General features: G+C 38.4%; 5 protein-coding genes across 12 annotated transcripts; 4 read left to right on the forward strand and 1 right to left on the reverse strand.

Annotated features, from left to right (window-relative positions):
- Positions 1–1,752: 1,752 nt before the first annotated feature.
- Positions 1,753–14,413, forward strand: LOC137276650 (metalloprotease mig-17-like). Its single transcript, XM_067808266.1, has 12 exons — positions 1,753–1,882; positions 2,520–2,622; positions 3,047–3,125; positions 3,908–3,985; positions 6,398–6,546; positions 7,361–7,398; positions 9,514–9,616; positions 10,017–10,172; positions 10,452–10,590; positions 11,620–11,745; positions 12,137–12,188; positions 13,064–14,413. The coding sequence occupies exons 1-12, from the start codon at positions 1,753–1,755 to the stop codon at positions 13,462–13,464; spliced, it is 1,554 nt and encodes a 517-aa protein (XP_067664367.1). The 3' UTR covers positions 13,465–14,413.
- A 2,259-nt stretch (positions 14,414–16,672) lies between these two features.
- On the forward strand, positions 16,673–20,491 carry LOC137276652 (uncharacterized). The gene is made up of 3 exons (XM_067808267.1): positions 16,673–17,021; positions 17,634–17,780; positions 19,947–20,491. Exons 1-3 carry the CDS (start codon positions 16,673–16,675, stop codon positions 20,111–20,113), a joined length of 663 nt encoding a protein of 220 aa, XP_067664368.1. The 3' UTR covers positions 20,114–20,491.
- A 3,830-nt stretch (positions 20,492–24,321) lies between these two features.
- On the reverse strand, positions 24,322–62,422 carry LOC137276653 (coiled-coil domain-containing protein 60-like). The gene is made up of 19 exons (XM_067808268.1): positions 62,152–62,422; positions 61,120–61,424; positions 59,686–59,766; positions 53,249–53,322; positions 46,646–46,715; positions 45,223–45,359; positions 42,542–42,643; positions 40,559–40,708; positions 39,324–39,428; positions 39,002–39,101; positions 36,120–36,348; positions 32,906–33,035; positions 32,615–32,681; positions 32,043–32,125; positions 31,789–31,929; positions 31,336–31,497; positions 30,866–30,959; positions 26,222–26,263; positions 24,322–24,633 (listed from the first exon to the last, which is right to left on the reverse strand). Exons 2-19 carry the CDS (start codon positions 61,393–61,395, stop codon positions 24,322–24,324), a joined length of 2,355 nt encoding a protein of 784 aa, XP_067664369.1. The 5' UTR covers positions 61,396–61,424; positions 62,152–62,422.
- Positions 62,423–64,295: 1,873 nt separating this feature from the next.
- Positions 64,296–84,022, forward strand: LOC137277660 (PHD finger protein 20-like). Of its 7 annotated transcripts, none has more exons than XM_067809504.1 (18): positions 64,296–64,388; positions 67,221–67,528; positions 68,109–68,277; positions 68,674–68,755; positions 69,258–69,340; positions 71,224–71,278; positions 72,840–72,896; positions 74,446–74,594; positions 77,336–77,483; positions 78,031–78,171; positions 78,473–78,667; positions 79,068–79,220; positions 79,759–79,964; positions 80,607–80,706; positions 81,006–81,201; positions 82,013–82,616; positions 82,972–83,110; positions 83,624–84,022. In XM_067809504.1, exons 1-18 carry the CDS (start codon positions 64,353–64,355, stop codon positions 83,800–83,802), a joined length of 3,000 nt encoding a protein of 999 aa, XP_067665605.1. In that variant the 5' UTR covers positions 64,296–64,352; the 3' UTR covers positions 83,803–84,022. The 7 variants fall into 7 exon arrangements, with proteins under 7 accessions (XP_067665605.1, XP_067665607.1, XP_067665608.1 ...); XM_067809506.1 differs by having other exon boundaries at positions 64,330–64,388; positions 74,449–74,594; XM_067809507.1 differs by having other exon boundaries at positions 64,332–64,388; positions 79,762–79,964.
- Positions 84,023–98,092: 14,070 nt separating this feature from the next.
- Positions 98,093–108,789, forward strand: LOC137276654 (tudor domain-containing protein 7-like). 2 transcript variants are annotated; one of them, XM_067808271.1, is made up of 15 exons: positions 98,093–98,237; positions 101,861–102,099; positions 102,810–102,846; positions 103,013–103,071; positions 103,573–103,706; positions 103,958–104,030; positions 104,156–104,206; positions 104,465–104,598; positions 104,956–105,016; positions 105,341–105,378; positions 105,641–105,722; positions 105,907–105,984; positions 106,276–106,377; positions 106,642–106,720; positions 107,324–108,789. In XM_067808271.1, the coding sequence occupies exons 2-15, from the start codon at positions 102,010–102,012 to the stop codon at positions 107,572–107,574; spliced, it is 1,269 nt and encodes a 422-aa protein (XP_067664372.1). In that variant the 5' UTR covers positions 98,093–98,237; positions 101,861–102,009; the 3' UTR covers positions 107,575–108,789. The 2 variants fall into 2 exon arrangements, with proteins under 2 accessions (XP_067664372.1, XP_067664370.1); XM_067808269.1 differs by having other exon boundaries at positions 98,126–98,237; positions 106,603–106,720.
- The last annotated feature ends 35,390 nt before the right edge of the window (positions 108,790–144,179 follow it).

The raw sequence follows: 144,179 nt of genomic DNA on the forward strand, positions 1-144,179 counted from the left end.
TAATTAATATATATAATTAACACTCCCTCACACACTCGTCCCCCGTGGTGATATTTGCTTGACGAGTGTTACAAGCGGCATAAAACCATGGTCATTCACTCTCTCACCCAGTGGCTAGACTGGAGAGTCGGTGTTTTTATCAACAGGCCCTGCCATGCAGACGTTCGGGAATGGTGGTTTTGGTGCTACCCTACCTGGTGTTTTCTTATTGTCCTGTATTTCGTATAAGATTGAACGGACACATATTGTGTATTCGTTCACCTTCACAGCAAGGCATCAGATGAATAAGGCCTTAATGTATGAGCCATTAAACATATCTAGATCAATAAAATGAATGCTGTAACACAAATCCTTAATCTCAGACAATCCTTAAGGGACATTACGGGACTAGAAATCCAGGCATGAGGTGTTGACACCAGGTGTTGTGGAGGTGCACTATGGAGGATACACGTGTAACTCCATGTGGGATGTAGATACACATATTAACCTAATACAAACTGCTGAGCTTGTCAGAACGCGGTGGGTATGGCGATGAAATGCGCATTTTCAGTTGTCATCGTTCTTACACTATGTTCAGGTATGTGTACACTTGTATATATTTAGCAGCATTTACATTAGTTTCTTATAGCCCATTATCTCAGTTAAAATAAGAGTCAGTTATTTTGAGTGTGTAATTTAAACAGTTACTGTAATTATAAAATAAACGTTGTAAATTACAGTTGGAAAACCTGTAAGCCGCCAGTTCGCTTATTACATAGGACTGAAATATTAATAGTTCAGTCCTTTAAACGTGGCAGTAAGAACATTGGTATATGTCATATATGAATGATCAGTTATTTCGTGACATTTAACTTCTCGCTCCTATTGTTATTTGTGCTAGGAACATTATATATATTCATTGTGATGATGATGGTTGTGATGATGATGACAGATTCGTGTACTTATATTAGGCTGAGTTCCATCCGGGATTCGAGCCCACACTCTCAGAGTCAGGCGCCCAATCGCCAGCACACAAAGTCGGCCATCTCACCCACTCAGCCACCGCGGCTTCCACAAACATGAAGCTGGTATTTTAGATGATGATGCATGATGATATCTTTAGTAGAGGTGGGGGTAGTAGTAACGTTGGTAGCATTAGTAACATACGTACAGTTAACGGCTCCTACAGCAACACCTTTTTCTAGGTACAGGTACACATGACCACGGCCCTGTGCTCCTGACAGTGACCGACAACGGCGAAATCGTCAGGGACCATGTCAAGATGAAACCGGTATATTTTCTCCACTGAAATGATGTGACACCTTGAGGTTTTTTGTCATTATTATTATTATTATTATTATTATATTAATACATTGTCATACATTGATCACGTCATGTTTTCTCATCACAATACTTCGAAACAGATCTATAGCCGTACTCACTAACGTCAACTGGTTTATTGCGGGTAAAGCGCTGTTACACGTGATAGATACGTATACAATGTGTCGAGCACAAAGCGTGGACCAGCAGCTATATTGCCAGTTTCCAAATAATCTGGATGAAATAACCAAGTGATGAGCATCGATCAACGCAAACTGAATACGATAAAATGCATCAACCAGCCAACCCTTTCCGACGTCTCTTACGATAAGCATGGGTTGCTGAGGGTGAATCTTGTCCTTTGCCCGTCGACTGTTTTTAAATTCTTCTTCGGGTCTTTCGAAAATTCATTGCACATGCATGTATCCACACTGACTGTTCTTTCTCTCTCAGATGTCAGGAAGAGATCAGCTGGCAAAGTTTCAGTCTCGTCGACATAAATCAGAATCGATAGACTTAAAACACAGTAAAGCTCCTGGCCACACGAGGCCCCTCACCTTCGCAGACGACAGACATCATGAGGGTAAGCCATTGTACTACCGACAGCTTAATGATCCCCGTGAGGACCAACTGCCATATCCAACAGATGGTCAGCTGTGTCCACGTCCCTAGGGTCAATTTAATCATGGTCTATATGTTGAGGATACATACCTCTGGGACTCATAATAATCGTAGCCGCAAATCGTCGTTGTCGAAATATGTCGGCTAAATGGTTATGGGAGTCAAGGGGAGATAAAATACTGTAGAACTCAAGGAGATATTGAAAAACGTACAATATTCGTGCACACTAAATTCTATGAAAACCGATGTTTTCCTGCATCTAAGCATGCACTGAAACCAGATTAAACAGTTACATAGTTATTAAATCTGTAGTACTTCAGATAAGTGAATGTGGGAATAAATATTCATTTACCAGAGAAATGTATTTCGTATTCCTGCAAATAGTATAAAACTAAAAGGCGCCTTTATTTCAAATATTAGTGGCGAAGACACGGTTTCGTTTCCCAAGTTGTGTAAACCCCATGTTAGAACCTGACAGTTACTCACAGTTGTAACATGGCGTCAATATGGATAAAAGCGGTGTTTACTGCCACTCTGGATCCCGTAACTATATGGATATTAAGTATGTCTGGTTATCGTCATTTTCCCTTTTTTGGTAGATTTCATGGACAAACTGTTTCCTGAACACAGGTCAAAGAGACAGGCGGTTGGGAACTTTCTGATCGAGACAGTCATCATTCTTGACTACCCCCTATTTCTCTTGTAAGGATGTGTTTCATCTTCTCAATTCCCGTATATAAATGTTTCCATGTCAGTCGTTGGGGAATAGAATATAGTGGTCGGTTCTATAATGCCGTTTACCTAACCTCAATTGTTCTACACATGAACACAGTAAGTGTTAAAGTACGTTACATTACAAGATTGTGTGTTGTTATTGTTTACTCTGCCAAGTGTCAAAAGAATTAAACCCGTGAAGTTCCGGGTAGAACTGATCTTTAGTAACCCATGCTTGTCGTTAGAGGCGAAACAATGGGGTCGGGTGGTCTGACTTGTTAACTTTCTTGACACATGTCTTCGGATCCCAACTGCGTACATCATGATGTTGATCGCTGGATTGTCTGGTCCTGACGAGATTACTTACAGACTGTCCACATATATAGCTGTAAATACGTTTTCACCCCAACAGCTGGAGTAGGAGGAACAGGAACAACAACGTCGCCACGAAGCAAGAGATGGTGGATTACTACGCCAACATCATGGAAGCTGTAAGTAGGACGGACGTCACCAGCATGACCTTGACCTTTTCGAGAGAGGGTTGCCAAGAAGTTAAATTCTCCTAACCCAAATGTAGAGATATCATGAAAATCAGGTAATATGATACACCCAGCCTTATCACCCTTACTGCATTTCTTGACCATGTTGAACACCAGTGCTGGTCACCACACATTAGACAATGTGATCAATTCTCAAGCAGTTTGTTTATGAACATGTGGACACTGTTTCAACAGTGGGCTGAACCCAGTTAGTTTTTAGTAACCTGATACCTCCTGTAGCTAGTTCCACATTTTGGCGGGTGGGAGGTGTCATACTAATTACTGAATAACGCGTTTACTGCTGCTGAGAGATCCTAAAAGATAGGGACTTTTCTACCATTCTAGCGCTCCCATACTTAAACATAGATTTACAACAGCCGTAGCGCTACCATCGCTTTGGGGAACAAGGCCTTGGGACCCGATCCACAAAACGTTCGTAGCATAACAACATCCATTATGATAATCTATAGAGTTACGTCAGGTAGTAACGTTACGGAACCTTTGTGGGTGGGGCTCCTGATGTGTAAACGCATCACTCGTACTTAAGGATTTGTCCAGTGGGGTACGTGCACTACACCCATGATAAGACACACTGCGTCTATGTTTATTTTTCAAAGAAGCAAAGAACACAAGGACCTATTTGTCAACGGTCATAAACAGAACAGCAAATGACTTGTGACATTGTAACGATATGCATGTGATTTTGGTATTCCTTGACGTCGTTTACGTTACAGGTGAACAGGCGTTACGACAGTGTGACGTCAGCCGGTTTCACCGTGGACATCGTTGTCAACGCCATCATCATAGCCGAGGTACGATATGCGGATTTCCACATGACCATTTATTTTTTATGTTGATTCGAAAGGCATGGCAAAAGTTATCTGCAGAACGAAAGCAATTAAATATTGTTTGAAACAACATGTTCTTAGGTAAATGGGGTATAATAATCTCTGTAAAATGTACTCTTAAGTCGCGCCATGTAGCTTCGAATCAGGATTATTATATCCATTTTAAAGTCGCAGGGGTATTATGTATGACGCCACCGTGCCGGAAAGTCATGTACCGTCCATGTAAAACGCATATCTTCTCAACTGACATCCAGAGATAACATTTCGTGGAAGTGTTTTCATTTTGGAATATGCTGTGTGTTTTCATTTTGGAGTATGCTGTGAACAAGACTCAACATTTTCGAACATGTCTTTCAACCACATTGACACTAGATAGAGATAGATACATTCATTGTCTGATAGTCCTGTGGTTACAGCGGTCTCAGGCCTATTGGTTGACATTATATGGGAATCCCACGTGTGGCGTCGGAAGATGTGTACGGCAGGAACTCACTGAGAGTGGTGTCACTGATTCATTTACTTTTCACTTGGTACATTTTAATTCCTGTCCTTGAAAGACAGGTATACCATCGTACATATTTTGATCGTCACTGGGCCAGAGGCATCCTCTTGACCCTATGATATTCCTTGATTTGTAAGCACCATACCAATCATACGGGCCTTATTGTTCTAACTGAACTGATAAACGTATTTCAATCATCATCATAACTGAAGTAACACTTTCTCCATAGGCTTATTCTCATAGCTAATCAACCACTCAAGTCACAAGTATTAGTTTATTAAGCGCCATTCAGCTTGCCGTAAGTATCATTTAATAAAGTGCCATTCAGCATGTTGTAAGTTTCATACGTGTCAATTTATTAAGTGCAATTCTGTATGTAGTACGTTTCTTACGTATTAGTTTCTAAAGTGCCATATAGTATGCCGTACGTGTTATACGTACCAGTTTATGAAGTGTCATTCAGTATGTCACACGTGTCAGTTTATAACGTGACATTCACTAAGTCCTATGTATTGTACGTACCAGTTTATGAAGTCTCATTCAGTTTTTCCTACATATCAGTTTATAAAGCGACATTCGATAAGTCCTATGTATATATTATACGTACCAGTTTATGAAGTCTCATTCAGTATGTCACACGTGTCAGTTTATAAAGTGACATTTGATAAGTCCAATGTATTATACGTACCAGTTTATGAAGTGTCATTCAGTATGTCTTACGTGTCAGTTTATAAAGTGACATTCGATATATCTAACTATCAGTTTATAAAGCAGCATTCACTAAGTCCTATCTATTATGCGTGCCAGTTTATAAAGTGTCATTCAGTATGTCTTACGTATCAGTTATTAAAGTGACATTCAGTATGTCTGGCGTATCAGTTTTAAAGTGACTTTCAGTATGTCGTACGTACCAGTTTATAAAGTGTTATTCAGTATGTCTTACGGATCAGTTATTAAAGTGACATTCAGTATGTCTGGCGTATCAGTTTTAAAGTGACTTTCAGTATGTCGTACGTACCAGTTTATAAAGTGTTATTCAGTATGTCTTACGGATCAGTTTTTAAAGTGACATGCGGTACGTTGTACACTGAAAAGGGAAAGAAACATTGGCTTCAGTTATATGAAAGAAACCATTACGAGGATCCAGGCTTAATCCCCAATTTATCTGTACCACTTCATTACCTCGCTGGGAGGGTTATTTTGTAATTCAAGAGTCCCTTAATCTCAAGTAAATATGCCCTGGTTTCTTCGTTGCGAAACGAAACGGCCATGGTGCATCTTTGTTTTTGCAGTGATAAGAGTTCCAGAAGTTCTTTATCTATTTCTCTTTCGGGGGCAAAGCGTACACAGTTTCAGACATAAACTGCGCCAATAGCTAATTGTAGATTAAACCCTTAACCTGTTGCAAGCAACGAGCTCGAGTAACTCTATAGAGTTGTAAGAACATTGTCTCTTACACGTGTTGCACGTACTTCACTGACAGAGCTACTCCCGCCAGATTGAATGCTTTCAGTGTGAGAACAGTATGAGTGAGTGAGTATTGTATCTCACCGTTTAAGCAATATTCCAGGGATATCATACCTCCTCTCTGTGTGACGTCTTTACTGACGGGCTCCACATTTCGTCGGCCAACTTTGGCACACCTAACTGTAATCGTTCTCTGATAATTCTGCAAACTTTACATTCACTCAAAAGGCGTTTAGCAAGCCATATGTTTCGTGTACGCCTGTTAGGTCGCATAGCTATATGTTTAGATAGTAATGAGGGCTTGACCACCTTTTAAGCAAAACTCACGTGTAAGCCAGGTTTTTTCAAACAGTGGTAGCTATGTCCCTTGTGAAGGCCATTCATTCATTAACTCTCCTTGGCAACAGAGCCCTCTACAGTCACCTTGGACACAGAACCTCAACGTCAGTAACCGAGTCGACGCGAACGCAGCACTCGACAATCTGGAGGCATTCTTGCTTACAACAGGCGGCGTTATAGCGGGGTATCCCTATGATCACGCCTTCATTATTACAGGGTAATCATATTAAGTCATTTCCGTTGAACGCTTTTCTGTCAAAGGTATGTTTATAAATGACTTGAATGAATATCGTTTCACGGCGTAATTACAAAATGTGTGAATTATTCAGATTTGCATCTAATTAGTAATGTGATGAGCGTATAGGTTTACCCCGTTTTCAGCCATATTCCAGCAATATCACGGCGGGGGACACCAGAATTGGGCTTCACATATTGTTTCCATGTGAGGAATCAAACCCGGTTTTCGAGGTGACGAGCAAACGCTTTAACCACTTAGCTGCCCCGCCGATCCGGTAAATGTAGAGTATGAGGACATAAATGTTAATATATATTTGGAGTAGAAATTGATTAGCAAAATCCTTACGTGCTTTCCAAACATATGATATCGCATTCAAAACACTCTCCTTTATATCATGCTGTTTTTGCATGCTACTATAATCTATTGGAATCATCTAGAATAACGACATGATATAGCCACCGATTTTATTATAATTGTATATAGTGAATGTGCCCTTAATCAATCTGTACCCACCCACTAACAGATTGTAGACATCACCGCTTGTCAGTTTGTGATTACTACCATATGCGATTTGGTGGCAGTTACTAAAGTGCCATTCTGTGTGTCGTACCATTCTGTACCATTCATCTCAGTTTATGAAGTGTCATTCTGTATGTCGTATTACCATTCGTATCAGTTTATAAAGTGTTATTCTGTATGCCACATATACCTTTCGTATCAGGATTTGGCGAAATGAAAGCAAGCATTACAGAGACCCAGTATTTAGCTGTATCAGTCATTTCTATTTCTGCAGATACGATTTGGCCATTGGCGACCGCACATCAACGGCAGGTGAGACCGTGTTCTGTATTCTGTAAAAAAAATATCATTTCGCTATGATGCTGTCTTCAACGGTATGTGTGCAGTGTGCGAAACATTGTCATATACAGTCCAACACTAGGGAAAATGATGAAAACAAAGGGACGAATCTTTTACTTCAATATTACCGTAAAATGCTCGCGAAACGCACTTCACTGATAGACAGCCTAAATATGTATGACGTAAGCAGGTGTTACAAATAAATAAAAACGTCAAACAACAGTTGCCTTATTCATCGTTAAAAGAAAAGTTATATGAAGAAATATTATAATGTTCATCCTGAAACTCATACCTTTATATCACTGATGAATAATGTCAGTAAAACACAATTAGAAAGTATGACCATATATACTGAACCGCAAAAGAAACGTCACCCTACCAAAATGTGGCCAGATATGTTTCATCCTAATTTGAAGTACTTTTTCACTTTTTATATGTTAGCTAGATCTGGTTTGTAGCCAAAGTTAAAAACAAATTGGTTTCAGATTCTGAATTTGATACAAAAAAGACATGTCGTCAAAACGCAGTTACTAAAGTAGCGATGGTTTTTGTACGTATTTCATGAAAATGACAATGCATGCGCCTCCCGAGGTGTCTTGGCAGAGCGAGAGTGTGGCGACAAAGCGGGAAGCGTTTTGCATCTGATTGTGTGCTGGAAAGAGACTCATGGGGTGGTCCAAGGATAATGGTGTGGGGTACTATTGCTCTCAGTCACAGACTAGGCCCTATGGTATTCCAGAATATTGGTCCTGGTAGAGGAAATAGTGTAGCATCTGCACGCCACATTGATCAAGCGCTGAGACCCTTCGTCGTGTCGTCATGGAAACCACGTCTTCCAGCAGGACAACGTGCGTGCAAGTACTGCCAGAACAACTCGAGACTTTCTTCGTCAACACGGCATACAAACTCTTAAGTGACCTGCCCTCAGTCCAGACTTGATAGTACACTTGTAGGACGAGATTCATGGTGTGCGACCAAAGCCGAAAACGGTAGCTGAACCCTCTCCGGCGTATCACCGAGTGTGGGAGCAAGTTCCTGTGGCCTTCAGCAACCGTCTCATCCACTCAATGTACAGACGGACGATGTCATCATCCCCTGCAACGCGTTTTGCGGGGGCGGGGGTTTTAAAATGCAGTCAGTGCGTCCGTGCACTCGTCTATTCCTGACCAGAACTTCAAAACCGTTCACTATTTCTTCACCACATTTGGCACATGAATACTTCTGGTCGTGTACTGGTGCTTTTCGATAGTTTTGGTTTTTGGAATAAAATATGTTTCAACGTTTCCATGGCAACAAGTTTGACTTCGATTGAGTACTCTTTTCCAGAGGAGAACTGTAAAGCCTTTCAATATTTCTTCCTCAAACTTGGCACATAGATTGGTCTGTGGTGTACTGGTGCCGTTCCGTAGGTTTGGAATTCTGAATGAAATATATTTCTGCGTTTCCATGGCAACAAGTATGACTTTGATGAATTTGGTGGTATTGTTCTTTTCAATACTCTCTTTCCACTCGCAGATACATCCATGAAGAGTATTTTGCCATTGCGGGGATATTGATGACTTTGTCTTCTTGTTTTGACCTGCAGTTGTCTGAACTTCGTATTTAAGTATTGACAGTCAAACGTGTCAATTTTGAAATCTTTCCGACAAACATTATGTAACTTACATGTGTTCGAATTTAACTGATTACCGGTTGTTTCAAAAAGGGTGTGACGTGGGGTTTTTTTTGTTTAATTTGTTCTTTGTTTGTTTGGGTATTTTTTTTTGCGGTTCAGTGTATATTTACAAAGCCTTTAATATCAGAAAGAATTACTACTTACTCACACATGAATAATTGTATTGTACTACGGGCCTGTGTCCATTCAGTATGAAATAAATAGTGATTGAACAAGCGCCAGAAGCACAAGGTACTACAGCTACATTAGATTTTACAGGCGCTTCCTCCGTGACTCAGCCGACCAACGAAAGCACATGATCGGTTCGAGATTAACTAATGGCCTACATTGTTAATCCAGTAAAATAGTGGATCAGTCCACGTTTATTTATAACGCCCAGGGTTACATGTACATGCACTGTGTTCGTCACCCAGGTATCGCCTCGTTCACTGTGTGTAACGTCAGGTCCGGATCCATCTCGGAAAACACCGGGAGTGAATCTACCGCAGTAATCATCGCCCACGAGATCGGACATGCGTAAGTGCAAACTGTCTTGGATGCTACGTCAAATTTTTCGACAGTTACATTACAGGGGTAGAGATCATTCTTGGGTATGTCCGTACGGTGCGACTGCTGGTGAACTACGTAAAGGGGCTCATGTTACACTTCCTCGGTAAAGTGCAAATTCTATTACTTTTGTAGGGTTAAGTCACATTCCTAACCACACTCTCAGAGTCAGGCACCTAATGGTGGGCACACCATATCAGCCATCTAACCCACTCAGTCACCACGGCTTCCAGAAAAAAATGGAAGTCGGATAACAGGCAACCTAGATCATAGACTTTGTGTACCACCCAAACGAGGTCTCGTACATAGATAACTGGCAAACTGCTGTCCATAAAACATGAGCCTCACAGGTGCTCCAACATACTTGCAGACTTTCCGCACTCCATGACGGTGACAGCAACATCTGTAACGGCAGCGAAAGCTTCATCATGGCCCCCTCCCTCGGCGTACCTCCGCGGAGCCAGGCGTCCCACCCGTGGCTCTTCTCCAACTGTTCCAGTGACTACTTCACAACCTTCCTGGCCAGGTAAACCTCATTGCAGTAGAGAGTAGACTATCGCGGAACATGCATGTATCGTGCCTATCTAACTATCTGAATTTTCATTGCACATTAGAGATGTTATTTGAACGGTGAAAAGCAGCATAAAGGGTTAAAAACTGTTATGTCAGTGATTTTCACATTATAGTAAACACACGAAATATATAAATGCAACGCAAGCGGTTGAAGAAACGTCGTGGCGGTGCTTGTGACTTCATGGTAAATGCATGATATCATTCATCATATTGCCTCGCTTTTCATCACAAGTCCATCTGCATCCTGCATGCGCACCGTGACCGGGAGTCCGCTCAACTTATCTCCCTTTCTCGTCGAACCGTTTGGCCAGAAGTACCCAGCAGACGTACAGTGTGAGATATTCCTCGGACCCGGATCGAAGTTCTGCAGGGTATGTATCTTTGTTTTAATAATACTAAGGTATATTGTAATAAACTTCGGTAAACGCACAGTGCTGATCTATCAGTGCGAAAAAAAACCCTGCTTTTATCAACGCAGGTAGGAAACACCCACATTGGCTTGCTTTGTTTGCTTCTTAAACCCGTCCGCAGCACGAAACAGGGGACAAAGAATTCAGCGGCGCCTGTGGTTCGTACGTACGTACGTCTGTACGTACGTCCAGATTCTTGACGCAATATCTAATGAACTGTTGTACCCAAAGTCTTCAAATTTGGCTACAGCCTACATTTGGAGATTACGCAGACAACAGTTGATTTGGGTGGCCGTGACCTTATCTTCAAGGTCACAACGACACCAGTTTTCAGAGTCTTGTTAACGCGATATCCCCTGCACTCTTGCACCCAATACCTTTACAGATGGAGATAGCCTATGTTGGGGGTATACGCAGACACCAGGCGATCGTGGTTGCCTTGAGTTTCTTTTTAAGGTCACCACAACACTTCTACCACTTTTCAAACTAACGTAAACTAACGATTTCTCATAAAGCATTGCACCCATAGTCTTCAGTTATGTCGACAACCTACACTTGGTGATTATGCAGACACCACTAACTTCAAACTTCTTGTACGTGACCAAAAAAAGTAGTATAAATGTTAGAAATAATTCATCCTTTCTTAGCGGCTGGGGACACTGGCACATTTTAGTGGCAAATACTTATTGCTTAACGCCACACTTAACTATATTCCATCTGTACGGCGACGGACTGTAGATTATCGGGTCTGGACCAGACAATCCACTCATCAAAGTCATGGACATCGATCTACGTAATTTAGATACAATGTGTCAACCAAAATCAGTGAGTCTGACCACCCGATCCCGTAAGACGCCTCTCAAGAAAATCATGGGTTGCTGAAGACCAATTCTAACCCGGACCTTTACGTGTGTTTGCCTTGCCAACAATTCGCAATTATATGAGGTTCACCTGTAGCCTTGTTTCTGTTAATGGTTGTCTCTGTTGAAGGACCTGTATACAACGGAGGAAAGGACATTTGACGACATGTGCAGGTCCATGTTCTGTGACGACCCAAGCTCTAGTTTCTGTTTCTCCATACTAGCTCACGATGGCACCACGTGTGGGGATAGAAAGGTTAGATATCTAGTCATTTTCTGCACAGAACTGATTTGATCATTTTGCACGGATTTCTTTTTTTCAGGAACATATTTTTGCACATGCAATTTGTTTTGTCACGATTGTAGGTCAACAAGAGCGAAATAGCTATATAGTCCTTCACTTGAAAATAGTACTGACACTAGAAATGGGCTTCACCCACTGTAATCATGTGGGGAGTCGAACCCGGTTGTTCGGCGTGACGAACCATCGCTTTAGGTAACCACTAGGTTACCGCCCCTTGACGGTGCACAACAGATATTAGATATTCATAAAAATAATGATAACCATACAACTAAAAGTAACTACACCCACCACCCAAACTACGGATTATCAGTCATGTATACATATTCTGAATTGCTTTTTCCAGTGGTGTCAGTTAGGACAATGTGTCTTCTCGGGCGACGCTCCTCGCACTCCAGGTAAGTTCGAACTGCTAAGATATTGACTTATATTTCATAACAAGCGGCATATTACAAAGGGTTTAATCACACTAACAAAACCAATGAAATGCATGTAGCCTCACAGACATGCTTGGCATGAGGACAATCATTTCCTCTTTACAGTTGAATGTAATGAGTATTATAGTACAATTTCTAATCGTTTATAGTTTGTGATGTACAAACCAACCTGCCTCTTCGACAAGTAGATTTTACCTCTTAACTTCTGTATTTCATAAAAAAAAGAGAATAAATTCGAAAGGATTCAAAATATGTCAAATGCAAACGAACCACAGACTATTTACACTTTAGTATTTATTGGAAGTTGGAATAAGGGCGTGATCTAGACCTATACCTACTGTACTATACTCAGAAAGGACCGATACATCCAAACTGCCACAAGATGTGTTTTCATTCTTCTGGAATCCAGCTTTCACTGCCACAAGATGTGTTTTCATTCTTCTGTCATCCAGCTTTCACTGCATTTCACCATTTGAAGTCTAACAGTATCTGTTTCGACAGATATTAACGCCGACCATCTATGACAGTCATTTTATAATCCTATTGCCAAACTGAAAGAAAAAATAAAGATTGTTTTCTTTACTCAACATACACATAGGCTGATCACACAATGCGAAACAGCAATGAAAATGAAAGTAAATTTTGCAGTCAATATTAATGTCGATGACTAGTCTTGTACCCCAGTGAATTTTTCTGGTCACTTAGAAAGGAAGCATGTTGTTCCGTTTCTGAAATGTTCAACCAAATTGAATGTTCAACTGCTTCACGTGTAACATACACATGCAACATTACTCTCCCTTGAGTAATCAGTAATCCTCCTGTCTATGTATTCACAGAGAACTGTCCAGCTGGGGATGACCCTGACATCCTGTGCACTCCCAGTTCATGTTCCACTCCAATCTTAAGAGACTTCCTGTGTTGTGCAACATGTAAACGTATTGTCACCGAACCGACAGTCCCGACGCGCCAATTGACGTCAGAGTCCGTCTTTACTGTGACCAATGCCGTGGCTGCATTTGACACAGGCGGGCCTACAACAGCATCCATGATGGCACCGCCGTCGAGGAGGTCACGTCGACCACGTAGCAGAACAACAGCTTCCATGTTTGAAAGACCAAGGATAAGGAAGACAACAGCTTCCATGTTTGAAAGACCAAGGATGAGAAAGACAACTGCCTCCATGTTTAACTTTCGGAGGCCAGGAGGAACCACGGCCTCCATTTTTTCTGGTAGATAGGGTATGCTGAGTTAAGCATGTTTCTCTTTAAATTGGACAACCTCTAACAAAACATTCTAAAACTCATCTTCAAAGGCGAAAACATCCCCGAACCCCACCCCACCTCCGCCCATTTGTCCTGAAGGTTTCTTTAATGACCATTAATATTCGGTGAAACTGAATTGTGCACCCTCCTTTTTCAAGCCTGTGCACCCACCTCCCCCTTCTCAAAAACTGTCCCTGATCTTGCACCTTTGAACGATAGTGTGGAAATTAAGTGTGTCATGGCCGTCATGGCGATCTTCTTGTTTGGTCCAAAACGAAGCCTACATATTCTGTCGTCATGTCAACGAAGTGTAATCCGAACATTGTTTGTCATATTTTCAAGAATGCAAATCAACAAAAGGTTAAAGAAAATATTGGGTTCGATTCCCCTCAGTGGGTACGCTGTGTGACGCCCATTCCTGGTGTCCCCCGACGTGATATTGTTGGAATATTTCTCAAACCATGCTCACTCACATACTAATAACAACGTTCTAACTAGTTTCAAGGAAAGATGACCTTTGAGAATCAAAGGTTTACAGAGCGCCCACTTACAAAATGTAAAACTGGAATATTCCCCGCCTTAATGTTCAACACTGATATGCATCTTTATTGTTGTATTTGGGTTCCAGTGACAGGAAATGAACGGAATAATGCATGAGTGGATGGTAATTGGTTTCCAAGGACAGTTTCACCACCCCAGTTGCATATACGTGTTAACCCCTAATAAACAGAGTTGGTGCGAGGCAATTTAGTGATGATAAAAGATTTGAAAGTTAAGTGTTTTTCTTCAAAATTCTCCCATATGATTTGTTTAATGTCACGGGACCATACACTGTCAAATCACCAGTCTCACAACAAAATGTAACAAAACTGTGGAGCTTTGCTAGTGAGTTCACACAAAATAAACTGTTACATCTTGATAAAATATAGCTCACGGGCTCTTATTTACATACATGTGTTCCTAACAGTCATAAGTGTGTTGACAGTCGTGACACCGACTTTATAGCCTTGTTAAATTAGCCGAATAAGGCCTAAATGAATTTTGTGTTCATAAATGAAGCATAACAAGTGTGTTATTGCATGGGACGCGACGAAAGTCGGTTCTAGTGCAAGGTAAAATAATAATAATTTCGCAAGTCGTTTGACCGAAAACTGCAAGTTATGTTTTGGAGACAGGTCCGGATGCATGCTATTTGAGGGAACGGACAAAGAGCAAAACTTGAACGTTATACTACACGTTATCATATCTTATCTTGAACATGTTGAACACCAGTGCTTGTCACCACCCATTAGACAATGTGATTAATACTCAAGCAGTTTGTCTATGAACATGTGGAGCGGGAGGTGCCATACAAATTACTGAATAACGCGTTTACTGCTGTTGAGAGATCCTAAAGGACAGGGACGTTTCTAGCATTTGGCCTGGGACTATAAACCTGAGTACCTAAATGCAAATTCCTACGCTGACGGGTGAATATATTAATAAAAAACGATCTTCAGCTTTTGAACTGAATTCGAACACACACCTCCGCGTCACCTTTGATCACCAGTTTCAGAAAACATGTCTTACCACCAGACCATTTTGAAGATTCCGTTTTCGAAAGAGACAGATTAATGCCTGAATGGGTCAATATACGAACACATACTCACTTAGTCAAGATACAAGATTTATTTAATCCTGACTGGGCGACGTGACGTGTGCAATCTGCGATATCAACAGCGTTACACAACAAACACTCTTACTTGCTCAGTGAACGTAGGTTCAGCATTGAAAGTACACATAGTTCCACATCCGTAAACGTTAAGCATTCGGTGGTCCTGCTGGGTAAAACTGTTTACAATTTGTACACCCGATTATGGTGCCACGTCATGATAACGCCGAGATGTTGCTGTACGTAATCATTCAGACAAGGGTGTATTTTAGATTTTTGCAAAAATAGAAATGAATTTGGGACTTGCTTCTTGTACATAATATTTTAGAGAGGGTCTTTCATACTGCTTGCTGATATTTTCTGTGGAAAACGGTACTTCTGACACTTGTGTACTGCAATGTATAGTGATATCAGTATCTTCATATATTTAGAACCAGTGTCATACAGGGCGTTTCTTAAGAGTGTACTTCTGACACTTGTGTACTGCAATGTATAGTGATATCAGTATCTTCATATATTTAGAACCAGTGTCATACAGGGCGTTTCTTAAGAGTGTACTTCTGACACTTGTGTACTGCAATGTATAGTGATATCAGTATCTTCATATATTTAGAACCAGTGTCATACAGGGCGTTTCTTAAGAGTATACTTCTGACACTTGTGTACTGCAATGTATAGTGATATCAGTATCTTCATATATTTAGAACCAGTGTCATACAGGGCGTTTCTTAAGAGTATACTTCTGACACTTGTGTACTGCAATGTATAGTGATATCAGTATCTTCATATATTTAGAACCAGTGTCATACAGGGCGTTTCTTAAGAGTGTACTTCTGACACTTGTGTACTGCAATGTATAGTGATATCAGTATCTTCATATATTTAGAACTAGTGTCATACAGGGCGTTTCTTAAGAGTGTACTTCTGACACTTGTGTACTGCAATGTATAGTGATATCAGTATCTTCATATATTTAGAACCAGTGTCATACAGGGCGTTTCTTAAGAGTGTACTTCTGACACTTGTGTACTGCAATGTATAGTGATATCAGTATCTTCATATATTTAGAACCAGTGTCATACAGGGCGTTTCTTAAGAGTGTACTTCTGACACTTGTGTACTGCAATGTATAGTGATATCAGTATCTTCATATATTTAGAACCAGTGTCATACAGGGCGTTTCTTAAGAGTGGTTAACGTTATCAATACCCTGCCTATTTATTTCAATTTGCCGATAGTGTTACATAGTAACAAACAACTGATGTCGATCTAGGTCGCCTTGTAGGAATAATTACAAAGATATCAACTAGGAGTCACTAATGCCATACCTGTCGCGGTCCTAAGACGATCACCTGACCCAACAGAGGTGACAGGAACAAGCTGCAGACTGATATTTCAAACAGTCATACCCCAACTCTTCCCTAACGGCTCGAACTTCTGATGTTACGTGTTATGTCCTTGACTCAATAGTCACACATTTCGTGGAGGATTTGTTTCTCTGTGCTTCGTGTTTGCGACTCAACGTAACCACGATGTTAAGATACAGTAATTCGACAGCAGCAGAACAATTTCGAACGGCCATTGCCGACCGGGCCCGTGTGCATCCCTATCAGAAGACAGTATGGGTGGCCACACCGAGACACGAGATTGTCAAACCAACACGTCAAACAGACCCAATGCTTAGGACAAGAGGAAGATGTTGGCGCTGCCGGAAACTGTCCGATTTGGAGATAGCTGGGATTATCTTCACATTGATTGGTCTGATAATCCATATTGTCAGTATGGCGACCACGTCCTGGGCAACATACCTGAAACGAAACGGTGATGTTGTGTCTGTCGGTATCTTTCCTCAGTGCCAGGGGTTTCATGGTTGCATTCCGGGTAAGTAGGACGCTAAAGATGAACTGTTGATATCGATAATTTGTTTTGTTTGTTATCAATGATTCCTAAAATGGGAATTAGATGATCTCTTTTTGAAGAAGTTTCAGCTCAACAATGTCCTGCAGGATGCTTGATACACACCTTATAAATGATGGAACACGGGGCATGTATTGATGTAATAACCGGGAACTGGTACCTCCTGTCCGGGCTTGTATGTCAGTGATGTTACCCTTTGTCATCTGTACAAATGAACGAAAACACTGCATGATAGTTACTTTGAATACAGTGAAAGCTGTCAAAACCAGCATCTGTCCAATCCGGCAAGTTGTCACCACCGGCATAAAATCTCAGTGCCTTCGGTGGTTTGTACCTTTATCATCAGTTCTACAATCCGGCACATTTTCTAAACCGGCTTATTTCTTCAGTCCGAAGAGTGCCGGTTTAGGCAGCTTCCGCTGTAGTTGAAAAGTTGGTTTAAACATTTTTATCCATCACTAGAAAAGGATTGGAGACAAGTTCTTACATGTTATACCACCCCACTCTAAAGTCCTAAACATAAAAGTAATGATAGACTGTGATCTTTCATCTGTGAAGCTGTTTGTGTGTTCACAGTAGGGCCTGTCGGTGCCGCCACCATCGTCGCTCTGATCTACGGCGTGTCCGTCCCCGTGCTGTTCATCATTTACACAACATGCTGTTGGAGACGTTGGGGAGGGCGGTACCTGGAATTCGCTACCGCTGTGAACTGCGTTGTGGCAAGTAAGTCGGAAAGTCTTAAGGGTGCAAAAAGGGCATCTCTGAGCCCAAGTACACGACTTATGAAGTTGTAACCATATACCTCAACCCCAGTATAGCCCTTGGCCCTTCACACCCCATATAACCACCCTATACTATCCAGTATATCCCTTGAGTATAGGGAAAAGGTCTATGGTAAAAAGTCCTCAGTAGAATAGTCCCTTTTACGGATTTATGTATTTATTTGACAAAATTGACATCAATCAAAATTAAATGACAGAAATGACAGATTAAATTCTTGGTGTTTGGTATTTTATACAACATCTAAAAGGCATGATGTACTCGCGGATTAAATATTAAAACTGACCTTGATCTGTACTAAAAACACTGTAAGTGCCTCGTTATGTTTACTGATCACTGATTATACTGTGATTTTGTTTGATTGCAACTCGCCCACAACTAGTTTACATTAAAACCACTGGAGAATCTTAATTATTGTAAAGAGGAATATCAGTTACGAAGAAGAATTACGTCCACTGGCTTCTGTTCATATTGCGAGGTATAAATATATATCCATAATGGAAGTAATTCAGACCAACAAGGTTGACTTGAAAATGGTCTTAAATGGTCATATGTACACTATACACCTTCTGGAAGACCATCGAATGGTTCAGGAAGGAGCAGACGACTGTGGCAGTAAGCATAGGACTTGAAAAAGGAAAGTGGACTTTTTTCCAGAGGACTTTTTTTACCTAGGCAAATTTGGAACATTTTACCCGTACTTTGTTACCGAACACCTGTTCCTCACTCCGGTGGTGATTCTTCAATAGTCAGACACCCAGTTAGACGGATGAGTAGGGGGGAACCAAGCCCTCACATACATTAATAATGGAACAGTCTTGATTTGATTAGACTTAAATGGCTTATCTCTTGTACAATAAAATCAAACGGCCATAGGTCAGCCTTGACTGTTAGGTTTAATCCTTTTTAACTGATCTACTCACATAATGTTAAGAATCTTGTGCATACTTGCTTAATTATTATTAGTAGCAGGAAACCAGTGAAAATATAAAGAAAAACTCAGGTCGGATGTATTTACTTGACATGCATTTCCCAAAGTATCTGTTACTGCACAGAAATGTCAGGTTTGCCTAAAGTAGAGTAAATGACGACAGTAAGGCACGATTCAGGTGTTCTTTGATCGCCATCTCTACTACAGGAACAAGGTGAGGACGACCTGTGTGCACTGGAGATTTCGTTTCGATAAGGCAGTGTATGCCCCTCGTTTGCCGTGTCTCTGCTTTCTCGTGCAATCATCCAGGATGTCTGGATTGACGCGATGAACACTTGTCCTGATGTTCCTGCCGGCTGTCCTTGTGGAACCATCATGAAACCTTCGGCCCGAGGACCAAATGCCCAGAGGGTTTTAACAGCCGTCTGAAACCAGTGTCTCGAGTCGTCATCCGACTGTCTTCAGACTGACCGAGACTCAAGAACATTGAGAAGTTGAAAATTGTTTAGATCGACTTCAGTGTGCAGCTCCTCCGCCACGCAAGGTTTACAAGATGAACCAGCGACCTGTCGGAGAGCAGTTGGTGCGAGGAGCAAGACTCAAATTTGGATGCTGTTGTAAAGTTCGTGAAGCTTGGCAGAATTGGACTTTACAACTTCAAATTGCGCCAGTGGTGCTCGTGAATAGTCACAGTTTTGCTTACATGCATGTGATATTCTGATAAAGTGCCAAATATTATGGAAATTGCAAACTGTATGTGGGTACATATTACATGAAATATAATAAAATTGGCCTAATCTAATCTTCTCTTTATGTCTGACTACTGGGATAGTCCATTTCCCCAACATTTGGGTTACAACTTTGTTTTCTCAACCATGCAATTAGTGTCTAACTAACTGGTTGTCTGACTAAAGGGAGGACACCACTTCCAGTGCGCCATTTGTCCCAGTTTTCATCCTATCGCTATCAACCTAATAAATCTAATCAGACCTTACCCCCTAGACCCAACTTCTTAATACCAAAATATACGCCTTATCCCATAAGATCAGTATCGGTGCAGTAAAAAGTCACCAAAGAAATGTTGCAAAACATAACGTCATCAAATGTATAAAATCGAATAACAATTTGCTGTTTGTTTTTTGTCCGGTAGTGTGTAAGACATGGTTATACTGTTGCAGCACTTGGAGTTCTCTCTGCTCTTCTGCTGGCGGGACTGAGGTTCTGGAACTTTCCAATGTCCGGGTTCACCTTGGATTATAGCTACTACCTGGATGTCGGCGCAGGCTTTGCTTTCCTAATTTCTGGAATCTTGTTTCTTACACACGTGTATTTACAGTGGTATTGAACTGGAAGTCAGGAATTCTTCTGTGATGGAATTGTATACCACTGTTGGAACTTCCGACTGAACAACGGTCAAATGGCCGTCCCTAAGATTTGTTAAGACAGATGGATACTAATTGCTGTTTCTACGTGATAGTATGCTTTCATTTCCATCTATCTTTCTTCCTTGTTTTCATCTATATTGTCAGCAACCAGCAACATGAAGTGGAAGGTGTTTAGAAAGCCATCGAGCGATACCCGAAGACTTTAGAATGAAAAGTGAACGAAATTCAATACGATTTCAAGGATAGAAATGTGATATAGTATGTATGGGTACATGGCAAAACATGTTGGTCGTAATAACCTGTTCGGGTGTTCAGCCTCGATGACGTGACACATATGACGGACCTATCTCGATGTGTCGTCTATCTATCTACTTGTAACATGTATTTGATCACAGCATGAAATTTGTCTTGTTTTAGTTACATGTAATAAAAAAAACCACACTGTTGCATCACACACTTGCAACATAATTATATAGTTGCTCCTGTTTGGCGGTTAAACAGGTACCCTACGCTCCATGTCTGTGGAGTCTGTTTGGGGGAATAGGAGGTTGATATACTTGATTTGGCTGACCTCGCTGATTGTGTGCCATTTTGGGGTCGCGTGGATAGTTGGTTCATTTTTATATATGTGATATATGGTGGCGATGTGTAAATAATTCTGTCATGACCAAGCAAACGAGTGATAAAAAGTATGGACATCAATCTAGGCAATTAATCATGACCTGTGTCAACCAAGTCAGTGAACCTGACCACCATCTCATTAGTGGCCTCTTACCACAAGCATGGGTTACTGAAGATCAGTTCTAGGCCAGATCTTCACGGGACACTGTACTTGTATTAGCAATACAGTGATCACTTAGAACAGTAAAGCAAATGTTATATAACAAAGACTTTTATTGAAGTTTATGGTTATATCATATTATAATGATTACTGCAAATGTAGATTTAGATACCGTAATATACCCAATAACAAAGCCTCGAATATCAAATGTCTTCACTCCATCAACAATTAACCTAACAAGCATTAATTTATCATTAATGTCTCAAGTAAGCATTCAATCATTATTATCAGATATTAATCATTCAATTATTTCATGTGTTTTACAATATAATCGTGTAAAGTCATCCAAACTATTGTTTTGTGTTACATAATTCTTTGAAGGTGTAAAATTAAGTAACAAGAATGGTGAAAAACATGATAGTAATTATACACAAAAACTTTCTGTGCAAATTCAGATCTGATATTTCTTCAATCGAAAACAACTGAGATAACACAGGTCAAAATTACAAATGTTATTCAGTAAATGACTTGAATTATTCAAAATGTGAGAGTGCAGTGAACTTTTCAAAAGCAATGGACAAAACACCTGACATGAGACACTATGTCTCCCTTTGCCACTATGTTTGAACTGTCATCCATACTTATATTTCGCAAGTAACTACATTGACACATTCAACATTTAAGCCAGTTGTGATGCCTCAAGCATCCTATCTTTGCTCAGGAAAAAACCCAATAGGCAGTTGATTTCTACAGCTGACACTGGTAAGGACCATTTCTTTTTTCCTATCCTCATATATATCAGAGAACTGCTTTATTATGACTATTTAATAATAATAATTGTTATCATTTATAGAGAATCAATAAATATATTTAAATATACGTTTTAGTCAAAATATATTTTAAATGTATTTTTTATAATAGTTATTCATCCCACATATTGAATGCATGTATTTTTAATATTAATATTATTAATAATTATTAATAGCTTTACTCATCCCACATATTCAGAACACATACACAGTAATATATTTCTACATGACTTCAACTGAGGTATTAAAATACGTATTAAATACAATATCACAGACACCGTGGTCATGGACATGAATGGTATTTACAGAAAACTGGACATTTTTATACATCCACAAAATTCAACCATCAGTAAAATCAACAGGCATACATTATATCTACTAAACAAATCAGCTTCTCTGTCAAAACAGAAGCTTTAACAATGAAGATGTAAAAAAGGTAAAGAGAAAAGCAACATGAACAAAATAAGACCTACAAATCAAAGATTAAAATTGTAAATAATCTTATAATGTTAAATCCATAATAAATAGGTGATACCTCTTGTATTGTGTGTGTGATGTTATGAGCTATGTGATTCAATCAAAGTTAAAGTCAGCATTGGTATGGACACCTCATGACGGGTTTCCTTCCAATAGTGGTCAATTGCTTGGGGAGTATGATAACATCCTGATAAATTAGTACATTGTCTTTATGTGTGTCAATATAGTAATTATTATCAATACTCATCTTGGAATAACAGTGAACACAAGTCTTGAAGTTGATATAATATGCATAATGGTGTCACAAGGAAAATATATCTTCAAAGGCATTTTAAATATTGTCTCAGTAAAGGCCTATCTGTCCCATCTACATGCATGCTACTGTCTCTCTGGCAGTACTTCTACAAACACATCTGGTATTAGTACTTCATATCCACAAACAGTGTTAGAAACGTGTTAATCTAGAATTGTTCCTTTGGAATCATACTCTGCACTAACGAAGTTGTCTGTTTGTCAATTTTGTTTTCAACTTATTCTCGAAATATGCAACCAACTCGATGTCAGTGTTTTCATAAAGACACACAGAGAACTCAGTGTTTAAAAACCAAACAAATTGTATATAACTATATTTTGATGAGATGCACAATATGTACCTTAAAAAAAATAAAAACACCACTGTAAATTACCAATTTCAATTGTAAAATGCAACACATTGAAAACACCTGCACAAAATTTAATTTTCAACGGCACAAAAAATGTTGCTAAATAAACTTTTGCACATTAAGTAGCATACCTCCTGCTGACACAGTGTAGGGGTGCGTGGCCTGATGATCTATGTGTTTGAATTGATGTGAAATAACAGAGCTTGAAAAATATTCCAGCTATATCACAACATGTCAACTTGATGTTACAATGGTGGTCTTCCGTGTTCTCCTCTTCAATATATATATATCCACCAGTTTGGTTATGAGAAACCTAAGAACAGAAACAAGACAAGTTCTGGATCTGAACCAAACTGATGGTTCCTGACATTCTTTGCCCAGTGAATAACAATCCAACCATTACATAGATACATGAATAGCACATCGTGGATGGTAATATCAGAATTCACTGAAACTTGTATCTTCACAGTATCACAGATTCTCGCATAGCATATATTCTACACAATGATGCACGTTTGTTTAATAATTTGTGCAAATAAAAATCAGTTTTTGAATGCTTAGCAATAATTTCACAATGCATTTTGTATGATAAATGATTAAGTGAGTACTATAAAAAACACCAGTCCTTAACCAACACACAAATATCCAGCATGTCACATGTTCTCTGAACAAGAAACTATTTTGGCATATTCAGTAGAATTAAAGTTCTTGAAGAAACTTTGCCAATACTGATGCAAATGACATTAAAAGACACATATGACAATACAGCACAATCAACTACCCTGTGGATTTCGAAGGCAGGTATGGTATGGTATCTTTGGACAAGAAGCATGTGGTTTGGCTTGGAGCAGTTTGATATGACTAGTGCATAACACCATAGATCATGATATAACTAATATTGTCTGAAAGATTGTATGTCTTTCATTAACTTTGGTTAGGTGAAAGATATTCATAAACAACTAGCTGCATTAGTTTGAGTCGATTCACACTTTGGGGTGAGTCATGATAAGGCTTCACAAGGCAAAATAACTAGCATGCATTCTGAATGTCAAAATAAACTGAAATTTATGGGAAGTTTTGTATACATTTCTTGTTGGTAAGATTCTGTTACTCTGTACACTCACTGAAGTCAATTTTATTTAAATCAAACATTAATATGTTTTCAAATTATAGGAAAAGACAAACCATCATTATATTAACCAAACCATACATGATCTTACAATGGAGCTTTATACAAATATACAAATGGGTTGTAATAACCTTATATACATGCAGCGCTTTCTGTTTGCCTCCACCCAGCAAAAAGATAAATATGTTCCCAACTTGAATATTTGTATTCAGCAGAAACTGGTCAAAGATTAATTGTAATTAAACTGAAAACCATCGTTATCGGAAAAGTGTTTGAAACGATGAACAAAAACAGCATTTAAAGTCCAAGATCATGTTTGGGATCTGCGCACAAAAGCAGATTGAACATATCTTGTTTTGGCAGCGACAGCACTGAAATCTGGTGTTGCAGGAACTTCCTCCTTCTTTTTGCCCTTCAGCATAGGTGGTGCTGTCTGTGGCCGTTGTATCTTGGGAAACTGCTGCTGGAACCATTCCTCATACTCCTCCACCGTCATCTCCACGACCTTCTCTCGGCAGAACTCTATGGCGGCAGAGATGTCTGGGCTGCAGAGTTCCCAGTCTCGCAAGGTCTCCAGGACTTTGAGGAACTTGTATACACTCTGCTTGCTGGTGCTCTCCACCTATCAAACAGCAAAACATTATAATTGGCTGCAAATTCCATGTTGTTATAGACTTCGATTCAACCTGAGATCACCAAACTCAAAATGGATAAACAGTAAAAACACTACAACTGCCATGTATATGTATCTCTCAAACCCTCATCCATCTGGGGGTAATTTGTTCAAATTTTATGTTTTTGAATAATTCATCTAACACAGTTAGTGTGGCAATAAACAGGGCTACCCTTGGCAGTGGATATCCCATTAACAATGTGAGTGAGTTACTGTTTTATGCCAAGTTCAGCAATATTCCAGCAATATCATCCAAGGGGACAACAGCAATGGATTTTCATCCAATGTGTCCATGGGTGACAAACGACTGCTTTCACAGCTGACCTCCTAACTAATAGCTAACAGTCTTCAGTAATAAAAAGGAAGAATACATTCATGAACACTTTTCCTGTGCACATTGTTTCTTAAAATCATCACAAGAATACCTTAAAACTTATGGCAACGATATTGTGCATTTAAATACTTAATTACTAAAGAACATAATAGCATTTGGTACTTAGTTTTTCTTACATCTATCAATGTACAATGTTTAACTGTAATTAGGGATATAACGAAAATGAAAAGTGCAAATGAAATGTGTCTCACATGGTGCTTCAGAAGACTATGACGAAACTAATTGTCAGTGAAACAGGTTGTTAGTGCATCAAAACCAAAAAGCCACAAGTGCACCTAAAAACTATATCTGCATTGCAATGAAGACCATATATCAAAATTCACATCTAAAGTAATAAAACACATGCTTGACAATCATGTCAACTTCTTCAAACTAACATCTTTAGATACTGTCATTGAATGGGCCTTTCACCTTTTTATGTACCATAAATATGTGTCTAGCAAATCAGTACAAAAAACTCTATGGCATGTACTACACAACATGTTGGTTTTACTACATGTATTGTTTTTGTTGAATGTGGGAGGTAAATGATTCTAAACATAATATAGAGATGCTGAACTTGATTAAACACTTTACATATTGTCACTTGTCAGTTTGACTGGAGTATTGAATATTCAGATCAAGACTGTACCCAATGCTCACTACTTATGAACATGTTTTTTTGCAGTTCCGTGGTAGGTATTAAAGTGTGAAATGGCAAATATGAGCTGGTGCTGATGGACGGGTTGATAACTGTCATATTGCACTGATGAATTTCTGTATTATTTTGTGTCAGATGAACTTGACAGAATAGACGAAATGTAGAAACATATAATTCTAAATATACTCCCTAGCCAATAATAAATTCTATCCAAACTATCCAATCTTGTAGAACAGAGACACACTTATAACATTAAAACTATCATAGATTTATTAGGTAGCTTGTCAAGTTCATCTGACAAAACAGTTAAGTTCATTGATACAATATAACGACTGTGTCATGCAAATTATCACTGGACCCTATCCACCTCAAACATACAAAGGGATTTCAGCATTTGGTGAACTGAATGAATAAAACAAATATCTGTTAGTGTTTTCACTGACGAACACCATGACATGACGGTGTGGGTCCTGTTAGTTCCTGATGTCTGGGAGATATGTTACCTGCTGGATCTGGGCTCTGGTTGACTTCCTCCTAAGTCTAGGCTGCATTCACACAAAGCATATAGTATCACACACTCACTCTATGCTACAGAGCTTTAATATGGAAATCCCTACAAGCACTGATCCCTCATTGGAGGGACTGCAGCTCACCTTTTATAATTCCTCTTTAAACAGGCTGGATACTTTTGTTTGTGCACATACCACAGACAACAGGATGTGACAGTAAGAGAGCATATCTTAGTTTTTGTGTTATGCAGTTATTTCCCTTTATCTTGGTTCTAATAATACCTCATGAAATTTTGGGCCACACAAACAGTTATCCTTAGTTAAACCTGGGCAAGAATTTAATTTGGGTATGCTGTCTTAATTGGGGACAATGTTAATACCCTCTCATAACCTTTGTTAGTTTGTTAGAATTTACTATATAAAATCTTTTCTTTTATTGATGAATCAATATGTTTGGTTTTTTTATTAAAAAAAAGATTTTTACAAGGTAATTAATATGTCAAATCCTACATACTGTTTTAAAAATTGATTTTCCTGCATTATTTTATATCAATACTGAAATATCTTTGTAAAACAATATATATTGAATAATAAAAGTAAACAATTTATCTTTAATAGACCTTTTATTGACATATTACCTTTCACAGATGGTGCCATGAGGAAACGCCACTTGCTATTTCTATTACATAATTAGATTCGGGACACATTTTTCTACAAAATGATACTAAATATAGAAATTTCTTGACATTTTGATATTTTGTATCCAACCTTAAGTGCAAAGAATTTTTGTCAACTTTTGAAAAATGATTGTATTTGAATTTTCAGAGGACTATTTTTTTTCTGCTGACCCTTTAAGAACTGAACTAGACAATTTAGTAATGGTAAAATGTCAGAAGCAGACAAAACATCACACTGTCTCTATGGATACTGCTCATGACATATTTACTAAGATATCAATCCCGTGCTCCTGAAATACAGTTACAGTTTCACCACTTCAGTTCTTACTATGCAGTATAACAAAATACGGCTTATTTCAAATATGTCTCATGTAAATAATATTGTGTACTGAATCAAAATGCTTTGTAGCTTGAGGGTTTACCAATCTAGGCTCCATTTCACAAAGTCCTCGTAAGCCTTTATACCACCTGTACTGCAACATAGGGTGTACAAATGCTACGAAAAAGTTATGATATCTTAGGTGTATGAGAGCTTTGTGAAATGGGGCCCTGTTGGTATTTCATGTATATCTAATAATAACTTATGTTAAGGACCAATTACACTTTAAAACTACAAGTATGTTTATCCATTCCTAATAATATAATGTTACGTTGGTGCTATTTATACCCTGTACATTACAATACCTGATAATATAACTGTATGGCTATCTAAACTCACTTGCACATGGGCTAAAGAACTTCCATACTTTAAACAATTGAATTGAAATTAATGATAATGCTTACAAACTGCCAAATACCACAGAAGAGACTTTTTCCTATGTCTTCAGTCTTTGTTTAAATGATGATGGACAATGGCAGACCCAGGAAGGTCATCTGTTACACAGTTGACCAAAGCATACATGTACATGTCTAGAGCACACACAGCTCTCTAGGTCTTCATGTATAGATTCTTCTAGAAGTGGTAATTGAAGGATGTTTCGTGTTTTACTGACTGGTAGAACATGACTCAACGTTCAACACTCCAAGAGAAGAACAGTCTGAAGTGTAGCTTAGCATTAAAAACATTACGGGCAACACAAGATGGGCTTTAACTTTGTATACTGTGTACATCACGCAGCAATTTGTGCACTACATACAGCACTGAGGAGGTACATAGTGCCAATATTTTGGCAAAAAGTGACTTACACAATCAAAAGAAAAACAAAATAAAAAATATCACGGCTGTTCAACAATATTTTGGCAAAAATCAAAACCCTTCTACTTTTTGTCCGCCCACCTAAACATAACTGTCAACTCTCTTACGGCCAGAAAATATAACCCTGAATACTGACGTATCCTAATAAGATGAATGACTAGTAAGACTGCAGCCTTGTATGGCATCATTCATACAATGCCATTTAGTGACTATCATATTAGGGACTACATATACATAAGCACTATGTGGCACAGATTAGGAGCATACAGAATGCACAAAGCTATTTCAAACTGCTTAATATATTAGTAGATACATACATGTAAATTCATTTCTGAAATCTAGTAAAAGAATTAAAAAAATGTTTGAAAGTGGAAATGGTGAAAATTAACAATATTAAGAAATCAAATGTTATTTGTAAATAAAAAGCATCCAAGCATTACCGCATAACCAAACAATATATATTTTGACAACATATCCTACTGTGTGGGAACTGATTGTCACTGTACACTGAGACTTTCAGCATGGTCGGATGGAGTGAGTATTGTTTTATGCCACCTTTGGAAATATTCCAGCAATACCATGGTAATCAACACAAAGAAATAGGCCGCACATATTGCACACGTGTGGGGAATTGAACATGGGTCTTCGGCATGATGAGCGAACGCTTTAGCCACTAGACTACCCCACCAACCATCGCCCCCAATTACATGATATAATACAAAACTACAGTGCATGAAATGTTAGATATATAACAAGCTGGAAATAATACAAAATAAAACACAAAAGTTCAACTGAACAAAGATCTAATACATTTCCAAGCGGTGTGCTTCAAAGTGTGACAATAATTTTGGCCACAAGCAATAACAAATAAGATTTGATAAAGGCAAAAGATGAAAAATGGTATAAAGGTACCAAAACCAACAGAGAGGGTTTATAGAACCAGTGTTTGAAAAAGGTTAGAGGTTATCCCAAAAGATTAAATAAAAAACATAAACTTTGACTTCTGACGTACTGAATCCAAATCCAATTGCACCTAATCAAAATAAAATACTTTCAGGTTACTATCAAAGAAAGCTATACTTAATGAACATACACTCAGTGTCATTACTGAAAGGTCACCTGGGTATGCAGGGTGTCAAACATACTCAAACATGCATTCATCAGGCTTGAGTACACTGACATTGCTTTGGTAGTTGAGGAAAAGGTTGTATATGGCAACTGGTCATTTTTTTCAGAAAACAGAAAACTGCAAAATTGGATCTTGAAGGTGATGCAACAAGCACATGCCTGAATGAACAGTGGGACAGTTCTATGGAAATACAACTTCTTTCATCCAATATATGAGACGCTGCCGGGTACATGCTACCACTGTCATTAAACAAGTGAAGAACTGTAGATGCTGATGCAAGTTTCTGTGTAGATGCAAACAATGATCATGCAGATGAATACATCACATCCTTGTTAACAGTGCTACCAGGAATTCCCATATTCAAGCCCACATAAAATACAGGATTTCCAAATGCAGAGACTTTGACCCTCAAAACACTGTGTAGAAACTAGCCATTGTTTTAGATGTCAGTCAGTCCTCTCAAAGTAGTTTTCATTTTGCATTAATTAAATAGTCAACTATATCATTCACATTCACATTTACTTACTCGAGTAAACATTTTGCATAATTATCAACTTTGAAGTTATAGACCAATTTCCTGATGAAATCGTTTTAAAGATCTTGATTCTTTTTGTTTTTATCAAAAGATTGTGCATTTTCGATTTTAATCCCTCGGGTTAGATATGGTTGAAGTATTTCATCACTAGAACAGTGACTTTCCATATTTAAGCACAGGGATTAAATACAGGGATTGCCAGTAGCATCTACAACGAAATCCTGCATATATTGTGATAACGATGTGTATTTCCATAGAACTAATCTCATTGATTATCATACCAACTTTCAAATGCCACTCCAAGAAGTTGCCTGAATATAAGTAGTGGTTTATCCTATGCTTATATAATACAAGACAAGTCAACACTAACAGTGAATGTAAAATATATCATTTTAGATGAATTGAACTGTACTTCTGGAAGTAATGTTTGCTGCATACTCTCAACTCTTTATCATTCACTTGATCTCTCAATAATGACACTGAAGATACATCAAACATCAGAAACAGGACTTGTACTCTTCAATTTTTATATAGTTATTACCTTTGAGAAAATATTCTCTTGTTATCATTTCAATTAGAGATTAAAAACCAGAGCAAAGCTTGATATAGAAATAAGAAAAAGCTGAACAAAGATTGTAAGATCATTTCTCATGTTGTGTACACCAAACAACATATCATAAATCATATGAATAATAATACAGTTAAAATTAAATCACCACCAAAAAAAACAATCTTTACCAAATCTTGCACAGACACCCTTAATTTGTCACCTCTGAGGTTTGTTTAGAGGTTGGAAAGTAAGGGATCATTCATAATTCATGCCCCACCCAGCCATAATTTATGAGTGATCCCTTATATATATATATGGGATCACTCAATCAACTTTTAGTATCATGCTTCAAAAACAGGATCTGAAGTTTTCAAGAAATCACACAGGATGGATGAAGAAGAAAGTCTGGATTCATGCAATTTGGGGAAATGTGTAAGCAAGGACTATCTTGGGAATGATATATATATTCATATTACCATTGTATTAATATTTATCTGGCAGTGGTAATCTTATCAAGAGAAGATGTAGGTAGTAGATGGACAGTGTACATACCATTCCAAACCTCTCCAGTTTAGCCAAGATTGTTTTATAATACCACAGTCCTTCACGGACCTCCTCAGGTATACTGTCACGAAGTACTGTGAACCTAAAAAACAGTCAGGTTTGTTGTAAAGTATCACAGCCTTTCAAAAATGTCATTTGGTGTACTGTCACGGTGTACTGTAAACTTTTGACACACACAACACACTGATCCTTCTTTGCAGTGGTAAGTTATGATGGTCAAGTTGGTGAATACAGAAAAGAACAGTAAATATGTCAGTTCATTATTATCAATCAGTAGTTGCGAATGAAAATGGTTAACATTCCATCAACCAAAATCAACATTTCAGTTCTTGAGGGTTTAGTGTCCATTTCTGAGGACCTAGTTTCATGTAAACCCAAAAATAGATAATCAGTGAACCACATGCCTATATAAAACACTGGCAGATAAATTTTAAAGGTATAGTTGTAATGTTTTCTACCAATTTTTTTTGGTTGCTTTATCCTTGTCCTTCTTTTGTTGTTCCGCCGGTCGATGGAGGATTCGGTCTGTGGATTCACGCATGTCTCGTAACGTGCGGTGGAAACTGTGACCTTCAGCTTTCAACCCCACCAGCTTGCTGCTGCATTTCACCATTCTTTCCCTAAAACACAATGATATCCAGTCCATAATGTTTCATAAGCACTGGTACTGTAAAGTTTGCCTTAATCAGAGCCTCTTGCATGAAGCATGACCTCTTCTGCTGTGAGATCCCAAAGGGCATTCAGCCTTGAGGTACTGACGATTAAGATTCATGTATGGTCAACAGGTTAAACACTAAAATGATAATTTCAAAGCTTTTCAAACTTTTGAAACTTGGAGAATATATTAAAATGATTACAGTCAACCAAAATGATAATGAAGGAGGGATGGAAGGGAAAGGTGAACTCCTTACCTGTCCATCTGTTCCAGAATGTCGTGAAGTGTTAAAGCTTTGTCCTCAAGAATCTCTGAAAACTTCTGTCTGCTTTCAGTCGTCATGCCAGCATGACGGTTGCTAGGTAGTGATGCCATGTATTCCAGGAGTTGTGGTGAACTGGAAGGGAAGCCACAAACCCCTGAATTGTTCTGACAAGAGTCCTACATAAAGTACACACTGGCTCCAGTTTACAGGCCTGTGTGTGAAATCTTATAATAATGCCAGCTTACCTCTTTGGTCGTATAAAATGAACATCTGCTCTTAGCTCACGGGAAGCTTTCTTATCTGGACTGCCATCCATTGTATCATGATCCTGCAAGTCCAAGGAGATTTATCAAAACCAAAACTTCCAAGAATACCTCTAAAGAGCAAAGACTGATGCTCAGAAATCAGATAATTACAATTAAGGACATAAGCCAGTTGGGAGATTAAGAGCCTGTTGGAAGCATGGACTTATTTCATTACACGCTGTAATAATAACAGCTGACAGAAAAGGAAAATACCATGAAAATAAACATAACAAATTCTGATCATAATGCTCAAGTATTTGGGTAGTAATTAAGATGTGAGTGAGACTGTGGTCTAAAGTTTCATGTTTCTAGGTGCGTGATTCTACAGCTCAAGTACAGGTTGACTGATTTTGGTGAGATTTTTGGTCACAAATCCAAACCCACAGGACTCACTCTGGAACAATGAGTTCTTGATTTTCGAGGGATCTAAGGTTCAAATTTATGGTGAAAACATCTACAAATACCTCAAATTTGCTAAGAAGCTCTAATTTTCAATTAATGTTGATACGTACTGTTCCTGGTCGCTCTGGAGATTTCAATATTGATTTTCGTGATGTCCTCCCATCCTGTTCAGATTTCCTGAAGTAAGAAGTATATTTCACTAATACAAACTCATGAAATAATATTCATATCTGTGAAAAGTAAAACAGTTTTAGAAACAAGTATGTAAGCTTAGTCATTTTTCTGTTTTCTTCCTCTTTTAGTAAAACTGTTCATTTGCTGGCAAACATTGTCTGTTCACAGATATTACATTATGCAAAGACCACTTGTACTTGGGGAAGCCATTCCTCCCAACAGCTGACCTGTCTTTGCCACGGTCAGAGAGGGATGTCCGGACGTCTGTCCGTCCAAGCATCGCCTCTTTCCTCTCCTCCTCCTGCTGAGACTCACGCTTCAGACTCTCATAGTATTCATCCAAAAACTTGAATATACCTGCAGCATGGATGTATAACGTGACTTTAAAAATCTGTGCACCACTCGATATTCTCATTATTAAACCAACTACTTTAATTTCATCTTTAATTGTTTTGTGTATATTATCATGGGTATCAGATAATGTTTAGGAATACGCGTTTTCTTTGGCATGTTGGCTTATTAGATGTGTCACACAATAACTAAAATAATATCTTCCTGTAGACAGCTTGCAGGGATTTTAGTTATCACGATAGCACACCACTGTCTTTCCTCCTTTATAAAAGTCATTAAACAACAAATAGTAATTTAGAGCACAATTGTTTCACTTAAACAATGATTTCATATAAAAAATATATACATACTTTTCATATGAATATTTTATGACATTTAATCTGACAGTAAATCTGACAGCATTAACACAGAGTCTTCAGACATAAATGAACATGTACATTTATCTCATAAAAAGATTAATATGAACTGAACAGAGGCTAAAGAATATGTTAGCATGTCTCTTGCTTTCAACTAGTAAAAACTGTTACGAGCACGACTAGATCAAACATCTCTCATGGTATAACTATCAGCTGAAACTTGCAATAATGTAAAGTATCTTAGTATAAGCAATATATTAATTTGTTAACATATGTAAACATCAATATTGACATTATATGCATAATAAAGAACATTTTCGTTCCATATTTAACAGGACATTTGTCAATATCAACAACATGCATTAGTACAAGCACACATTGTTAGAGTCTGTTAAGCCATCAGTTAACCATTCTAAAGCTCCATACAATCATCCAAGGCCTCCTTCAGCAGTAGGGCAGTCTAGTGGTTTAAGCATTCACCTGCCGTTGCTTAAGACCCTGTTTCGATTTTCCACATGGGTACTATTTCTGTCCTGATATTCCTGGAATATTGCTAAAAGCACAAATCTACACTCAAACACTCACTCACTCACAACATGGCATCCATTGAAATATGCTCTGTATCTCCTACAATGGCTATCATATCACAGTCCTTGTTTTGCTGGTGGCAACCAGTTTACAAACCAATATTGAGTTCCATGCCTTTATGAGCATTGTTCTTAATGAACACTTAATGTACACCTTGGATCACTGTCTGGTCACATTTGATGACCTTGACCTTTCAAAAATGTCAGTGAAAGTTCAGAGTGCACGAAGTCTTTTCTGAGATACTAAGTAGTTTGGTGTTTATCATATACGAATTTGGATGCATGGTCAACCTTGACCTTCAACATCAGTCAGTTATAAATGCATATCTAACTCCTCCTGTTGTACAGTCTATGTTAGTATATATGTACACACATGCACTGCATACCATTACACCTTGACTCATACAGTCTAGCCTGTAGTACACATACGCACACATATAAAATAACATCTCGAGTTATACAGTCTACTATAGTAGACATACATACACGTATAAAATAACACCTAAAGTTACGGTCTACTGTAGTATACATACACACACATACAAAATAACATCTCAGGTTATACAGTCTACTGCAAAGTATACACACACAATTACACTGACTATGCAAGTCGCTGTATGCATGGTGCTTCACAGCTACATTACCTGACGTTTTCTCTGAAAGAATACATTTAATCCCATCACTATTTGTACACCTACATCATTACCATGAACCAGTAGAGTATTTAAGTTATGCGATCTAATTATAATGCCTTTACAGGCATTATAATCTGTCTATCTTACACAGATTAGATCCAAACTATACACTTGGAAAATAATTAAGCACCCCCCTAATTTTCGGGATGATGAGAAACAAAACTTACTGAAACTATCTCACTATTCCAAAGATAGTGGAACCTTAGCAATTGTGAAACATACAATCTATTGGCAAATGAAAAACAAGAAAATGATTCCAATTCATATTGTTTTAATTGCATAACCAATGTGACTTGGTCCCTATTGATTTTTGATGAAAATTGTCACTGAACAAGTGTGGTCGTAGCATTGTCAATGGCTGACTTATCATTACAAGAAATGTCAAATTTTAACATCTGCTGTGTCTGGCATCAGTATCGGGTGTGTCCCCCATGTGCTTGGAATTGACAGCTTAGATCCTCCTCCTCATGCTATTATTAAACCTACTGATAAGATCAAGTGGCAATTGCCGCCATTCTACATGCAAAGCAGCTTCCAGCTGTGCAAAATTCTGGAGAGGGGGTTCTCTCAATCTCATGCAGCATCCAAGAAAGTTAATGATGGTTAACAGTTGCTCTACTATCATGAAATATATCAGGGGGTGCTTAAGTTCCAGGTGTACAGTTGTAAAAACAGCCATTTTGCATCCAGCTATGCTCACATGATACAACTGAGCTCATTCATTGAGTCTAAAATATATAAGATACACAATCAATTGTAGTAACAGAGTGCCTCTTGACACTTTCAACAAATGGACAGTATGTGCAAGCATGCCAGCATATACTGAAGGAGACAAATAAGGGTACACCTGAAAGTACAAGTGTCTGTATATCGTTTTGCATGTTTCTTAAGGGAAACTGGCAATGTCACAAAATAATCATGTACATCTTATACTATAGACTAAGGTAGTGCCATTGTTCAAAGCGATCTTAGTACAAAGATGACCGTAACTCCCAACCCTTAAAACTGACTAAGGTAGTGCCATTGTCCAAAGTGATCTTAGTGCAAAGATGACCGTAACTCCCAAACCTTAACACTGACTAAGGTAGTGTTGTTAAGGTTGTTTTGTACAGCAGCACCCACACAGACAATCACCTTTGTACAAACCGTTTGTGGAAAGACATAGGGGTGCATAGAAAAGGTGCTATTTTGCACATTATGAACAGAATGTTTTTAGAAAGATGTCTTTGTCTCCAGTGATCTGCTGAAAAACGTTTCCTTGACAAGAGTTGTATACATGTATGTAGCATTATGCACATCTGGCTAAAGTCATCATGTAGGTGAAATACTGATGACATAAATGTCATATTTGGGGACAGAGACTATATATGTTATATATTGTGGATTGGCTGTTTCACAAATGTTATGAAATGAATCTGTGTCTATTGTACCAGACATGAGTCTAGCACTTACTTTTGTTATAGGTCACATCCTGCTCTTCAGGAATTGTTTCTGCAGTCTCCTCAACAATCACATTTTCTTGCAGGCCATGGTGCGTGAGCTGTCCGGAGCTCATGTTGAGCTGTGAGGAGCTGCTGCTTGGGCTGGCTGACATGGATGTGGATGCAGTTCGGGGGTACAGGTGGGTGCTACGACGCTGTAATGATGCCCGGCTCTTCTGAGTACTGATTCGTTTGTTGGCCTGTGTTGGAAAATTTACATGTGTCCCTTAAGAATCAGCCCGAGGATATATTAATCAGAAGAAAAAAGATCAACCCACATAGCATTCAGACAGTGGCCCAAACATTGGTCCAATGTCAGCCAATGTTGGACAAACTCTGAATGACATCTGGCAAGGAAAAACCCCAAATATGATAAAAAATAATTATAACCAACCAATAATAATGCAAACGACTTCAAAGATTCTGAACTTCACACTTAAAAAGTCCAAATGGGTTTAATCAAAGTTTTCTTTAAAGACTTTTTGAACAGAATTTTAGTCATTTCACAGCACATAAGTTCAATGAGTCAGGATCATCAAATTCGAGCTCTAAAATGTTTACCACACTGGCAGAAACAACACAGGTGTGGTCCAAGGAACCGGGGCTTGTACATGTGTACAGAATGTAATATATCATGCTATATCTGTTTACACATGTATCATTACGTGTCAATCAGCTAGGAATATGATAACATGGCACAAAGTGGCACTGCCGCTTTGGTGAATTGGAATTAGTAGCAGCAGACACATGAACTCACACTGTGAGTAGAACCTGAAAACGTTACAAGAAGTCACTACAACAATAGTTGTTCTGGATGAAAACATCAACCACACCATAAGCCTTGTTATGGCAACTGACACAACACATGCATGTCTGACAGCCGTGTGACAGGTTACCACAGTATCACAAACATCCCATATGCAACGTGCATGCCAAACACCAAACAAGGAAGGCACTAAGTAGTAATTGTGATTTTTAAAACAAAGAATTTTGAAGACTGATGGTTGGCTAAAAATGCAATTATAAGATATTTATTTGAATGGTGAAAAGAAGCATAAATTATCTTTGTTGTTTTTATTACAAAAGTGTCTATTTGTAAAGTGAAAACAAACATAAAATATCTTCTTTGTTTGGTGCAAGTGAAAATTTAAGTCAAGAAGAATTCTCAAGCAGGCATCAAGCATAGGCACTAGAGTTCAAACATTACACAGTTTACTGCATAAGAGCATGTCATTTGGACAATGTGATGGATGAATGACAAAGGACCAAATGAAGGATGAATAGAAAACTTAAAATCAAATTAAAAATTCAACCAAAGACCAAACAACATGTTCCATCCCTGTTTGAACTCAAGTGTCTGTCCCCTCCTTGGGTGGCAGCTTACCAAAAGCTTGGTGGCAGAGAAGAAACCCATAGCTTTCATCCATGGATTTGTCTTAGGCAAAGTAAGCATGGGGAATAGCACTTACAAAGTGTATTTGTATAAACAAACATAATCCTAAATACAACATGGACAATTCTTGAAGAAACATAAAATAATACTCAGGTAATCATGGCAACTGCCAAACACAAAAACATGCTGACATAGCACATAAGCCAGTTTACATATAATAATAAAAGAAAGGGCAAGAAAATCTTTGATAATTGAAAAAGTCAAAAAAATCGAGAAGGTGTCTTGTCTGTAGTCAGCTATAAGTCAGAAATTAAAAGAATATATGCAAGACTTTCATGTAGGCATCTGGTGCGGTGCCACATGGCCATGATGTATGTAACATATCATGCTACTGATCAGGATTGTCTGGTCCAAACCGCTGCCATATGGCTGGAATGTTGATGAGTACGGCAATAAAGAACTAACTAACTAAACAATCAGCACGTAACATGCATGTACTGCATTGCTACAAGGTCATAATGCATGCAGTGCATCAATACAGGGTCATAATGCATGTAGTGCATTGATACAAGGAAATACATGCAGTGCATTTCTAAAAGGCTGGATTACAAGTATTCCACTGTAACTAGGCTGTGGCCTGTAGTACATCTATGCACGGCTGTATTGTAGGGCTGATGCATGTGTACAACACTTACTAGGGGAAACTTCATTGAAAGGAATGAATCAAAATACTGGATTATAACTTGAACTTTAATTTAGCAAGCCTCAGCCCAAACATTCAATGCCCAAACAGTTGACATGATTACACAGTGCCATTTAGAAAGTGGTCAGATGCAACATATGTCATATTTGGGATTTCACCTTCTTAGTTGAGTACAAATTCTAGTGCTTTTTGTGTTGAGTCCCATCCGGGATTTGAACCCGCACCCTCAGACTGACTTAGTGTGCTGGTGTTTAGGTGCCTGACTGAGGGTGCGGTACTAGAATTTGTATTTTACTAAGAAAGTGAAATCCAAAATATGACATGAGTTGCAAACAGTTGACAGTTTACAGAACTAGTGTAATGTCTATCCTAAAGGATTTATGCCTTTACAGGAACCAGTGCAACATCTGCCCTAAAGGATATTTGTACCCATACAGGAACTATATTAACATCTACCATAAAGAATCTCCTTGCAAATACATTAACTGAATTATTGTCTACCCTAAAGGATCTCTCTGCTTACACAGGAACAGAATTATTGTCTACCCTAAAGGATCTCTCTGCTTACACAGGAACTGAATTATTGTCTACCCTAAAGGAACTCTCTGCTTATACGGAACTGAATTATTGTCTACCCTATAAGTATATTTGGGCATATGACACACCCTAATCAAACACAATATTCTAACATCCTCGCGTTTGGCCTCAATTTTATGCACTTTGATGAGACAGAAACAACACAAAAAGATGTATTCACCTTTCCAGTTGAAGTGTTGGTGACAAACTGCTCCCATTTATTTTCTGTTTGTTTTTCTCGTTGCTTTCTCTTCATATTCATCTTGGAGCCGCCAATCTCACTGGAAAGTAGAGGAAACATTAAACAGTGTTGTTCTTTACCAGTTATCATGGTGGAATACAAAACAAACAAAACCTTGAACAGAAGCAGATCTCTGCTCTTCACTTGCCCAGAAGCCCAGTGGTATGTGATGCTCATGGTAATGACTACGGTGGGATTAATATGAGTGATGGGATGATGGGGGTGATGGGTACACATCATGGAATTGTTCTCCTATACTTACAGGAAGCTCCAGGATTTGGTGATGGGGCACATGTCATAGCCTTGTTCTATGTTCATGGCTTCTAGAATCCAGTTCAACACACACAGCTGACGAAACAAGGCTTGTCTGAAATGAATGAAACATCACATAACCCACATTCTAAGTGTCCCCAGTAAAACAGCTGGGTGATTCATTTCAAAGACAGAAATGGTCAGAAAAGGAATGACACAGTTGGTTTTCTTTTTTAAGATGAGTAAACAAATCACATATGATAACCATTTGACAGTAAGTGCAAAGAAAGTGAGCAACAGCATATATTTTTGATGAATTATTTGTACATCTCATTCTTCAAAACTTATCTAAACATGCACCAGAAGGAAGGCTCACTTGACTACATAATAATTCTTGCTTTTATTTAGTAATATATTACTTGGTCAGTTAGTTTCATGGACACTATTTTAATGAGTAGCTCTATCAGTCTTGTAATAAAACAAAAGATATAACTGAGTTAACCATTAATAGAACTTCATGCTAATGTTGTTGCCATTGTTTCTGATATGGAAAATCTGGGGCCATTCCGAACATGTATCAACATGTATTCCAACAAGTTTTATTATAGTCTGTTTGCAGTGATAAATATCACTTTAAACCAAAACTTAAATTGAATAAATTGAAATTAAGATTGCACATCCTCATGACTTTATCTTGCCAACTGAATGTGTAAATCTCAAAATTTATTCAACTTAGGATTAAAGTTGTTTAACAAATAATCATTGATTTTAATCACTTATACTGGTTTGTATTACAAGGGGTATGCACACTGCATGAAACACCAAGAACAAGTAGGGTTGGTCTAAGTTAATGCTCACCACGTACATCATGTGCATTTGTTTCACTGTTCCAACTACTGTGCTTACCCCCTTGTGTTACATAACGCAATAACAGCCATTTGCATCTATTATCACTTGTAAACAACTTTTTTCCTATAATGAATAAAATTTTCAAATTTAAATGTTCAGTTGGCAAGGTAAATTATGGTGATTTGCAATCTTAATTTCATTTTGATTTACTTTTTTGTTTAAAGTGAAATTCATTGGTACATTTTCACTGAAAACAGACTATAACATAAGAAAGGTTTATTCTAACAAATTCTCATGATTTCTCAATTACATCATCATTTTTATCTCCAAGTTTCTCCTCGCTGTCTTGTCCTGACTGGCATTTAAAACAGTGGTGTTTATTAGAGCCAGACTGACCTTGACATGTCTGGTGTTCGGTCATCTGACACGACAGCCAAGTTTGTGTGCTGGGGAGTGTAAGGGCGGGGTAGTACATTCTTCTTCTTCCGAGCACTTGGCACTGTCTTGGCACTTGATGGTTTGGAATCCAGATTCGTGTAGCCCATCCTAGTTGTGAAAGGTTAGACAAGTTTTATACATCATTCAACCCATTCAGCACCTAAATCCTAAACCTAACATGTTCATATTACTAGGACAGTACATGGGTCATGTCTTAAAAACTTTTAAAAATATACAGAATACTGTATTCTGTAAACATTTGATATGGTTTATTACATTCAAAAAGTCAGGGTAGCGCCTTCCAGATATACTTAAAAAATGACCCCTAAATAAACAGTATAGCTGAATCAAGCACCGGAATGTTATAAGCAAAACAGTATGTCTGTGCTTCCATTATTCCTTGAGCAATAACTAAATACTCCATAACAATACAGTTACTAGTACTGTATCACAAACAAAACTCTACCCTCCATAAACCCATGGTTTGAAAGGAAGTAGACCTATGGCAATGCTTGAAATATTCATAAATAGAAAAACACATAACTGAAGAAAAACATTTCAGAGTTTCTTATTAGATCATTTCTCACAAACATGTTGTATCAGATTACGAAAACATCTTCATATTAGTTGAAACCTATTCGAGGCAAACACATTTCAATTTTAAGAACTTGTGGTCACAAAAAAGCCAAAAACATTTTAACTTAACCTGAGCAAAAGACCTGAGAGCTTTCTATTAGGCATGTCAACATGACAATTTATGTGCTTTCTAAGCTAATGTATCTTGTAACTGTGACTGATGATATGGCAAAATTAACCCATACATTAAATTAGCAATCATGAAAAATGGTCGTAAAAGAACAATAATATTCACAATCTCTCCATGTGATAAAAACATTGTTCAATATAACATTAAAATGCAGTTGTTATGAAAAAAAACTGAATGTTAGGCAGCACGAAAGGTCTCACACAGGTGAATGAAAGGTGAATCATTTCATGTTAAAAGCAGTTTGAAGGTCAATATCACCACAACCATAGAGTATTAGTAAGCAGATTCTATATCAAGATGTATTAGTAGACATAGATACTAAATAATACTTTGATCAGCTGAAATATTAGATTAAATATACAACGCTACTGTATTATTCCACAAGCTTAGGTTTAGTATCAGAAGGGAATACTATTCAACTCAGAAACCATCCCTATTGCATTGCCTAATTTGGAATAATCTCCTTCCAAAGACATATTGATAAACAGACACAATGATAGTTCTTTGTGTATAGATTTACACTGATATGAACAATATTCCTGCTTTAACACATCTGTAATAAGGCCAAGAATGGTTGAGGAGTGTTGCCCCTAGTATGCCCTTTCTTGTAAAAGCTAAAATGTAAAAGTTGACGTTTTACGCCATGTCTTTTTTAACTGTGGCACAGACACATGAAACTGATGGTGACAAATCTGATGTCTGAATCATTATGCTTACAAGTGGATTGCATATTCAATTTCATGGTAATCATTATTTGATTTTAATCTTGTTTCTGCTTTTTTGGAGGGTCATGACTGCTTCTATTTCAAGAAACCACACGGTCACTTGCTGCGTTATTGGGTGGCAGGTATCTCATATAATGTATGGGTACCCACGCATGGATAATAACTTGTATCAAATCACTTGTGTCAATTTTTTATGCACATAGTTCTACTTGTTTATACAGGAATACTATTTGAAAATAACCAACTGATAAAATATTAAGTTGAAACTGGTTTACAAAACACATGAAAAATGCCTTGAAAACTCCATTCTGTCTTGTTCTTCTGTGTGGTAACAGATACAACCTGTACATATTTGGAGATATATAAAGTAATCATGATACATCCAATTACTAACATAGACTGGTGTAAGACATGTATTATAATTTTGATTTTCTTTCAATGTATACAAACCCACTATACACGTCCCTTTCCAAGGGGTCAGGATTGGGTTCAGATGTCAAGGTCAAATGAAATTCTTCCTCATCATCGTCATGCATCAACTCGTCCATATAGCTTCAACATTATAATCAGCATTTAAACAAATAATACAACTGATCTAAGACACATCTGAAATTAAGTGTCCGTCTAATGGAATCAATAAAGTCCACTGCATGTACTATTAGAACATTTGCAGTTATGAAAACCTTATCTAATCTCAAATTTAATCACACAATCAAGATTTTCACATTGAGAATTATCCATTATTCACAAAGTAGGAGAATATGTTAAGTAAAGATGACTGACATTAAATGAAAGAGATTCCATGGTTCTATTTCCCCATGGCATTGTATGAAAGATTACAATGTCTATGGTACAGGAGGGTGATATGGAGAACCAGAAGCTTGTACACTGAGACTCAACCCAAGTAGAATCTGTCCAACTGCAAGATATGTTCTTGTCCTGAACTGATATGTTATCACAACCATTTTTCAATTCTTCAAAAGCAAATAATTTCTCAAACCACCATCATGTTACATGTTGTTACTGAAAACTATGGCTTCCACATGAGGACAATCACAAAGATGTGTTAAGTCTCAGTCAAGGGAATATTGTTGTGATTCCAATGACACCTTTCTAAAATTTTGGGTAGGTAGGATTTGTACAAACTAATAAGACATTTATCAACGTATAAATGTTTATTCAATCAAGCTGCCATGATGTCAACTTTCTCTATCAGAATGACCAATGTCAGTTGGTACAAGGGCAAAACCAGTTGTATTTGAAGGCCCATTTTATTCATACCTCTTAAAATAATAGGGTCGGTACAAGAGTTCAGTGGTCAGTTGGATAATAGGAACCACACTTTTGGTGGGGGAAGCCTCAAGAAAACATTCCAATATGGACAGATTCTGCTTATGATATATTGTTCAGGAAGTGGATATTTGATGATATATAATTTCAACTGGGGAAATACTATTTGGAAAGGCAGTCTATACTTATGTGACACAGAATGAAGTAGCCATGGTGTAGAAGCAGGTATTCTGTGTGAGTCTCTACTACACTCTCTATACAGCAAACTAACCAGTTACAACACTCACAAACAACTGTAGCAGTGAATATGACAATACTTTATGACAATGCAGACATACATGGACAAAAATCTACCCACAAGTTGCTTTACAACAATATACATTTCTAAATGCATTTGGTGAATCAGGGAGTAAAGATCAAATGTCTTTGTCATTACCCAAATTAAAAATAATACGAGTTCCAAAGTTCAACAATATATCTTAAAAAAATAGACATCCCTTTAGCTTCTTACTGTATTTGTATGCAATGTATTGGTATGACAGCACAATGATGAAATTTCTGTAACCCATGATGGGATGAGATGAAGGCCGTTTGTAGACTCTTTTCATGGTTTACATGCATGCTGGCATTGTAACTTTTCCTAAGTATTTGTGTTTTGAACACCACCTGGTCTCCGGTTTTCTTCGCTGTAGAGATATATAGTGATGTCCATTTGGTAAATTATACTTGATTGATTTACAACTTTTACTAATGCTTCAGAAAATGTAATCAACTTTAAATAACCTTAGCAGCATTCCAAATTGTATTTTCAGATGTTTTACATCCATCTTATAATTTTGACCAATTTATAAACATATGTGTACAAGCAAGGTATGGTCTAAAAGTTTCATTACAAATGAGTCCTGTGATAGCAGTTTTGTATTCTGGTTTAATGTTCATTTTGTGTATTTCTGATAAGAAATATTCGTATCTGCATTGCCTGTATTGGAATAGCGCTAGCATAGTGATTGCACTAGAAAGAGTTGGTCTACGCTAAATCTACGGAACTCAGAGAATACCAGAAAGCACATGAGCAATCTTCAACACAGAAAAGATCCCCTTTATTCATCATGTTTTGATGCTGTTTTCTTGACAGCTATTGGAACTCCAAATGAAAATGTCTGCTAAAACTTGACTGGACTTATGTTTGACAGTTGTGTTTGAAGAAATCACAATTCTACATGGGGAATCTGTAGCAGAACCAATCCCAAGTTACCAATGCTAAAATGCTTGTCAGTGTGTGTGAGTGACCTGGATTATATGCCGATTTTATCAATATTCCAGCAATATCATGGTGGGTGACACTGGGTTTCACACATTGTAGCTGTGTAGTGGAGCAAATGTGTTAACCACTAGGTGTAACCCCACTTCCCCATATGCCAAATTGGACTGAGCCCATAAATAGTGTAGTGTACACAGAAACTTCGCTGACAGAATGTTACTGTGCTGCAGTGGTGCAGACTGAGTAGGAAAGGTTTCAATTGTGGATTTTTTTTGGTTTTTTTTGCAAAAACTTCTGTAATTATTAGATTCTGTGAGATTGCTGCCAACACAAAGCCTGCAGAATGTGCAGCTGTGGAACATGCATGCATGTGCTTCACACAACATTTGTGTAATAACGAGTCACCAAAAGCAACACACACAAACATAATAATTTCAAATCGTCATTGCATAATTCAGCCCCTTGTACAAATTCTGAGAGATGTTTCTTTCAACACCAAAAAATTAAACTTTATTCTAAATAGATATGAAAGAAACTTGTTAACAGAAAATGTTCCTTTGCTGATGCCTGGTAACCCTACCCAGTCAGATCAACATCCTCCCCCAACTCCTCATCTGCTTCACTGTCACTGTCAGTGTCGCTGTCTCGCTTCGGTGCCTGCCACGCATTTCGTGCCTCTTCTTCCTTCTTCCTCTTTTCAGCATACAGAGCTGCACTCTGGAAAGAGCAGACAATAACATGCTGGTCTCACATTGTCACATGTAGGTGTCTGAGCTTGTCACATGCATATCTATATATCTACCTTAGACATGAAATTCCTGAGACGCATCTTATCATTTTCAAATTATCCTGTTAGCATGTGAGGAGATGAATGTTGGCTTCTAATTGGCTGAGATCCATTCTGTTATTTTCACTGTACCATGATAATATATAAGGAACATTCCTTATTACCCCTGCCAGAATCCTTCAATTTGCTGGGATTATATTTGTAACATACCAACTAGCAATTCAAATTAAAAACTAAAATACCATTCTCCCGATATTTACAATATTTTCTCAATGAACAAGTTCTTGGTGAAAAACTCTCTTGTTGTTGTCTATTTGTTCACATACTGGATAAATGCTTAATTGTGGTATTCTTTCTTATTTAGACAAAACCTTGCATGCATAACGCCACACAAATTTGGCATGCTGTAATGTATATTCTGTTTAGACACAGCATCTTGTAAGACACTCAGGGCAAGTGATAGAAGAAGTGCAAGAAACTGGACCCAAGAGAGTACAGTTAGAATTCCAGAGATACACTGATAAGCTGCATATCTGCATAAACTACACAAATATTTAAATGAAAACTAAATTCTTATTGTTATAACGTCTATTGTGTACAAGTACGGTTTAATTGTTGTAAATACTCAATAAATGTGATCTAACATGCGTACACACAAAAATGTCAAATCTTAGCTTGTTTACCAGTGGATAGATAAAATAGCTGAGGCATATTGAGAGGTTCTATTTAAGGACATGAACTTGGCAACATGCAGTCTTTCGTAATTGGTTTCTCATACAATAGATCAAATCTAAATAACAAACACTAACAATTAAACTTAATTATATTTTCACATTTAATAATAATGCTCCTCTTATATAGTGCCATTCCAGGATGAATATATTCCTCAAAGTGCTACAGAAATGCGCTAACAGAAATGGCAAAATACCATTATACTGGGTGAGGTGAGTACAATGTATAAAGCTACTCAGAGGAAAATTAGGATACCCAACTGAGATGAACACAGGCAAGCATATAACTCAATGGCCCACAAAGTTATCTGTGCTCTGGAATTCCAAAAGGAACCATGTTCAGACAACCCAGTGATTACTGTCATTGACACCAATCTTCACAATTGGACAATACATGCATCAGTAAATCCACCACTAACCCAGATCTTCACAGAGTCACATAACTGACATGACTCTGTGTGGTTTTGATGTTTCCTAATACTCACTTTTGTCTCCCTCTCATGTTTGATGAGCTGAAACAATCCATGACCTAGCTTCACATTCCGGATCATGTTCCTGCAAGGTGAAGATTGTCACATGATCATTGTCAACATGAACTCAAATAAAACATGACTGACATACGTAATCACAGCCTCTTGGGGAGACAACACACATATGGGCCATCTGTTGACACTATCAATAGATGAACTGTAATCCAAAATGAATACCTGTTCCATCTTAAACATATGCATCGCATGGCTACCTCTATGGGGTTTGTCTTATTATGACTGTGGGGAGGTAAAGTGAGGTATGATGAGAATCTTGCACTTACAGACTGACAAGTATTGTCAATATTGATGTGGTCAGTACTGTAGTTTTACATTAGTCATATCCAACTGAGTTAGAGATGACCATCAGTGAGTAAACTATACTTTCCCAGCACTTTAAGCAATATTGCAGAAAATATCACAGTGTTCCAAGTATGGTTCAGTGCCGGGCAAGGCAACAAAAAGTACCATCTTGTAACCTCATTAGGTATAATCTGGCCAGGGTTGAACCACCAACTTTCCACTTACTAGCTTATGTTCCGTCAGCTGCCACAGAGGCAGTCATGAATTGTGAAAGGTATAATTGTATGCCTAAATCCCAGACCAGCAATCAGTAGTTCACTGACTGTAATTAGGGCTGGTAATGTATATTGATTGTCTAACAATGAGCAGCATGTTCATTATCTCAGTAGAAATCTCATCAGTTTTACCTGCCAACATGAAATATTGCTAATCAATAGAAGCACACCTATGTAATTAATGGAGTACTTCAGACAAGCAAGCTTGTATGTAGCCTATGGATTTTAAATCAAATCCTTACTGCCATTTATGATGTCATCAAAAATAGGTAACTGATTATCATAAGCAAAATGATCATGCAACTCATACATAAAGGAAAACCAAGTTCTATCGATGGTCAACTTCATTTCTGCATTTGGTACGAAGCTTTGGTGCATGACAGATACACGTACACATATCACAAATACATTTATTGATATACTACTTAAAGAAATCTGTCTGTAAAACTTGACAAAATGTCATTTTCCCATTCCTTGTCATCTGGGTCTTCCGTTGGAATAACTGCATTGCAGTCAACAAAGTCTTGATCTGTACAGGCTGTGTTTGCCATGTTTGCAACAAGCATTGTATTCAACAATATCTGCTGTTTAATCTTTTACACCCATCACTGGAAAATATTGTTAAGAAAATACCAGGTGGTTATATAAATAAGCTTACATGAAATAGACTGCAGAACTATGGCAATGATAGACCTCTTTTACTGTCTGTTGACTGCAACTTTGTTGGTTTGTTGTTCAACCCAGACTTAGCAACAATCCTTCTATACAACAGCATCCTGTATCTAATCAAGTCTTAACTAGACAATCTATTGGCATACAATGTCACATACTTAACCAAACTGAGCTGACCAGTGAATGTTTTCACCACTCCCTCGGGAATGATTTGTTTGCGATCAAACCACAAACTTTCCTCTTTCTCAAGTGAATAAAGATATTTGATTTTACCAAAAACTTTCTTCTCTCTGGGCAGATGCTCAACAAAATAGGTCCTGGAGGTGTTCTAAATATTCCAGGCAAAGAACAACAATACTACTAATTATTTGACATAAAAAAGACCCCAAACATTAGGTTTTTACATAAAAATAACTCTCAGTACTGATCACTGAGCCATCTTCTTTTCTTTGTACATGTCATGTGCACAATGTAGATAAAAGAAAGAAAGTAAATGTCAATATGAATATTATACTAATATATATTAATATAATAATATTCTTTTCAAATATTACAAAGTGCCCCATGTTGTCTAAATCAGGCTGTTGTTGACATCAAAGTCATGACAGAAATCAAAACCCTGGCCCATAGCAAATGGACAACCTCGGACAACATTTCAGTCACCTCCATTCCTGAGCAGCATTCCCTATTGTCGTGGTACAATGTTCTGTACTGCTGGTAGAACATAAGCCTGTGGTCCCATGTCCTAACATAAATACATTGTGAGTTGCTACGTGTGCCAGTGTTAATGACTTGTTTATTGCAGGCCGCACCTGATGTATTTTGGTGTGATCCCTCTTAATGAGAACCTATGTAACAATTGACACAATCCCTCATGTCAATCAATATATCAACACCGTGCAACCAGATTCCAGAAGACACATGCAGCATGTTGCCAGGATGTTTAAAGGGGTACTCTGATCAGTATAAGACATCTCCAGCCATGAACTGCTTGCTGGATTAACACAGTTTCTACTACTTCAAAGAGTACTAAAACAATGCACTGAAATGCCATTTGAAACTTCATCCTGTGTGAGCATTTACAGATTTAAGCACCCATTTACATCAAATCAAGTTTTCGTTCAAGGCATTACACAGATATATTGTCTCCTTGAAGGTACTGACAAGAGATTACTTTATTAGAAAGTTATTTACAAAGCAAGGAATAAACAAGGGCGAAAATGTTTAACAGATAAAATGTTTAAGTGGATTAAGCAGATCATAAGTAGCAAAGGCAGTAAAATCTTTCCCCAGTATAAGGGCAACTTAAAACGAGAACTCCTTTTGAGGAGTTATAACATTCCTCTTACGGATTGGTATTTAGAATGTTCTCACTGCAAGTACTGCCACAGTTAAACTGAGGCCTATGGAATACTGCTGCCAAAATTGAAATTCTAATACAGATCATCCCAAAAAATATACACAAGGCTGTACTAAAAGAGCAATGAAGATAGACTATGCCCACTTGCTTATTTTCATTCATATTTGTAAGATACTGTGCTAATCGATTTCTAAAGAAAATTAAGATTCGAAAAAGCCACATCTTGTCATAATCATACTGTCTGTAATGATGTATATACGTGTACCTTCACAAAGGAAATGCCATTTTATCTAGGATACAAAGTAAGTTGTGAAAAGAAAGCATAATTGTAGGATATATTCTCAGCAGCAGTTGTATCTCCATCAGGAATCCATAATCAGATTTCTGATGCAATTACTGATCAACTGACACTTATAATATAAGGGTAACGCTATTTTTCAGGGCATTATCATTTGCAGAAGCCTGAGGTCTTTCATTAACTGCCCAAAAAGACCGAGGGCTCCTGCAAATGATAATGCCCTGAAAAATAGCGTTACCGTTATTATAGCTAAAATGAATAGAATTTTTTTAATAAAATAAGAATAAAAACATCCGCATTGGTTTAGAAGCATTTATTGCCAACAACAAACGACGGAGGTCACTGACACACATTTTACAAATACAGACACGTCATAGAACAACATAGATGACGTCACTATTGAGAGTGACGACATTCGACCTTGACCTTTGCCCATACTATGAGCCGCCATTGTTTTCAGTGATCAACAACGTTAGACTTCAAGTCAATATTTTCATTGCTGTATGTTGGCATTAATGGTACAATTGTTATGGTTGGCACAGGCAGATGTGATGAATGTGATGAATGCCAGATATATGGTCAATAATGACCCCAAGTTCAAATGAGCCGTAGGTGATTCAACGGCTGAGCTACTTATGACGTCACCATCAACGGGCTTGATAATGGCCCATCGTCAAGCATTTTGCGGGCATTATCAAGTTACAGTGGCCTGCTCATTTCTGATAACGTGCGGTGACGTTTTAATGATAATTCTATGAATTTTAGCTATAATGGTCATCAGTGGAGGATAAAAAAAGAATATACAATATAAATTTTCATAGACACATATATTGAACTGCCATATAGCTGGAATATTGCTGAGTGCTGCATAAAACTAAACTCACTCACTCACTCACGCACTATAATGATTCCATAGAGAATATGATCTTGACTGTGATACATAGTGTCACTTGGTCAGTGATATATAATCCTCTAAACTGATCTCATTACCAATATGATCATCTTGTCAAAAGCTATACATAAAACAATGATCTTGTCAATGAAATAATGATCTTGCCCAAGATATAAACTGATATGTCATCAAGGAAACATTATTCTTGTGAAATATATGTAAAGTTTTTGAATATATTGTGAATATATAATGTTCTTATGAAAGACATCATTTAGTTTATAATGACCTTGTTAGAATTTATCATGATCTAACAAGAGACCTGGATATGTGATCTCAACAAGGATAGATTATGATCTTGTTAGAATTTATCATGATCTAACAAGAGACCTGGATATCTAATCTCAACAAGGATAGATTATGATCTTGTTAGAATTTATCATGATCTAACAAGAGACCTGGATATCTAATCTCAACAAGGATAGATTATGATCTTGTTAGAATTTATCATGATCTAACAAGAGACCTGGATATCCGATCTCAACAAAGATATAATGATCTTGTAAAGAATAATCATGATCTTATCAAAGATATCATGATCTTGTAAAGGACATATGATAATTTGTCAAGTAAGGACGTCCAGTAGTGACACAAGACAAGACAGTATGTTCTTGTCAAGGGATATCACAATGTACTCCTTGGTGTCTGTTTGTCTGTTAGGCTGTGACACTGAATATTTATTAGATGATCCTATGAAAGTTAGTTACCAGGGTGGTCAAATCCATGATAATTTAAACACAACTGTAGTTGTATACTTTATCAGACTTCCATGGTGTAAGTAAACACAACGCAGGTATGGCTTACATTACAGTAGTGCAAACAGACAGGTTGTAGTATGCAGGTAAAGGACTCCAAGATACTGACAAGTGTCTTTCACTGATTCACTTTCTGTTTTCACATCAAAGCAACTACTTACATACGTTTTTTTCATTACAGTTCACTGGAGCACTTAAAACAAACGTTTATTGATATAAAATATGAAACACACTGAATGAAGTCTGAGTGACTTAATAAATTAAGATAATTCAGTTTAATTTATCTATATCTAAACAGACTAGTCAGTTAGTAGTTTGATTCACAGGTGCTTGACTCTGAGTATGACCTATATACATAACTTATAGAAAGGTGTGACAGCAAATCAAAACAAAATGGCAGCCCAGCTCTCCTCGGCTCAGTTTCAGTCTGACAAACGCTTCCATTGCTGTGACCATTGAAAACACTGCACAATTTTTATTCGGTTGTCCTCTGTAAAGTACCTTGCATATTACTAACCTAGAGATTTTACTTCCATTTAGAGCTTTGAATAATTTTACTGTCCATTCTCGTACAAAGTCAAGACATATTGGCAGAAGTAAACAAATTTCAGGCTACAGATCTGCACCAAATAGTAGAACGAGTCTCTGATTGGATAATACAGTTGCACATTAAAAGGAGGGGGAATAATAGTAGACGCTATCCAATCAGGTGCAGATCTAGTACTAGAGCTGAGGAGAGCTGGGCTGCCATTTTGTTTCGATTTACTGTCACACCTTTGTAAGAGTTATGCATACTAAGAAAGAAAACAAAAAATGACAAATATTTGCAAATAGCAAAAGGCACCACTTTAGGTCCTGTTTGATATATGCACCAGTTTTGTTTGAAAGATATTGAATGGTTTTTGAGTTCTGCTCCAGGAACAAGATGATTGCGAATGGACAAGGGGAGAAGGTGTAGACTGTATCCCTGGGGGATAACAAATCCCGTGTGTATCACTGAAAATCACATATCTGCAACTTTCAAGAAATACTATGATGTATGATACTGTGATTAAGGTTCACAGATTTTTTCCATGTTGGGAATCAAACCCAGGCCTTTATCTCAGCTTTATCCACTGGGCTATACTACCAACCCTTACCAGTAATCTATTGTCAACTGACCACTTGCTACTTAATAAACAGACTTATTCTACAATGTATAGCAAGAATGAGCCATACATTTTTCCACACCATATATTCAAACCTGCTGTAAACCAGCAACCCCACATGGGAATCAAACTGACCTAAGCCCTACACCTATTCCAGTGCATGTATGGTCTGGTGCCAGTAAGTTGATATGCAGATTTCATTATATCACCCCTTTATCATAGAACTCATTAAACCATTGTTGCACTCCTGCAGTGCCTCCACAATGGCAGGCCTATCAGTGCCTGTTACAGGGATGGTATCAAAACCATATATGTCATTGTTGACCATTCATTTCCACATTTGTTTGGTCCATGTTGAATTATGAAACAAGAATCATCAGAGCATGACAAATCCCCCAGCCCCAACATATTTGAAAGTCCAAACTGTTTCCATGGAAACCATGAATCATATAAATGCCAGCAAAAGGCACCACTTCATGATTCGTTTGATATATCTACCAAGTTTTGTTGAAAAATATTGAACTGTTTCATAGTTCTGCTCTGGTCACAAAATGATTACTGATGGACAGAAGGATGAATGGATGGATGAGACATCAACTATATAACCCCACATTACATCCAGCAGTCAGTTAGGGTTATCATATATAACCACCAACGTTTAGCTGAGTGAACAAAAGGTATGGTAACAGGAGTTATGTCCTTTGTAGATAATTGAGGGATGTAAGCATTAACCACGTGGTGAGCCTGGTTATTATGAAACCTTGTTATTACATTGATAATGCTGTGAAACATGACACCTACCTCCCACTTTCAACCTCTTTTTTAAGTGTATTTAGGTCCTTTCGTGTCCTACGAAGAACAAACTTGGCAGCAGTCTGCAAAAAAAATATTTATTTAATAATACCCTTTTTACATGAGAAAATTACACATGGGTGTAAAATAGCAAAATACATGAGAGAATTATCAATGACTCAGTACATAATAATCATATTAGTACAATAACAATCTCAGTCTTTCATACCGATCAGCATTTCGTTAATTCCTCACTAGACGCTTCTTGTGGATTAGTGTAAGCACTAACATCTTAACTGTAAAGCAATACACTGCCTAAGGCACTGGCAGATCATCCCTTGTGTTAATAACCTTAACCTGGGCAGTATTTACCAAAAGACCAGGTCAATTGCTTGTGTTAAGCCGTTTGTATTTTTTCCTTCGGGTGATATTTTTGTATTTTTATCTGTTTATATGTTCCTTTAGTGACCCAGTCTGAAAGATAAAAACATTGGGTACCAGCAGAGACCATACAAAATCTATTATATGGTCTCTGGTACCAGAATCTTGAAGAACCAGGGTCAGCTCCCTACATCTCATATATGACTGAAGCCAAGTATCAAATAACCAGAAATGGCACTATCATAACAAAATGTGACACAAAATAACTCATTCATGTGGTGCTAACTGATCCATTCTATATTAACCAGAGTGAGTGAGTGAGTGAGTGAGTGAGTGAGTGAGTGAGTGAGTGAGTGAGTGAGTGAGTGAGTGAGTGAGTGAGTGAGTGAGTGAGTGAGTGAGTGAGTGAGTGAGTGAGTGAGTGTTTACATCACATCATTCCATCCCATTGGTCACCTCTTACAATTGCTGAAGGTCAATTCTAACCCAGATCTTCAAAGGTGCTTCCCACCGGTTCTTAAAAATATCCTGTGAGTTCACTTTATGCACTCCTATCACTTTTTTTTCAATTATGTATGTGTCCAGTGATGAGTTTAGTTGGAAAAAATTAAAAAACATGATAAACATTTCTTAAACAGCAATAGAAATGGACGTTACACACTGCACCAATGTAGGGAACCAAACCCGTCTTTGACATGACGAGTGAATGGTTTTAACCAATAGGCTTCATGGTTTATTCTGCTTTAAGACCATTGAAACACATTTTACAGTGAAATTGTATTAATGTAAATGCTAAATTTTAGGAATTCTAAGCTATTTCATAATGTTATAAAAAGGGATGGGAATGAATTTATTTGACAGACTTCCTTGCAGCTTCATTTAATGCATTATTATGAATATTTTCTTTCTTTATTATTTCTTATGCACTTCATGTACAGATATGGAGAGATATTTGAGACATGTGGATTCATTGCAATAATCACTGAGTGTACAATTCTTTTGCATAAGCAAAATGTATATATACTTCTTCCTCAACAAGGATATTGGTTGACCGAACATATTGAGATATTTGGATACTTTTTCTATACTACAGGCCCAAACGTAGACATATATTAGTGAGAGAGTAAGTATAGTGTAATGCCACTTTCAGATTCTAATAATACCACAGTGGGAGAACCCAGAAAATGGCTTTACATATTCAGTGGTGTAGCTACAGCGTAGTACAAAAAGCATGTGCTTGAATTTGAAAACAAAACATTTGTGTTTGATGATGTTAAAAAAATTTACATTTAACTTGTTGTCATGTTTCCTGGTTGGTTTCTGGTATAGTACTGAGGCATCCACAATAGAAATACTGTGTATTCCCGCGTACAATGCGACTCCCCTCTATACCCCTTCTGAATCGAGGATAAATCATATACCCTGTGTATAATGCGACCATGGATGAAGCACTTCACCGGCGCCAATAGAAAAATGTTTTGTCATGCGTTGCTGTTTTTATACGAAGTTTTGTGGAGCGTATTACTCCAAAACGATCTAGAATGAAGCATATTATCAGCATACATCCAATAAATACGAGTTTGTCTTGCGTTGTTGTTTTTTCTAAGAAGCTTTGTCGAGTGTAAAACTCCAAAACAAGTCGCTAGGTCCCGTGTGCTGTAGGGACCATCTCCAGCAAACGAAATGTATTTTTGTTACTGGCTATATGTTTGTCTATTTTGCCATGTATTTCAGTATAGGCATGTAACTATATACTTTAATGTGTTTCGCAGATGTTTTATAGATAAAACATTTCTTTGTCTGCTCAATCTGTGCAATAAATTATGTCTGAAAACAGGTTGACACTTCAGTGCAAAATCGCTTAGTCTACAGGCAACATCAATGAGCTATTCTTTGAAAGTGTTTTACCCCTTAAGTATTGTATCTTTTGTTATGTGCATAAATGAGTGAGAAATCTGCAAAAGGATCACCTACAATTGCTTGTTACCTTGTTAAATAACCCAAGTTGACTCTCGTTTTACTTGACAATAGTGACTCAGTGTTCCCAAACACATTCTGATAACATAACATTATCTTAGTCATGTACGGATTCCTTGCCAATTGTTAAAACAGGCACTCAGAATTAAATTAAACCATCTACAGTCTCTTCTGATTCGGCAGAATTGACAAATATTAAGACTGGCCCCCTGGGTATTGATACTGGGTGATTTACAGTATCTGTAAATTACAATATTTATTTGGACAGTATCTGCTTGAGTTTGATCAGATAGATTGCAGTTGATTTTCATGGGATGCATAGTTTGCTATGTTCTTTATCTTTGTGTTAACTTTATGTCGTGTTCAGAAGAATGTTTTACTATTAAATATGCTATAGTCTCCCTTTTTCAATATGTTTCATCAATTGTGCTTAGACTGTATTTTCCCGACTATGCGCCTGACATTGTACCCATGTTGGGAACTGAACCCGGGTCTTCATCACTGTGAAGAAGTGAATGCTGTAACCACTATGCTACCTTCAGCATTCTATTAATATCTTCACTTGTCATCTGTTTATGTTTGCTGTCACAAATCAGTGATGATTGTTCCAAAAACACAATCTGACAACAACAACATCCCTCGCCACACAACACAACATGACTAAACAAGCTTAACTCTGAGTGCTTAATGTAAACCTCTGAAGCCTGATCAGTCAGTTCCAGTTCCACATCATAATATTGCCACGTTGCCAAGGGCTAAGTCTTGCCTCAACAACATGATTGCATTAGCAGGCTTTTATCCTCTGACATAGACCCATGCATGCTAGTATATATGAAAGGCTGTCAGAAACATTTATGCTGGCCGAAATGCATAATCCTATTACCAGCACTGAATATGTACTTTGTGGCAGGGAGGAGGTTTCATAATAACACTCATATGTCCTTGCTTGTCCATTCATCATGAGTGAAATGGAATATATGTCCCTCATTCATTCAGTGGGGTAGTCCATTCAGAAGGGGAACTTTATAATTGCATTGTGTTTTGTCACTGGGGTGAAAAGTGTTCTTTGAACATGCACCTGACACGTTTATCTGGACAAAGTAATAAAACGGACTACGCTCACTCCAGTTTGGCAAGGAGCAAGTTGGAAAAGGAAAACCTAGCTTGTGTTGCATATATGTGATACTTGTGAGTGTTTTGTTAGGTGAACACTGGAGTCTGAAATATTCAAGCTTTACCATGGCAGGCAGTGATTAATTTCACCAAACATATGGTACATTGAGCAAGTTTCCACACTGTTGTCACACCTTGACCAAGAAATTAGCCACGTAATTGAACCGACCATCTCTTTAGTATACACGTTGCTAGGGAACCTTCTGTTTTTCCTAGTGAATGATTGAGTTGGTCTGCATGCAGCTTTTAGCACTATCACAGCAGAAGAACCAAACTTTGCTTCATGCATTGTACCCTTGTGGGGAATCAAACCTGGGACTTCAGCATGACCGTTGAACACATTAACTACAAGTCCTCATGAGTGAGAGAACATCGAAATCTCTCAGTTTTAACATGTACCATGATTAAAGGTTACATGCAATGTAAAACACAACTTTGCAGATTCCAATACCTTTTGGTATGCACTTACCAAAACAAATCATCAAAAATGACAATTCAACCAATAAAGTTGAAAAAAAAACGCAATGAAAAAAAGCCCATGAAATCAGAGTTAAAACAATTCACTATATTTCCCCCAGGGCTGGGGTGAAAAGTGGTTTCAACAGCTGTGCTGCGCTGCGCCCATAAAACATGTGCAGTGAATAGGTTTGCGGAAACAGTATGCATGCCCGGAGTATGAGGTCGTGAGTAGTAGTCTAATCTTGGTTGTGTACACAAACAAGTAAATAATCTACTTGTTGCATAAAAAAAACTTGATGATTGTAGTAAGGAGCCTCTGTCACAGAGAAAGCTCAGTGTCTGGTTCATTGACACCTATGTGTCTGCCTGCCTGTCTGCTAAAGACAATATGCAATACACAGAGTCAATCATTGACCACATGTAATTTGAACTTAACACCTATCAGCTTATACGTCATAAACAAAATAAATTGATTTATGACTCGTGCACCCGAGTCCTGTCTCTGCCACATTATGTAATTAGGCAGTGGTGACACTTGTACACATGACATGTTTTTATGTCTATTGGTTGCAAACAAACTACATCCATTTTTCTTGGATGACTGGATCTGATGGAAACTGGTGCAAACTCTTGTGAGTTTCAAGTCCTACTTTGTAGTTTGATGAATGACAATTTTCACCATCTCTACTGAGATGATTTTTTATTGGATCAAATTCAGAGAACATGTATTTACAAAACCCAACATCTCTATATACATTCTTTATGGATAACAACATCTTGTAGTGTATTTGATTTTGTTGTGACAACGATATTTGAATCCATACTGAAACCACACATCAAGTACAATAAAAGAAGTTGTTATCCATAAAGAATCTTACTTTCTTGTGCCCATCAAACAGATCATCTTTCTGTACACACAATGATCCCTCAGCGTATCCGCAAATGAACCAGCCAATCGATGCTGTTGTTACACTTGAGTGCACCCCCACCCGCTGTGACTGGGCTCGGTCTCCCGAGGGCTTCTTTTCGAGGGAAGTAAGCCCAAGTACAAAATATTGCACTTTTGAATTGTGATTTTATGCTTATAATTTTGCTTATTTGTTATTTTACAAGCAGCAATATATATTACATGTCATGAATAAGTGATAATTGTGTTTAAATTATGTTTTTATATTTTGGCTGCATGTGACCTTTAAGTTCAAAGATACAGATTCTTTATTCTTGTCATTATCCAACGAGCAACAAAGTCACAGTTTCCATTGAACATAATGGATGTAAAATGATTTCTCCACCATGAAAATGTCACACCAGCTGCAGTAATTCTACCAGCAGAATATTCCAATTATTTTCCTCACACCAGCACACACATTTTTAAGCTTTAGGAACTTTCTCTAAACTTTGAGATTTCATATCAATGCCATCAAAACAAAAACCACGCACACATCCCAGGTGCTGATATTCAAACAGGAATTCAGATTGTAAGTCTTGTTCAAGTCTTATTTTTCAGTGTTGTCAAAGAAAAATGGTATTGAAATTTGCAGAAATGACATACCCTGCTAAAGTTCACATTCCAAGTCCACAATGCTGATATCCTGCCACATAGACATTTTGCCAGGTCACCCTTGTTATTAATGTTTTGAGAAGTCACCATTTTCAGATATTTGTTAATAACTGATCTTCATGAGATTAACCTGGAAAGTGTACCAATCGAAATAATGATATACAATCGAAGGAAATATTGTACCAATTCCTCTCCCACCCCACTTAAACCAATATCATATACAAGTCCCTCTGGGTATTTCTTATAATATTGCGGAAAGATATTTGGGATACAGGGATTTTTTTATTCAGTTCACATTTCTCTTCAGGGATTTTACAAGATTTTCCTTCCCTGTATTAATCAAACAAGCACATTTATTTTGATTCTGACTCAAAGACCCTGTCAGGTGCTGATAGTGTTTTGACAGGCCCTGATATATCATTTATAATGAGCTGTATGCCATTGATCAATAACCTGATAACCACAGAACTTTAATAAGACAAGGCATTACCGCTCATGTTGACTAGAGTAGTGTCAGTAACTAGCACACTACAATTCTCCTTGATGCTGTATAAGAAAAAAACCTATTTCAATTTTTCTTTTCTCATTTCACCTCTCCTCAAATCGTATTTGAACTAACCCAAAGGTGAATTTAAAAAAAGTCATGGAATACAAGTTGCAAAAAGGTATAATCATGATATATGTGATTAAGTCATATGAGTTAACACACAATTTCAACCACATTTGAAAAACTTTGAGACTTACAAACATTCAGTTCACCACTATGTATGTGTAACAATTACCAGTTCGAATCTATGACACACAAAGTCACAGAAATGTCTGTGATATTCCCAACAATGAAAAACACACAAGACTTTTAGAAAACAGATGTTTCAACAAACAAAATATAACTTACCATGGTTTTCTTTGGACTAGGCAATTGAGCTGCTTGCATACCCTCATCCTCAGAGCTGCTGGTCCCATCACTTCCTTCATTCTGAGCAAGGATAAAGGGACAGTGAGAATACAACAGTTAACAAGCAGTTGCAAGTGACCAACCACTTTCTATCCATGAAGAACCAGGTTAGGACTGGTCTTCAGCAACCCATGCTTGTCATAATAAGCAACTAACAGGATCGGATGGTCAGGGTCGGTGACTTGGTTGACACGTCACTGTATTCATGATGTTAATGTTGATCACTGGACGGTCTAGTCCACACTTGATTGTTTACTGATCATCGCTGTATAGCTGGAGTACTGCCCAGTACAATGAGTGAGTGAGTTTAGTTTAACACCGCTTTTTAGCAATGTTCCAGCAATATCACGGCGGGGGACACCAGAAAATGGGCTTCACATATTGTACCCATGTGCGGAATCAAACCCAGGTCTTCGGCGTGGCGAGCAACCGCTTTAACCACTAGGCTACCCCACCACCCCCTCCCAATACAGCGTTAAACAACTTTCTTATAACATCAAACAGTTAACCAGTCTCACTGCTGATCTATTTAACTCCCACTTATCACAAACAGAAGTTTCTGGAGTCGGAAGATTGTCAGAATTCATTTTTTTTTTTAAATTAAAACAAATATAAAACAAGAATGGAACTTTATTATCTATTTTATAGATATCAATTTTGCTGCAGAATGATTGAGTTACTCATTTGTATTGTGTCTTCCTGATATTAGACATATAGTTTCGTCTTACAGCAAGTTACATTTTGACAGTTACAAACTAGGCAAACACTGTCCAGATCCACAAAGAACTTGTAGAGTTAACTGTTGAACCCCGTTGCAATCATTTTTGGCATGATATGAAAAAACTTTGCAAACATTTTCCCCTGTACTGAAATGCCTTTCTTGCAGCAATTCATAAAAGTGCAGTAGAATAATCTGCACGCACACACGCAAATGGATGGGTTATAACTTCCTTTGAGGAAAGCCACTCTGATTTACCTGCGCCTGGTTAAGCCATCCCATAATAGAAAAGATGTGTGGTCAAAAATGATGTAGGCAGGGGCCAGAAGCAATACTTTATACACTTTAAAGCCATGTTCAGTCATCATAATTGGTTTGTATAAAGTGTGACACAATTTCATATATCTACAAAGCTGCATTGTTTCCATAAACCTGGATATTTTTACCAAATCAGGATACATACATGATCAAACACCTGTAGTCTATGTGGGAAATTATGTTTAACATTCACGTTTAAATTCATGATTTATTAGAATGAACATGTCAGCAGAAGAGTCAGTTAGTAGCATATGAACAATATGTTGTACTCTAATAAAATTGTGAACATGCACATAAACATAACTTAAAACTGGAGCATTAAATGTTGGAATACCTACCCCATCCCACTGTCCCAGTGAATGCAGAATGAGTCGTTGTTCTTCCAGATAAAATGGGTCTCCGATTCCTTGATAGGGTTTATGGGACACAGATTTAAATCCCTGAGATGTCAACTGCTGAAGTCGACGTTTGTAATTCGAACGTCTAACTTCATCTCGTGATGGAACAGTTGGATTGAAGACAGTGGCACTTCGGGCTTGTATTTTCACCCCCCGTTGAGATGGGATTGGCAGAGGAAGAAGGGCAACATACCCCTGAGGGTCTCTAGAAGGCATGGCTGGATTGTGATACACTCTTGATCAACCTGGCAAATTGGAAATCAGTATTTAATGAACTGAAATAAATAAATGAATAAATAAATAAATAAATAAATAAATAAATAAATAAATAAATAAATAAATAAATAAATAAATCAATCAATCAATCAATCAATCAATCAATCAATCAATCAATCAATCAATCAATCAATCAATCAATCAATCAATCAAACTTTGAGTAGCAAAAAATAAAGATATTTGTCAAAAGTCTACTCCTTATAGAAATGAATACTTTAATACAACAAATTAATTCATGAAGCTCATCGCCCCTGCCACAATAACAATGAGGACAATTCTCATGCCTTTTCTTGTTTATTGCAAAATTTAATGAATGGGTCTCTTTGATATATAAATATGAATATTTTGCTCTGAAGAAACAATATTACAACAACATAAATAGAAGAAAATATAAATACACATCACCATGTCAGATCATTAACATTTACTGGTTATAAAGCATGTCGACCATGGTTTGATTTAAGAAATAATCCCTACCTCCACCTTGGCTGACATAGGCCACAAGTTTAAAATGATGATTTTATTTAGAATAACTCTCTCAGACTTCCACGTTATGTCATGCCCTCAAAAATTCCATATTCATAATCTAAAAAATGTTTAACATATAAACAACAAACCTGGTGTCATTTCTGTACTAACTCAACATGTGTTTTTTCACCAATTGTCAAATGTTCATGAATATCAGCTTTTACTTACTTTGGTAACTGTAAGTTATTTCCTAATAATGCATGGCTGAAATCCACCTCCTTTTCGTAAATGTGTACACTGAAGATTCCGTCTCCACTTCGCTACTAGCAAGGTAGGTTAAATCTGTGCTTCTGAAATGAACTTGTAGTTTAAGCATTCTGGGCACGTGGCCCGTCAACATGTCATCAGTATTCTGTGATCGAATGTGTCGGAATGATTGCCAAAAGTAACCACCTCATGTCCCCCTCACTGCGAAACCACCAACCGTAACACAGTAAAACACACGAGCAAAAATAGCCCGGTAGGCCCTTCCTGTTGAGAGTCAATAATAGACTGCCCCTGTTGCTTGGATACTGTCAACTAATAACTACAATCGGAACACGGCAGACTGATCTTTGCTGACGGCGAGTCGAGTTGTAGCTCAGACATGCTCATATCTTTACTATTCTGCTTGGTTATACCAGCATGTGTTTAAACTATCATATACACATACGATAATGATAATTCCTGTTTATGAAATTAATTGATAGTGCAGAAAACATTTACATTTCATTCGGAATACATCGGGTGTTCCCGGCGACTTTCTATGTTAACCGCAGTGAGCCTATACATGCATTTAATGTACCTCGATGATCGAGTTACCTCAGGTGTTAAATTTCACGAATCATATCTTTGTGCCATAATTGTAAACGTGTAATTCACTTCTCAGTCGATATTGTTGGCTTTTGATATATGTTACTTTAACTGTTCGTTTATTCATAGTAAGTGAGTGACTTTAGTTTTACGCCGCACTGATATTTCCGGTCAGTCGCCCAACTCTTACGACAAGCATGGGTTACAGAAGATTAGTTATAACCCGGATCTTCACGGGTCTCGTTTATTCATAACCCTACCCGCTTTGAAAGTAAATTCCGCTATCGGTACATCAGCGAAAGCTTCCAATATAACGCATCTGATACTGCGTTGTATCTAACAAATAAAAACTAGTAGATCAACGGAAATACTTTCTCCAGTTAATTACTTTACTGAAGTTACCGAAACAGTATATAGTTTGAACAAAGACGTAATATGTGAGTACGTCCGTGATACACATTTTAATATATTTTGTTCATGATCCCTAGTATACATGTGGTCATTCATCCATATTAATCAGTGTATGACGACATCACCTGTCGTTATTTCAGTTAGAGACATAAATGCATTGCAGTCTGCAGACATGGCTCATGAATTTGTGGACACCAAACAGTAAAAAACAAGGAAACAATGTAAACATGATAATCTTAATCATTTCGTTATATTTTGAATGCATAAATTAAAAACTGAATGCATTGTATACTCCCCAAGGTGTTGAGATTGATAATACGATGTGACGCTGAGACGGACATCCAATGATCAAGGGAAACAAATACCAGCGCCTTGAGCAAGCAATAGTTGCATAGATGTGTGTGCGCTATATAAATATCCAATAATAATAAAAATAATAATAAAATAAAAATAGCTGTCTAGCTATTTCTTGATAGTGGCAAAGTGTTTCATTAAGTAGTTGAGAACAGTGACTGAGTGATCTTTCACGTTGGTGTCAGATATATATACTACTCCGGAACAATAAAACAGGAGTACGAATGGGAAGCCAAAATACCTATGATACCTACGCACCAACCGTGACCGCAAAGCATCCGAAAAGAAAAAAAAGATAATTCAGAATTAACAAGGCGCGATTTCGTCCAAAGAACTTTCCTCCTATGGGGAACTCTTTTTTCCAAGTAATGACCATAACAAACTGTTATCAATTTATTGACGCCTGACGCCTTTTCCATGCTCACTATAAGGGTAAATATGAAATTTAGTTTTAGCAGTCTGGGAAAACAGGGTTCGAGGATCTGTACAAACATACAAACAAATACACACACACACACACACACACACACACACAGAGAGAGAGAGAGAGAGAGAGAGAGAGAGAGAGAGAGAGACTATATATCAAAACAATAAAACAATGGTCTCATTTGCCTATGGTGTCAGGAATGTCTTAATGTCTTTAGTCATCAAAATAATTACTGGAATGTGGTTGCATTAGATATTACGTTACACGTGATGCTTAGCGATATGCGTCAGTTCGCACACATTGAGAACTTTTATTTTTAGAAATGAGTAATGTTTTTACTGAATAAATCCTGAAGTCCCAGTTTTATAATCACCCAAGTTCTAATATGGCGTCGTCCGAAACGGGAATGACATCTGAACAGGTAAATATGACTATGAATGTCGTAAGGAAATATTTTTTTCTCACTTTTGTTGATCCGCACCACAGTGGTTTGAATATTTATTTGAAGCTATGTCGAGTATAGACCGTGAATGATAGTGCATACAAGTCACCCCGCGTGTATTTTCCCGCGGACGTGACTCGTGCATGACCTGATTTCGACTGGACCAACAACATACGCAATAATGTTTTGAGGATCATTAATTGTGTTTTTCCAATCAATATATTATCTGACTGCAGGGAATGTTTTTCCATATTTATTTGACCCTTCGAAACGAGAAATAAAGCGCGCTAATGAAACCCGACATCACTTGTGTAGAAAAGAGGTATTTTAAAGACAGGAAGCGAATACGGATTGTAACAATTTCTTCTTGTCGCCTGGACATTTTATTATCATGATTGTAGATAATTTTGCATTTTGTATTCTCTGTAAATACCTTAGCAAAATGTAACATTACAATCAATATACGATACAGAGATAAAGCTTCCCAGTCATGACCAATAACATGCTTAGCTGCCACATACATTTAACAATATTAACAGATGTCACAGATATTATTTTGTGTATACTCAGACCTCGTATCACGGCATTCAGTAATTCAGGTTTTACGTGCTAGACACGCTTCTTAGAGGTGATTTTTGTATGTAGAAGTCGACAGCCTAACGTCAGTGGCTTGTTTACTTTTTTATAACCGGCAGGATGTATCAAATCCCCGTAAGTTTTATCCAGATGAACTATTAACATTAAACTCTGGAATCTGTCTGACCCCCATCCATGAAATACCTGCTATAATATAATTACGTTTCATATTTAACCCTTCCCACTTCATCTGTACTACATTGTCTGCATATCCTTGTTGCCAAAAATATAGCGGAAGTGACGTCATGAGCTATATTTATTTCATAGGGAATGAATTTTGTTGTTTACCACGATACGATGGAGTTCTCTCTTTTGATAAATGTTAATTGGCTCTGTTTGTCTAATGGCTTTCGCCATCACACTATCAAAGTTAAAAAAAATATTATTTTCACATATGTGTTGATCAAGTGTCATGTTAATAGGATTTTACAATAAAATAGGCCTCATAAGTTCAGAATTTCATTTTGGGTTAGTGACATGTCTGTTTGAACAGATGCCTTTTACATTTTTTAAATGTAGTTAATGAAGTTTAAAATTATTATGATAAAATATTCAGAAAAAAAAAATGCCGAAGGGAAGAAGATGTTTTAGCTGTTTAGTGACATGTCAAGTACCGCAATACAATGAGGGGGCAGACTACTTTAGCATGTTTAGCCAGAGTTTGAACAGACTCCTTTTAAATTTTTCAAATGTAGTCAATGACGTTTAAAATTATTGTGATAAAATATGTCAGAAAAAAAGATGCAGAAGGGAAAACGATGTTTTAGCTGTTTACTTTGCGTTTTTAGGTCAGAAATAATTTCTGTATATGGAAAGACCTATCACATAGCGTACCATGAATCCATAAACATGATGGATGTATGTCAGTCACTGGATTGTCTTATCTAGACTCCAGTATCATTTGCTTAGAATATTTCAGAACAATCCTAGTGGAAGCTGTTCCCTCATGAAAGTAACATTTTAGACACTTTTCAGGACATGTTACAACTGCTTGTTTTATTGTTTTGCAAAATATGTTAACAACTGTTTTATGAATATTACAGTAACATCTTCATGTTGATATTACAACTATACATCTGTCAGGTCTTGGGGTTTGAGTTTTTGTGAAGTGCTGATTAGTCAGTCCTCTCCATCCCATGTATTTTATTACAATCAGTGCATTACCGTCAATAAGAGAGGAATAGTTCAGACAGATTGAAATAGTGCCCAAATTATGTAATAACACTGAAATTTTACAGATTAAAAAATTGTATGTGTCCTGTTGCCACAACTATAATTGTTATCGTAATGATATGATAAAATCAAAGTGACATGTTTCACCAACTCAGATGATTCAAACCCAATTTTTGCACCCCATAGTACTGCTTATCAATGGCACTCTCAGTCTCAGTTTAACATGGGCATGACCATTTTCAATGCCAGTGCCCATAAGAGGAAATTGATTTCGGCTGATAAGTTTGTTGGTTTGATTATGAGTCCCGGGCCACCAAAACACTTCTGACGTTTCCTACAGTTTCAATAGTGTTCAGGAAATCCAGTTATCAGTTTTATAGGTTTACGTTATGTTTACTGATTTATTACACATTGAATTGACATGATAAAATTGTTGCGATGTTTACATTATATTTACTGATTTATTACACATTGAATTGAAATGACATGATTGTTGCCATGTTTACATTGTGTTTACTGATTTAGTACACATAGAATTGAAATGACGTAATTGCTGTGATGTTTACATTAGGGTTAGGTTTTTTTATTACGGTGAATTGAAATGACATAATTGCTGTGATGTTTTAAGTATAATCTGATCAAGAAAAGGTATGAGAACACTTAATTTCACAAAGGCACATCTATGTTATCTTTTGGGTGCCCTGTGACACCCTTAACAAACATTTGAACTGTAGCCTTGTTCACTTTGAGTTCAATTGAATCAAAAATCAGGAAAATATTGCTGTTCAGTGTGATTTGGTGATGTCCTTGAAAGTGTTTCACATATTGTTCTGAAAACCTATTAGATTAAACAAAAGTATCTAAAATTCTTTGGTGTTTTATTTTCTCTACAAAATTATTTGCTTGTCTTCACCCCTAGAATGTTAAATCAGGTGAGCTGCAGCATGATATCACTCAAGTAGTGTCTGGTGGAAGTAAGGTTTGTTGTTATACATATTGTAGGAGATGACAGACACAGCAGAGGAAGGGGAGACAACTATGAACACCAGTGAAGCCCACTCTCCCTTCCATCACTCTGAAGATTCCAACTCCACTAACAACGAGACTGAAGAGACTGAGAGCGCAGTGTCTACAGATCGGGAGAACTCCTTGACTGTTCCCAACACCCCTACCACAGGTGTCACATCATTGCCATCCACCCCTGTCAAGAAAGATGTGACTCCAGGAAAAAACTCTGGCTTCCCAGTGCGCCCCGGTATAGTTTGGAAGAAAGGGGAGAGGGTGGAGGCAATGGATTTCCTTAATAACTGGTGAGTAGAAACCTCTCTCTCATCACTGAGGGATATGCCAGAGGTGCAGATAACTTTGGGGGCCATTGAGTTTTCTTAGCTGGGTATCCAAATTTTCCTTTGAGTAACTAAATAAACTGTACTCACCTCACTCAAACTCGATTGGGTACTTTGCCATTTTCCATTAATTTTGACTCTATGTTATAGTTTAAATGTTAACGTTTTTTTATTTGTATTTGATCTGTACTATGAGGAATGATAAGAAAGATCACAGTGTTGCCATGTACCTGAAATAGACCCTCTCAGAATACCTCAGTTATATATTTTATCTATCCACCAGTACACAAGCTAAGATATGACATTTTTGTTTGTACACATCTAAGATTACATGTTCGAAGTTTTTAAACAAATTCAAGGGTTCTTGTACACATAAGACTTAAAAGGAATTTCCCATAAATATTTCACAAAAATATGTGTAATTTACTCAGATACTCAACTTATCTGTACCTCTGACTGCAATTGTCTGTCTGTCCAGTACATCAGGGTGCAGAGGAATCCCAGTGAGGAAGGTCTGCTATATTCTCTTGATGTTGGTTGACAGGTACCCAGCTAAGATTATGGATATTGATGAGGAAGACAAAACTGTACTGATCCACTTTGAGGGCTGGAACCAAAGATACGATGAATGGACTGTCATGACAAGTGAAGGTATCCGACCACTTACGCGACACTCAGAGCGCAAAGAAAGGGGCAAGAAGAAGATGAGAGATGTAAGTACATCCTTCAACAGCCATCTTGGTTGAGTATCTGTGTCCACATCAGTGTTATGGCTTGAGCAGGAACTTTATGTGTTTACCATTCATAAATAAGTCTTCAGCTTGACCTGTGTTCAGAATTAGGAAGGGGAATACACAAATGCTGTGGCAAAAAGTACCTTAGGATCTCCTTTTTGTCTAATACTTTCAATGACATAAAGGACTAGTAATGTAAATATATAAAGTGACTATGTGTTATGGTTTCTTAAGTGTTTTCGTGGGATTAGGATTGTTTTATAGCTAGCCTTGACTTTCTTTTCTATGATGTTTTTGGAAACCTGAAATTACTTTGTCCCACTAAGGATGTCTTCTAAAAAGAGTCTTGTTCATTTTCATGTTTTGTTGATTTAGTTCCGAGTTGGAGAAAAGATACTGGCCAAATGGACTGACTGCAAGATGTACCCTGCAAAGATCAGCAGCATTAATCCCAATGGTCAGTATGTTTAAGTTTTGTACAGGGGTTGAGGGAACTCAGTGATCTTTGCATTGAAATTTATTGTGAAGAGTTGTGTCCCTTGACACTGTCACATATTTGAATCCTGGAATTTTTCAATTACTAAACTCTGTACCAGGGCTTTTGGGAATTGCACAAGGAAGGACGTCTTTGACCAGTAGCACATGGGAATTGGTCCTCATCCTATTAAGAGCTACTTATTGGATCAGCAGGCCGTGGGGTAGCTTCATGGATAAAGTGATTCCTCATCCTGCTGTATGTCCTGATTTGGTTCCTGAGATGATTACAATGTGTGAAGCCCATTTCTGGTGTTCACTTGCTATGATATTGCTGAAGAATTGCTAAAAGCCTCATGAAACCATACTCGCTCACTACTGGATCAGTTTCTAATGAGGCATTTGTTGACATTTGTTTCCTTCTAGCACCATTTTGTGCTTAATCACAATTGACTTGTGTTATTGAAATGTTGATGTATTTCCAGGCAACTTGGAAGTAGTTTTCTATGATGGCTTTCAAAAGACCGTTCAACCGATTAATGTGAAGCCGTTCTCCGATAAGCATCAGGTAACTATCCATCTGATCTATGGATACTGTGAGAAAGGATATACCTTTCTTGTCAACTTCAGAAACGTCCCTACCTATACCTAAACCATAATAGTTATCAGTGGTTTTCAAAATGTGATAATGTGTCTCGTGTGTACATGCTGACTCTGTGCCTTGTTTGATATCCAAGCTAAATTGTCCTCAGGACCTTTCTTGCCTCCCCTTGGGATTCCAGAACAGGAGCTCTGACGTAGCCTTTAATTGTCACTCCATTGGTTGATTGAGTGTCAGCATACCCTGTCTGTCATTGCTCATATTATTAATCACGTCATCCGGTCAAGACTTGATTATTTACAGACAGTTTTGTTGAGTGTGTGCAGAAATAAAATTGTGGAAATGTGGTCCAAATCTTTTGCATGGTCATTATAATCCTGAATCATTTCAAAATGTGTTCTTTTTTTATATGTTGATCTTTTAAGGTACCTTTTAAAATTCAGGAGATCAGAATCTATGCATGTAAAACACAGATGCAAAGTATTATTTGTGTGTTTTTTGCATGAAAAGCGTCAGGTTTCTGCATTAACATGAACAGTATACATGCTATCATCATGTAGCTGGAAAGTAAGACCATCCATGTACACTGGCGTATGCATAAACATGCACTTTGGCTCAGACACCATCAGTTGTGTTCCAGTGGTGATCATTAGTGTGTGGATCGGTGATTGCTCATGAAACTGAACCACACGGCCCTTGTGGATAAGCCACTCACCTCTCACTCATAATCCAAGAATCCCAGTGTCATCTGGCTACATCCTAAAGAGCTGTATTTTTGTGTAATAAGTTCGTTTTTACTTCTGTATTTGTTGATCATGTAAACATGATTGTCAAATATTGGCCTGTACATGACGAAAACACACACACATGTACATAATTATTGATCACAGAAAGATGCATGTCAATAACAACTTGTGTCGGATGAGATTACAATCGAACTGTAGTCCTGTAGATGTCAGTCATAACAGTCTGATATTCACCTCAACATGATCAGTAGTTCTGGTCTCTACATGTTCTTTGCTAAAGGTACACTTTAGACCACTGACTGGTGTTAACTACCAGGGGAGGTCTTGCAAGTGACACCATGTTTAAGATGGAAGAACCACCGTGATATTGCTGACATATTGCTAAAAGCGGCATAAAACCAAACTCCTCACTCATTTAAGATGGAAGAAAAGTAATAAAGTTTTAACATGGTTCACCAGCTGATAATTGGTTGTTGGGTGTACAATAAAGATTGATGTTTGTATATTTCACAGTTTATGTTGTTTGGCTTTTTCATTTCATCAGATTGTAATGTAAGCAAATGTTACATAAACACAGAAAAAATATATTTCACATATATGGTTCTATTTTTAGACAACAAAGTTTCTCCATTTGAGGGTAAAGCAAAATAGGGTCATTAGTTTATAAAATCTCCATTTTGAGGGTAGAGCAAAATAGTCATGTTGACAAGGTTCTGCATTTTAATTGTAAAGAAATATGTTCACAAAATTGTCCGTTTTGTTATGGTTTAGCAAGAGAGTCATATGTCTACAAAGCTCCTCATTTTGAAGGTTGAGCAAGAGTCATAAGTTTACAAGGCTCTCCATTTTAAATGTAGAACAAGAGAAGTCATGTTTGAAAAGAGAAAGTTTATTTTACACTGTTATCCATTTTGAGTATAGAGGAAGAGAGGGTCATGAGAGGTAATCAATTTTACACAGTTATCCATTTTGAGTGTAGAGCAAGACATTAGTCTTAGTGGTTTATCCTTTCCTTTCCCCTTTTATGCAAATTATATTTCACAAATTTGAATTAGTCAAAAGTTTTTAAGAGCATGTAGTGAGTGAGGGAGTGATTTCTTGCAGGGCAGAATGACCATAATACCTAAAGAAGTACGCAGAGGGCGTCGTTCCAGTGAAGGTAGGTGCTTGTCAGAAGTTGCAGTACCATTGTCATTGCAGTCAGATGCCAAGGATTATGTGTATACTTAATGGGAGGGAATATGGTGTTTTCCAATCAAATTCCACTGTAACTTTTCCTCTTACAGTTGTACTGATTTCAGCATTCATCATACCGGATCCAAGTTGTTTTGTTATTCAATACCATGGGGTAAAAGTCGTAAGGGCACAGGCCTGTGTATCTTTGTTTCAGGAATGGCAATTTTCTGCAAATCCGCCAATTTACATGAGATTAAATTGATCCTTTTGAGGGCTTGTGGCCCCTAGACCATTAGCTGATTTTCACCTGAAATCACTTTCACTTGTTGCCATCCGTTTCCACATTGATCGGAACCTGCATGAATCTTTAGTGTTTTGTTTCAAATCTTTTTTACAAAAAATGGATTGTAAAAAGTTAATTATAGGTGCTTTAGTTAATGTTGCCTTCATAAGCTTTGCAATACATCCATAGTTAAGCATTAAAGTTCTGGTGCTGATAGCATGATTAATTACTAACCCTCAGCAGAGTTATCAGTCAGCCTTATTCCTAAAATCTAATTTTGATATGCACTAAAAGTGGTTTATCCTTTCCTTTCCCCTTTTATGCAAATTATATTTCACAAATTTGACAATATTCTTTATGTCCATTCCCTACATGATATATTTTACAGCTGCTTCCATAGGTGTAAAATCTTTAGTGGTCTGTCAGGGGCAACAGTATATGAGAGTAACTTCCCTTTGTCCCTCTGACAGTGGTGTTGATACACATTAGCTATCTGTCACAGGTTACAGCACTGAGACTTAGAAAAAAGTTGCACCTGCAGTTAAACTGCTGGAGAGGTTTATAGGAGATATTAATGTTAGCTTGGTCAAGCTAAATGTATTGTAACGACATTTTTTTCCAAATATATAATCAGTAATATTATTTACAAATGCTAGAAATAGGTCAAGAAGAATAATGTTAATTGATTTTTTTCTCCTGTGATCAACATTCAAAATTAGGTTCTTAGTGTAAGTGTGTGTGTTCTGTTGACAATGCACATACTATTAACTATGGTTTTGTGAAACTTTTTCCTGTGTGTTTGTTTGTTAGACGTTTATTTTATGTATTGTGTGAAGCTTAGGATGTGTTTCTAGCAATCATTGCAGGTTTTCATGATGTCAAAGTTCTACAGTGGAATGTATCAAGTAGAGTCTTTCTTGGAGGTGTTTCTGTTACTTTAATTAGACAAAAGTTATAGCAATATTGTCCAGTTATCACATGCTGACAAAACGTGTATGAAAGTGTCCATTCTCACAGTTCAACATTATAGTGCTACTTCAGTTGTCTTTATTGTCTTATTGTATTCTATTTTATTGTGTTTTAATGAAGACCAGTGTGATCTTTTCAAGTTTGAAGTAGTGAATATGTATACTATTTCTTCACAAAACAGTGTTTTTTCATTTTCAACTTTCACTTTCATACCTTTATACCAAGGTGCTGTTTTGTCTAGTTTTATGAGACTACTTTGTGCCTCTAATGAAAACACATTGCACACCGACAGGTCGCAAGCGAAGTGCAGAGAAGGTACGATCAACTAGCCAAGAGAACAAGGACAAAGGTATGAACACTAACAAATGTACATATATTCAAAGGCAATTTTAGAAAAATCTTCTCCAAATAGTGTGGATGCATAGCAACCTCAGAGAATCACCTTTATTACCAGGTTGTCAGGGCATCAAACTATAGACAAAAACCATGAGATGACACTTTTGTTTCACATGTAGTTTCCTATACATCAGTAGTTATTAAATAGATTTTACAGACAAAAATTCCATTAACCAACTTGCTAACACAGAAACTTTATCCCTCAGCTTCATTTCAATGCTAATACTGTGCCTTCATGTTCCCCCTTTCTTTGAAACTGACTAACTTATTCTGGTTATGCTGTAGCTGTTCCAGGGCAGAATAGGTGCCCAGAGCTCCAGATAAGGCGCGTATTTGCATATTTTACTCACTGAAAATCACATTTACTCAATTAATTACAAATTAGGGAGTACAAAAAAACTCATGGGAATCACATAAAATCCAGTTGCGCCACAATACCTTGCATACTTTACTCAGTTGGCTTGCATATGATAATTTGTTGTGACGCCCAAACTCTGTAACAACATTGGCAAATGTTAAGTGATGATTATATATACATGTACTGGCCATAGTCACTCTCCGGAGTTTATTGTAGTAGCCACGTGACTTCCATGTTGAGGGTTTGAAAATAGCATCCAACTATTTGGCAATACAAGAATTTCTGAAAACCTAGGCCTATTGAGAAGCATTTGTGTTTATGTATTTAGTCGTGTTAATTACCCAATAAGGATAAAAAACTCTGTAAAAGTACTCAATTCTTTAAACAAAATTCTAGTTACTTTTTAAAACATGCAATTACTCATACATAAATAGACATGGGAGTAAATACCCAATTGCTTGAAAAATTATCTGGAGCACTTTTATGTTCACTCGCCACATTTCCTCTTGTTTGTATACCTTAGGATCATTTCTTGCAGAGTAGGTCATAAATGCCCTTGCCTGTGTCTCTCTAGGGATTCCTGAAATGTGAAGGGTCCCAGAGATTTGTGTTTGTGGTCATATGGAGCTTTTAGGCCCCCAGTAGCTTATAAATGTATCTCTGTAAGACATCTAGCCAGTTTAGGACTAATACCCCATGCTATTAACTAAATGGTATTGCTAGGCTGTTAAGCACCAAATACTCCACGCTGGTAAATAAATGGTATTCCTAGGCTGTTAAGCACCAAATTCCCCATGCTGGTAAATAGATGGTATTCCTAGGCTGTTTAGGGCCAAATACCCTGTGTGTGTTAAGATGCGATTCCCAGGTAGTACCCAGTTCCCAGTACCCATGTACCCTGTGTGTGTATTTCTGTGATTTCTGGGTAAAGTAAGGCCAGATACCCCATGCTTCTATCCCAGTGTTGATTTGGAGTAGGCCCTAATAACACATATTTGTCAAGCTGTAGTATATTCAGGACGAATTGGTCAAAAATACCTTAAGCTTGTCAACAAACCAACGAGAATTGGGGTCAGTTACTGCTTTTGCAGTGTGACATTGCTTTGCCAATTTGGACATGAAACCTATTTTTAAATTGGTGCAGCAGGTGAGAAGAGTGGTCTTTCTGAAAGACGTCGGAAGCACAAGTTGATTGTAGCTGGATCGTTCCTGGCCAAGAGGGAGAGGTCAACCAGTGCACCAGGATTGGTAGCTAAGCCAAGGCAGCAGAAGAGTGAAGTCAAAGCAAACAGGGTATGGCAACAACTTGATTCACACATGTAGTGCATAGATAGGAAAATAAGTCTCTATTTACCTGTCTACTCTATAAAACCTTCTTATACAGGCCATTGTGATTAGGACTCTACCACACTGGATGGTGATCAAAATTGATTTTGAAATTGGATATAATTTTGAAAGTTTCAGGTGTGTTCATGAGAATTTGCCCTGTGCAAAATGCAGCTATATTATTCTCGTGTCAGGAAATCTACAGATGTAAACAACCCTTCCAACGTTAGAACTTCATTTACAACCCAGATAGCAATCTACTCCATCATTCCTGTGTCTTCGCGGGGCATAGGTTTTTGTCAGGAAGTTTGCAGCAACAGATGACAGATTCTGCAGGTATCAACATCTGGCAGAATTCACCTTCCACAACTCCGTCAACCTTGTTCGTCCTCAGGATTACAAAGCCAGCATAGACCTGCAGGACGCATATCTGCATATTCCTATACATCCACAGTCAAGAAAGTGCCTAAGATTCCTATTCAAGAGTCGTCATTTTCAATGGAACATCGTATTATTTGGAATTGTGATGGCCCCATGGTTGTTTATGCAGATAACAAAGCCTATAGTAAATTACAACCAAAATAGGATCTACAGTTTCTGGGGATATGGTTTATCACACCTCTCAACCGTATTTTAATGCCAAACGATTGATGGAGGAAGATTCAAGCCAGAATATCTCAAGCGCTACTCTCTCCATTGAAACTCCAATATTGGCAATGCTTTCTAGGACTGCTAACCTCAACCCAGGACATGACATGCAGTGGAAGTTTACATTTACAGCAGCGTCAACGGTTTGTGAATCTACATTTGACCAATGTGAATTGAGTCAACCATCTCCAGCAGAGTGGATGCTGTACCGAGAAAGCATTTCAGCTGTTCACTCTGGCAACAGGATCTTCTTTTATAGATCTATTTGCAAGCCAGTTCAACAATCAGATAAGGACGTTTGTTTCCCCAGTTCAGGATGTTCAAGCATGGACAACAGATGCCCTCAGCATCTCCGGGTAAGGCCTGTATGCATACATATTCCCACAACATTTTGTTAATACTTCAAGTACTAGCAAAATTAAACAAACAACAACTCTTCAACTCACTTTGGTCGCGTCTAATTGGCCAGCGAGAATGTGGTTTCCCGTACTCATTCAAGAAGTCGGAAATTCAACAATGAAGCTACCAGACTGGGAGATAGGGTGTACATCTGCACACCAGACAAGCGCACAATATTCCAGTTACATGTATGCATTGTTTCAAAACATGTTGGGAAGAAAAGAAGGATATTTGGCAAAGGCGGGAAAAGCAGTTACTTTTGTACAATGCAGAGCTATGCGCAATTTGTATGAGGACAAATGGAAACGATTTGAAGCTTATGCAAAGCTCAGAGGATTTACTGCATCGAAAGCATCTCATCCTGAAGTAGCAAATTACGTCCGTCATCCAAGTCAAACAAGGCGATTAAAAGGATTGACTATGTCAACCTGTCTAGCTGCGCTTAGTACAGTTATATCCAAGACATCAGGCACCAGACTGACCAAAGTACCTGAATTACAGGCATAACCGCTCATTCAAATCAACAACAGAAATTCAAAGTCCCAGATTGGGATCTTAATGTTGTTGTACAGCACATCACTAGTGAGAAATATGAACCACTAGATCGGGCATCCTTTGAACTTGAGACACAGAAGACAATATTTTTACTTGTCCTAGCCATGGCAACTCGAATGTCAGAAATTCATGCATTTAATTTTCTGCGAACTCGGTTCAACACCACAAATTGTGACCTGGTACAGCTGGGGTTACGTTACGTTTGGATTGTTTTTGCTAAAAATCAGTTGTCAGGACAATTTGATAGACAATTTCACATCCCAGGATTATCTACAGTACTCAGACCACATGATACGCAGGATTTATCTCTCTGTCCAGTTAGAGCTCTCTAGATTTATTTAAAACAGACACAGACAAGGAGGTGGAAATTTAAGCATATGTTTATTCCGCTGTCTACAGAGGCTTCCGCAGAAATGTCACGACTGACGGTGTCATTCTGGATGAGAACCATGAATTTGCATGCATATAAAGCAGCAGGACTACAAGCAGGAAGCCACTACAAGCTTCCAATCCACATGAAGTGAGAGCTGTAGCATTTAACTCACTTTGCAAGGAAATTACTCAATTACAGCAGTCATACTGTTTTGGAAATCAGACACAGTGTTTGCAAATTACTATCTCAGAGACATTGCCACAGAGGACATCTCTGACATTCACCATCCGGCCCGCTTGTAGCACGTCTCACGTCAACTCTCCCAACCCCACCTTCATGTCCCTTGGATTTCCATGCAAATCCTTGTGTTTGAGCTCCAAAAATTATGAAGAGAGTGACAAATATGGCTGGCCATGTGACTAGTACTGGTGCCAAAATACGGAGGAAAGGGAGGATACTCGTGGGTATGATTTTATGTCCACTTTTGAAGACAGGAACTTCAAAGGGTTTCAAGCTTTATCTAAAAGTTCAGATAGAAGAGGGAGACAAGCGTTTAAGCATGAGTCAGGATAAGTATCAATTTTATTCAGGACATTACATTATCGTTTTCCGTATGTACAAGGATTTATGATGTATGCAAGTTTTCTCAGCATTGCAATTGCTAGACCTATGTGGATTCAGCTGTTTATGGCTGTGCTTAATGAAGCATTTGTTTACTTTTATGCATGTTCAGAGGAAAGGGTTTGGCTTGAAAAGCAGCCCTCGGAAGGGGTACAGTGTGAAGACAAGTCCGGTTCCAACAAAGTTGTACACACCACGTATCAGTCCCTTGCAGGCAAAACGAGACACATCTGCAGCAGGAGAAACGCCTGAAGTCAAAAGTGAGCATTTCAGCTGTTATGTGAAGAATAGGGATTTACTTAGATCTGCTCAGACATCAGTCTGTCTGTGGCAAATGTCAGAAAACATTTCCAAATTAGAATAAAAGTAATCCTGGTTCTTGGTAAAGAACCATTGCAATGACTTTAGAGATGACTTTTATGCTTAGGTTTACGTTATGGCATTAATTCCAACATTTGAAGAAAAGAACTGTTTGGATGTTCAAGGCTTTTGAGAAGCACCTACTTGATATTTTGAATGCTCTGATATGAATCATTTGTAAGGCGTTTTCTGGTGTTGCCTCTCTGTGATATTGCAGGGCCAAGATTTTCGAAGCTCTCATAGCGCTAAGATAGTCGTAAGTTAATGTTAATGTGTGGTTCTTAGTGCTAAGAGAGCTTAGAAAATCTAGGCCCTGCAATATCACAGAGAGGCTACACCAGAAAACGCCTTACAAATGATTCATATCAGAGCATTCAAATTGAAACTGATGTAAAACAGCAAAATGGTGTCAGGGGGTAGTAACAGATTATTAACAACTCCTTACAGCAGAAAAGCGAGGCAAGAAGCGGGCGTTTTCTCTGCCGACTGAGGAGGCCAGCGCCAGTCTTTCTGGAGATCACCTCCACACGCCATTGTCAGCACCTGCTGTATCAGCCAAGAGAACCAAGTCAACCGAGAAAGATAAATGTGATTGTTCTTACCTTGTTTATATCTATTGCAAGCTTTTTGACACTATGCTGTTACCCAAGATAGTTTCCACACATTATCATGTTGTTAGCTCATGATTACCACATTATCAATAAAGATTCTTCCATAGATTCATAAAACTGACAATTGCCCATAAACTGAACAATCGTGAATAATGATGTATATATTCATGAACATGCTCATAAAATATCCGTCATATAAATACCAGTATCCATAACTTATTTTGTCCAGTTTCAGAAGAAAAATGGTTTGTTTCTGATTGGCATGTTAATCGTTGCAGCTGGAGGTCTAGCCCCCAAGGAGTTTGTGATACAGCCGGATCACAACCTGTTCAAGTGTATGATCCCTGGCTGCATCAAGAGCTTCCGTAAGGAGAGCCTGCTGGACTACCACTTCAAGTACTATCACACAGAAGAGCCCCGCACTCCTCAGCCTCCAGCCTCAAGGACCAAGAGGCGCAAGACCTCCAGCATATGTGAGTATAATCTGTAGATTAGGTGACTGATGACAGTAGTTGCTGATGATGATTAGTGATTCTGATTATTATCATTATTGATGAGGGTTCAGAGAGAGAGTTTTCTGAAAACCAAAATATTTTTGAAATTATGCTCAAGAATAATGAAAAGGGGAATGGGGGTCATTCACGTTGTACACGTATCTTCATAAAATTTATCATCACTCCCCCACCCATGAATCGAGGTATGAACAATCCCATATTACATTCTTTTTAGTATACATGGCAGTGTTTATTGAAGTAAAACATTCTAGTAAATATGCTGAAGGACAGTGTAAATTGACTTGTCACCCAGTGGCTTTTGGACTTTATGGTGTGGTGTAGCTGAAACAAGTGATGAATGTTTCAGTCTCATTGGCAGGTTCCACTGACAGCGATATATCAGTGTCCTCCAAGGGGAAGACAACTCCAGGTGAAATTAGTTCAGTGAAACGTAAACGCCACATCTCTTCTGCAAGTGAGGTTCTGAAGGAAGAACCAGTGGCTGAAATCAAGAAAGAGGAAATTATTGAAGGTAAAGACGTGAACCTTTTGATGTTGAAGTTGGGGAGGTAGCATTAATCACTTCTGAAAAGCAATATCACTTCTGTGGGGATTTCAGCTGCACAGTGTCTCATGTATGTTTTAAATGACTGATCATTGTACCCTATGACATAGCTCATCGGTTCCATATCAAGTTGCGTTCACCCTTAAATATATTTAAACTGATTTGATAAGTAATTGGACGAAAGAAATGAATGGTCAACTGAACGCCAAGCTCTACCAATGTTGGGGTTAAACCAAAATGTTAAGTATATAGCCACAAAGTGTGTATCTGTAGGATTTTCAGAAGAAAAAGTAACAACAATCATCGATTACGACATGCAGGGAAAATAAATGCTACTTCATGATTTAGCCTTCAGCATTTTTATTGACCATAAAAGTGAAAATAATGTATCTTGTTTCATGGTCTCATCATTTGATTACCACATGGGTGAAATTAAATGCCACTTCATGATTTATCCTTCAGCACTTTTATTGACCATAATCGCATTGTTTTATTGCCTGGCTAGTAGAGGAAGAGAAAGTTGCCATGGCAACACCTTTGACCCCAGCCACTCCTTTGACACCTGGCCCGGGAGAAGTGGGGAAGCCAGCAGTTGTGGATACGAGTATGGCGGAGGAATCGTCGCTACAGGAAACAGAGGATGAGGCGGTATCTGAGGAGGTGGTCAACTGCGTGTGTGGATATGATGAAGAAAATGGTCTGATGATACAGGTATCATGAATACACATGGACCATTACGGAGGTGTTTTGTGAATGCAGATGGAATGTTCTTTCATTTGTACTTGGACAGATTCCTTAGTAAGGCCTTTAACCTGTAGAAACAAGGGAGGGACATAATCCTGGAGAAAGGTGTCTGACAACAAGGTGCATAATGAAAATTAACTTCAAATGATGAAATTCCTTTTCATAAAGAAGTTATTGAAGGTGCCTATAAGATCATTTGTGGAAACAGGAAAAGTGAGCAAATTGACACCTGTCTTGTATAAAAGTTGGTCTGAGACTTATTGCTCAACTGCTGATTGAAGATACTGAGTCATATAGATTGATTTGAACCAGTTCAGTATTGTCAGGAATGTTTGCTAGAAAGGTCAGTGCAAAGTATGTGGCCATAAATCAATGTATTGGTGCTTAACAATTTTTTCTTTCTCCAGAGTTACGTCCCTTGCTTGTGTTTACAGGTTAAAGGCCATTTGATGAATTATTCAATATCAATTTCTACTTATTCACAGCTACATAAGCAAATACAGTCATAATCTGGCCTATTGTGGGAGACAGCAGTTTTTGTTATCGTTGTTGTTATTTAACTGTGGCACTGAGCTCCAGTGGTACCAAATGTCTTTCTTTGTGTTTCAGTGTGATGTGTGCCTGTGCTGGCAACATGCCACTTGTTTCAGCATCAAGTATGAGTCTCTGCCGTCTAAATACATCTGTTTTGTGTGCGAAAATCCACCAGGTAAGGCCCATTAGCAGTTTTCAGGTAACAATCCTCCTCTTTCCTTGTCATCAGCTTGATAGTTTGTGTATTTACAGGATCAGCTCAAGGTACTGAAAGAAATGAACCCTCTTACATGTTTTGTGTTCAAAACCAGAACCAGTTCCATAAAGGATCCTTGTGCTATAAACATTGATTCTCCTATACTCTAACATTGGCTAATGAAGTTTTGGCATATGCATGATTATTAGTGGTGGTTTTTAATGCACATTCTGTGGCAGATAACATTACGAACATGCTTGTTTATTTCCCCGAACTAGGAATTCGTGACAGTCGGCGCTACATCCATGACCAGGACTGGTGCAAAACTGGACGCCTTAAAACATTCAGCTTCTTAGATGTCAAGCAGTCAAGTGACAACATGGAAACAGTTAAGGCCACCAACAGCCTCATTGGGGACATCCTCAACGTGAAGTCAGTGCTACACTCACTCAAGCAAGAGATTCATGTTGCTGGGTGAGTACCAACTACAATAATGAGAACATTAATGGAAAGTTTAAAGACGTGTATGATTAGAGTTACAACCTTGCTGTTGTCATGGTGAGTATTCCGTGCCATATTTACTTGTGTAATGATTTGTGGGTATGTTTTCTAGGTATCTTATGAAAGAGATAATGCACATTTCAATTCTGGAAGTGCATACTTGTGGACATTTTACCAGACGAAATGCAAACGTATGTACATTTTGACCTCAGGAAAGGTGTATTTATGTAAATTTAAATTATTGGGCAGTGGAATAGCCCAGTTGTTAAAGTGTTTGCTTGTCATGCTGCAGACACGGGCTCCACTCCCCACTTGGGTACTCTGTGAAGTCCATTTATGGTGTCCTCCACCATGATATTGCTGGAATATTTCTAAACGCCCCTGTAAAACAAAACTCAAAAACAAATATTTTGACTAAATATTACTCAGAAAATGTATTGGCTCTGACAGCCCTATTAATTGTTGAATGAAACACATTACTCAAAAAAATGGGGTATTTGATCAAAGGTTGATATTGAACGTGGGAATATATTCAGCGATATACTAAATGCATGAAACTTGATAAGTTCTTATTACCAGCAGAGTAATACCCATGAACTTTCTTGTGGGTTTTGCAAGAAATGTTTTTGTCTAATATTGAAACCTGAAAAAACTGGTGAAGATTACATATATATATGTTCCTCCAAAATTATTCGGGTTTTATGGATAGTCTCTAACAGTTTTGGGTAGTGATGATTTTCCATTATTTTACTGTATTAGTTTTGATGGATGACTTTGATTTAAGCAATGAAAATCCCCCTGAGATGCGCACCTGGAGGCGAATTTGTGAAGAGAAGAGAAAAAAAGCAAGAGTTGCAGCAGCTGCAACAACAACTACAGCTTCATATACTACGGAAACTACTACAGTGACAACAGTGACCCAGTCTGATGCCATTGACCCAATGACCACTGATGCCCCAGATGTTTCTGAGTCCAACATCTCAAAACATGAACTTTCAAAAGAGACAACTAACAAAAGTCGTGACACATCAACTGTGGTAACATTTTCTCTTGATACTGACAATGCTGAAAGAGAGAAGCCCAATGTAGCAGAGCAAGAAAGCCCTTTGTCCAAGTCCATGGGTTGTCAAGCTTCATTAGATCTCTCTGGGAGTAGTCTAGATCGGTCTGATGAAAAATCCTTTGACATATCCATGGGTGACAATGACAGTGATACCTCTACCATGACTGCCTCAGAGTCATCTGTAGGTTACATCAGTTGTCTCCCTTCAGGGCCATCTGCTACTTTAGCAGCAGACGACAGCCAGACATTGCCATCTTGTGACAATTTGGAAAAATCAGACATGGCAAGTGAAGTTAAGATGGAACAGTTTAAAGTCAAAGTTGAGGTAAGAGTACTTTGTATTGAAAATTTGCGGCATCTTTATCCAATTTATCCACACCATGGATAACATGATCTAATTATATCTGTCCTTGTCACTGTGACACAGTGGAGTTTGATTGTACTTGTATCTTGTGTCAAGTGTAATGCTCCAAAGAGAAGGTGTATGTGTTAGTAAAGGCTTTTGACTGACCCGCATTTTCATGCTCTGGAATGGTAGGCAGAAACTCCAAAATTCCATAGGTTTAAGGACAAATAAAACAGGTCAACTTCATTCAGGTTTCTGCGAGTTGCCTGATGTCTTGTAATAATCTAGGAGTTGCTAGAATTATTCACATGTCTCCATTGTCACTATATGACAGCTACCAGAGTCAGAGAAGGAAGATGTTCTGGATGAAGAAATTGAGTTTGAGGAATGTCAGCGGGAACTCCTGCTGCATATTGTCAGAGTCCAGGCTGGGCTTAGTGACCGTCTTGACCTGATAGAGGATCAGATAGAAGGTAAAGCAATATGACTAGTGGGGAATGACATGCCCCTCGTTATGATATGAAACATAGTGTTAACTTCCTTAAGAGAGACCATGATGTTTTTCCATCAATATCATTTCAGTCTCAGAAATAGCCAACATGTGACTTTTTGGCTTCAAGGCTGCAAGTGCAAACAATCTCCCCACCTATGAGACAGTTGAAATGAGAATGGTTCCTGTGTAGTGTTTGACAAGTATTTGAATATTTTTGAGCTCACTACTTTGATTACTAACACCAAGGAAATTGCAAGTTACTCTTGACTTTCAGTCTATATACTACAGCTTCACTGTTTGAACTCTCAGGTGATCTACCTAAGATGGGCCACAAACAAAACTTTTAGAATATCATTATCTATCATTGGATTGAAGTAGCAGTTATAGATAAATTAATAATGATTAGGTTATGTGTTGTATAATCCTAATCTCTCCTCTCCACCATCTGTGACAAGTTCCCATGCTACAGCATACAAACATTCCTGTTTTTCAGCAATGGAGAAGGCTGATTCAGCCCAGCATGCACCACAGCCATTGTCTCAGTCGAACCAGGCTCAGACAACACCAGCACCAGCCAAGTCCATCCTTGGAGATGTACCAGGTCTCAAGAAATCCCTGCATTCACTCATCAGGGACCTGGGCAAGGTTAAGTCCATGGCTGCCTACCATTAAGCAAAGTGAGACAGCTTCTTAGTCCAGAGTGTCTTGCCCCTCACATCCACATGTTCTCATCAAGACAAGAAGTACACATTGGAACAAGAGAAAAGTGTTATTTGTATTTGTTCATTAAGAAATGTGTGGCTTGTATTTGTTCAATATACTTCTGTTGCTTCAATAATGAAGCACTAGATGTTTTGCGACTTAGGTACAAAAAATAAACATCAAAAATGTTTTGAAGTCATTATTCTTGCATAAAGGAGATATTGATTTTGTTTCCTATTCACATTCTCTACCAGAGAGGTATTCATGTATTTCAGAACTCCTGTACATTACCAAAGGATGTTCTCTGCTTCTAATGGTGTAGTTTCTGGTTAAAGCATTCACCAGTCATGTGAAAAATTAAGTTTCATTCCCCACAAGGATAAATGTGTAAGGCCAATTTCTTGTTTTCCCTTCTGTGATATTGCTTGTATTTAGCTGAAAGAGATGTAAAACAATATGGTAGCACCCGCCTTTGCATGCTCTAACGGTCGTACTGACCTTGAATAACATATGGATGTGTTCTGTAAGTGTCAGTGATCCCACTCCATACCATTACTGATCCACCCTTTGAAACGGATTGTTCATTCTTAGGTTAACGGCATGAAAACTCTCATCCTGTTCACCCCACTCTATTACACCTACCAAGAAATCCACAAAAGAACTCGATTCGTTTGAAACGTTTGACCCACAACGATTGGTCCATCGCTACCAACTGTCAGGCCAAGGAGGTCCGGCAGTATTGTGAAAACCGTAGGATAGCTTGTGAACATCAAGCATGCAGGTTCCGCCTGTGTATCTGTCCACTCAGTGAATCTTATTTCCAGTTTGAGAGGCACGTTGACAAGGGTATCACGGTCGTTCTGATGAAACAGTCTTGTGCCACACTGCTATCTGGATCCAACTTTCAACATGCCAATGTGCATGTCACAGTTCCTGATTCCTGATGTAACGAACGCTGCATGTCTGATGAGGATTACTTGAATTTACAATTCCCCAGTAAGTTTTGTTAAAATCGCTGAGACGTTTTATTGCAAATTTACACGTGTAATTTAGAAATCAGGAAAAAGTGGCAGTTTGGATTCTGTTTTTTGTTTTAGACCTGGAATAGTTATGGAAAATAGGAAATAATGGAAAAGTAATATCGGGCGTGTCAGTGATTTCACTGGTAATAACTGCAGTCGGACATATTTACGGGACCAGGAAAAAAATATTGAGTTATCCGAATACCTGAGTTGGACACAACATCACATGCCAATATTAAAGAAACGAAAGAAAACGAAAAAAAAGTAAATTGTATGTCTGTTATTTATTTGTCTTCACATGGAAGTCTGGTCATAGTGCCCAATTTGAAATGTACAAAAATTGGATTTGCTCAACAAACGAAGTGAAGAAATCAGAAAGTTTTAACAGACGGGCATTTGGTGCTGGCATGAACGCAGTAGTGGTGAACCACTCTTGATACATAATAAGTCCTTGTGTCATTCGACCTCCATCTCTCAATTCCACAAATCGAGTCGGGACGTCCAGAGCGTCGGTTGGGCTGGTTTCTCACTGTAAGTCTATTGTGTCACGTGGTGAGACCTCAAAAATATCATGTGGTGACACAAGTTCCTGATCAGATTCTCACTATGTTTTGATTCGATACTACAATCCGTTATCAGGAGTGTTAATTTGAAATTGGGAGTACATCCTAATTAGCTAAACAAACAAGTGACACCGACAACTGAATTAGCCTCAATTAGCTTACACTACCGCTACCTTTGATTCTTGTCGTAGCGTGTGTGTAAACACGTGGAGAGACAAACAGATCAGATGGATACTTGTCCAAGAAAGGTAGGTACATATCGAATTTACGTGCAAATATCGAATTAAGAGGGTAATTTTGCTTGTCGGGACCATGAAATCGTATCAAGATATCCGAAATATCGAGGCATCCGTATCGAGTCAAAAGGGTTCAATAATAATTTGCCAGGACCGAGAAATTATGGCAGTAGAGAAAAATATTGTGGTTCACTACTTTGAAGTACTTTTGTATTGCATCGATAACGAGACACGTTTCTGGGTTTTCTCCGACGCTGTTAATAAAATACTCCGTAATCTGGTGAATGTAACCAAATAGCGATCCAGTGCTGTCCTCATTGTGTTGAATCTTGTGTAATGATTATGAAACCTCAAGGGTAGGAGATGGTCTGGTAGGGAATTGGTCTGCTGCACCAATTTAAACATTAAACAAACTGTTTCGTTGTTCCATCCGCATCCAGGGCACTCATCAGTTGTAGCGTATTCATGATGTATAGTACAATACATTTCTCGCTTTATCTACTGTCAGGATGAGATTATCCTAGATTATTTTAGGTGACTGATTCTGGCTTTATCTTTTAAGTTTTTGCTGTGTTTAACTTTTGGGGCTTAATACAAATACTCTGAGAGTCTCACTTCAGTTACACTAGCAGGAGACTGTCCTTACATGCTGTGTTTGGTATCATTGTAACTCTTGACAGCTTCTTGTAAGATATCCATGTATCTATAAGCAAATGCTTTCAACCTATATCCTTAAACTTTCCTTTTAATGTCTTCGATGACACTATTGGCATAGGAGGGCTTGGATTCATTCAGTGTAAATAGATGGGTTACCTTGTGCTTTTTCAAAAAATATCTTTTGAATAATTCTTAAATTTTGGACCCATGTTGGATTGAAAAATACCAGTGCGGAGATATTGTGTCCTCCGTAAGTCGGTCAGTTTTCACCACTTCTTGACCCTGTATTGACATCAGCGGAAGTACCCAAAAATGATGTGAAAATAGATCTATGATGACTTATAAATACTTCAGACGGTCATCATACTTTGTCAGTGAAACCATATCCATGAGATCTAATGCTATGGGTGTCTTGACCTTTCAACCATTTCATAATTCTGTGTGAACTAATTTTAAAATGACCACCAGCTTTCAAAGCTTCGCACGTTTTTTGGGGCCCAGCAAATCTGCCAGAATGTTTGGGATCATTAAAAAATCCTATTCAAGTACTCTTCCCAAGATGCCATCTGAAATACAGTACATGATTTACGTCCATCGTGCTATTTATATAGATACAGATGCGATACAAAACATGTCAAGGACAACATTTACAACAACAATCTTCAGAACGGGTCAGGCTACATTCTGACCATTCTAATCCAAGGAGCCCCGTAAGGTGATGTTGGAGTATTTCCCATCAACTGTGTTATGAAGTAAACACATCCTGGCTGCAAACGACAAGTTCAACCCCATAGTTACCCACCTGGTCTGGAACGGGGTACTCAACTGCAAGGGGGTAGGGCTGTAGGGATCAACATTCAAAATCGATTGATTCACGCAAAGGTTACACACATCTTTTGTCACCAAAATATTTGAATTTAACATTACTTGTCTAACAGAAACCCATCTAGATTCTGATGTTCATAATGGTATGTTCAAATATCGGTGAATGTTCATGTGCCTATACGGAAAGAACTGCTTTAGGGGATGGAGTAATGATGTATATTAATCACCTCTCGCTTTTAAGAGATTTTGTCATTTTGAGAACAACTATATGGGTCAATTTATTTATTCCACAAAAGACGCTAGGGTTACGTGTCACTTACAGAGCACAATACCAAGGTTTAGAATACTGGAATGGAGTTGATAATGGCATTGAGACTGCATTAGATATCTCGGGCAAAGATACAACTGTTGGCGATTATAATGCAAACCTTTTGTCGAATAGTAACACCTTTCTACATGATCTACATTATCAGGTAAAATCTGAAAAATGTTATTAACGAGCCAACGAGAGTAACAAATACAACGAGCACACTGCTTGACACCATCATCATTATATCTGAAGATGTTGATGTTTCAGACAGTGGTGTTATAGAAAATGTCAAAGTATCAGTGATCACAAAGGTACATATATCACAGCTGATGCTCATGTAAATACCGAGTTAACCTGTGAGAGAAACGTATAAGAGAGAAAGAGAAAGGGGAGGGGGAGGAGAGAGAACAATTGGTACATATTGCAGTAGTATTATCTACAATGTCTTCATTGAAAAGCAACTGTTGGACACCCAATTTAATCTATAAGCAACGCAGTTTACATAAGATACTCCTCAAGTCTCAATTTGTGTACAATGCATTTATATACACTTCTGTTTCCAAAAATGACTTATACGATGAATAAACTTTAAGAACGGAACTACTCCCGACATCACTGCTCCAAGTTTGAAAACAGACATCCTGCAGCGTTGCTTAAACGCTGCCATAAATACATTTACGTCGCCTCAGTCTTGCGTAATCCACACAAAAGAAAATCCAAATTTAAGCAATAGTGAACGAACATGAAAGATCCAGTTAACATTTCTATTTCCGTCAAGGACTTAAACCATTTCATAGCAAGCTCGAGGATACCAATGGCTACTCATTCTCACGAGTCTAAACCAGTACATGATACAATGGCTAAAATAATTTACAGCAATTTGATATCTGCCCTAACTTCCCTAACAGAGCTTTTGTCGACACAATTTTACTAAATATCAATATTTCTTGAAAAACGAGTCATGAAGCTTTTCAATATCTGCTCTAAATGTATATCTCCATATTTCAGCGTCATAAGGCTAAATAGGTGCTATTTCATGTCAAACATATTCTTAGCCATTTCACGAGATGAGTCATAGTTACATTGTAAAAGACATGATGGCATGGCTCGCTGAACCATTTGAAGCTGAGCACAAATATCTGCGGGACAATAATTTTCTAGTCTCAGACCTCAGATTCATATTCTAATACAGGTCTAGTGGACATTGCATAAATGCTTGATAGAATATGTCTTGGCAGGACGTACTTTAACAACAATAAATAGGCTTTTTCTACAGTCAGATGATGAAAGCATTTTGTATTGTCTAATAAAGTATCAGCAAGATGTGCATGTTGATGTGTACGCTCCAAATATTCATTATTGAAGGTCAAGCAAGGGACTAAGGGACTAAGGGTCAGTGTCCATAGTAAAAAACATATGTTTCGTCCTATTGGGTTTGAACTTAACTAACCACTTCCCAGTTAGCTTCTATTGATTTTACATCTTTTCCGCAACACCGATTGATGTGTCATCGACAAACATTCTTGTGATATTTCATAAATTTTCCAGGTAAACAATTTATGTATACAAGGTTCACAGATGGACAGACTGCATATTGTAACACCGTGGCCACAATAAAGAATAAAGAAGAACTTGACAGAAGGCTTCAGCGTCTCAACGACTAGCTTCAGAGACAAGAGATTTCCACAATGAGCTGTGCTCATCAGACTACCTCGCTCATTGTGACCACATTACTGTACTGTGTAACGTATTTTGTTTTCCTTCATGTCCGGAGCGTCGAACGCCATAGTGTTAACGCCTGATTACCTCCTTACGTAATACCCGAAACATCGAATTTACAAAATTTTCAGTTTTAGACAGCTCAGGCAAGTTGTTTGTTTAAGGAGTAAGAGGATTAGGAGGCATGGTCGACTAGATTTCTTTGTTTAACTAATCCCACACGGCCTTCACCAATAGAGGGAATGATTTCTGTTCAGTTATGACATTGTTGTTCTCCATATGTCTCTATTTTCTCCACACATCTCAATGTTGTTGTATTTTTGTGTGTTTCGTAACTCTGATTGGGACTGATGAACAAGCTTTACAGTACCTCACCCATACAACATATAATACAAAATATAAATGAAGCATGTGTCGTCATCCATATGAACTATCATATAATAACATATGCATACATATCATTACATCAAATACAACTATCATATAAGTAACCATAAAAAAGAGAGTTACGGTTTGTTGTGTCTGACTAGCTCTTTGTAGAAACACTGAACATTTGTGAGAAGGTTATTGACAAGTTGATTAGTTTCCTGTTAAAAAATTAAAAATCAAGCTTTGTGTTTTATGATAAAATCGTGGACGTATTCAACTTTTTTTTCTGGTTTTCACAGTGAATAGGTTCTTATTTTCCCCTTCACCGAAGTCATCATAGACCACAGTGAGAGAAGGTCAATCTTCAAGCAGTAAGGAAGACCATGATAGCGTATGGAGTACTTGTGTCTTCCTTGGCTTGGTCATCTCCTCCGTTACCCCCTCCTCCGAATCCATACCCCACCAGGGCGTGTAGGACTTGGCTCGGTGGATAAAAAGGGACTCCTATAACCCCATATACCCCTAATCACAACGCTATAATTTGTCGTTTTTGTGTATCCGGTTTTGTGTATTCTGTAATATTGTATAGTACTGGTGAAGTGTTAATCAAAGCAATATTTTGCTTGCTAAACGAACCAGATTCTTTGACAATCAAAATATGTTTAAGCACATTTCCAAAATTGAAATACAGCATGCACACAATAACTAAATTGGAGGGAATATCATGCCGGACAAGGTTTTCCAGAGCACATGCAGATAAATGTCAATGTCTTTCAAAGACTAATATGTGGAGGTCTTGCAAAAGGACAAAGCAGGCATGCTTGACAAAGTTCTTGCAACGGAGGTTTATACACAACACCAAAACCAACTCGTCAGCTCGACGGCTCATAAAACAATCAATTCGAGACTTCCTTTGAATGTGAGATATTTGGCTGCGCGTCTTGCGCAGTCAGTCTTTTTCATCCACCTACACTCACGAACACCTGTTCATTTCAAAGCTGGTGTCACCTAATGACCTAATGTGATCCATGCATGAATTGTGTATATGACAAGTTATATACACGTGAAAGCGGCAGCTGTTTTACTCCAATAAACAAGACCAGCGGACGAGACACGACTTTTTCGGCGCAAATTGTCGTAGGCGCTTTGCGGAAATTACGTAAGTGAACGCGGAAGAAACAGAAAGCGTCATTGTTCCGCTCAAGTTTTCATTGTCTTTGCGAGTTATGCTGAGATACTCAACAAACTGAGATAAAAGTCAGAATGATGAAAAAGTGGAAATCAGTGTGTGGATTAGAACTCATGAAGTCTCTGACAAAGTAATGTCTGTTCAGGTCATGATAATTTGAAAAAAAAACAGAGAAAGTTCTATGGATATACAACTTCTTATAATGTAAGCAGCATTTCGGCGTAGCTATTAAACTCGTTATCAAGAAAGGGATGTCTACGGGGTAGTCCTGTAAGTTAAACCTTTGTTTTGGGTCAAGGTCAAAATCGTTTGGTGTAGTGACAACGGTGTTGTTTTAAGGGATTAGACACGGGTTTTCTAAAAAAAAGTAAAATGTGTATCCCCAGGAAACGAAATAAGACACATGTACCAGAATGTAAGTGAATCGATGTTAGCGAGTTCACTCAGTGACGTCAGTTAATAAAATGGACTTTCAGTTCACTCCTTCCATTAGTAATGAGTTATTTAGTTTCTTGATAAAATTGCTTGCAATGCGAATGTTTTAAATGACAGTTTTCATTATCATTTTAACAACTTCAGTCATGGCAAATGCGCTGCTATGCTTCACGTTTCCTCCTACTTATTTTACGGGAAGATACCTTTGTGTAAACGGTTATATGGTCATTTTGAGATATGGTAAAAAGGGATAATGTATATCGTGAAAATGAATTTTGAATGACTGCAGATCAATAGTTCCAGCTGTCTCAACAACATAATTTCTAAAATACTTAGAGACCACAATCACGAAAGCCAAAGTAAATCTTTTCGACTGTTGCAAAAATAGTGAAAATTTATTAAAAAAATAGAAAAGTAAACGCAAAATCAATCTTGATTATATTACGTATTCCTCATAGCCCAATATAAAGATTACACATTAATAGTACGGATACTTTAATCTATAGTTTAAACTAATCTCCTCAAGTAATCGTGACTGGATTGGCAAACATAAACTTGCATATCAATGCCACTCCATACCAATAATATAATTACATAACATACATGATAACAACACTTTATGTTCCGCACGTCAAACGTCAGAATATATTTACAGGTATCAAAGCAGACTAGTAGAGCCACTAGCAGTAAAAAACAAAACAAAACCAAAACAAATAAATCAATAAATCTAAACGAATAGGTGGAATACTAAAAAACACCAAGATATGCACGCCCCATTTAAAAAGATAGAGTGCTAAAGTGGCAAACCGGTTAAATATGCCAAGATTCAAACTCAAAACTATACAATCGTATTTTACTCGATAAATCAGAATGATCTCAATGTCATCATGTGGGTAGTTACAGAATCAAAGCAAAATGTTGTACATATTTGTTTCATAAAATGATAATTTATCAACTGAATCAACTGAATAATACATAAAAATACTCTTATGATATGTATAACATCACATTTTAGTAAAAAGTTGCATGCGTTGAGCTTGTTAGATGTTTTAAAGATTAATGGAAGAGGTAGAAAAGGACACCCCCACTTGACAACTTTGGAGCAGAGAGACGCCACCGTTCAGTGGTTACAACTATACGGCCTTCTGTGCTCTCTGCTGTAGGTGATGTTGGTATACTATGTCAACAGGTAGCTGTGCAGTCAACCAGATAGTTTGTTGTTTTAGCCTGTCTGACAATTGTTATGTCTGACCAGGGAGACAATAACAAGCTGATGTTAACACATGTGATCTAACGATAGTTTTGCTTTCTTTAGCATGTTTTGGAAGGGATGGCCGTGGTGTATCATTTATTCTTTCATTCATTCACATATATACTTCTTTCTTTTATTATTTCTTTCTCATTCATTCACATATGCACTTCTTTCTTTTATTATTTCTTTCATTCATTCACATATACTTCTTGCTCTTCATTCATTCATTCATCCATTGTAAGATTTCGACTGATACAGTAAACTGGCTGAAGTACTGTTAAACGCAGCCGAAGATGCGATGGAAACGAACCAGGTCACTGTGAGCATTGGGACATGACGAGGCGCGTACTAATTAGTACAAATGGTAAAGAAAACAAGCGAGTGACCTATCCCTGTTGTAGATTATTTCTGGTCTGACAAATAGGAGAATGCCCCATAAAACGACGGACAAAGAAAATCCGGGACGCGCAAACGGGAATTACTAAAAATGGAGACCACAATATTAAAACGAAACATGCTAAACTGGGTAAACTCACTAAATTAAACTGAATTGACTGAATTTCATCTATTTTTAAACCATATGTTTGCAAAATAAAGAAAATAAGAAAACGAAAATATTTTCGTCCACGAGCGAGATTAGTCGAATTAAGACCGGAATGATTTCATAATTTTTGTCATGATACTTATAAACACACTTTCATTCATAAATTTACAACCTCCAAGACAATAAAAAAAAACTATGAAAATTTAAGTGGAAGTCCAGATTCTTTTACTTATTACAATTTAGTGGAATTAAGTCAAAATGAGTTGAATTTTGTGCCATGATGCTTATAAATATATCCTCATTCATTTACCACCTCCAAAACACAGGAAAAAATGTGTTTTGAGTAAAAGTAATTATTCTGGCATATTTTTTGAAAATCGCCCTGAATTCGCAAAATTAAGTCAAAATCAGTTGAATTTTGTGTCATGATACTCATAAATATACCTTCATTCATTTACATCCTCCAAAACGTTTGAAAAGATGTATTTGGAGTGAAAAGGAAATATTCTCGCTCATGGGCCAAATGTTTTTCGCCCATGGGCGATATTGTTTTTGAAAAGCAAAAAAATTAACTCAAAATGAGTTGGATTTTGTGCCATGATACTCATAAATATATCCTCATTCATTTACAACCTCCAAAACACAGGAAAAGATGTATTTTGAGTGAAGGCAAATATTCTCGCCCATGGGCCAAAATGGCTTTCTCCCGTGGGCGAGAGTTTTTTAAATCGATCTCATTTAGAGGAATTAAGTCAAAATGAGTGGAAACTTGTGTCATGATTCTCATAAATGTGCTTTCATTCATTTACATCGTCCAAAACACGTGAAAAATGCATTTGGAGTAAAAAGAAATATTCTGGTCCACGGGGCAAAATGTCTTTCGCTCATGGCCAACATTTTTTTAAAACCGCTCTCAGTTAGTGGAATTAAGTCAAATGAGTTGAATTTCCGGTCATGATACTTACGAACATACTTTCATCCATTCACACCCTCCAAAACATGGAATGGAAAAAGATGTATTTTGAGTAAAAGTAAATATTCTCACCCATGGGCGAGACTTTTAAAAAAATACTCTAAACTAGCCGAATTAAGTCAAAATAAGCTTAATTTCGTGTCACGACACTAATAAATGTACGTTCATTTATTTAAAAACTGCAAAACATGGAAAAAACATGTATTTTCGCTGAAAGTAATTATTCTCGTCCATGGGCTAATATGTTTTTCACCCATGGGCGAGATTTTTTAAAATCGCTGTCAGTTAGCAGAGTCAAGTCACAACAAGCTGAAAGTTGTGTCATGATACTTAAATTTTGAGTTTTCGAATTTCATTTTTTCATCCTTAGCACATATACATAACAGCTGCATGTTTAATTTTGCCAAATCCTTTGTGAAAGACTGGCCACAGTGCTGAGATTTTCTGGACTTTTGTGACTCCAGAATTAAATTGTGACACTATATATATATAAATAGTGTGTGTGTGTCCATTATTTGTGTTGGGTGTGGGGAATTGTCCTTCTGGTTACGGAATACGTGTGGGGAAGTGTCAAGATGGGGAAATGTCCTAGTGGGGAATTGTCCCGATGGGGAATTGTTCGTACCTCGTCAGTCAGCTATATATACTTATCATGATGTAAAGCTGTACATATTTATTGTAATGCAGATGATTTGCGGCTTGTTTGCAGTTTCTTTCATTTTCTCACAATACATATATGCGTGGGAAATACTTCTGTAGGGAGCCAGTTTGAAAGTTTCCACACGGAATTCTATGCCGGAATAGATCGGTTTAACATTATAAGACATTAAGTAACTCTAATGAGATGCCAGATTCTATTAAATCTCTTGAGCAAGAAACAAATTTCTCCTTTTAGCAAGTTTTATATGTTTGTAACGAATCCGGTCATCTATGCAGTTTAAATTTTGAGATACCAATATTGGGCCAAATTGGAAAATTTCATATTTTGCAAATATGTATTTGCTGTTGGTAAAGACTCAAACGCTGCTACACAGCTAAATGCAGGTGTTCTATTTATGGTGATTCACTGTGTAGCGAAGTGTTATTTCAAACAAGTTGTCCCTATAACATTGGTTGACAGACGGGTACGATGTGTTAAGGCTATTTCTTGTATCGCCCGCCATGACATTGCTGGAAGGTTGTTCAAAGCATAGCACTGATTAAAGCCATACCAACTCACCATTAAACTGCACGACTGTTTGGGAATCATGTTATCGATTGTATCACATATTGAATTACAACTTCGACAACGTGATATAGTGAGGGAAACACAAATACAGTCTTCTTAATTTGTTCCACAGAACACGCTACAGAAGAACATGCACCGGCTCTTCCACTGACTACGAAACTAAGATGTCTTGTCGCCCCGGTTGTCTGTGCCCGCCCTCGGAATGGCAAACACCAGAACTTGGGACAACTGAAATTCCAGGAACTGCACAAGATCATGACTGAACTCCTTTTGTCTTTTTTTTTGGCAGTATAGAAGATTCTAAAAAATACTGGTAAACAGACATATCAAACAGTCGTTATGCCGTTGACCGTGTGGTAATACCAATTTACTATCCACACATATTCACCTGAAATAGAAGATATGAAATGCGTTAACTGTGTTTTTATTAATGCTTGTTTTAGAGTATACTGCTTACACAGCTTATGGTTTTTCAATTAAAGGTTTGCCTTTCTACAGTCGAGTGTTTGTCTTTATAAGAGCACACAGCATATGGTCCTTTCCGCACAATACGTGCATGAGTATTTAAATGTGTTGTGCCGATTAACAGCTAGAGTGCGTATTGCACGTTTCGATATGACTGCTTTTGGCTACCTAATTCTAGCTAAAACCTTGATCAGTTGTATGCAGATTGATAACATATTTTCTGGGGATCGTGATACCACGAGAACTTAGTAATCTTACAGAGCACTTAGTAATGATGCAAATTAAATTCAAGAAAATTATTTTGATGCACTAAATTAACACTTAAGTCTACGGAAATTACGTGATGTAGCTGAATACTTTGCACGACTGTGTATCATTTTATGGTAGTAGTCTGTCCAGCGAGACCCCGGCATGCATCGACCTAGGTGTGAAGCCCATTTCCGTGGTCCCCGCCGTGATACTGTTGGAATATTGCTAAAACGGCTTAAACCTAAACTCACTCGTTACTGTATTAAGCTGGTTTCTATAGTTTCCTTTCTCCAGTGGAGTGGCGGGAGAAAGTATGTAAAACACGCACACTCGCATTCACTTACACGAACACATACATACTGTATATATGAAGCATACACCTCAAAGCCATTTGAGGAACCTTCATGATTACATCATGCATTACTACACAGCTTCAGTTTAGAAGTTGTAAACTATAGGTAAGTACCTAATTGCAGGTCTATATGGCCAAACAAGTTCAATTAGCATCTGTTTCATAATAGCCATACGTACATATAGCAACTATCCAAGACGTGTGTTTAGTAAGTCAGTTGTGAAGATATAAATGTGGATAGGAATAGGTAAAAAAACCAATGAATGAAGGCATGAGAAACCAACAGGACTGTCTGAGACGCACTGACATTGTAAAGATACAATCACCGTTTTCTGGGTTGTTGCAAACTGTTGATACGGTCAGAGGAGTTGTCGCCCGTTGGATCGACCAGGATATCGATAGCATGTTCATTACGTTGTGTGTACAACTTCCATTGCAATATATGACCTATAGTCTATAGAGAAATAATGATGTAGTGCTTTTTGAGGTCATCTCGGAAACATACAGGCTTATACCCAAACTCAAAGTCCGCAATTGATTTCGAGGTGCAAAGTTATCACAACTCTTTCTCAAGTTTACAATATTCTATACCATAGATAGACATTCTAAAAGTTTTAGGTAGAAATGCGGCGAATATTTCCAAATACGAAGCATTAGTGACTACGTTATTGCCGACTGTGCCATGAATTCGCTATTTTCAGGCGATCAACTGCAAAGTACTGGACGTGTCGTGTGTTTGTATCGGAACTCCGCGTTCGGACTGACAAGCTCATCTTGACGCGCCTGGCATCATGATGTTTTCAGTGATTCCTAAGTACAAGACATATGATATAGTTGGAATCGGACAAATTCCTTTTGGCCAAGATTTCTTATGGATATGGGAAGGGTTTGGTAGCTTTTAATTGTGATTTTGTTTCTTCTATATACTAGTCATTAGAAACTCAAAAGTCTTAGTAAATGTGCAACATCCTCTAATAATTTTCAAGGTATTCAACGGATTCCCCTATCCGGCCCATATTACATGTCCGGCACTTATTGGAGAGCCGGCGCTTATTGTTTCGACGATTACATAAAACCCATCAACTATCTATTTTGGGATCAAATAGATGTATAAAACAAAAACGTACCCGGCGCTTATTAGTGGAAATACGGTAGGTAATGACAAATGAGTGCGAACTGAATCCGTCGTTGTAGATTTGATGCAATATACTCACATTGATTTATTTTGTAAATCCAAAGGTTTTACAAATGAATTGGAAATACTGCAAATACAGCAAAGATAGCGGTCGCAGCTGTAAAGGTTTCATATTTTGGGGGAAATCATACAGTCAAATTAATAGGTCTGAATCTTTAAAGAGATATATAATAATAAGAAGAACTCTTTTACCTCTTTCAGATAATCGCTGCATGGTTTGTGTTGCCAAGTTTAATCGGTTAGATAATTTAAAAAGCGAAATTGAGTTGTGATTGCTTCGCTCGGCTTCCCAACCTGATTGTATTAAAAGCAAGCCAAGGAAGGTGATAAATTTATCGGGCCGATCCGTAGATGCGTCAGGGTATAGTGGAGACTTATCGGAAAGTATACGCTGGAGATATCGAGGATGTAAATATTAGATAAAACAACATTCACCCTATTTTTCAGTACCCACAGTTTACATGTATATGAAGGATAATGTCTGTTGAGAAGTTAAGTGAGTTTTTTTCAACAAAAAGTATCAAACAAAGCGACCATGTCTCAGTTGTCAATGATGTAGTAATGCAGTAATGTTCCATCGGGATGTAAATGAAGTACTCTGTCGTGGCCTACAATTGCAGCTGCGTACATTTGCCACCAGTTGGAAGTTATATATGTCATTCTCGCTACAATGCCTTATTCACTCGTTCTCAGAAGACGTGCTTACTTTCACTTTCGCTATGAACTAGATTGCTATGTCGGTCTGGAATCGACACAATCCATTCACCATTAGGATGTCCAGGGCGGTCTTCTATATCGGTTCACAGAGTGCGTGTGTCATATGTAAGTATGTATACTGGCAGGCAGCTAGTCTTTCTCAGAGTCCCTGAACCACAATATGTTCCTCACTGCCTAACCCTCTGCAATGCCATAGCTCTAAAATGTTCCAACTCACTCGATTTATTTCCTACTATCAAAATTACATTACTTCGAACACTCAGCGCTAGTCAATCCCACACCTTGTGAGTGTTGCGTGATGAGTGTATCTCTCGGTGTTGTTGATACCGGACTGGGTTAGTGTGACATGACTGTGTTACATTGAACTCAACAGGACAGTCACAATTTGTGCCAGTAATATCTAACATTAGGTGTTGAAGTGTATACAAACTATATAAAACATTCAGTGGCGAAGTGTATATCAACTATGTAAACTAAGTACATGTATTCAGTGTTGAAGCATATGTCAGCTGTATCAAATATTCAGTGTTGAAGCAAATGTCAGCTGTATCAAATATTCAGTGTTGAAGCATATGTCAGCTGTATCAAATATTCAGTGTTGAAGCATATGTCAGCTGTATCAAATATTCAGTGTTGAAGCATATGTCAGCTGTATCAAATATTCAGTGTTGAAGCATATGTCAGCTGTATCAAATATTCAGTGTTGAAGCATATGTCAGCTGTATCAAATATTCAGTGTTGAAGCATATGTCAGCTGTATCAAATATTCAGTGTTGAAGTATTAGCCATGACGCAGATTCGAGTTTTGATCGAGGACTGAACTCAAGTGTATGGGGTGTATGGAAGTGTGTGTACTATGTCAGCTTTGCGGAGACTGAAACATTATAACAGATCTGTTAGTCTGGGTAGATCAAATACCAAATTATCGAACGCGTATCTAGGTAAATGAAATAAGTTCGTTACAGTGATTAATATTGTTATACACTGCATAGGTAATGAAAATGAACAACTAACTTATCACTTGAAGGCACATGAAGGGTCAAGGTAATCTAGTAAACGCACGCTTGCACCTGTTCCCAATTTAGAGCATGGCGTATGTCTGTGCTGTACAGACTTCTGACTGAACACCAGACAAGGAAGTATTTTGTTACAATGATGTGTTAATAATATCTGCTTGGATAAAGGTACAATTGTTTGCATCGTGATATAAAGGTTACGTTTATGCTAACTTCTGGCGTCCTGTCCTGGGTTGTTTCACAACGCGTCTTTCTAACTTAAAGGTCACATGCAACGTAAACACAACTTTGCAGATTCTGATACTTTTCGGTGTGCACCTACCGAAACAAATCATCAAAAATGCCAATTCAACCAATTCAAGTTGAAAAAAACGCGATGAAACAAAGCTCGCTCAATCAGAGTTCAAACGATTCACTAATTTTCCCCCAACGCTGAAGGAAAAAGTAGTTTCAACAGCTGTGCTGCGCTGCGCTCATAACGCATGCGCAGTGGGTAGGTTGGCGGAGTTTGAAACGGTGTTCACACTCATATGTCTGCCTGTCTGTCTGCTAATGACAATATGTAATGCACAACTTCAATTACTGACCATTTGCAATTTGAAATTAACACCTTATGAGCCATAAACAAACAACCGGCTGAGCGTATCGGCAAATGAACCAGTGGCCAATGACAAGGCGTCGTTACACATGAGTGCACACCCACCGGCACTGACTGGGTTCGGTATCGCGGATGCTCCTTTTTCAAGGGAGGTAATCCCAAGTACAAAATACTGCACTTTTGATTTGCGATTATCCCCTTGTAACTTTCTTTTTTTTTTTTCAAAATCACCAATGTATTTTATACAACACGAACACGTGATTACTGTGTTTTGCTTATGTTTGAGTTTTTGGTTGCATGTGACCTTTAAGCTAAGAGAGGTACGATGGTCCCAACAATGCGAACGCTTTATGAACGAACTACTGTTCCCGTCACGTGATGAACAGCATGTAACTGAAGTGAATGATTAACTTTATCCTCACAAGTGGTCAATGGTTTGGTTTGGTTGATGTTTGGCGGTGGTCTGTGCATGATCGTGTCTGGGCCAGACAATCATGTGATCAACATTATGGACATTGATCTACGCAACTGGGATACAATGCCATGAGTCAAGCAAGGAGGCTAGCGGGCCTGACTACCAGATCACAATAGTCGCCTCTTACGACAAGCACGGGTTACTGAAGATCAATTCTAACCCGGATATTCACGGATTCATGTGTAACTGAGTGTGTTATGTTCAAGTATGTTTGATATGATATGACCCCTCTTGGGTTTTCGCTAACGGTTGGCCATATTACTGTATCTTTGTAATCAGCTGTTAGTGGGAGGAATTTGACGTGAAATATTAACCAGCGGTTGTTGACGTAATTCCATTTAAATGTTCGTGCAGAATTATTCCATTTTAAGTACGTCTCTCATATTAAAGTAAAGGCACATAAAACAGACAAAATGTGATACTGTAGTTTTGGAAACCCATTTGTCACAAAACTCTTAGCCCTGTTGCCAGTTTCTGACAAAGGATTTTACCAAATCCAATTTGCCATTTTCATAGTTATGTACTAAGGTGGAAAATGAAATGTCCTTGTTGATGTATAGAGATAATGACACGAGCCAGTGAGTAATAAGACTTTACAGAACTAGTGTGAAAGTCTGCATTGCTCGAGAGAATCAATTCTTTATCATCTATATTATTTATGTACATATGTGCAGTAAAGTACGGTAAACAAATGCGACGAATCTCTTCACTGACGTTACGTTCAATGGTTTAATGACGTCAGAGACGGCGAAATACAGCAACAAATGGTTGCTAGGCAAATGTGATATGTGCCTATGTAGACATTAGATATATACGACACTGCTTATGTTTCACCGTATGGGTAATACATGTACATAGTTATAATACACATCATAATTACTGGAACGTTGAAAATGTTTCTAAAGTAATAGAGGGGAAAATGACCTGAAATGACTCGCCTACGTCTCTTCTGTGGCTTAAAATTGAAAGCAGTGTGATCTTGAATACAACGCTGATATATCCTTTAAAAGAGTACTGACACTTTTAATACGCTTCATTACAGTACAATCGTATACGTAATAATAAACCAACGCTATACTGACAAAAAGAGACGTTCTAGAAATAATTTCAATGATTCAAATAAATCATTTCAACTTTTCTAAGAAAATGTCCACGTCAAAAATATGTTGCCTTTGAGTATATCAACCCAGCATGTTTGTAATAACTAGGAGTGCGAATAGATGGATATTTATATCATGAATATTATGGATGGTTAGGTAGATTTCATACGAAAACGCGGATATTCCTAACACGAATATTATCGATGTGTAGGTAGATTTCAACTCACTTTATGTGGATTAGACTAAGTGATCTACATCGATGGAACCAAATATTCATTCTATTCTTGACTTGATGATTTGCTTATTCAACTTCCATAAATTAAACCATCCTGAAAATGAAAGATAACAATGTAAAATATATACTTTGCGAGGAAATCAATGCTACGACAATATCAGTGTTTGGCTTTGAAAACGTAGTTTGACAGTGCATATTGAATATTCACATCTATCGATCTCGACCTTTGCTGACTGGTATAGTGTAATCGCCACAATATGAATCAGCCACGGTTAAGCATAATAGAGGATAATTGTGTTTTCAGACGCTGCCAACGTCAGTCTCATATAAACATCCGTGGATGTGTCTGACGGCATAGAGAAGTTTTGTCAAACCGGAACCATCAACAGAACAAACGCGACTACATCCCTCAGTCCTTAACGAAGACACGTTAAATCTAGTACTAGAAGCAGGATGGATCAGTCAAATGTTAGCCCCGGTCGGGGACGAGGAAGGGGTTACATCCTACAACAAGCCGTTCAAGAAGCAGCATCGGCATGCAGGGTAATCAACACTTAAAGTGTTACTCCTATTTCACTTAATACTGCTGAAACAAATACATGCTCATGACATAGTCACAACTGTGCAACTGACTCTTCTTTTAACGGAATTATTGTCTTGAGAAGGTGGAAAGGGTTTTGCCGCTTCAATAATACACGTTCTGTGTTATAATTGCACTCTGCAATGTCATGTATGTGTGATAAGGGTTGGTTTAGTTTGTCATCTTTCGAAACTGCTTAGAATATTCCCCGTGTATATGTTATTAATAAAATTCACAACCCTCCCAGGAACTGCAAGTGTGAATGCATCTCAAATGTTGCCAAATTATTTACATGTAGGACTGAAGCTGTCAAAATAATGCTGTCGAAAAAGGGATGCTGAGCCTTGAAATCCAAATTCTTGTCTTTCGTCGCTCTTTTATCTTCTATAACTGAAATACATTTGGTCAATCAGCGCAGCAGTTTCTATTCGTATGTAGCATGGAGCAGTTCAGTAAGAGACCCGTGAAGATCCAGGTTAGAATCATCTTCAGCAAAACGTTACTTGCCGAAAGGAGACAACAAACGAGATTGTGTGGCTTGGCTCGCTGTCAAAGACAATCGTATCCCAAGTGCTTAAATCGATGCTCATGATGTTGATTACCTTGTTTGACCACTTTGTTGTAACTATTAATGAATCGCACCGTGACTGTAAATGTTGTATATTTTTCTCAGATGGCACCCGAAACAAATGTTGGAAAAACGTCCACTAGTGAGTATAACGACGTTCCACAACAGAAATATTGAAAAGTAGAATTGTGGTTACGTTACCACGGTATTGCCGATCAGATGTAAACATCATCGCCCATCTGCTGTATCCGTTAATACTTGGCTTATGCTGATTGTGTATCAAAGCTTTAGTGACAGTCTTTTTTCAGCCCCAGAAGGAGATAAACCAACTATATCAGACGAAGATATCAAGAATTGGTTAAAACAGGTAAAACTGTCATTACAAAAACTGCAAAAGTCTTTTGCCTCAGAATGAATACCCATGTTGCCATATACTAGTACATAGTTCAGCGCAAATGGGTCCCGTTTGAACGGACGTATTATGCACTCTCAAACAATTATTAGTTGCAACTTTGAATTTACACTGCAATACACTGCAATACACTAAGATACCAGCTTAAAATAACGCTTAAAATAAATAGCTTAAAAAGGCTTAGCACGCAGGTCTACTTAGAACATATCTTCAGTAAAGTATTAAGAAACCATGCTGCTTTATTAGCAGTTCCACTTTCTTCTCGTAATCATTAAATCTTTTTAACATTATTGTATGATTTTAAAGGTAAATTTACCTGTTTAGTTGTATATACAGGAGGCTGTCTATAAATCGTCCCTTTACATGAAATCTACCCCAGACTATTTTGTCTACCATACCTGCATGTAATGCCACTTTTCAAGACGTGATACCAACAAACCCGCTCACATTATACAGGCGCTGACCAAAAGCAAAGGTGGAATATGGGAGAAGTATTTGCCGAAAAGCTTCAGCGAAAACTTCAAAGCCAATGCTCCAGATGACCTTATCGCGAAAATATTGTGCTGGTCCGAAGTGTTTCAAATTGACAGGTTGGCATTGGCCATGAAATTTCACAGCACCTAATAACTCATAGAACCCTTGGGTGTAACATCTTCCATAATATCACATTTTGTTTAGCATTGAGATCAATATTGATGCTTCTTCACTGACAAAATAAAGGTTATGTTTCCCAAAAGTACTTTATGATCTGGGTAATGTAATGTACTGATATTGTTTGTATATCTTCCACACATCAGTGCTATTTATGCCTTCCAGATAACATTCTATGATTTCTTTCTAGCATTTTGGGAGGCAATATCGTCCGCCTATCAGATCTAGATGAATTCCCCGCTGGACAAAAGGAAAATGCGAAGGTAAATATTGAACTAAGCAATAGTTGTTTTCGGCTTTAAGGTATTTATTATTCACATCTAAGGTATAGATTTTGAAAGAATGGAGCATCTAGGTCATCAAACAGCATTTTGACTTTCATTTCAAGGAATCGGTGCCAAATGTTCCGGACAACTTTATTCGGATTTGGCTGAAGAAGGTAATTGCATATTTCTTGTTTACCGATGTTTTTTTCATGAATTCATACGTATGTATGTATGTATGTATGTATGTATGTATGTATGTATGTATGTATGTATGCATGCATGCTAACATGTGTGCGTGCGTGCGTGTGTGTATGATGGATGAATGGATGATTATATGTTACAAAGTGTACGCGACTATACTGATTATGCTGCCTGAATGTTACTGAGCTATTTAAGATTGCATTGAGAGGATTAATGCATTAATGCTACAGGAACTGCGTAAAAGACAGAGCGGAATTCCCACGGCAGACATCCCCAGTCTCTTCAAAGAAACCTTCCATACTTCTGCCCCAGAAGATCTAATTACCAAACTACGGTCATGGCCTGATGTGGTTCAAATACAAAGGTAGGTGTTACGAGAAGGCCACTTTTCCTAACCCAGAAACTCTATCTACTACACTCTATACCACCAGGGGCGTAGTTGCTATTGTAAAGGAGCCCGGGCTTACTCATAATTGTTACTAAAAGGTTTGAAAGCCCTCAGTACTATCAAAACGTAAATATTTCCAACCTGTCAGACTTACACCAAATAATGGCTCGCTGCGCTCATGACTACTATTGTACTATTTCTCAGTTTAGTCTTTTGTGACAATTTTGCAGCATTCGAGGTATTCAAATTTTTGCTTCCACTGGTGCTTTCTGGCATGTATATACAAAGGTCTGATGATGTTTTTCTCTAATATAGTGCCATTGTATTTGTCAGTGTTCAAGGGAGAGATATTATGACGTTAACACCAAGAGCATCCCCATCACGCGATCATATGGTGAGTCTCTTCTTCACACGTTTCACAATATGTTACACATCAGTTCATTCTTATTTCTGGCGTTGCTGTGGTAGCTGTCGTTATTTGAAGCGTTTGCTTCTCAAACCGATGAACAGTACAATGTGTCCAGCCCGTGTTTCCCAGCATAGTTTTCTTGCGAAGGTGGAAAGGGTTTTGCCGCTTCAATAATAATTTTTTTTGCCATCTTTCCAAGCTGCTTAGAATATTCCTAAAAGTCACACTCACTCATATTTCCAATACCTGAATTCTCGTATAATGTTATTTCCTTTCATTATTGACCAACACTGATTATTATTTTCTTAGAAACCACAAGGCGAAGACATACAAGTCACAAAGGAAAGGTAATTACAGGCCACACACGTATACGGGGACCTAGTCTTTAGCTTCTAGCGTCGGTTAAGAATGTGTTTTCATTAAATTCTTAAATTTTCAACACATTGATAATTCAACAATAATACTTCCTTATATGTTACGACTTTTACAGAGTTCACGCTTTGTTTAGTAATGGTAAACATATGCATGCTTCTTAGCTGACAATATAAGAGTTCCACATTTGCCATTTGTGCTAAATGCCTTCAACAAATAATCTGTTCAATGTTTAAGGATTTCCACGCTGTGCATACCTGAAGAAGGGACATATTTGGATGTTCATGTAAAGTGGTCGGAAAGCCCAACACTCTTTTGTGTAAGCAGCATTCATTCACATATGTTCCTATTATTATGATCAACGGATCAAATAGTACGTAATAAAACAGACTCATATCCAACCCTTCGTGATTATATTGTGCGTTACTGTAACCGTCTTACACCATATTACATTTAGTCCATATTTAGACTATTTTTGAATATATTTGCGTTTCCTGTTACAGTGTATCCCGTATAATCATCACCAAAAACTGAACACAATGATGCAAGAGCTTAACGCATACCTTAACGCTGAAGCAAATGTATGTAAAAATAATTACCGAATTTAAACTAAATGCACAAAAATGTATACTAGGTATTGTCAGACAGTGTATAATGTCATTAATAAATAACGTACACGTGCCTAGAGTATGTGTATGAAATTATTTTTGAAAAGTATCTGCTTTCATGGGAGACCATATTTTCTTTACAAATTTACAAACGTGCATATATACATGCAAACTTCGAGTCGTTTTAATATTGTAACTTTTTATCACCCTTCCTCAAAGAAGGTTCTTATCTGCCTTTATCGTTTTCCTCTTTTCTTCCTGTAGACGATTCCAAAGGCCGCACTGGTCCAAGGTGACGTATATGCAGGGAACTATGACCACACATGGTATCGTGTTATCTTTAAGGGATTTTCAGAAGACAACATGGTAAGAATGAAATTTTGATTGTCTTATTATTTGCTGCGTCTCTATAAGGTGATATACATTAACACACTGATTGAATCTGTTGATGGAAAACCAACTGAGACAATGAGGGAAATAACCGTTAGTTTATGCTGCTCCATCTTTATTCAGGCATCTAAAAAAAACTCAAATATTGTTCCAATCTAGTTCACTGGCTCTTAGTTCCTTGTTTTGTAATTTACAATTCAGGTTATGACCTGTTTGGCTGACTACTGTTTTCATGTAAAGCTCAGCATGGATCATCTACAGGAACTACCAAGCAGGTTTCGCAACCTTCCTTTCGGAAGTTTTAAAGCACGACTTCAAGGTTGGTTGAGTTCCTTCTCATTTCGTCTTTGTTTCCATCCATGTGTTATATATGCGTAATTATGACATTATGATCTCTGTAAACATCTCACAATTGAATACAGATACACTCATATCTAGACCAGTCATGTGGACGTGCATTTGTATTTCACGTGGGAATTATATGAAATTGTCTATCAGTTTAATTAGTCAGTCATATTTCACACTGTAAAATAGAAAGTTAGCCACAGAGAACAATCCGTCCCAATATCTGCCCGAACTGATTCCAATATAAGACAAAGAAAAAAGGTGATTACAGATTATTGGAGATAGTGTGGCTGGATCACCGAACAAATGTGATGGCAGAATATATGCTTGAAAAGGGAAAACATGTCCTGCTCTAGAAGAAAATATGTTATGCTTGCTGGAATGCATTTTAATAGTTTCCGAAACATAATTTGCAACCCAAATAGATCCGGGTTAAAACTGATCTTCAGTAACCCATGCTTGTCGTAAGAGGTGACAAACGGGATTTGACTTTGTTGACGCGTGGCATAGTATTCTAACTGCGTCGATAGATACACAACCAACCACAATTTCCAGGTGGACCAGTGTTCTGTTCCAGGTGTTGATCCAGCTGACGGGAGCAACCAGTGGTCCGATAAAGCTAAAGAGTCTCTCGCCATTATCACCAGAGGACGGGACTTCGTATGCCTGATATGTGACAGGCCAGATGACCATGAGGTGGTGTCAGTCAGACTTGTAGACACGTCTGATGAGGACGATGTGGTGGTGGATGAAATCATGGAAGACCTGGATTTGGTTGTGCGTTCGCCTTCATACCAACATGCACCCTTCGAAGATGATAATGAGTAAATAATGCTGAACCATTTCCTCAGCTAGATGACTTCTCTTCTAAATGTGTAGTCAGCTGTATGATATAGTTGTTGATGAATCGTTGTGAAACTGTGATAAAACAGTTGTCTTTGAAAAGAGCACATATTGTCACTTCGCCGGCATCTTTCACGTACAGACGCAAAGACAAATCACTTGTCACTGATGAACCAAATTTGGAAACGGTCTCCACAAGCATTATTGAGGTCTTGAATAGTGTTACCTTCATCAAACACATTTTAGACGGGTGCTGCTTGAGGCTCTTTGAAATATTGGTAAAATGAACATGCTCTATCGACTCCTAACGACTGAAACGTAGAGAACTAAGACTGAAGCCAGAGGAGTTTTGCACGACATAAACTGAAAGTTGATTGCCCATCTTGCCATGCGATCTTGTCGAAAGTATTTTTTTCACTTGGAATCTTTGTGATCATATCTAATCTATATCTAACTTCTTGCCTGTATTTCTAGTTCGGTGAGGTACATTGCATGTGCTTTTTCATGGCTGTTTTATACTATGTATGGGATCATCGATGGACCTGAAGCTTAAGTGAAACTTCCTGGCTACATTACTTTGTTTGCGGTATTTTTGGTTGACCCCAGCAGAAATTTTATGTTTTAAATCTATGCAAATTCCCTTGCAAGAATTGTATCACGATGTATTCAATTCGGGATGAATACATCTTTTATAATTGCCTTTTTTCTAATACATAGCAGTACCGATGGTCATAATGTTTAGATTAAACAACTAAAGATCCGAGTAGGAACTGGTCTTCAGAAACCGCGTTTTGTAGAACGATGCCCATGATGCTGATCACTGGATTGTCTGGTCAAGACTCGAGTATTTACCAACCGCCGCCGTATTGCTGGAATATTGGTGAGCGTGGCCTTAAACAACCAACCAATCCATGAAGAAACTCGGGGAACGGGGGTTGGGTGTAATAAAGAGGAGGGTGTGACTTCTACCACAACAAGAATATGTCTATAAATGGAAACCTGTACCAGAGTATTGTGTGGGCACTTCTGACTATTGTCTTTGCGATTTCATGCACGTATTGTGGCTACGTTCCGATACAGTTCACTGATCTATGCCAACAATAAGTTTTTGTTGTGACAACACCATTTTCGTTTCTTGTTGCATGTATGTTTTACGAAAAATAAATTTGTATATTGCTCAATAAAACAAATATGATAATACTGATGTGCAAAGTTTGGATCTGTCCTATCAGAAACGCAAAAATATAATAAATAAATAAAGAATTCCATGCCCACAACACAACACTAAAACCCTCTGTACAGCTGCTGCTTCTGTGAGATCCGGGTTAGAATTGGTCCTCAGCAAAGCATGCCTATCTCATAAGAGAGACTAAAGGGATCGGATGGCCAGGCTGGGTGACCCGGTTGACACATATCCCCGTTGCATAGATGGGCGCTCATTCTTCTGATGACTGGTTTCCCTAGACTGCAGCCATATAGCTGGAATGTTGCAGAATGTGACGGTAAACAACAAACAAACGGGTGAATAGGTTTTTCACATTAGATAGTGTATACATCGTTCTCTCAACCACTCATAACTTCCCACAAAGGGCACTTATTGCGTCACTGACTGAACTTTCTTTTCATGTATTGCCCGTTCAAAGTCTAAATGAATATCAGTCAGTTTGTCATGACTCCAAGTTGCGTATGTAAACACAAACATATCCACCCGACAGGGGTATGTTATCAGTTTGTATGGGCTGGTCTACCGTACGCTTTGTATATGTAATTTGTATTCACTGTTTTGCAAACTCGTCTCGCATCTTGTAAATGGATCGTCGATCATTGTGGCGATTTCGAACTAAATGTGGCTCATTCAACCAGGTTCGTGTGCTACGAGGCTTTTTGTCCATGTCACGCATAAATTTATATTTCAGCGTTTACGTCATGGTTTTTTTCATGCTAATATAAAAGCAGAGCCTTCCACAATCTCATACGAGTACAAGAGAGGTTACAGATCCGAAGTCTTGTTCATTGACGGGTAGGTCATTACGGCATTCATTACCGACTGCTGTGTTCACGAAACGTAGCTGTAGATTCATAAAAGTTCGTATTGAAGCATGTGTCTTGAGACCGAAGTTGATACGTGACAGGCTATCGAACTAAAAATGACGCCATTATAGTGATTTGCAAGAGTAACATCAATTTTTTAGATTTTGTAGACACGTCAATGAATAAGAGAATATGTTAATGTTTTCACATGCATTTTGTTAGTGAATATATTCCAGTACCTTTTGCTGTGGTTTCAGCGATGAATATGGAGTTTGTTATATTGTAAGCTGGAATATGATCTAATGACAGCACAATTTAGCATTGTATTCATCAGGGAAAACATTGGTGATACTCATGATAGATATGAACCCAATTGGAAGCGTTATTGTGGGAAGAATATAGCAATCTAGCAAGTGTTCGGTCTACGTACGTGCTAGGTTAATTGTTGAGTGTAACAAAGTACCAAGGAAGTGTAGATAACAGCTAAATCGAGCGCTTGTGTCAGTTGTTGTTATGCGGCTTTACTCTGTTCCAAATTGGAGAACCAAGTTTGGGCTTGTCTCGAAACGTTTCAAAATATGATCGACTAAAATAATTTGAATTTTCAGTTTAGCAGTAAACTGTAATGCGAGTTCAAGAGTGTTTTTCGTTTGTTGGATGGTTCATCAGCTCTAACCATGCTGATTTCTGTAAGACCCGTGAAGGTCCCGAGGTAGAACAGGCTTTCAGCAACCCATGCTTGCCATAAAAGGCGGCTATGCTTATCGTAAGAGGCGACTAACGGATTCGGGTGGTCAGACTCGCTGATTTGGTTGACACATGTCATCGGTTCCCAGTTGTGCAGACCGATGCTCATGCTGTTGATCACTGGGTTGTCTAGTCCAGACTCAATCATTTACAGACCGCCGCCATATATCTGGAGTATTGCTGAGTGCGGTGTAAATCTAAACTCACTCACTCACTGATTTCTGTAACTTGTATTCAAGACAACCATAAACTGTGGGACCATAATCCATTGTTGTAACTGATGAGTGATTTGTACAAATTGAGAAGGTTTTCGTGATCTCATCAACACTTTTAGGCTTGCATTTAACTTTCGGGTGTGTGATATGTGGTGTGAATGTGGCACGGCAGATGACAAAAGTGAAAAAGCTCAATTGTTTGAAATGTTTAGCCTGATATAAATATACTAAGTAAAAAAAAAGAAACTTCACAAAATATCATTTTTTAAAATAATGAATAATTTTTCTCTGATGATACATCCACGAATCCGAAATGGGATCCCTATCTTTCGACTCTAGAAAAAACGTTAGCAAAACCCACTCAAACCCAGTGCAAATGACGTCAGTGCCAAATCAGGTTTTGCACGTGCAGTCGATCTCTTGATCTTCAATTTCACGTGTTTGCATTGGCCTCAAGAATTGAAAAAAAACACACATTTAAACCACAGTTCTAACGGTACTTTAAATGCCACGATTGTCAACGTTGTAACGTGAGCGTGCCGATGGCATGTTGCAAGCGGGAAAATCAGTTATTGGTATCGCAAGAGCAATGGGATGCATCCGTCGTACTGTGTATGACTTGCGAGGTCGTCTACAACAGACCGGCACCACTTCTGATCGCCCAAGGTCGGGTCGTCCTACGTGACAGATTTATGCCGGCTACACGAACCAAGGCTGAGATCTGTAGAGGTCGACTGTCCTCACAGACCATTCGAAAGCGGTTGCTGGCTGCCAATCTCCATAGGAAGTGTTATTCTTGTGTCTTGACATTCTGCATACCCATGTTTTGGAACGGCGGTGTGTCCTAATGGAACTGATTGTGGCACTGTCAGTGTGTCGACTACATCTCACAGAATTTTGCAATGCAATAATAACAATTTAAACATCTTACCATCTGTTGTTCTTTTGTTATAGTGCCTTGAAGAAAGAATGTGAAGTTTCTTTTTTTGACTCTGTATAGTTTTAAGTCCTTGTGTGGATTGTATTTTCTGCAGACATGTACCCAATTACTTTCAGTTTCAGAAAATATGAAGCCAATGGGAATCAACCACTTGTGTATTAAGTTTTGACGCTTTTATGTATTTCATTGAGACATAACCGTAACCGCCTTTCAATAGGATGCCTACGGGTACCACGACAAGAAATACTAAAATCGTCTGCAGAAAAGAACATAACAAACAATCCATGCACTGATCCCGTAAGAATCTTAAATGACTATAATATTAAAACGGAGTAATATGACTGAAAATACTGCCTTGTTGGGCCTCCTGTTCTGATTACACTGGTCAGATCTGAACCCACTCGGGCGTGAAAATGTCTATTAAAATTTGTGATCTCAAATGACGCAAATGACCTCTTAAAATCAAAGTCATGTAAATCTCGTGAAATGCGATGCTTCCTGGTAGTATGGCAAGCAATTTTCAAAATCAAAGAAAACATATATTTCTTGCATTTTATTACTATATCATTATGTAACAATTGATTTTTACTCTAAATGATATATAGAATCGAAAGAAACACGCTGAAAGAATGTAAGTAGGGTGGTGTTCTCCACGAAATACATCCATTACTTACAAATCGTTCCATGACATTGTAGACACACCTGCTTAAAGATAATTATATGGATCTGTATGATTCTTCCAGCTTATATATAAGACTTCAATGGCATTGTTCAACGAAAGAGGAAGTCGCTCCTTGGTCCAATATATTCAAAATGGTCTCGAGACATGCCCAGACAATTGTTTCTTGTGCTGACAGTGTGTATATTTTGAGCCCTTATTGCTCTATCATGAGTGATCTCAGGGGTAGTCTGGACATTATGTTTCCTCTCCTGTTATTTCTGAATAGTAGGGTCATGATTTGCTGATGAAGAATGTTTGGTCGAATGTTCTGTTTGCAACCTTAGTTCAATCGGTTATCAGGAGCTTTCTTTAGACTGTGAAACAAGAGGTTCTTTTTTTTCATTCGTAGTATAATTTGGCATAATTTCTGAGACTGTTTACTTGTCTCAGATGTGTTAGCATGAAGGTGACGGATTATTTGTGTTCCCGTGGAGGTAAACCTTCTAGCAAGTTCATAAATATGAAATTAGATACAGATACAGTTATTCAATTCTGATATGTCGATGCTATGTATATATGGCATCTTACCTTGGGTTGAGGGTGAAGAAACTGAGAGCTACCCCTGTTTCTAAAAATGGATTTAATCAGTCTCTTCCATTGGATTTGTTTCGTAGTGATCGTGATTGTATCAATGAAACAGGTAATGTAGAATGTGTTCACGTATGAATTATATACTGCAAGTTAAAAGCCTTGGATAGAATGAAATTTGATAGTCATATTTAAACGTAAACGTACTGAGATCATTTATGCTCTCAGGTAAAAGAAGCTTTTTGTGTGCTTAATGGGCACTGTAAATGACATGCTGGAATATGCGATGAAGCAACTGATTCAATAGTGAAATGTCAAAAAACACCAAAACACAAAGATGCTGAAACAGACCGGCGCCATGTTTGATTCAAACTCCCAAACACAACAGCGTACTGCACATGGAAGGCAGATTTCCCCATACTTTTTGTTTGTAGTATAAATAAAAGTTACGCATTTCTTGTGATGTACTGTGAATGTTGAGACAAATGAGTCTTTGCCAGGAGTTTGTAATTATTATCATATTTTGACATCCGTAATATTTATATACTCTAGCAAGCAGGCTACTCAACCAATTTGCTTTACAAAGTCTTTCTTTCCTACTGTCGCACTGTAGCAATATTCTGGTAACCCCAGTAATGAACGAACTACCCAACTGGGAACGATGAGATGTAACAACAAAGACAGTCTATCCCTTTAGTCGCCTCTACTGACGACACGCATGGGCTGCTGTGGACAAATAGTCTTGGGTAGATCATGCATGATATAGAAACACCGCTTTTAATGGAAAAATATGAAATCAAAACATTTCTCACGAATAAGAACGACGAATACTTGTAGACGTAACAGTTGAGAAAGAAATGCATGTGAAATTGCAAGAAATTGCCCAGGTGATTAAGCTTAAAAGCCTGATTTGCTGCGACAAGGAGTTAATGATCCACTAGGGGTAGGCTCTAGAGCACTTGTGTTTGTGACACGAAGGAGCCGGCAATGCCCAGTGGCCAATAGATAAAGGACAGAGAAGATGCTCACTTACTCGTGTCAGATTCTGTTCACCATTACACAAAACCAACCGCTGTGATAATTTTGTAGAGGAGAATCAGTCTACACCCATGGTAAATTAATACATCCTGTCTTGACTTTCGCAGTTACGAAGAAGACGTTTTGGGACTGTCATAGGTTACATGCTGCCTAAAAACACCCATTTGTGGCCATCGATTTCATCATCAGGTTCATCGTTGAGTTATGTTTATACATAACATTATGTATTCCCAGGTTTATTAATATCAAACATATTCCTGATTCTGTTTGATCATCAGATACACTGTTATTTGTATATTTGTGCATTTGTAATGATAAACATTTTACCATTAAGTCACCAAAACATATTGTAACTTCATGTATTCACAGGTGTATTTATATAAATGAGATCCCTGATTCTCTAGTGTTGAAACGTAATGTGTCTTGAGACAATGCCGACGGTGTGTAGTTTCAGCACTATGAGTATAATCGTCAGGATTCCTCAGGAGACTGAAGAACCTCGAGGTCATCCGGGTAGCTGCTGCCATCTTCATGTCAGAGTTGTATGATGACACGGAGGAGACAGGACAGTGATTCTTCAACGATGTAGCTCTGACACACTCCAACAAGACTCAAATTGCTGTAAATGAGAGGGAACGTCAGCTGACTGTGACAGATGTGTAGTTTGCTGACACAGGGAAGTACGAGTGCAGAGTTGGCCAAGAGAAAGCATCAGCTCAAATGACATTGAATGAAGGTGAGATTAGTTTTACGCCTAACTCAGCAATACTCCATCTATAGGGCAGCGGTCTGCAAACAGTCGAGTCTGGATTCAGACAATCCAGTGATCAACAGCATGAGCATCGATTTACGCAATTAATTGATAATGATGCACCCTGTCATTTAGATTTCTTTTGTGTATGAAAATAATATTAACACAACACTGACAAGGTTGAAAACTATGAAAACAAATGATATCTATATATATTATATCCTCGATTATGTGGACCTGAAATCACCAGTTTCAAACCGTGGTGAGTAATGTGATTTGAAACCTCTGAACTTTATAGAATCGTGATGGAAAATACCCTATGCCACGACTCATGTCTGTATCTTATAATAAGTTTCACTCCTAGTAATTGCAAACCAACGGACCCGTGACAATCCGTGTTAAAATAGGCCTTCACCCACCCATGCTTGTCATAAAAGGCGTCTAACGCGATCGGGCGATCGGACTCTCGGACTTAGTTGACACATGTCCTCTATCTCTGCTCATGATGTCAGTTACTGGCAACAACTGGTTCAGACTCGAAGCGGCTATCATTGGCAGACTACAATTGGCAATAAACAAAACCCAAAACTCAAACCAGTATGTGTATGCAGCACTAGAGGCCTCGTATTTACCTCGTTAAGTGAAAATTATCATTGCTCATATGTTTGTTCTATCTGTTGTTTCAGCCATGTGTGTCAGCAGCATTTGGAATCCGCCGCCACCTACAATACGTCCAGCGTGACACAATACACGAGGACTGTGAAAAAACTTAGTTCAACGTTAATATTCTAAGAATGGACACTTTTTCATTTATGTTCAAAGGATTTTGTTGGTTAATAATTCTCGATAAAAGGATGATTTAAGAAGTATTTCGTTATTGTTGTTGTGGTGCTGGTAGTGCTGGTTAGTATAAAGAACTTGGTGGAAGAGTGTAAAGTATGACCTGAATAGCGTCATTAATCATATCTTTAGTCAGTGCTGTATAAAAAACCCATTGCATATGTAGTTGTTTTTTTTTAAAAAAAAAGCCCCATACCAACCGTTGACCACAAATGACTTACACAATATCAAAGGGGCTAGTCGAGCACTGTTCATATTGCATTGGTCTTTTTATGCTGTAGATCGTATGGTTTAAGCTTTGATAGTGAAGTGCGATTTCAAACATCTGTAGATAAATTGTTCCACAATGTTATAATGGAGGGCAGATTCTTAGATTATATTGACTCCCGGAGCCCACGTATTGAGGAATTATTTCTTTTAGGTAGACTGGACTTTTGTTGTTTTGAATATTATAGAACAAGGACAATTTTCGTATTCCTCTACGCTCTAATAGTGCTTCCAAGCCTGTTTCATAATAAAGTGAATTAAAAGAAGAAGAATTGGGAAGTCCGGTGATAATTCTCGCAGCTGCCATCTCGAGTCTTTTCAATTTTAAACTCATTTCTTTTCCGCCGGCATCCCAAAGTACTGAACGTGAGGCCTTATAGAAACTGTGCAAATATTTAGAAGTGTATTTCCTTTAAGAATATATTTGAGTTTTCTCATTGAGTAAATCATTTTATAGGTTTTGGAAACAGTATGAGACACACGGGAGGACCATTTGCCGTTCGATGAAAGTATTATCCCCAAACGCTTATGATCTTCTACAACTTCAACAATCGTATCGTCAAATGATAATTTAATCGAGCTAGTATTATCTTTAAGTGAAAGAAAGTACAGATTCTCTCTTATCTGGGTTTTATGCTATCAACCACTTGTTTGTCCAGTCGTTTAACCGTCTGAGATCTACGTTTAATGAGGTTTCTATTATGTTAGGATTTCCAGACACCTTGCCTAATAATGTGTCATCTGCAAATACTCGCTTTATGCAATGTAACTCATCAGCAATATCATATACATAAACAATGAATAAAAACAGACCCAACACCGGTTCCTGTATGACGTACCCTTGGTTTAGACAGGATTCCATTAACAATGACCATACAATGCTGGTCTTTGTCATCTAGAGCTTGGCATATTTGATATGTTTCAATTAACAGTTGACAGTTGACAAAGCAGCTTGAAAACTGCTTGGTATTTGTACAATAACTTCTCGTTGAAATAATTAGATATATGCTTGAATACCACTCTCTCAAACAGCTTACCGACACAACTTTAACAGATATCGGCCTATAGTTTGATGCTTCAGTTTTGTCACCTTTCTTGAATACAGTCCATACACTGGGACACCCAGGTAGGCATCACTAAATTACGCAATTGAAATATAATCCTATATTGGTTATTCCTACTTGGGTTGTCAGTCCAGATTTGAAGAGGTAATTATGAGACGATGTCGTATTGATCACACCAGATATACACATAAATACCTATTGAAAGGCGAGGATCCTTCATTTTGTATCCCTTGTGATGAAAGAATCACGGTCAAGCATGTCTTGTTTGATTGTGTTGAATATTCCACCACAAGGGATACCTATTTTAAATCACGTAGTATGAAGGACCTTTTTACTAATATCAGTTCTCATTTAATTATATCTGTAATTTCTTGTTTAGTCACTGTTATAAATTCTAAAGTGGATTTTGTGTGTTTGCCAAACTGAGGAGGAGGTAATATACTATATTCTCGTCATTTACACAGGCGATCGAGGGAAAGTAGTCATTTAAAAATTCAGCTTTATCAATATCTGAGAAAAGTGCAGTTCAGTGATAAAATCATCAAGATTGGAATAAGTGTTCTCTTTTTCATGGTATTTTCATGTTGTTGATCATATTTCACTGATTCTTATTCAATCGAATATCTCTTTCACTGTCCGTTTAGTGTTCTGTCGTTTAAAAATTAAGCTACAAAGCTTTTATTACACATGAATGACATTTGATGGAGATGTGTAAACGTTGTCATTGCTTTTCATGTTCCATTCTGTATCAGCTCAATCGATCGACAAGGAAAAAATATAACGTGTCGCATATACACCTTCTAAAATATACAAATGTTTATAATACACACAGACACAGTACACCCATGCCTTTCTACACATACACAGCATACACAGAGCTCCATACATACACGACACTGGTGACCACTCACTGTAGGATTTCCACGAAATGTTTCTACTTTCACTTTCAGTTATTGTCGACGCACTCTGTACCAGAGAAGGAAGACTTATAAGATATGTGCATGTTTCCTAAACATGTTCATACAACATTGCCCTCTTCGTTCAGTAGAAAAGCTATTACTCATGTCATTGTATTCTAACACCACGTCGTCATAATTTTCGGGGAGCTATTTTCATCGTGAACGCAAAATCTCCTGATAATATTATTGTTAGGAAAATAACTCACATTATCTGACATTTAACTGGGTTACAGAAAACAGAAGCATAGATAGTGCGGTCCGATGGTATGGGGGTTTTATCGCAAAGTCTAAGCAAACCACTTCACACAAAAAATACGCCTGAACTATGCAGTTTGGAAAGAAGTATTAACATGGTGGAAATGCCCAATATTTTATAAAGATTCTATGACAGAATATTTTATTGAAATATCGAAATGCTACACGTTCCACATCTTCAGTCTGCCAAGGGTCACAATGATAACGAAGGTCTAAGACCAGAATCTTGTAAGTGTCAACAGATAGAGATAGGCTAATCCAATTTATCGTGTACTTCACTCGTGGTCACACTGATATCGAATGTCCAAGACCAATATCTTGTATGTGTCAGCAGATGCATCATGTCTTTCGCTTGTCAACGCCGTTGTCGTCAAATACGTTATGAAAATCTTTATGTAATTCTGACAGACAGAGTAACTTAACTTCGCAGTAGGTACGTTATCGGTAGTCGAATTAGGCAATGGGATTTAGATACGATAACTTATCAGCAATATTATCAGTAAACCCGATTAGCTATGACAACTGGGAAAGGGTATAAAACAGGGACGACCAGTCACAAATCATCCTGTGACTGTGGCGTAATAAACTCCTTGTTTATTCACTCAGGTAAGACCCTTTACTTTCTTCTACCTTGGCAAATCGTTACCATTACTGTTCAATGTTTTCTGTAATACATTTTTGCTATCATGACCACATGTTAAGATCCTTGGCAAGGTCGTTATGTTTAGGTGGAACGTGGTCGTTAATATATTTTAGACTGTATTACTCTCTATTGCTCTGTTCAGGAGCGGTACCCTAGGTACCCTAGTGGTTAGAGCGTTTGTTCGTCACGCTGAAGGCCCGGGTTCGATTCCCTAAGTGGGCACAATGTGTTAAGCCCATTTCTAGTGTCCTAAGCTATTGCTGAAATATTGTTCAAAGCGCTGTAAAACCCAGATCGCTCCCTGTATCGCTGTTCATGTTTTGTCTGTTTGATAATAGTGGTTTCGTGGCTGTCGTGGAGAGTGTCGTGTATTGTTTCAATTAATGTATTATGAGTGAATATCTTCCCGTGTTGAATGATACTGATATAATGTATAGAGTGTGTTCGACACTGTGTATTTCATTATGTACTGCGTAATGTTGTTTTGGATATGCTGGTATTATAAGATGTATGAACGAAACTGTGTTGATGTTATGTTTTAGAAATGTATCTTGATTTATGTAGTATGTGTCGTGTATATCGACGTATGATGATTATGTGTAAGAAAATGTATCTTGATTTATGTAGTATGTGTCGTGTACATCGACGTATGATGATTATGTGTAAGAAAATGTATCTTGATTTATGTAGTATGTGTCGTGTACATCGACGTATGATGATTATGTGTAAGAAAATGTATCTTGATTTATGTAGTATGTGTCGTGTACATCGACGTATGATGATTATGTGTAAGAAAATGTATCTTGATTTATGTAGTATGTGTCGTGTACATCGACGTATGATGATTATGTGTAAGAAAATGTATCTTGATTTATGTAGTATGTGTCGTGTACATCGACGTATGATGATTATGTGTAAGAAAATGTATCTTGATTTATGTAGTATGTGTCGTGTATATCGACGTATGATAATTATGTACTTTGTATATCAGCATATAATGATAATGTAGTTTGGCAACTGATTACTGATTGTCAATATGTTTTAATAATTATTTGTACCCTATATTACTGTGATTAATTATGTAAAAACAATCCTGTGACTGTGGCGTAATAAACTCCTTGTTTATTCACTCAGGTTCTCGTGTTGTGTGTGGGTTGGTATAGTTACACCTCCTAGCTGCCAAGCGAGCTGATTCCCCAAACTCGCGAGTTAACAGAAGTAAAGCGCCCAATCTGCGATCCCCCATACCGATCACTGACCACACTTTTTCTTACGCCTCACCGAAGTTTTGCTGAACACTACTCATAATAATGGTGTCTTCTGACACAGACAGTATGCAAGGTGTCAAATCCAAATTTTGGCAAATGTTTTGACTGTGACGAAATGTCACAAACATTGCATACATTTTGGAGTATTTCCTTCCAAAAGTGTCATATATTCATAAGTGTCGTTTCAAGTTGCCAGCTCATCACATCGTACTTGACGTAAAGTATATAATAGATTTGAGACATCTTTGTTAAACTGACACCAGTTACACACTTATTGTTTCCCTCGTAATTTCTGCGAGTTTATCACATTGTCATGCAACATGTACAGATACTGAACTGTCAGTATCACTGACCACGGTTTTTTACACGACACCACAGGATTGTTGCACACTATCATCAATGTGAGTGTCTTTGGTAGGTGATAGAATTTGACATATCAGATCGTGTTTCTTGCTGATTTACGATTTACTTTGATGTAACACTTCTCTGACCAGTCATGTCACACTGCCAGAGCTTGGGCTGAATACATGGCATTAGATCAACACTCAGGGGAATCTCTGTTCCTCCGTAAACCTGGAAATCTTTTCACGGCCAGTGTATCATTTGAACCGTCGATATTAGGACACTGCTTCGCCTAAAGACCGCCTCTTTGTTCAGAGAAATGTTGTGAAGGTATCACTAATCTGATAATGACATTGTTTATATACCTACGGCTCAATGCATTTGAATATATTGCCGGTGTTGGGTTTTGGATATATTGCCGGATATATTGCATTTGGATAATTTATATTGCCGGTGTTGGGTTTTGCTTTAAAGCAGCAGTGATATAGATCATGCAAAGTGGGATTCACAACAAAGTAAAAACATGCTGAGTCTGTTATAGTATTTTGACAAGTGTTTTGACTGTGAGTTACAAGTCACAAACATTGTGACCCATGAATATCCGGGGTAGAATGGATCTTCAGCAACGCATGTTTGCCCCAAAAGGCGACTATGCTTGTAGTAAGTCAGGTAGTCAGGTTCGCTGACTCACAAACATTTTGTCCATGCTGGAGTAATGGCATGTGACGGATGTATTTCTGAGTACATTGCGTATCTCTAGCTTCATTTCTCTCTGCTCATTTACGAGCGCTTCTTCTCTCACTTTTATTCTGGTTGTAATACCAGTAGTATATCGTGCTTTACCTGCTCCGTGACATCTCATGCATTACCTGTTCCGTGACGTAGGCATCTTTAAATTTGCCACTTCATGTCACATCTTCATGTTGTTACATCCTCGGCCATACATCACCTTCTACTGATGCTTCTACTCGTTACAGAATCAACAGATTTAAAACCATTAAGCGTCAGGCCATTTCTTCAGCGGCTTGGACCCGCGACATACGCAACGAAACCGTGTTCACATATTCATGTGTTAGTTGCCGTAATTTCAGTGAATGATGGAATTATGAAGTTTTTGTTAAAAATAACAGAAACTAGTAACTCTTAAATTGTCACCTTTGTCTCCGAATTTGTTACATGGGAATGGAACATGGCTCGATCATACGTCAAATACTATCTGCTTCCTGTCAGTTTTTTGTGGACGCCATTGCCAGAGATAAAGTGTCACTACAACCACGTTCCAATCTGTAACGAATCAGAACTGTTCGAAGGAACCAATATGAACGTATGAAGAGACGCATACATTCCCAAGTCTTCCAAAGCACACGATATTTCAAGATATCGACATACAAAATACACCCATCCCCAAACCATACATACACAGCACACACAGAGCTCCTTACACACAAAACACTAATGACTTTCTGATCAGAGAAAGTGAAAGAGGCTTTCAACTTTATCGCCAAAGAGCGGGACTTCATATGTGTGACAGGCCAGATGACCATGCTGTGGTATCAGTCAGACTTGTAGACACGTCTAGTGAGGACGATGTGGTGGTGGATGAAATCATGGAAGACCTGGATATGGTCATCCTCATACCAACATGCACTCTTCGAAGATCATATTGTGTAAATAATGCTGAACCTTTCCATAGCTGGCTAGAAGACTTCTCTGCTAAATTGGCTGCATGATACTGACCGTGGACACTTGCTATTTAATCATGATTGTGAAACAGGGAACAACAGTTTTGAAAAGTTGAGCTCATATTGTCCCTTCGAATGCACCCTTCATGGACAATTGCAAAGGCAAATCACTTTTCACAGATGCACTAAATTTGGAAACACACACTGAAAGCATTATCCGTACGTACGTACGAATTGGAATAGCTTAAGAACCGTTGACTAGATACTTTTCATATTTGGTACCTCGGTTCACTGCAGGATAGAAAGGTCCTGGTCTGATTTGTTGACCTATCTCAAGAACCGTTTGCTTGATTTTCTTCATATTCTACATCAAGCTTTATCTCAGAAGGCGAAGGCCCAGTGGGTTTGGGTGACCTTCATGTAATTTTCTAGGTCACGATGACACTTTGAAGATTTTCGGCCTGTTAAGCTGCATGTTAAACTTGTCAGCGTGACATCTCACGAACCGTGCACTTGATTTTCTTCATATTCAGCCCCAAGCTTCATCTAGTAAAGTTCACATTGTTTTGAAAGTCACTGTGACGATGAAGATTTCGGCATTTCATACTGCACGTTAAGCTTGTTAGCAAGATATCTCAAGAACAGTTCACTGGATTTTCAAGACTTCTCTTGATGCTTTTCAGTAAGTAGTTTCTTTATTCCTACTTTTGCATATTTCATACTCTAAGCATTCATGTGAACGTCAAATTTTGTGTTGACAATATTTGTTTGTTTGAACAACTACTACTTCCAGTAGGGATGAATACATCTTTTCCAATTCTCATTACATAAATATCATCATGGGAAGGAAGGTCAGCATTGCACGTGTGTCTCGGTGAATTACTGATTATATTTGCTTTCATTTATGCACACTTTCTTGATATGTAAGGATACCGCAATGGCCATGTTATTTGGACTAAACTCGTGAACATCCGGACTAGTCTTTGGTATCAGCAACCTCATGGTTGTTATAAGGGATCTGAGGGGATCGGGTGATCGGAGTCGCTAATTATAACTTTGTTGAAACAGGTTATCGTTTTCTATCTGAGAAGATCGATGCTCCTGTTGTTGATCACTGAATTATCTTGTTCAGAATCAATTATTTCCAGGCGTGCGCCACATTAGTGTACTACTGAATGCGGCGTTAAACAACGGAAAACCAAAGAAAGAGCCAGCCAACCAAGTAACGCCACATTCTGTATTATTCATGCCGGGGGCACGGGTCTGTAACTGACTGAGCGTGGACCACACAATCTAATGATGAACCTCAAGCGCAACGATCTTGAGAAGCGGCGTTTAGGAGACAATGAAATGTCGCGTTGTCTCCCTTTTCGATTACCGATGCGCATGCGCAGAAAGTCAATTATAGTACGCATGCGCAGGAAAAGTTAAACTCTATTTCACACTTCAATGGTCCTTTTGATGCTTCCAATGGTTTTTAAAGTGAAGTAGTGCTTGAAATGGTAGTTGGGCTGCTTTTCTTGAACTGAATGCAAATCTTCATTGTTGGTTAGAAAATTATTTTATATATAAATGTATTTAGTGAATGAAGTGTGTTTTAGCAGCAAGACAAATATTTGCGCAACTTTTCATTGTAATCAGGGCACACGTTTGCCTTGTCATTCAAGGCGGGGCAAGTTGCTGTGCAGATTTATGTCTCTTTGTCACACCAGATAGCTATTATCATAAGTTCGAATCCCAGCACCATACACATTAATCACTTTGAACATTTCGCCGCTATCCAGATGACAGGTTGTGAGAAACTAAACTATTGTTAAAATTCAAGCCACATCGGCAGAAACATCAGGTGATGTCCTCGAATGGGTCACTATCTTCCCTAATGTAGCTCCTGACACAGTTTCATGGTACAGTCCTGTCCGACGCTGATGAATTTGTTCGAGATCTGCCTCTGTTCAGCCAGCAGTGGGTGGATACCAAGTAGAATGAAATATCACGTAACCACCCGACACGTCAAAGACAGTTTAGGTCGGCTTTGAACGTGATAATGGGAAAACGCCATACAAATGGACTGTTATCATTGTGATATACTATCCCAAGAAATAAACGCATAGACGAGAAATCTGTTGAGAAAAGTTTCAAACGTGTATAACTCGTCCATAAGTTGACTTTAGTGCATGAATTTTACATCAGTAATGAGTGCATGTGCTTTAGAAGAAGGTAATGTCTATAAAACAAATAATATACTTCTAGACAGCGAAGACGTTGATGACGACGTAGCATGACCCTGACGTCGGTTTTTCTGGTTCTCAAACGAATCTCTTTCAGCCTGTTCCATACAGTTTGACCTGACATCCTCTGAAGCCCAGGTGCCCTGGCTGTTGTGCTCTCACCCGTGGGAGTACCATCACGCAACTGTAGAACCCGCATGTACCTGTTTGAGCTGCAGTGGTAGCTCTAGGTCTGCCTGAAAAGGGGCGGTGATTTCTTATATCTGTTTGGCTGCAACGAGCTGCAAGTCATTATATCTTGCTCAGACTAACATTCAGACGCCTGGCAACAGAAGAGTTGTAAAAATACAAATCGCCTATGCGTTTCTTCTGGAGGGATGGTTCCCTCCCTGCTCCTACTCTGCGACGCTCCACTCCATTCCACACCACACCTCTCCTCTCCCCTCATCCTCCTTCACTCCTCCGGCGCTCCGTTCTACTCCACTCCACCCTAATCCGCTCCTCTCCGCTTCGCTCCATACCACTCCTCACTCCTCCACCGCTGCACTCTCTCAAGGTTTGGGAAGCTTCGCAAATTAGCAAGGTGTTTCAATACAATAATGTGTTGTCACGTCTGTTTTTAGTTCTATTTGAATCCTGTCTTATTAACCCTGCATATGAGATAATTCCCAATATATCTCATACTTTTCTCATATGGATACTTGATCAAGCGATACTTATGTACTTGTATCGTTTCAAACATGCACCTACTGAATCATAATATTCTTCAGCAAAATGGACAGTTTGAATACGGCATTCCATTAACCACGCACCCTTAACCCACACACTAACACGGCAACATGGATGTTCATCTATCATTGTTCTGAGTTCGAATCACGGGTATCTCAGCTCTTAAAAAGCATATAAAAATATTCATGCTTGTGATAGTTTTTGGATTCCTCCGTAACTAATGAAACGCGACACGCGACAATGCGACAACGCGACATTTTCACGAAATGTCGAATTGTCGCGCGTCGCGTTATGTTAAAAGAATGATCACAGTATGGATTATAACATATTGACTAAAACGCGACACGCGACAATGCGACAACGCGACATTTTGACGAAATGTCGCGTTGTTGCATTGTCGCGCTTTGTTAAAATTTTGACCAATGTATGTATTGTAGCTTAATGACTAAAACGCGACAATGCGACATTTCGTCAAAATGTCGCGTTGTCGCATTGTCGCGTGTCGCGTTTTAGTTAGACTAACGACTAGTCTCTCAAATGAACACATTTTACTGAAAAACGTTCATAGGGAAAAAAATAATATAATGAAATGGAGTCCTGAGACTTTCTTCATTTTCAGGACTTTTTATTGCCCCCAACATCACCCTACCCAGCCGGACCCCTACTCAATCTCAGTGTGGTGTTGGCAGGTCTGGGGAAGTATCAACTGTAGCAAACACAGAGCTCAGGGTTAGCATCTCTTGAGACTAATGCTATGGTTGGAAAACTGGATGTATCCAAAACTCCAACAAAGATATCAAATATAATTTTTCTGTCAAATCAAAATATTCTGTCTGCATTATATACGGCAGTTTGATTGAAATCACATGGAACAGGAGAAAACTGTTTATTGGAAGTAGTAAGACAGAGTCATGTCTTTGATTGAAATGTTTTACAAGTAACAGTTAACAGGAAATGTTCAACACGCACAGTGTATAGAACATGTTCACATGGTGTCTCTCATATGGACAATACTTTGTGCCGTCTTGTAAAACCCTTTGAAAAGACTGTCATCGATTTGTACCTGTCTTGTAGAATTGAAGTCACAAAACAACTGAGATAAAAAAACCAGTCTGTTGTACAGATGCTGAAGCAAATATATCCAAGAAAGCCCATGCTAGTCTAGAAAATGTGGCAAGTCTAGATTCCCTTAGCTTCTGAAAGTGAAGAAGGTCTCAGTCTCCATTTTATTAATAATATGTTATTCTTATTTTTTTACTATGACCTTTTACCAGTAAAATATGTTCATTTGAGAGAGTAGTTCTTAGTCTACCGATGGCATTGTGAGTAGAGGGGCTCAGAATGTCAGTGTTCCAAGAAGGAAGATCAGGAATCGTGAATAAACCCGACACATGTTGCCTCGCGGTGAGAGGACAGGGCACGAGGTCTTAGTCAAGTGTGGGGCCATGGGGGAGCTGTAGGGGAGCCTACCCATGAATTTATACTAAACACCAGTGACAGCTAGAGATCAACTGATAATTACTAGCCATATACTGGCTATGAATTCAGCAGATTGGTACAGACCCTGAGGCTATGAAAATCTAGACTTGCTACATTTTCTAGACTTGCTTGGGCTCTCTTGGATATATATACTTCAGGGTCTTTACGACAGACTGCGTTTTAGTTAATATCTTATAATACATACTGTAGTCAATATTTTAACAAAACGCGACGCGCGGTAATGCGTGAATACGACATTTCAGGTTCAGATAGCCAGGGATCGACATCAGAACAATGATAAATGAACGTACATCTAGTCGTGAAGTCCAGAGTGGTTGAGTGTCGTTGCTTAACGGAATGGTTCTATTCAGACTGACCCTTTTGCTGAATTGTTTTTTGATATAACAGCCGTAGGTTTAAAACGATACAAGTACATGTATATCGCTGGATCTAGTATCCGTATGAAAAAATTATGAGGCATATTGTGAATCAGGCTATGTACAGGATCAATAATATAGGATTCAAACAGAAATGAAAACGGGCATCACAATACATCATTGTAATGAATTACCGTGCTATTTATACCAATAAACCTTGGGTGAGTGGAGTGGTGCGGCGAGAAGAGTGAGAGGAGTGACGGAGGGAAAGCTGGTTTCTGGCACTACAAGTGTACGCAACTCTACCAAGTGATGTCATTGTTTCTAATATCCTACTGCTGATAGTCCATTTGTAAGGCGTTTTCCAATTATCACGTTCAAAGTCGACCAAAACTGTCATTGAGGTGACGGATGGTTAAGTGATATCTAATTCTACTTGGTATCCATCCACTGCTGGCTGAACAGAGGCAGATCTCAGACAAATTCATCAGCGTCGGACAGGACTGTACCACGAAACTGTCAGGAGCCACATTAGGGAACATAGTGACCCATTCGAGGACATCACCTGATGAATTTGCCGATGTGGCTTGAATTTTAACAATATTTTAGTTTCTCACAACCTGTAATCACAACCTGTCATCGAAATCTCCAAAGTGATTAATGTTTATGGTGCTGGTATTCGAACGTATGGTAATAACTATCTGGTGTGACTAAGAGACTAACTCTGCACAGCAAATTGCCCCGCCTTGAATGACAGGGGTACAGTGCGCCGTGATTACAATAAATAGTTGCGCTACTAATTCGATTTGCTGCAAGAACACACTTGACTGGCTAAATACATTTGTAATATGTAAAACAATAAAGAAAGATTTGCATTAAGTTCAAAAAGAGAAGGCCCATTGCCATTTCGAGCACTACTTCATTTTGAAAACCATTGGCGGTAACGAAAGACCAGTGAAGTTTGGAATAGAGTATAACATTTTCTGCGCATGCGTAGATTAACTGACTTTCTACACATGCGTACCGGTAACAAAAAGGGCGACAACGCGACAATGCGACATACATTTTGTCGCATTGTCGCGTGTCGCGTTTCAGTCAATTTATTAAATGCATCCTATGGTCAATATTTTAACAAAGCGCGACACGCGACAGTGCGACATCGCGACATTTTGATGAAATGTCGCGTTGTCGCATTGTCGCGTGTCGCGTTTTAGTGAATTCTTACATATCTTAGATAGGGCGACAATGCCACAACGCGACATTTTGACCTTGAAAAGTGTCGCTGTGTCGCGTGTCGCACTTTGGAGGAACAGAGAAAAATGTTATTCGAAACGCGACACGCGACTCGTGACATCGCGACAATGCGACAAATAGGCGAATTGTCGCGTTGTCGCATTGTCGCGCTTTGGTTAATTTTTGCCTCATTTTGCTTGTTTTTGAGAGGGCGACAACGCGACAATGTCCGTTCTCGGATTCCATATGGAATACTGCAGAGTGCCACGTTAAACAACAAACAAACGGTTGAATAGGTTTTTCGTGTCAGACCGTGTTTACATCGTTTGCCTAGCCACTCTATACTTTCTACAAAGTCACTGGGTGTTCTTTCTTTTTCATGTATTGCCCATAACTTCAAGTTGCGTATGTAAACATAAATATATCACCGGATACGGATATGTTATCAGTATATATCAATTGCACTTTGTGCATGTGATTTGTTATCTCCGTTTTGTACAATGACACATGTGACAGGTTATCTTATCAGTTTGTAGTGATTTGTCTACCACACACTTTGTACATGTGATTTGTGTTCACTGTTTTGCTCACCCGTCATGCATCTTGTAAATTATCTTAAATACTGAAGACAACCTATGACATGGATTGTCGATCATTGTGATCATTTGTGACTAAATGTTTCGCCTTTACACTCAAACAAGGCCGTGTGTTCCACGTCTTTTGTTCGCGTTGCCCATAAATCCATATTCCAGTGTTTACGTCATAGGTTTTTCCGCAATAGGTCATACCGATATGTATATGCGGAACGCTGGGTAATCTGATACGTGTAGAAGAAAGGATACACACCCGACGTTTGTACATTGACGGGTAGGTCATTTCAAGAATCATGTCCACTGTGTTCCCGAAACATACCAGAACATTCATAAACGTTTCTTTTGAAGCATGTTTGTTGAGGCCGAAGTGTACTACTCATCAAAGGTATACACTCACTTAAAGGTCACATGCAACCAAAAAATCAAACATAATTAAAACACAATTATCACTTATTCATGACATATAATATACATTGCTGCTTTAAAAAAAACAAATAAACAAAATTATAAGCGGACAATCGCGATTCAAAAGTGCAATATCTTGTACTTGGGCTTACTTCCCCCGAAACGAAGCCCTCGGGAGACCGAACCCAGTCATAGCGGGTGGATATGCACTCAAGTGTAACGACGGCTTCCGATTGGCTGTTTCGTTTGCTGATATGCTGAGGGTTCATTGTGTGTACAGAAAGATGATCTGTTTGATGGGCATTTTAGAAGTATAGCCAGTCACAAGAAAGTAAGAACCTTTGCAGATAACAACTTCTTTTTGTGTACTTGATGCGTCGTTTCAGTATGGATTCATATACTGTTGTCAAACAAAATCATATACACGAAAAGAAGTCGTTATCCATGAAGAATGTATATAGAGATGTTGGGTTTGGAAAATACATGTTCTCTGAATTTGCGCTCGATCCAATAAAAAAACATGTCAGTAGAAATGGTAAACTACTGCAGGGCTGGAATCTGTCATTCGTCAAGTACAAAGCAGGACTTGAAACTGACAAGAGTTTGCACCAGTTTCCGTCAGATCCAGTCATCCAAAAAAAATGAATGTACATGTAGTTTGTTTGCAACCCACAGACATAAAAACCTGTCATGTGTATCACACGTGCCTAATTACATAATGTGGCAGACACGGGACTCGGGTGCACGAGTCATAAATCAACTCATTTTCTTTATGTCGTATAGTCTGATAGGTGTTAAGTTCAAATTGCACGTGGTCAATGATTGAAGCTGTGTATTGCATGTTGTCTTTAGCAGACAGGCAGATAGACATATAGGTGTAAATAAACCAGACACTGAGCTTTCTCTGTGACAGAGACTGCTTACCACAATCAACAAGCTGTTTTGCGTAACGAGTAGATTATTTACTTGTTTGTGTACACAACCAAGATTAGACTACTGCTCACGACCTTAGACCCTGGGCATGCATACTGTTCCAAGCTCCGCGAAACTATTCACTGCGCATGCGTTATGGACGCAGCGCAGCACAGCTGTTGAAACCAGTTTTCCCCCCAGCTCTGGGGGGAATTTAGTGAAACGTTTGAACTCCGATTTCGCGGGCTTTTTTTTCATTGCGTTTTTTTCAACTTTATAGGTTGAATTGGCATTTTTTATGATTTGTTTCGGTAAGTGCACACCGAAAGGTACCAGAATCTGCAAAGTTGTGTTTTACGTTGCATGTGACCTTTAAAGCACTCACTATATGTTACATATGTATATATAGTTACACCGTCGATGGGTTTCTCACTGACTTGGGGCAACCAGCTGCAAACGTTTTGCAGATGATTTCGACAAGAATCGTGAAACAAGCTGCTGAAAATCTTCTGCAAATATCGTGCATGTGAACAGCTGCGTCCTGGTGTAAAGTTTGTTCAGAATTCGCCAAATGTAATCATTTATTCAGAATAATATTTCAACTTTGCGATTTTTTTAACAATATATCGGTTCAAGTGTTAACAGTACATTTAAACGGCATGGAGTAGTGTTCCAAATTTGGTTCAGAACAGGTAATAAGTAAGTGGCTACATTTCCACTAGCGAGTTTAAACTTTTGATGGGCAGTATAGATAAGTGCTGGGTAACCAACTAAAACTAACGCCATTGTGACCAGGGCCTAGATTTTCGAAGATCTCTTAGCGCCAAGATAGTCGTAACATTATCATTGACTTACGACTATCTAAGCGCAAAGGGAGCTTCGAAAATCTAGGCCCGGGTGTTGTATATATGTTGAAATAACAGAAAACTCCGCCATTTTGGTTATGACGTCATCAAACACCTGCGTGACCTCATTTCGTATTTCGTCAATGACCTTGGAAAACAATAACCTCATTTTCACCACGACCTTGTGCGGTCCTCATGGTCATGGGTGTAGTTTTAGATCAGACGCATAGCAACCATACAGACAGATCAACCGGTTTCATCCGGTTTCATTTTTTGACTGTATAAAACCCCTTTCATTTCGGATCATGCATCAGTTTCATACCTGAATACACCCAACCTCTAGGTCTCTCTCTCTCTCCCTCTTGAAAATGGAAGCCCTTGATCATCTGAGGAAGAATCATTCCGGCCATACAACATGTAGAAGAGGCGGTCGACACAATGTTTGACCCTGGTTGGAGTCCGTCCGACAGAGATGGCCCGCTAGGGTTGTCATGTGGATGTAATGTAAAATACTGTCTATTGTTGGGAAATAAATGAATATGAGAATATATTTTGTTATCTGTGTATAAATAGTGGTTTACTCATCTCGTTGAGATCAGAAAGAAATTGTTTTCTAGAATTATGGCCAGGTACGTGTTGAAACATTACGAATTTTTAAGGGACATATTAATATTTCAAGACGTTGAGGAAATATGACATGACATCTTAGACATGAACAGAGAACATATTCTTGCCGTCAATGGTATTATCAATAGGTTATTAAAAGGAATATTACCCGTGACTCGATATGAAAGACATCGTTTCCTGCGGAAAAATGTTGGAAATAACTATCTAGCGGTGTTACGAAGATTAGTTCACCCTCTGTGGACGTCAGACAGCCTTTGGAAGAGTCTTTTCTCCAGTTACATGCCTATCGTAGCATTTGTGATACTATACCAAGCCATGGATGGCCAGTTAAGATATAAATGACCACGAGGACAATCTTGCTTCATTTAGTCGTGGACCAGTGAAAGTGACACATCACCTGAAGCCGCTCCCATTTTGGTATTCATCATGAACAATCCACGATACAAACTCTTTGTACCCGATGCTGAAAAATGGATTCGGTTTTACATGCTCAGGGCTGAAGGGAAAGGGGATCCTTTTCATTCCATCATGCGCGGAGGAGAAAGATCTGCCATGATGTCTGTGGATCGCTTTTTGGAACTGTACGATCCAGAGTGGAAGAAAGATAAACAAAAAGAAACCTCAGGACAACCTAAGATTAATTTCGTGACCCCAACTCAACAAGCAGTCGAACAGGCGAAAGCAAAGTTGAAGAGAGAAAGGCAAAGGTTTCATCCAGCCAGGGAACTACAACGGAAGCAGTGTCAAGAAACAAAATGAAAATAGATTTTTAGATAAAAGTAGCTGCTAGAGAGCCTGCCCGTTCAGGAATGTGAGCGATTATCATTTAAGTTGTGTGTGTGTGTGTGTAGTGTACTTGTCAAAATCGGCAAGTGTCTACATGTAGCACAGAGCAAGTCGGCAAATGATGCAAAGTGTTTTCATTGTGGGGTTTATATAGGTAAGACATGAAACCGGATAAAACTGGTTTGTAAACCAGTAAATACTGATACTTGCTGATTGGTCCGAAAGAACGGGGTGATGCCATGATGTGATGTTTCATGCCGGTTCCCACGGGGGCCACCAACACGGTGTTCGGTGAAAATGAGGTCATGCAGGTGTTCGATGGCCGGTTTCCCACGGGTGCCCTGTCATCGCCCTCAGTGAGCCACCTCGGAGTTGTCGACCCTGATGCGTCACCAACCACGTCAGACGTTTACACTGATGAGGTCACGCAGGTTTTCGTTGGTTTGATGTCGGTTTCCCACGGGTGAGCGGTCACTGAACCCCCGCCCCCCCCCCCCCCCAGTCGGTCCCACATGTGTCACCCTAGAGTCACTCACCGCACCAGTCCCTCCGAACCCGTTTCCCACGGGCCTCGATGAGTCAACACCCTGGTGTTCTCCACCCTGGTGTTTGATGACGTCAGAACCAAAATGGCGGATTTTTCTGCTATTTCAACATATATACAACACCCGGTTGCACGAGTTACTCGTAGAGTTTGTAGGTGTGTTTTCATATGAATTATGTTAGTAAATATATTCTAATGCGTTTTGCTGTGGCTCAGCGGTGAATATGGAGCTATTATCTTGCATGGCGGAAAGTGATCCAATTTAGTACTGCCACCATCTTTGTATCCATCAGGAAGAACCGTTGTGATAGTCATAATGAGTTTTAGTTTTACGCCGCACTCAGAAATATTCCAGCTATATGGCGGCGGTCTGTAAATAATCGAGTCTGGACCAGACAATCCAGTGATCAACAACATGAGCATCGATCTGCGTAATTAGGAACCGATGACATGTGTCAACCAAGTCAATTTGCCTAACCACCCGATCCCGTTAGTCGCCTCTGACGACAAGCTGAGTCGCCTTTTATGATAATCATAATGGATATAGATTGGATGTATTATTGTTGGGAAATGTGTTGGTTTGTTTCTAGGTACAAATGAAAATGGCAAGTGTTAGGTAAATTGTTGAGCTTCGAATGTGTACCTGTCCCATGACGAAAAATAATTAAATTTTCTACAAAAACAATCCATGTCCTGAGTCACTTAAGAATTGTAAATTAATAAATCCTATAACTGGAAAGTAAGACAGGCGAAAAACATAGTCTCGCTGGGCATCCTTGTCTGATTTACTGCGTCCAGATTTCAAAGCCCTCGAACATGAAAATGGCTGTCTGTTAAAGGTGTTACCATCGATTCCACGGATTCTTAGTCTTCATTTATGGTGGCATTCCTTCCAGACAGGGCACCCATGAAGAGCCACCTCCTCGTGGTGGGTGCTGGGTAACGCTAAGTGCTCTTCTCCCGTGTGGACCCGGGACAGAATGTGTCCACAGCACCCCATTGCTTGTCGTAAGACGCGACCAAATTGGGCAACCTGTTCGCCGTGGTTTGCGCCCCGTGTCGGTGGAGGACGGTAGTCTGGTGGTTGAGGGCACTGGGAGCCTGACTCGTGTTCCTTTTGCTCAACACACCACTTCGGCCCTTACTTCACCTAGACGGGTGGTAGAATCAGCCCGATTCTATCAATCGGCTGGTCACGCCAAGCCCTGTGCTACAACTCTGTAGTGTTGCACAAAAATTTGAAAATTGTATGTTTATATTTTTTAGTCTTGGCGAATTTTGAAACAGAATTTGAAAAAGTTACTGTCTAGTAATGCCTAGAGTCGTATGCCAGAAGGCGGTGGCTCATGGGCCAATCTGGTAGAATCATTAATCTTTTAATTTTTCTGCTGGAGTATATCATCCGAGTATCCTTGGTGCTGCAAGTTGGAGACCCGCTTGTTTTTAGCATTGTCCTTGTGATACTCCGTGGTGGATGGGGAGCTCGGATGATGAACTATTCAACCATAACCATGGCTTCTCAAATCCCCATTACCAAGAAAAAACGTCCACTTGACAATGATCCAGATGATAACGACCAAGGACTGTCCACTTCCATTGATTACTGGCCACGTTTTGTCGTGATTGAGACTAAAGATAACAGCAGACTTAAGTTGAACCCTTTTGCGATACAGAAAGGGATACAAGGAATTGCTGGTGACGTTAAAAATATCAGACGTTTGCGTTCAGGTGCACTGCTCGTCGAGTGCAACAGAAAACAACAGACAACTAACCCGATGTCTACCACCACATTCGTCGGCATTCCAGTATCGGTATCTCCGCATAGGACACTTAACACAAGCAAAGGAATCATCAGGGATAGAGATGGATTATTCGCCGACATGTCTGAATTTGATATTGTTTCAGAAATGAAAGATCAAGGGGTCACATATGTTAAGCGTTTTACAACACGGAAAAATCAGGAGACCATTCAGACAAATACGTACCTGTTTTCATTTTCCTCTCCAACAGTTTCCAGATCAGTAAAGGCAGGCTATTGTCACATCAGTGTAGACACCTATATACCCAATCCTTTAAGGTGTTTTAAATGCCAGAAGTTTGGTCATGGTGTTAGTACTTGCACATTGTCTGTTGTGTGTGCTCATTGTGGTGAGAAGACACACACAACAGAAGATTGTGACAGTGAATTTAAAAAATGCACCAACTGTTCAGGCGACCATTCTTCATTTTCTAAACAGTGTCCAATTTGGAAAGAACAAATGGAGATCAATAAAATAAAATTTACTCAAAATATCTCTTTCTCTGAGGCAAAAAAACTGGTAAAGAGATCTGATCTTCCAGAAAGGTGTGCTACAATAGCAAAAACATCATCGGGTTCTAGCTCTAAAACAACATCAACCACAGGCTGCAAAACTACCTTGACTTGGGTAAATTGTGATTCTCCACAGCTTTTGTACCCTGCTATATCATCACAGACTGAGGAATCACTTCCTAGTGCCTCAAAGTCTTCTTCTGATCACAAATCATCATCTCAGTCACACTCAAAGTCTCAGTCGACAGCTGATAATCAACAAATGGTGAAAAGTAAACCGAAGCCAAAGCCTGATGCTTCAAAACAACAAAGTGACAGAGCTCCTAAAGGATCACAGAACAAAATTCAACTGTTCAATAAATATGGGTCTCTTGAAGACATGGACGTTTCTGAAAACGTCCATTCTAGGGCACATAGCTTGTCGCCCTCCAAAAGAGTGCGGGTAGATCCCCCATAAATCCCCCCAAAAGATAGTTTATTCCAATAATATTGTACAGTGGAACTGCAGAGGTTTGAGGACTAATTTACATGAATTACAGCTATTAGTCCAGGATTTTACACCTTCAGCGTTATGTCTCCAAGAGACATAGTTAAAACAAACAGATACATTTGACCTTCGTCATTTTAATGCATATCATTGTTTTTCACCTCCGGGTGATAGGGCCACTGGCGGGTCATCCGTTCTAGTCAGACAAAACGTTATTCAAAGCCCTGTATCACTTGATACTAATATGCAGGCTGTTGCTGTGAGAATTACTTTACATGTAGCGTTTACGCTATGCTCGCTCTATATTTCGCCGTCTTCGACGTTTACCAAAACTGATCTTCAAGCTCTCTATGACCAACTCCCGAAGCCCTGTATTATAATGGGAGATGTAAATGGGCACAACCCACTCTGGGGTAGTGTAAATATAAACACTAAAGGTAAGTTGTTGGAGAACGTTTGTTCTGACAATGATTTATGTATTTATAATGATGGTTCCAACACATATTTACATCCTGGTACAGGGACCTATTCTGTTCTTGACTTGTCATTGACAAATTCAGAACTATAAAATGAATTCGTATGGTCAGTCCACGATGACCTATGTGGAAGTGACCATTTTCCTACTGTATTAAAAGCTGTAACTCCATCCGATGTTCCTCCATCATCAAGACGAAATTTTAAAAAGGCTAACTGGGCTTTGTATGAAACACTGTGTGCTGAAAAACTTACACCTGAACGTTTTATTGACGTTCCCGATGCTATTATATTAAATGCTTTTCTGATGAACTGAATTCCATAGCTGATGAGTGTATACCAAAGTCCTCTGTAGTTCCACACATAAGAAAACCATGGTTCAGCGATGAATGCAAACAAGCTAGGAAGGCAAGGAAAAAAGCAGAACATTATTTCCGTCACCATCCTATGGTGCATAATTTAAATAAATTTAAGATTTTAAATGCTAAAGCACGGCGTACTTTTAAACAGAACAAACGCCAATCTTGGTAAAATTATGTATCCAAAATAAATTCTCGGACGCCTATGTCCAAGGTATGGAACATGGTCCAGAAGATTAAAGGCAAAGGTACTAAATCTACTGTCCATCATCTTAAACATGGAGATCAATTGCTTACTGATAAATCAGATATTGCTAATAAACTGGGCGAAACTCTCGCTAAACACTCTTCCTCTTCGAATTATACACCTAAATTTCAGCATTATCAAAAACAACAAGAAAAGAAAACTATTAATTTCAATTCTGATAATGGGGAAGTTTATAATGAAACGTTTTCTATTCATGAACTCCATACTGCTCTTGATCAAGCTTATGACACTGCTACTGGAGCTGATAACATCCATTATCAGCTCCTGAAGCACTTACCAGAATCCTGTTTAGAGATACTCTTGTCAATTTTTGATGATATTTGGACTTCCGGGAAATTTCCTTCTTCATGGCGTGATGCTATAGTAGTACCAATACCTAAACCTGGACGTGATCATACGGATCCATCCAATTATCGTCCGATTTCATTAACTAGCTGTGTTTGTAAGACCATGGAACGCATGATAAATAATTGACTTGTTTGGTACTTGGAAACAAATAACCTTATCACAGATATACAATGTGGTTTCCGTAAAAACAGAAGTACTGTCGATCAGAATCTGTTTAGAATCATTTGTGAAAAACGCGCTGATTAATAAACATGCTGTGTCTATCCTTTTTGATCTGGAGAAGGCATATGACACAACCTGGAAGTATGGCATTCTGCGAGATTTACATGATTTCGGTTTGCGAGGTAGTTTGCCTGAATTCATAGGCAAATTTTTAAATAACAGACAATTTCAAGTCCGCGTGGTTTCTACCCTGTCTGATCATTACAATCAGGATCAGGGTGTTCCACAAGGCAGTATTTTGTCAGTCACACTTTTTAGTATAAAGATAAACAGTTTATCAAAAGTTTTAAACGATTCAATTGATGGATCGTTATTTGTGGATGATTTTAATATTTCTTGTCGTGGTAAAAATATGCATACCATTGAACGACAACTACAGTTGTGTTTAAACAAGATTAATAAATGGTGTCTTGAAAACGGCTTTAAATTTTCTAAATCGAAAACTAACTGTATACATTTTTGTCGTAAATATAAACCACATAAAGACCCTGAACTATCTCTAGATGGCACACCAATTAAAGTTGTGAAGGAAGCTAAGGTCTTGGGTCTCATTTTTGACTCACACTTAACGTTTTTACCGCATATTAAATCACTTAAAACTAAATGCCTGAAACCACTTGACTTGTTGAAAGTGGTTTCAAATTCTAAATGGGGAGGGGATCAAGCTACCCTTCTCCATCTATATCGATCTCTCGTGCGTTCTAAACTTGATTATGGCTCCATTGTCTATGGTGGAGCCTGCAAAAGCAACTTAAAACTATTAGATTCAGTACATCATCAAGGTCTACGACTTTGTCTTGGCTCCTTCAGAACTTCACCTGTTGACAGCCTGTATGTCGAGGCTGACGAACCATCTCTTGAGCAGCGACGTATAAAATTAGCTTTACAGTATGTAACAAAACTATATTCAAATGAGTCAAACCCTGCATTTAACTGTGTTTTCAATCCCCTGTATGAGGATTTATACAATAAGAAATCTTCTCTTGTTCCGCCTCTTGGCCTCTGCCGGCATTCAGCTGAAAAACATAGCTCCCTCTCGTCTTATTTCTTCTCCTCCTTGGCAGTTGGTCAAGCCCCAAGTAGACCTGACATTGACCACATTTAAAAAATCAGAAACTAATGAATTACAATATAAGCAAGAATATAATCAATTACAACATAAATATAACAATTATAAATCCTTATTTACAGATGGGTCCAAGGATGGTGGCGCAGTAGCTTGTGCCACTGTCATTGGATCCAGAACAATATCGTCTAGATTACCAGATAAGAGTTCTATTTTTACAGCAGAAGCTAACGCCATACTAACAGCTCTTAAATATATTCAAAGACATCCGAAACGTAAACAGTATATAATATATTCCGACTCTCTTTCTTGTCTTCAGGCTATTAAAAATATCTCTTGTAAACATCCACTTTTAATTGACATTCTTGAATTGTATAATAATCTTGCCACTGGCCATTACGACATCGTCTTTTGTTGGTTACCCAGCCACGTTGGCATTTCAGGTAACGCAATGGCCGATCTTGCTGCCAAGGCAGCACTCAACAAATCTGTGACACCACTTCTTATTCCATACTCTGATTATAAAGCGAGCATTAGAACTTACATCCGTGATCTGATGCAGAAGAAGTGAGACACCCAAGTAGGTATAAATAAATTACACGAAATAAAACCGTATATTGGTTACACCTACTTGGGTTGTCAGTCCAGATTTGAAGAGGTTATTTTAAGACGATGTCGTATTGGCCATACTAGATATACTCATGTGCACCTGTTAAAAGGTGAGGATCCTCCGTTTTCTATCCCTTGTGATGAGAGAGTCACGGTCAAGCATATTCTGCTTGACTGTGTTGAATTCTCCATCACAAGGGATAAATATTTTACAGTTAAAACAATGAAGGATCTTTTTACCAGCGTTAATTCATATTTAATTATTGGTTTTTTAAAAGAAATTGATTTTTGATGGAATTTTGAATGTTATGTTGTGTAAATAGATGTATTTTAATGATTGGTAGTTTGAATTAATAACTTCAATTGTTAGTGGCTGTACCCTCAAAGGGGATTGAAGTATTGTAAAATTATTGTCCTCCTGAGAGGGTACGCAAGTCCACGAACATTCACAGTAAATTTAAGTCTACCAGGATTTTAATCGTAGTATTCATGTCATTTTAATTTCGGCTAACTTTTCGTACAATCGCCAGCAGCTGAAGGGATGGTGTAAATCCAACTAGGGTCCATGTAGGTAGCAAAGGTACTGTAAGTCCCCATGGTTCCTAGTGTGGTGATCTACCTTCTGTTGTTGGCGATCTATAGTCTGTTTTTATATTGTATTGTCTAAATAGTGCTATTAGTTTTAACTTTCCATGCTAGTTTTAATTGAAATTGTGATATTCTAGTTGTTTTACTGTCCTTCGTCGACAGGTTTTTTATGATGTATATATGCTCTTTTTCATTGTTGAATGTTTTCGTCACGATATGGCTGAGATATTGCCGATGTGACGTTAAATATTAACTCACTCACTCACTCACTCATTCACTCCAGACAGTTCACGTTAGAATGATAAACAAATTGAAATGAATTCTGATGTGTTGATGGTAATTGTATCCCAAGTAAAGGGTGAATGAAAACCTTTGTTCCAGGAGCTGAGAGATACTATTGTCTCTAAAGAATGGATTTAAGCGACATCATCGGGGTGTTGCTAGGGATTTCAGTCGCGGCGGCGATCGTGATTTACGAACAGGGACGGCGGCACAGAAGGAATCTGGTACATTAGAATATATTCAGTAACATATTACACATAATGGTTGTAATGCATTTCGTATGATGTTCAGTAAAGGTCATTATGTATCAGTGTTGAGGCAAATGGCTGTTTGTAAGTTTGTCATTATTATTTGATTGTAGTATTCGGAATACTTATACACGAGGTGGCTGTCCCAAACAAGCGGGGCATGAATTACATGCCCATTTTACTGCTCCGTTTACTGTCATAATCACCATATGAGAAAACTTTCTTAAACCATTTGTACATAGGGTCTGGGATTTTATTTACATTTTGTGAGCTGGTTTCTTTTGGCAAGCAGTGAATGGAATGAGGTGTCATTTTACCAGTAAATATTTTTTTCCATACTTTTTTACACTGCAAAAGTGCGTCCCAAAATATGTGACAATATGCAGATAAATTATCTTAAATCGTGGAATACATTAGGCATAGGTGTTGGGAGATCAACGGTTACCTCAATAAGTCTGACTCATAAAATTGACTCTTTTAAGCTTTCATGGAATACAACCAAAATGGTTATTACATACAACTATGTGTATTACAAAATTGAAACCTGAGCATTTCATGGGTATTCCTGTTCCCATAAAATGTTTTCTCATGACCTGTATCCCAACGCCCTCTGCTGATCCTCAGTGTTAAGTGGGGCTTCTGCCGCAGTTGTGGCTTTTGGGGTTTTTTAGGTTTAATTCCGATCTCACTGTCACTTAAAAACTGTCAAAGCATCCCATGATGCGTTCCTGAAGATGTCACCCCAGCCCGATGGCAACGTAGTTTAGCCACGGTGTATGGATTGGGTTTTTAAAGGTATTCGTAATAATCGGCGACGACTAGCTGGCCTGGGTGCGCATTTACTTTTTTCAAACCGTAGCCGTAATATTAGGCGGCATCGACTTGATCTAGTAGGTCTGCCATGAATTCCTCAAAGTGAATGAGGGAGTATGGGACATTACGTTCTTGGGTTTCAAAGATATAATCGATTAACGTATCCAAGAGACGTAATCGTTCGGTGCCCGAACCGAACCGAACCGAACCGAACCGAAACTATCGTACTGGCTGTCGAATTTCCCTCAACAGATGACGAGAGGGCAGGGCAGCATAAATAGCGAGTCCAACGCGTCTGAAGAACCGTTTTTCAATCAATCTCCACATGCCGATAATGAGAGACAGAGACAAATCTTTTAAGATAAGGCAATTCCTTGTCGGGAGGGATGATCTGTAATTCTTTTTGGACGAATCATCTCCCCGATTCGTTCTGCAAGTAATACAAATTCGGTTCGCCGTCCTTGATGTTCACTCAGTCGACACGGTATGGGGTCTGTGGCACAACGTATACGCCCTCCTTCGAGTTCACCGGGCTGGTACAGATACCTCAATATGACCTGGTCCGGTAGTTTTTTTTCTTGGTCACGCAAATGTGGAGCTGATTTTCCCATCACGGATTTTATTCGAATGACTTCGACGGGTCGTTTATCGAGGAGTCGAGTGACTTCCTTATTGATTGCCGACGCCACATGCTGTAAGCGCACCTTCCATTCCGTGTTTCCATGGGGGCTGACCATCTCTCATGCGTCAGTAGGACGTCATGCTTGGCTAACAGCTGCGAAACGACTCTCATGAACTTGTAATTCGGTCAGCCAGGTCAAGCCAATGCTTTTGTAAATCTGATGTATCAGGGAGCCGGCATGTAGACTTGACAGATAGCTGGGTTTTTTAGCCAAGCTTAGGCGGTATCCGTGGAGATACTTTGCTTTGCGAGCCTGACCACACGATCCCGTTAGTCGCCTCTTACGACAAACATAGTCGCCCTTTCTGGCAAGCATGGGTTGCTGAAGGCCTGTTCTACCCCGGACTTGCACGAGTTTGTAATTTGTTTTCTTGAAATGGCTAGTGGTTCTAAGCTCGGTGTTCAAGTTAAGGTTCCATCCAGGTACGTTGATTAAATTTAAGCACCCGATGGATGTGGGTCAGCTGCATGCCTAGCGAGAGGTCAGCTGCAGGTTACGATCGTGCACCACGTACTTGGTCTTAATCTTAGGTCTCAAGCTGGGGACAAGTGTTTCCACGTGGACCAGTGTTTGCCGATAGTCCGACAGCCAGTCTCAGTTCACCGTTTGGAAGCCAGCAGATGACTGTTGTACGTTTTGTGCAAGGTTTTGAGATACTCCACATCCACTTCGAACAAGTAGCCGATCTCAGTGTCGTCAGGGATTGTCATGATGCTGTCCACGTGCACGTCAAAATGGTTGCCATTCACCCACTTGAACCCACCCGCCGACAGAAACTTGCTCATCGTCCAGCCGTACAGGTTGTTGGCGTCGAGATAGAGGAGTTGGTTGGCGTATTTGCTTGTATCATAGCCTTTCACGTATTTGTTGTTGGCTTTCATATATCGTTTGGAGACCATGGCAATCCCACCGTGCATGCATTTCTCAACGTACAGGTGCATGTCGTAATCCGTGAACAACTCAACAGCAGCTTCTAGAGCAGCAGAAACCGAGTCGCTCGGTGATGGCGATGGTGTCATTGGCCTTGACCAAACTATGGAGCGACGCTAGGAGAAACTGAGCGCTGTCGATGAATTTCAGACCATTGAGCAAAAACGACATGTATTTCTCTATGTAGTTGGGAATGCATTTAATCTCGCCGCTGACCTTCAAGATGGCCTGCATGATCAAGTGAGCATCATACCCTCTTCAATTGTGAAACACCACGGGGATGGCGAGTTACACGCGTTGTGAGCGGCAACTCGGTAGCGACTGGTGATGTGACAATGATCTCTTACAGAATCGTTCTTCAGAGGTCCTTGACAGAGGTGGCAATATTGAACCCGCTGATGAACGAATTCGTCCAAGGAATCCCGCACGTTTTGCTTGTGTAGTTGCTTAATGCAACTCAGTGTCATTTATTGTTATTGCTCTGTACGTGGGCCTAAGGCCTTTCTGCTGAAAAAGACTTATTCTGATTCTGATACTTTCAAATGGATATCATGTGGAGGTGCATTTCCTGCCACATGTTTTTAATTTTTCCGAGAAGCACGTACTGACACTGAAGCAATGCGCGTCGTCCCATCTTTATACACATGTGAATATATTTCATACACACAAATAAATGTTTCAGAGTAATTGCTTGGCGATCAATACAGTCATGACTACACTGTGGGTGAAGATCAGCTCCCGATCTTGCTGTACCTTGGAAGGGGTGTAATACTGAGAGAGGATGGCATGTTGCAAGTAATGTGAATGGTTCAACCAATGGGGAGCTCGGATGATGAACCAAAATAAACTCACCATGGCTTATGAAAACCCAACAAAAAAACCAAAACGTCCACTTGACACTGACCCTGTTGATACTGACCATCGACCGTCTGCATCAATTGAGTATTGGCCACGTTTCATTGTAATTGAGACTCCTGACAAGACACCCTTGAAGTTGAACCCCTTTGCTGTATCCAAGAGTATTGAAGGTATTGCAGGGGATGTGAAGAACATAAGACGCTTACGTTCAGGTGCCCTGCTAGTAGAGAGCGGGAAAAAGCAACAAGCAACTAATTTGCTGACCATCAAATCTTTCGTGGGCATTCCGGTCACGGTCTCTGCACACAAAACTTTGAAGCAAAGGTATCGTTAGAGATCGAGACCGATTGTTTGAAGATATGTCGGAACTTGATATAGGATCTGAAATGAAGGATCAAGGTGTACTCTATGTCAAGCGTTTTTCAACTAGGAGAAACAATGAAACCATCAAAACGAACACGTATCTGTTTACTTTTTCATGTACTAATGCTTCCACATCAGTGAAGGCAGGCTACTGTAACATTCCAGTTGATACCTACATCCCCAACCCGCTAAGGTGTTTTAAATGTCAGAAATATGGACACGGTGTAAATACTTGCACATTGTCTGTTGTGTGTGCTCACTGTGGTGAGAAGACACACACAACAGAAGATTGTGACAGTGATTATGAAAAATGCACCAATTGCTCAGGCGACCATTCTTCATTTTCTAAACAGTGTCCAATTTGGAAAGAGCAAATGGAGATCAATAAAATAAAATTTACACAAAATATCTCCTTTTCTGAGGCCAAAAACAGGTAAAGAGATCTGAACTTTCGGAAAGTTATGCTACAGTAGCAAAAACATCATCGGGGTCTAGTTCTAAAACAACATCAACCACAGGCTGTCAAACTACCTTGACTTGGGTAAATTGCGACTCTCCACAGCATTTGTGCACTGCCATATCACCACAGACTGAGGAATCACTTCCTAATACCTCAAAGTCTTCTTCTGATC

Source organism: Haliotis asinina, chromosome 3 (assembly GCF_037392515.1).
Source record: "Haliotis asinina isolate JCU_RB_2024 chromosome 3, JCU_Hal_asi_v2, whole genome shotgun sequence".
Lineage (NCBI taxonomy): Eukaryota > Metazoa > Mollusca > Gastropoda > Lepetellida > Haliotidae > Haliotis > Haliotis asinina.

Coding starts and splice junctions, on each gene's coding strand:
- LOC137276650 (XM_067808266.1), top strand. CDS start 1,753: ATGTCAGGAAGAGATCAGCTGGCAAAGTTTCAGTCTCGTCGACATAAA. Junction 2,623..3,046: donor GACTACCCCCTATTTCTCTT/GTAAGGATGTGT, acceptor TCACCCCAACAG/CTGGAGTAGGAGGAACAGGA. Junction 11,746..12,136: donor CCACGTGTGGGGATAGAAAG/GTTAGATATCTA, acceptor TGCTTTTTCCAG/TGGTGTCAGTTAGGACAATG.
- LOC137276652 (XM_067808267.1), top strand. CDS start 16,673: ATGTTAAGATACAGTAATTCGACAGCAGCAGAACAATTTCGAACGGCC. Junction 17,022..17,633: donor GTTTCATGGTTGCATTCCGG/GTAAGTAGGACG, acceptor GTGTGTTCACAG/TAGGGCCTGTCGGTGCCGCC. Junction 17,781..19,946: donor TGTGAACTGCGTTGTGGCAA/GTAAGTCGGAAA, acceptor ATACTGTTGCAG/CACTTGGAGTTCTCTCTGCT.
- LOC137276653 (XM_067808268.1), bottom strand. CDS start 61,395: ATGCCTTCTAGAGACCCTCAGGGGTATGTTGCCCTTCTTCCTCTGCCA. Junction 39,102..39,323: donor ACCAAATCCTGGAGCTTCCT/GTAAGTATAGGA, acceptor TCTACTTTCCAG/TGAGATTGGCGGCTCCAAGA. Junction 32,682..32,905: donor TCTGACCGTGGCAAAGACAG/GTCAGCTGTTGG, acceptor TTCTTACTTCAG/GAAATCTGAACAGGATGGGA.
- LOC137277660 (XM_067809504.1), top strand. CDS start 64,353: ATGGCGTCGTCCGAAACGGGAATGACATCTGAACAG. Junction 81,202..82,012: donor CAAGAGATTCATGTTGCTGG/GTGAGTACCAAC, acceptor CTTTGATTTAAG/CAATGAAAATCCCCCTGAGA. Junction 83,111..83,623: donor GATAGAGGATCAGATAGAAG/GTAAAGCAATAT, acceptor CCTGTTTTTCAG/CAATGGAGAAGGCTGATTCA.
- LOC137276654 (XM_067808269.1), top strand. CDS start 102,010: ATGGATCAGTCAAATGTTAGCCCCGGTCGGGGACGAGGAAGGGGTTAC. Junction 104,031..104,155: donor GACAAAAGGAAAATGCGAAG/GTAAATATTGAA, acceptor TTTCATTTCAAG/GAATCGGTGCCAAATGTTCC. Junction 105,379..105,640: donor ATACAAGTCACAAAGGAAAG/GTAATTACAGGC, acceptor TCAATGTTTAAG/GATTTCCACGCTGTGCATAC.